The sequence below is a fragment of the Oncorhynchus nerka genome, linkage group LG5 (genome assembly GCF_034236695.1).
Source record: "Oncorhynchus nerka isolate Pitt River linkage group LG5, Oner_Uvic_2.0, whole genome shotgun sequence".
Taxonomy (NCBI): domain Eukaryota; kingdom Metazoa; phylum Chordata; class Actinopteri; order Salmoniformes; family Salmonidae; genus Oncorhynchus; species Oncorhynchus nerka.
In genome coordinates this window covers 44,757,873-44,902,051 of record NC_088400.1, presented here as the reverse complement: position 1 = coordinate 44,902,051, position 144,179 = coordinate 44,757,873, and the positions used below count along the sequence as shown (strand labels likewise).

General features: G+C 42.1%; 2 protein-coding genes, 1 non-coding gene and 1 pseudogene across 3 annotated transcripts; 1 reads left to right on the top strand and 3 right to left on the bottom strand.

The window, feature by feature from the left end:
- The first annotated feature begins 44,212 nt into the window (after positions 1–44,212).
- Positions 44,213–47,528, top strand: LOC135571699 (uncharacterized protein K02A2.6-like; annotated as a pseudogene).
- A 2,815-nt stretch (positions 47,529–50,343) lies between these two features.
- LOC115129550 (tryptophan 2,3-dioxygenase A-like) lies at positions 50,344–55,062 on the bottom strand. Its single transcript, XM_029660005.2, has 12 exons — positions 54,955–55,062; positions 54,668–54,773; positions 54,395–54,485; positions 54,040–54,110; positions 53,378–53,505; positions 53,088–53,274; positions 52,854–52,961; positions 52,625–52,736; positions 52,450–52,507; positions 52,284–52,363; positions 51,630–51,720; positions 50,344–51,510 (listed from the first exon to the last, which is right to left on the bottom strand). The coding sequence occupies exons 1-12, from the start codon at positions 54,990–54,992 to the stop codon at positions 51,357–51,359; spliced, it is 1,224 nt and encodes a 407-aa protein (XP_029515865.1). The 5' UTR covers positions 54,993–55,062; the 3' UTR covers positions 50,344–51,356.
- A 12,223-nt stretch (positions 55,063–67,285) lies between these two features.
- Positions 67,286–141,493, bottom strand: LOC115129549 (teneurin-3-like). Its single transcript, XM_029660004.2, has 24 exons — positions 141,255–141,493; positions 136,076–136,201; positions 131,249–131,463; positions 126,941–127,151; positions 121,698–121,799; positions 121,146–121,340; positions 119,339–119,539; positions 113,168–113,353; positions 109,688–109,834; positions 109,264–109,483; positions 107,168–107,287; positions 105,576–105,837; positions 104,953–105,220; positions 104,262–104,405; positions 99,692–99,941; positions 95,703–95,935; positions 94,128–94,282; positions 91,506–92,389; positions 90,954–91,129; positions 80,631–80,866; positions 79,078–79,374; positions 76,847–78,458; positions 76,466–76,596; positions 67,286–69,918 (listed from the first exon to the last, which is right to left on the bottom strand). Exons 1-24 carry the CDS (start codon positions 141,424–141,426, stop codon positions 69,166–69,168), a joined length of 7,296 nt encoding a protein of 2,431 aa, XP_029515864.2. The 5' UTR covers positions 141,427–141,493; the 3' UTR covers positions 67,286–69,165.
- Positions 141,494–141,661: 168 nt separating this feature from the next.
- trnav-uac (transfer RNA valine (anticodon UAC)) lies at positions 141,662–141,736 on the bottom strand. The gene has a single exon. It is a non-coding gene; the product is annotated as a tRNA-Val (tRNA).
- Positions 141,737–144,179: the final 2,443 nt, after the last annotated feature.

Below are 144,179 nucleotides of genomic sequence, written 5' to 3'. Positions count from 1 at the left end.
ATTCGTAATATCACTGAGTCTACCTTTAAAGAAAACAAACATGTGAGCAGTATCATGGATGTTATGACTATGGTCTCCTACTTTTGGATTCAGGGAGCCTGCAGCTCGCTGGTGTAGCACACACACCCCCGTCCGGGGGTCCCCCAAAGGTTGGGCCCCCCAGATAGCATATGAACGCGTCATAAGCCATGAATACAATTTTTTTTTTAACTACAGGAAATTAGCTTTAAAACTGCTGCATTTTCGCTCAGCCTCATTGTAATAATTATGATCATTTATTCAACTTCTATAGCACTTTTCATTACAGATAAAATCTTAAAACGCTTGAAAAGAAAAATAAACAAGCCCACCCCCCCAAAAAAAAATAGCTACAGTCTCGAAAGGTTTTACTTTATAACTATGTAAGCATTTCACGGTAAAGTCTACACCTGTTATATTTGGCGCATGTGACAAATAACATTTGATTTGATAACGAAGAGTAGGTCTGGACTATGAGAAATTGTCAGCTAGAAATTAATATTTTGGGTGTTTCAATCCCCTACAGATGGGACGACAGTCGAGAGGGATCCACATAGCTTAAGCAGAAGGAGGGGTTTGTCAACGGGGAGGAGATGAGCAGGTCCTCCAGTGGCAGGAGGGCAGATTTATGTGCATTTCAGGCAGAACAGTTCACTTTCCATTCAAGGTGTCTCACCGGCGCATCGCCGTCCCCGTTGTCTGACTGCCTTGTACGAGATGAAGTTAGTCGCTCAATAATGAGAGCCCGCACAAAGCTTTGGAGTAGTCCTCTGACAATGCATTCCTCACTGCCAACTCACCTTCCATTGCAGTCCTTGTCATAGGTCCGGAAGACTGTGGAAACAACCAAAAATAGGGTGGTGTATTCAAATCAAAACACACTAGCTAACTAGCCAGCTAGCTATGACTATAGACTTGAAAGCTCTGATTTGCCATCAAATTCACAGGCAGGAATTAATTAGATGTAACCCAGAGCTATTCAAAACCAAAAATAAAATACAAGACCTCACAGCACCATGACAAAATGGAGTAATGTGTAGAATAGCAGGAAATTTGCTCTAAAACAACATTTTCTCTGAGCTTCATGGCAAAATGTGTAAAATAGCATGAGATTAGTTATAAAACTGTGCTACGCAACTGCTTCAGTCAGTTGTTTGCCACACCACTCGTATGAAGTGGTGCATGTCATTTGCGTGGCGTTGCTCACATGTGACAGATGCCTGCTCCATATGGCCCTGGGCTCTGGAGGTCAGATGGGCCGCGAAGGGCCCCGGGGGCCCGACACTAATCATTCACTGGGATCTCCCTATGGAGGCCAGGGGACACCACTACCAAGAGTCTCAGACCCCCACTGACACTGATAGATGCATACCCAGACTCTCTCTGACACTTGAAGAATTAGCCCAACAGACACTACTGTCCGTGTGTTTCCTCACTCAAAAGGGAAATATATATATAGACTTCTGGCTCTGTTATTTTCAAGGGTATATGGGGAAGAATGTAATGTTTATTTGTTGATTTTGTGATTTAGCTCTAGGATGAGGAACGTCTCCTGTTTGTTGCGTAGTTCTATGAGTACAGTGAACACAGGGAAATAATGCTCATGAGATGAGACGTGGGTAGCGTGCTTGGAGTCATAATGATTTTATACAACAATCTTAAATCAAATCAGTCTTAAATCAAACAGATTAGGACACAAGGTCAAATTTAGGGAAGAGGGTGAACCATCTGCGTCACACATCCTGGAAGAGGTAAGTTACTGGTAAACCTTTTTGTACTTGGAGTTTATTGTTTTCTGTTTGTCTTCGTGGGAGTGATAAGGATTTTTTTTCTTAGTGGGTAGTTGAGTACGTTTCTCTACCTCTTTCTGACAAATTAGCCATGATCTGATAACTGTGAAAGTAGTCCATTCACTCCCAAACACGTCATGCTCCGCTGACCACAATAGATTTCTGACACAACATTCAAGAAAGTGTTGACCTACTGTGACCCACTGTACGTAGTTCAATAGATATAGAGAAGCAAGACTTCTCAAACTCTCATTTCACAAGAAAGTTGCATATTGCTGCCTTGCTAAGAATTCTGTAATGCATTAACCAACCAACGCATCGGTCCCGTACGGTATGAGTAGGCATCTCTTCTATAGATGTCATGCCATACAATACAGTCGTCTTGGCAATGAAAAGCCCAAATAGATTGGACCATCACGCTAGACATAAAGAGTCGATTCAAACACACCTGAATGGGGAATCATAGAATGTGTGTCTGCTAACTCTGATGGACAGTGTTTTACAATATCTCAGTGTAAAGTTACTGTACAGTTACATCTGCTGTTCCAAGCTTGGTCTTGACCCTCATGAGTGGGCACATTCCTTCCTGTCGCTTCAAAGCCCTCCAAAAATAGCAAGGATCATTTCCTTATTTTCATCACCCACTCGTGGCATGACTCAGAGGGGGTGTGACCTACCTTCGCTCTATGTTAGCATTGCACCCCAACATTAGCAAAACACTTGGCTTCTCTGTGATTCACCAGACAGAGATTAATGGGACTTAATGCCATTTGTTATTCCTTCCTAAAAGAAACCTACTGAACAGTTACTGTTTAAACTCAATCTGATTTTTTCTATACAGCATCATTAAGTAATGAGGAAAGGAACCCCCAGGATCCCGAGTAACATTACTCAACGTGAAGGCCAAAAGGCCTTATTGTGAGGTAGTGTGTGTGTGCGTGCGTACATGTGTTCAGGTGGAAAAATAACAGTCGAATCAGGACTGCCTTTTTGCAGCTTTTTCCACACAGTTTATTTATATGCATTTGTCTTGAAAACATTTGTCAATGATTATAATTGTCACGCCCTGATATGTTTCACCTGTCCCTGTGATTGTCTCCACCCCCTCCAGGTGTCTCTTGTTATCCCTGGTGTATATATCCCTGTGTTTCCTGTCTCTCTGTGCCAGTTCGTCTTGTATGTTTAGTCAATTCAACCAGTGTGTTTTTCCCCCCCGTACTCATTTTCTATTCTCTTTTTGACCCCTGCCTGACTCTGGACTACTTTCCCGCCTGCCTGATCATCCTGCCTGCCCTGACGTTGAATCTGCCAGCCCTTCAGGTACCTATTGGACTCTGAACTGGTTTTGACCTTTTGCCTGTCCACGACCATTCTCTTGCCTACCCCTTTTTGGCTTAATGAACATTGTAAGACTCCAACCATCTGCCTCCTGTGTCTGCATCTGGGTCTCACCTTGTGCCTTGATAATAATTTCTTCCTATACAAGGAGAACATCAGTAACAGAGCAAATCATATTAATTTAGTTAATTTTGGATTACAACATTCCAGGGTAGTGCAACGGAGATATGAGTATGCTAGAATCACTCAACATTCTCTGATCTCAATTCTTACTTTTTAAAGACTTTGCATTGTTGGTTACTGACTCGTAAATACGCTTTTCACGGTAAGGTCTACACCGGTTGTATTCGGCACATTTGACAAGTAAAAATGTATTTGATTCTGAGAGAACACCCTAAAAACAAGAACTTACACTCGGAATCAGGGAGTCATTTTTTAAATGTAACCTTTATTTTATGAACACTCTTATGCACGCTAAAACCTACTCAGAAAAGAGTTATAGCATTTTATCAATGGCCTCATCTTGAACAACACAAACCAACACTAACTCCCTTTCTTTCCATGTCTTCGTCTTGGCTTGCCTACTGTCGGAACATTACACAAATAGCCTCAGTAGTTAGTCACACGCATAAACTGCCCCCTGGTCAAATGTTTTACGAATACTGTTTTCTTTTAAACCTGTTTGAAAGGAGGGTCATAGACCACATGTAAGGCACTACACAGCACTAGTCAGCAGTCCCCTAAATGTGCCATTCATGTCGAAGCACTACTGGCCTGGTCCTTTAATCTACTTTAGTGATGTGGTCAGACAGAAAAAAAACAAAGGCCAGAGTCAGTTTACTCTAATAGTGAAGGTTTACAAACTTAGGAAACCACCCTTTCCTGACGACATGGGGCGGCCTCTTTACTAAGGGTAAGTTTCCAGACATTTCCAAATCGGCTCCTGGAAAATCTCAACAAAATGTCCCTCTTAATTATGTAAGGTTCTCGTGAACACGGCATATATTCACCGCCAATTCCATGGTCAGGGAGCTAATCTGAAGCAAATGTCTATTTACAGTATCTTGGCAGGAAATCGATCTAGCGCATTGCACAAACTAGGACTTAGAGGTCGCCCCTTAAATATCCTTTTAGGCTTAGCTGACGCACACATCAAAGGAGCGCTCTGTCTATACTGAATATTTCATCCACTTGTTTCCTTTCCCTGTTAACAACGCAGACAAGTATTTAATATCCAGCACTGAGCCTAAGTGAGCCTAAAATAAACTATTTTTCGTCCTAACCTGATAAAAACGGGTTTGTCATGGTCTTTTAAGGTGAGAAAGAACAATGTTTGAACATACCAGCGTTTATGAAACATGGTATGCAATAAAGAACTTTGAGGACAAGCGAAATTCAACAATGGCTGCCAAGCATTTGTCTTCCGGTACCAGTCTTTAAAAAAAACGGTTAGTCCTCTTCCCCACTGCAATAAAGCCAGTGGTAGCAGTGTTTGGTAAATAAAGAATGTAACCATGTCTTTCTGCATTCAGTTTATGTTACCTTACCCATGCAGCCGTGTGTTACACTAAGCCTTGTCTAGTCCATGGGGGGCTCTTACTTTGAAGTGTATAAATGGCCAGCTGTGATTCTCTCTGCAGTCGTCAGGGGAGGAAGGTCTTACCTGCTGATTCTGTCTTGTTTCTGCACCCACTGTTTAGCCATGGTGGGGAGAGAGTGTGTGTGTGTGCACGTATTCACGTGAGTGTGTGTGTGGTGGGGGCTTCCATTAGATGTACAATACTTTTCCATTAGATTATCTGTCCTATATATTACCACATCATTTTTATTTTGAAAGATGGACTGGGGTCAGCAGAGTTTTTCTAGGTGTGGTGAAATACACTTGAGAGGTTATCTGAGACTTTCCACAGGGGGAGCTTTGTCTGGGTGGAACCCATCTAACTTTGTTGGGATGGGCAGCATCCAAGACAAACAACTCACACTGAAGCCACTGGCCTAAGCATAGGCCTTCACAATGCATGAAATATGCAAGAGCAGATTTTGGTACATAGACATTGTGATGACTTGTTGAAATGGCATTTATCTTTCATGTTTAATTCAATCAAAGTGTCCGTCTCCAATTTAGGCCACCAGTGTTTTGGCGATTTTCAGAGATAGAAGCACTACCAATAGCTTAGATTTCCAACTTTGAAGTGGATGATCCTACCTTTTCTGATGTAAGACGTTGTCACGATCCGAAGACACAATGGCAATTCCAATCTCCTCTCTAATATTTGATGCCTTTGATGTAGAATTGCAGAAACGCACCTCGATGTTAAGCGTTTCTGAAACTTATCAGAAGTTCTACTCTACTTATTTTGGACTTGCAGACAATAGCCATGCACTTTTGTATTGTAAGGCTTTTACAGCAAATCAAACTCTTCAGTAGTATGTATAAAAACGTCTTTGAAGTCTGTCTCGGATCTACGAGATCAAACGCTCCAATATAAAACTGTTCTGGAATCACTAAACGTAAACCGTATCAAAAACGTTTACCCACCTGTGGTGGGGCCTATGAAGCATATGAATCCTCAAAGCTTCTGACCTCCCTGGGTATTGTCTTTTATGTTACCTACAGTATGTATGACATGATTTCTGGATAAGCAACATATTTTATTCATGTATCGAACTGTCCAGCTGTCTGCAGAAACATTCCACCACGAATGATGCTGTCAACAAGGTCTGGATCACAGCATGGTAAACTCAAATTGTCTCTTTGGACGGGTTTATTGAGGTCACTTTTCTGGCAAGGGCTCTCGATTCCTGAACTTTCTCCAGGCCCCCTGTTCATACTCTATTGTCTAACTATTTTCCTCCAAATGATCTCTAATGTTTATGTTGTATTTACTATGCTATATTGTCAGTGGGATAATTTGTGTTTATAACATGTGTTTTTTTTGGTATGGTTTTACATTACTGTGCTTGGCCTGGCTCTTTCATAAAAAAAGATGAAGTGTTTTGTTTCATAGAAAGAAATGGACTGTGTGTTATCTGAACACAACAAGCCCTGCTGTTCCAAATGGGGACTTCTGACTGGGGACTTTATAGTAGCTTGAGATAAACTGTTTCAGCAATAGTCCTCAAAAGCAGGTGGTTTCAGCTTTAACCTTGGCACCAAGGCAATTAGACACCAGTGCATTTTGGAAAGGAACACAATCCCACAGGGGCTGAAAATAGTAATACCTCGTGCCAGCTCTGCAGACACAATAGTACATTTAAATTTCACCCTGAAAAGTACACTGTGCACTGTCGCCATTTCACTTAAAATGATGGCCATTGCTTCAGACGACGAGAATAATTTTGCCAATCAGCAGAATACAACTATATCCATGTGAAATTCGGGTGAATATGCCCTGTAGCAACCAGAGGCTAAAATGCAGGTAATTATGGTTTGAATTAGAGTCAATCTTTTTATTGGCCTTAGTTCTTGGCTCAGGGTGAGGTTAAGATGAGTTGGAATTGCTCGTGGCATTTTAAATAGCTTATGGTCCCGGGCTCCTTTGAACTTTTAATTAGCGGGTTGGTTGGTAAACATTTTAACCATGCTACAGTAAATTACCTTTGACCAATTAATAATGCTCTTGTCCCCACATGTTTTAGATTTCCGTATGACGCAAGCAGCACTACGAACACAAACCCTAGAGCTTGGCGCAGGACCACTGAAATGACATTATAGCAGTCATTGTGGTCAGTTTCAATCAGCGAGCTACCAATTCTACTCATTTGTGTAAAAGCTTCCCTGTACTGTATTTTCATCATCTAGGTTTTGAAGCTATTAAAAGCTCGGCACAGACGTCAATTCAACATCTATTCCATGTTGGTTCCACGTCATTTCATTGAAATGATGGGGAAACAACATTGATTCAACCAGTGTGTGCCCAGTGAAGTGTGTTACAAATTCCCTTCCGGTGGGTGACTCATAACACCATTTCACAGCCATCTCTCAGAGACACAAACTTTGTGCGTTTTTAAGAAACACTACCTTTCCTATTACCATTTCTGATGTGTGTCAATAAAGCATCCCTGTGTGTAACTCTGTGAGGTTGCCTCATTCCCCTCTGTCAAGTGCAGGAGTTAGCTGGTCACAGATCAGCTCAAGCAGAGAGTTGCTTTCAAACTGAGAGAGAAAGCAAATTGTGACATGTTTGCTTGTTTTAAGCGTACAAGATCTGAATGCTGTGTTTAAAATCAAGAACTACGTTTTTTTTTTTCTTTTGACAACAACAACAAAAAGATCTAGATGTTTAGAAGATGAACTTGCCTGAGGTTCACAACATAAGATCCTTTTCAACCTGTCACTTTGATGTGTGTGTCAGCCAGGATGATGGCCGGTGGGGCCTTACTTCACACTCTCGGTTGTGCCACTCTCAGATGGAACCTGCGAGGGTATCTGCTTAGAATCACAACCCAGTGTTATTATGATGACAGGCAACAAAGGGATCACCTCTCAAAATGTCAGTCTCCATTTGCTACACTGTCGCCGGCTGTCATGAGCACTACACTCGACGGACACAGTGAGAGTCAGAAATGCAGAGGTTTGGAGGGTTTTGCATTAGGATATGTTTCTCCATAGCACATTATTTGAAAATGGGAGATGACGGACAATTGTATAGCATAATCGTAATTGGGTAAGCCTGTCATCTGTATTTCAGGGGGAATTTTCAACGCTGAAATGATTTTACCATGGTCAAATCAAATTGTATTGGTCACGTACACATGGTTAGCAGATGTTAATGCGAGTGTAGTGAAATGCTTGTGCTTCTAGTTCCGACAATGCAGTAATATCTAACAAGTAATCTAACAAATTCAAAACAACTACCTAATACACACAAATATGAAGGGATGAATAAGTAAATGATGAAGTAGGTTAGCAGACATACAGTAGAGAGAACATTAGTGACCTGATGTGTTCTGTTTCTCTACATACATTCCAAAATGGTGGGTATACACGACAATATAACACACCAAACAGGAAATGATTTTGAACAGAGGCAGACTAAGTGTGCACAGTGACCCTCAGAAAGACAGCTCTGACACCACAGTTCCTGTAAAAGGAGCAAGAGATGCATTTATATAGGGCCGTTGAGATGAGGGTGGTCACGGCAACAAGAAATTACTCATATCACTCTGTGAAGAGGAAATCCTTCTGTCTGACCAGACTGATGGAATGGAATAAATAAAGTTGTGACAGCTAGTGTATATCGCACATAAATAATTAAAGGCCCAGTTCAGTTAAAATTCCGTTTTGCTGTGTTTTGTATCATATTATACAACGGGTGGGTCTAATCCTGAATGCTGATTGGTTAAAAGTGCATTCCAGCCTGTGTCTATTCCATAAGTTACCACCAGCTAAATCTATGACGTTAATGTGCATATTTACTCTGTTCCAAAACTGGCCACTGTCTCATCAACCTAACCAGGCAATTTATAAACTTTATCTCTTTATTTTAGACTAAAATTTAGTTTTCAAAAGTGGAGATTTGTATAAATCTTGCTATCTGTCTCTCCAACATTTGTAACATTGTTTCAATATTCAAATTCGATGCCCATCTGTCCCATAGTAATAAACGTGTCGGGATGAGAAAGACAGGCAGGCAGCATTTCTCAGCCAGTAGAAATCATGAATCAGCATAATTTGTATGGATATATACAAAGAACCATCAATAGAAAACAGCTCAAACGAAATGAAGTGCAACTAGTTTGCAGTCTTTCCAGCTTCAGTTTGAAGTGATTGTGTTAGTTGCGTTTTTGGCTAGCCCCTCTGAACAACAGTGTCCTGACAAGTGAGCACATTAGCTCATTGTTATGGGTCTATCCAAATAAATGTCACTAGAAAACAGCTTAAACAAATGCTACTTTGCTGTTATTTTGTCTGCACTTTTTGACGTGACTAAGTTAGCCGTAGCTGGCTAGCTAGCAAGCAAGGGACAAGAACATTGCCAGCCAGTATGGCAAAGGAACATTTAGAACAAACGACTGGGTCATGTCCATAGATACAGAACAAAAAGACTGAACGTCTAGGTTGCGTCACTGGCAACCGAACCAATTGAACGAACGACCAGCCAGCTTGGGTAGCAACCCTAGATTTGTGTCGTGACTTATGGAAGGATGAAATAGTATGAATAAATTCATCAAAATAATGTTTTTAAAGATATAACATATTTCAATATGTTTATGTTGGTAAATTGACTTCTTCTCGGGCCTAACCACACCCGTGCCGATATCCTCCAAACACTGGCTTCTCGGGCATTATCATTTAATTGTACAACAGCTGATGAAACTAACACTGTACAAGTGTGCAGAAATTTGATCAGTGTTATTTCCTTATAGTTGCTAACATCTACAGAAGACCTTATAATCAGTAGATTTTGCATGGGTGGAGTTTTGGCTTGCCTGTTGACATTACCAGGAGGTATAAGTTAATATAGACTAATACCAAACATATACTGTACATATATCAGTGTTCTATATCTGTGGTTCCAAACTTTTTTGCCAAAAACAGCGAGCTTTCAGATTACATATCCCTCCCCCTCCCCACTCAGACCACTCCCAGACAGTCCTAGCAGAATTATTGCTAGAGAAATATTTTTTGCCAAAAAGCTATTTTTGTTTCTTTTTTAAACAATTTTCATGGTGTCAGAGTCGTGTGTATAGGTGGCAGGGAAGTCAGGCGCAGGAGAGTCAAACGGAGTGTAAAATGGAGTCTTTAATTGAACGTCCACGTAACATGCTCCATAACACTAATAAGAACAGATGTAAACAAACATGGGTACGAGGACCCGTCGCCCACCTATACAACAAACACAACACTGACAATAAACTATCTCTGACAAAGACATGAGGAGAAACAGAGGGTTAAATACACAACAGGCAATGAATGGGATTGAAAACAGGTGTGTGGGAAGATAAGACAAAACCAATGGAAAATGAAAAATGGATCAATGATGGCTAGAAGACCGGTGACGTCGACCGCCGAGCACCGCCCGAACATGGAGAGGCAACGACTTCGGGAGAAGTCGTGACACATGGAATACTATTACAGTAAGGTACTTAATTGTTACCCAGAAATGATTTGATATTGAAATAAAAAATGGCTGCATTGGGCCTTTAAAGAACTATAGTACCGGTATGTTATATAAGAGCATTTAAATACGCAAATAGACATGAAAGAAAGGAAACCTCTGGATCATATTTTAGTCTTACAAGAACTCTTGAGGGATTAGTTATAACAATTAGCAAGATAATATTTGATTTTAGTTTGCAGTCATATTTCCCTTAGATATCTTAGAGAGTATTAGAAATAGCCAATGAAGGACACACGATTTCCCAGGAGTATTATACTATATAGTGCTCCGAGGTCATACATCTTTGATAATCCTCTTAATTAAGTGCAATTAAACAAAGCTGCAATCAGTATTGATTTGAGTGTGTTTATGGGAGATGTGTGATGCTATGTAAGAGCAATACTTGGATGTTTTATCTTCTCATATCTTGCATTGTCTAGTGTTTGTTGCATATACACCACACCCTCCAGGGCCCCACAAGGCCACTGGGAGACACACCACGCACAGTTGCTTTGACAAGAATTAGGGAAGCTGTGGGAATGACAAACTGTTAGTCACCAGATGCTGGTAAGCTTCTCTAGTAGCAGTGTTTTGGTGTGACTTTTGTAGTGCTTTCATGGAACTTAATGAGCATAAGGACCAATTATTGTGAAACGAATAACATTTTGTGTGCACAAAGTGTGTGAGTGTTCTTTACCCAATAGCTGTTTCATTATACTGTATTGTATATGTCAATGCAGACTTTGGATTTGTGGGTGCTTTATAACCAATCTCTATGACATATAGTTTTTCAATATACAATTCAAAGTATTATTAATGCACAGGCAACCAAATTCTAATATTTTCTTCATTATTTGGTCTTTCTGATGTGATACCAATTATTGGAAAGAATATCAGAATTGGGCCTCCTGTCTAAATGCATCCAATGCATCCATAGATACACATGATGCAAATGTTTGTTGTCAAAATGCAGCTAATGTAAAATCTAACTCTGCAAGAGGAAGCGACCAGGTTGGTTAGACACCGTTGGCACAGGTCAGAGCATTTCCACGGGCGTTGCCAACTGGTCGCGGGCGCTGCCAAGACAAAGATGGATCAAGGTGACGGGCCGTGGCATTCCCGGAACACGGATCACAGAAGGTACGGTCCACGGGGAACTCTGAAAATCCATCTGTGGGAACCGCTCTCATTTCGGTCTCAAAACCGAGCTCCGGAGCTTGGACTGACTGACCCAGGGCTGCAATCTTTTAATTTCAGATCAAAGAGGCCCAACCCAACAACCCAATTCTAGTCCTGCAAAAAAAAATAAACGCTGAAAACATCTGCAACATGAATATTTCCTCAAGGAATATCCCATTGTGGAAGATATCCAAACAACCTCATTGAGGCTGGCTGCCGCACCCTTGACTTATGAGCCATGAGAGTTCGACATGTGCAACAGCAGCTGCACCCCCATTGTATTTTGAAAGAAAGATCACCGCAGTGGGCGTCCATATCGGGGGAGCAGGTTTGGTCATGATTTATACACTTACATATACTATAACCCCGCTGCGTAAAAACTGTACTTTACTTTTCTCTGCAGGGCCTAAAGCAACCATTTTAAGTACATTGAGACATTGCGTACAGCCCCCTTGTGCATGCTTTAACCACCCACCTCATCCAGTTTGCTAGACACAAGATCTTTTCAAGGCCGTAATAACGTCAGAGGGCTGTGCATTTATTGCATCGCCAGAAACTAAAAGACTTACCAGGGATTAGTTAAATCAATTGACGAGAACTACAGCGTTACAGCACACCAATGTAATAAAGCATTTCAGCATTACAGCAGATCACTAGTTTAACAGTCCTGAGAATGTTTTCAGAAATACAGCAGTTGTTGGCTATTTACTGAAGGCTATTTTGTAGAGGTAGTAACACAATGCTTTTATTCAAGTGGAATCAAAGAGAATGGTTTCTAAGATGATCAAACGGGCATACTTGACAGTCAGCTATGCATGGATGGCATGGCTACTCTGTTTCAAAGTGCTGCTCCTCAAGCTGCCTCTGAGATATGGTTGCTATGGTAATAAGCATCCTTGGTAAAACAGAGGGGATATGGTCTCTGTGAAGAGAGATATACAAGCAACTCCTTCAAGCAGTCCATGAATGACATTGACAGGCCGCTGGAGGGCATTTGAAAGAATCAGGGTCTGAAATTACCAGTCAAATGTTTGGACACAGCTACTCATTCAAGGGTTTTTCTTTACTGTTAATATTTTCTACTTTGTAGAATAATAATGAATAAATCAAAACTATTAATAACACACATGGAATCATGTAGTAACAAAAAAAGGTGTTAAACAAATAAAAATATATTTAAATGTTTGATTCTTCAAAGTAGCCACCCTTTGCCAGCTTTGCGCACGCTAGGCATTCTCTCAACCAGCTTGCTCAGGTAGTCACATGGAATGCATTTCAATTAACATGTGTGCTTTGTTAAAAGATAATTCGTGGAATTTCTTTCCTTCTTAATGCGTTTGAGACAGTTATGTTGTGACAAAGTAGGGGTGGTATACAGAAGATAGCCCTATTTAGTAAAATACCAAGTTCAACACACCTCCAGGCTGTGTAAGGGCTATTTGACCAAGAAGGAAATTGATGGAGTGCTGCATCAGATGAACTGGCCTCCACAATCACCTGAATTTAGATGGTTTGGGATGAGTTGGACCGCAGAGTGAAGGAAAAGCAGCCAACAAGTGCTCAGCATATGTGGGAACTCCTTCAAGACTGTTATAAAAGCATTCCAGGTGAGGCTGGTTGAGAGAATGCCAAGAGTTTGCAAAGCTGTCATCAAAGCAAAGGGTGGCTACTTTGAAGAATCTAAAATCTATTTTTATTTGTTAATTTATTTGCTATTCCATATGTGTTATTTCACAGCTTTGATGTCTTCACTATTATTCTACAATGTAGAAAATAGTACAAATCAAGAAAAACCCTTGAACGAGTAGGTGTGTCCAAACTATTGACTGGTACTGTACATTACCAAACCCTCACCCTTCTCACACTGAAACCTAAACACAGCTAAGAGAAGTGCTACCGCAACACTCTCTTGGAAAATTTCACCGCTGCTTTACAGAGTATCACTGAGCAGTGATTGTGAAATTGAAGTAAATTGTTTTTTTTAATGAGCAGTGAAATACATTTTTGAATGAGCTGTGATTTTTAATTGAAGTACACACATTTTTTTTGAATGAGCAGTGATTGAGCAGCGATTGTTAATTGAAGTAAATCCGTTTTTTGAACGAGCAGGGATTATCAATCAAAGTAAATCGTTTTTAGAATGAGCAGTGATTGTTATTGAATTCAATTGTATATAAAAGGAATCAGCAGTGAGTAATGTTTCTCGATTTTAAAGTCAATCAAATCAAATTTCTTATGTTTATAGTCTTGTGTTATTCATGAATGCAATATAATAAAACAATCACTATCTGTTTTCCCTGGTAGTTCTGTTTTTGTTCCTTCTGGAATTAAGACATTCTATTCTATTACATTCTATGTCATGCATCTCAACCATTGAAAGGGCTATTTATTTATTTTAAATGGACACCAGAAAAATTTTCTCCATTGTGCACGAACAATTATATATATTTTTAGAGCAGGTGCATTATGTTGTCCCTCTTCTGGACAGCCTGGTTCTGGAGGGCCACTCTGTTGTCTGGACTGGCTCGATGCTATGTGCCTGTGCCACAGCACGGTCCTCATCCAAGTCCTCGGTGATCCCTTCATGTATGACGATCAGGTTGTTGAGGACACAGGCACTGCCTATGCCGTCTGGGATTTTCTCGAGCAGAATCATGTCTAGGTGTAAATGAGGTACGGTATTGCATTTGTATAGCCTATCAGCTATCACACCCAGCAAATCTGGTTGGTCAACTAACTAACTGCTAGACTGCATTCATGCTTCCTTACAGATAACGTTTTTATGACACTGAACAACTTTACTAGTTTTGTGGTTAGGGTAAAGTTAGGCTCTCCGTTTTCCACTATTGTCACACCCTGACCATAGTTTGCTTTCTATGTTTCTATGTTTTGTTTGGTCAGGGTGTGATCTGAGTGGGCATTCTATGTTGGATGTCTAGTTTGTCTGTTTCTGTGTTTGGGCCTGATATGGTTCTTAATCAGAGGCAGGTGTTAGTCATTGTCTCTGATTGGGAACCATATTTAGGTAGTCTATTTTGTGTTGGGTTTTGAGGGTGGTTGTTTCCTGTCTTTTTGTTTGTTGCACCAGATAGGGCTGTTTCGGTTTTGCCACGTTTATTGATTTGTATTATGTTCATGTTGAGTTTTCCTATTATTAAAAAAACATGAACTATAACCACGCTGCATTTTGGTCCGCCTCTCCTTCCCAGGAGGAAAGCTGTTACAACTATACCTATCCCACCCCTAAGGAGCAGCATCCAGGGGCATGTGCTTTGAGCACCAGCAAGGTGAGTGATTGCTCACGTGTGAGTTATTGGCAGGTGATTACGGAGCAGAGACGGGTTGATAGGCCTCCTGACCATGCTGGGGTTTTGCCTTTGTTTGTTTGATATTTCTTCTTTTTTTTGCGCAAAAAGTATGAATGCCCTGACTTCTGCAGAGGCCGGAGACGGAGATGCTGTGCGGCCAATGGAGACGTCGGATTGACCACGCAGCGCCTTTAAAATGTGCAGCTTTGTCACACAACACAATCCCACAGATGTCTCAAGATTTGAAGCAGCGTGCAATTGTCATGCTGACTGCAGGAATGTCCTCCAGAGCTGTTGCCAGAGAATTTAATGTTAATTGCTCTACGATAAACCGCCTCCAACATAATTTTAAAGAATTTGGCAGTACTTCCAACCGGCCTCACAACCCCGCCAGCCCAGGGCCTCCATCCAGCTTCTTCACCTGCGGGATTGTCTGAGACCAGCCACCCAGACAGCTGATGAAATTGTGGGTTCGTACAACCGAAGAATTTCTGCACAAACTATCAGAAACCGTATCAGGGAAGCTCATCTGTGTGCTCGTCGTCCTCAGCAGGGTCTTGACCTGACTGAAGTTCTGCAAACTGACTTCAGTGGGCAAATGCTCACGTTCAAGGGTCCCTAGCAAGCACTTCATGGATGAATCCTGGTTTTAACTGTACCGTGCAGATGGCAGACAGCATGCATGGCCTTGTGTAGGCGAGAGGTTTGCTGACGTCAACATTGTGAACAGTGTCCCATGGTGGCAGTGGGTTTATGGCATGGGCAGGCATATGCTAAGAACAACGAACACAACTGCATTTTATCGATGGCAATTTGAATGCACAGAGATACCGTGGCAAGATCCTGAGGCCCATTATTGTTCTATTCATCCACCGCCATCACCTCATGTTTCAGCATATTGCATTTATATTTTTGTTCAGTGTATTATATATCATTATTTGCCACCATTTGAACGGCCTTAATCTTCTTGGGCTGGTTGACTGGACAGAGGTCACCCTTGACCATGCTGCCTTCTAGGTACATACAGACAACACTGGACTTTTTACTCTTATTTGCACTCTAAATGCACACATTTATATCAGGTTAGGGACTAGTTAGGCAGGCGATAACCTCTAATGACAGGTTAGAACCCCTATAATGAGATAACGAGGATCATTTTTATTTCTGTAGTCTGGCTAATTCATTTCGTAACACTGTATTGAAATGTCAAACAAAAAATGATCAACGCCATGCTCCAGCATTAGTATTGTGGGTGCTAGCTCATGAACTCTCTCCACCAAGGGATGTGAGTTGCAGTAAGGCAGGCTTTTCCACAGGACTTTAATTGGTTTTAAAGTTTGTTTCTGTGAAGAATGTTTCAAAGACTTCTTGTGACTGTATTTTTCAAATTGACAGTGCCAATGTTATACTGTAGGCATCACTGAAGTGTTATTTGATTAATTAAAACTTCTTCAGGCTAGGGTCTATTTTTCTCCATTTCCGCCTGACTGATGTGCCCAAAGTAAACTGCCTCTTGCTCAGGCCCTGAAGCCAGGATAAGCATATAATTGGCACCATTGGAAAGCGAACACTCTGAAGTTTGTAGAAATATATTTGTAAAAAATAATGTAGAGGACTATAACAGAATAGAATTGGTAGGAGAAAATCCAAAGAAAAACGAACCAGATTTTTTTTTTGAGCAGATGCTCTTCCAATGGCGAGTATAGGAAAAAAATGTAATCTAGCTCCCAGTATGCAATTTCTATGGCGTCCACTGGGTGTCAGTAGTCTTTGTTCAAGGATTGAGGCTTGTTTCTACCAAAATGAGGAAGAATAATGAGTTTTAGTTCAGGGACACAGACTTGGAAATCAGTTTATGCGAGCGACGAAGAGGACACGCACTTGCTAATATTGTTTTCCTATTGAACATACTTCTTTCCACATAACATATTATAGTTTAAATATTTTTTAGGCTATCTGAGGATTGAATAGAAACATATTTTGACTTGTTTTAACAAAGTTTAGTGGTAGCTTTTTGGATTCCTTTCTCTGCATGTTGAAAGAGTGGTTTACTCAAATCGATGGCGCCAACTAAACAGACTTTGGTATATAAAGAAGCATAATATCTAACAAAATTATACAAAATGTTGTAGCTGGGACCCTTTGGATGACAAATCAGAGGAAGAGTTTCAAAAAGTAATTGAGTATTTAATCGCTATTTGTGAATTTATGAAACCTGTGCCGGTGGAAAAATATTTTGCTGTGGGCCGCCATTCTCAAACAATAGCATGGCATGCTTCGCTGTAAAGCCTACTGTAAATCGGACATTGAAGTTAGATTAACAAGAATTTAAGCTTTTAACCGATATGACACTTTTATGTACATAAATGTTTAATATCCTTAATATTTATTATTATTTATTTGAATTCCGCGTCCTCCAGTTTCACCGGAAGTGGTCCCGCAAGCGGGACGGCTAGCCTTTAAAGACAATAAATGGCTATAATTTTCTAGCCATATCTCTCTTCACACTTGGTATAGCAAACTGTTGGTTGTTGTAGGTTTTATACAGTATAAACAAATTGGCTTTGTCTGTCCATATCTGTGCCTTTGTATGTTACCTGCTGGTGACAATAGCTGTTAGTCCTCATGCTTGTCTCGCATAAGTGTTTGTCCCCAGAGCTAGGGTCTAAACACTAATGGATTTTGCTTATGTTCCATCACATCCATTCCAGAATTGATAACACTTCTAATACACTGGCCCCCACGACAACAGAAAGATTGATCACACTGTTGGGATAATAGAGTTAAAAAAGAAACAACTTATTCTTATTTGCTTGCTAAAGGCATTACCAAGCCTGGCAGGACATCAGCTAGGGTTAGCAGCCAGTGACTATTTCAGGGGCAATAAAGTTACACAACCGCTTTTAAGATATGTGATTTCTGCTTTTTAATTTGAAGATTATAGAGCACAAGAAAAGCTTACGTAACAGCACTACCAATCATGTTCATTTAAAAAATAATCACTTTTTTTTATCTACCCCTTGAATACTAATTCTGAATTGCAGAATTTAAGTGTTATAGGTGATACAGTTGGGCAATAAAAGTATTTAGTCAGCCACCAATTGTGCAAGTTCTCCCACTTAAAAAGATGAGAGAGGCCTGTAATTTTCATCATAGGTACACTTCAACTATGACAGAAAAAATGAGAAAAAAAATCCAGAAAATCACATTGTAGGATTTTTAATGAATTTATTTGCAGGCCCCTCTGTCCTCCACTCGTTACCTGTATTAATGGCACCTGTTTGAACTTGTTATCAGTATAAAAGACACCTGTCCACAACCTCAAACAGTCACACTCCAAACTCCACTATGGCCAAGACCAAAGAACTGTCAAAGGACACCAGAAACAAAATTGTAGACCTGCACCAGGCTGGGAAGACTGGATCAACAATAGGTAAGCAGCTTGGTTTGAAGAAATCAACTGTGGGAGCAATTATTAGGAAATGGAAGACATACAAGACCACTGATAATCTCCCTCATTCTGGAGCTCCACGCAAGATCACACCCCGTGGGGTCAAAATCAAAAATATCTTTAATGAATCTCCAATCAAATTGTCTGGCCTTGGGGCCTCCCGGGTGGCGCAGTGGCCAAGGGCGCTGTACCGCAGCACCAGCTGTGCCAGCAGAGACCCTGGGTTCATGCCCAGGCTCTGTCGTAACCGGCCACAACAGGGAGGCCCCGCCTCATCCCCAGCCTCATCACACACCAACAACCCCCGTGGCGGGCCAGGTGCAGCGCACACCAACCAAGGTTGCCAGGTGCACACATGCATGGTGCAGCTGGCTTCCGGGTTGGATGCGGGCTGTGTTAAGAAGCAGTGCAGCTCAACCTTCATCTCTCCCAAGTCCATACAGGAGCTGTAGCAATGAGACAAGATAGTAGCTACGAAAACAATTGGGGAGAAAACAGGGTAGAATTTAAAAAAAATATTGCATTGCAAAACATTTTTGATCATCAGCTTCAAAACAAATACATCCGTGGAGCAGATATTACTGTTTTAAACATCGCTTTCTTTGTCAGTGGACAAGTTTTATTTTTTATTTTAGAGAACGGTGTACATTAAATCTGACATGAGTAATATCAGACTCTGAGTTCTCTAAGTCTACAGGCACCAGCGACATCAGACCCGCAGTGCTCTGTGAATCTATCAAATAACCTTTCTTTAATATGAGACCATAGCTCTGTGAAATAATGACATCATCGCCTCCAATACAGTATGTGATATGGAATCTATTTTGTGCTTGGCTCAGGTGTTTACACCATTCTACCTTCTGGCTTGCTCGGAGAACTGGAATATATGAGCATTTATGTCCCTCAACATATTTTCAGTCCTTGTTAACCTCTTACCTCTACCTGGGACGCTTGCGTCCCAACTAGAGCTCTGGAAATGCAAATGCGCTACGCTAAATGCTAATAGTATTAGTTAAAACTCAAAAGTTCATTAAAATACACATGCAGGGTATCAAATTAAAGCTACACTCGTTGTGAATCCAGGCAACGAGTCAGATTTTTAAAATGCTTTTCGGCGACAGCATGAGAAGCTATTATCTGATAGCATGCACCAATACACTACAACAGAAAAGCACAGCAGGGGACGTAAACAAAATAATTAGCATTTCGGCGTTACACAAACCGCACAATAAAATAGAAAACAGTCATTACCTTTCACCATCTTTGTTGGCACTCCTAGATGTCCCATAAACACTATTGGGTCTTTATTTCGATTAAATCGGGCCATATAAAGCCAAGATATCGTTATATGTAGACTGTGTGATAAACGAAAAAAACAGCGATTTCACAACGTAACGTCATTTTTTTAAAATTCAAAAAGTAGACGATAAACTTTCACAAAACACTTCGAAATACGTTTGTAATGCTACTTTAGGTATTAGTAAACGTTAATAAGCGATAAAAATCATCCGTAGGCGCTGTAGATATCATTAGCTGTCGTTTTGGAAAAAATTTCAGGAGAGAGCTCTTCCGGAATGATCTGGGCGGAGACCGGAGGTAAGCGGTGCCCCTCTTTCGGTTCAACCAAGAATCAAAGAGGATTAAATTCACAAGATACTCGACAACATGGGGATGCTGTGGGAGTTGAATGCTCGGTCTTATCTAATTCGGCTCACTGTTAACAATTGCGGTAGTGGCGCAAGGATATTTATTTCCATTTTCTGTGATCAGGTTTTCCTGCGCTTTCCGATGTAACGCACGTTATGTAATAGCCACAGTCGTGATTTAACCAGTTTTAAAAACGTCCGAGGGTTTCCTATACACACATTCTAACCATATGAACGTACTATATTCCTGGCATGAGTAGCAGGGCGCTGAAATGTTGCGCGATTTTTAACAAAATGTTCAAAAAAGTAGAGGGTCGACTGAAGAGGTTAAAATACCTGCTGTCTGTCCAGTCAGGGAGCAGAACATTCCATAGATCTCAGAGATCAATACAATGCAATTTAATTTATTTTTGCATAATCTGTGGGTCTGTTGGGGCGGTATGCAAATTGGAGTGGGTCTAGGGTTTCTGGGATAGTGGTGTTGATGTGAGCCATGACCAGCCTTTCAAAACACTTCATGGCTACAGACGTGAGTGCTATGGTTCGGTAGTCATTTAGGCAGGTTACCTTAGTGTTCTTGGGCACAGGGTGGTCTGCTTGAAACATATTGGTATTACAGACTCAGTCAGGGACTGGTTGAAAATGTCAGTGAAGACAGTTGGTCAGTGCATGCTCGGAGTACACATCCTGGTAATCTGTCTGGCCCTGCGGCCTTGTAAATGTTTACCTGTTTAATTAGAGCTACTAGTTCCCCTTTGGGAACTCACCCCACCCCCCCCTGAGCTGTAATGTGGCGCAGGGAACGCAAGAAATAATCCTAAAAATATTTAACCCCCACAGAATCGCTTGAAAAATGGCTCAAATGAAAGATAAAGAAGGTATTTATCTACCCAGCAAGTCAGATTTCTAAAATGTTTTACGGCGAAAACATAGCACATATTTATGTCCAACCACCACTGCATACATACCTCTTTAGCTTAGCCAAGTAGGAAAAAATATGCAATCAACAAACGCAGGATTAAAAGAAAAATCATTTCACTAACCTTTTGAAATCTTCATCAGATGACAGTAATATAACATGTTACACAGTACATTCATTTTTTTTCAATAATATGCAATATATATCCATAAATCTCTGTTTACAATTATGCATCGTTCAAAAAATGCTACTGCAATGTCAGGAGAAATAAATAGCTCCGGCAGATAACGTCAGCTAACAAGGAATACACATCATAAACTTTGACTAAATATGCATGTTTTACATATGTATGGCAAGATAAACTTCTTCTAAATGCAATTGCTATGTTACAATTATTTTTAACGTTACATTTGGCGTTCACTAGGCTATAATAGAGAGTCGGCGCTCTCATTTAGCATACTGACTCCTCTATCATGGAGTCGACAGAAACCCAAAATGAAGACGTAAATATTCCCTTACCATGGCTGTTCTTGCTTCAGAAGACGTGGAAGGGTTAATACTCACCAAGTTAGCGTTCAGTTTTCAAGTCTGTGTCTTTCCGTTCTCAAACTAGACAACGTCGAAAGTATACATTATATTTCGAGTAAACTTGTCAAACTATGTTTATAATTAAGCCTGAGCATGTTATAAAGGTCTACAGCAATCGTGAGGGCGAACAGATAAGCACACGTTGTTCAGTCCGTCCTGAGAGAAAGAGAGAAATTTCCCAGCTCCCATTGGTGAAACTTTTTTTTTTGCGTCACCGGGACGTTTGGTCACGCTGAACGTCTCGTGAGCGCGCGATTCTCACAGTTACACGCCTCATCGAAAGCAGGCTTCACGCTGAAGACGTAGAAACTGTTTCCATGGTTATAGCTGTTTGGGAAGTGTGTATACGATGACGTCAAAGTGATGGCAACTTTTCCCATTACAAGAGAGACTTTGGGAGAATGCATGCCCTGAGACTTCTACTTTAGCTAGAGACAAAATTTTAACGGTTTTATAAGCTTTAGTGTTTCCTATTCGATAATAATTTTTATATGCATATATTAGCAACTTTTGACAAAAATTTATCATGGTTTATATGGGTGCCGAATTCCTCCAGAAGGGGCAGTATTCAGGGCTAGCCCTAACAGGTCTTACTCACATGAGCTATGGGGAGGGCACATATATACAAATACAATCAGTGGGAATAGGGGCCAGGTGTGCACAATGAACGTTCCACGGGGATTCGTGACAAGGGGGGACATTGTTCTCGTTGGTTGGCCCTCGCTTCATACTCGTCGCCAAACCCACTGACTACAGGTTATCTATACAAGTCTTGGCTAGGTAAAGCCCCGCCTTATCTCAGCTCACTGGTCACCATAGCAGCACCCACCCGTAGCACGTGCTCCAGCAGGTATATCTCACTGGTCACCCCCAAAGCCAATTCCTCCTTTGGTCGTCTTTCCTTCCAGTTCTCTGCTGCCCATGACTGGAACGAATTGCAAAAATCTCTGAAGCCGGAGACTCACATCTCCCTCACTAGCTTTAAGCACCAGCTGTCAGAGCAGCTTACAGATCACTGCACCTGTACATAGCCCATCTGTAAACAGCCCATCTATCTACCTACCTCATCCCCATACTGGTATTTATTTACTTATTTATTTTGCTCCTTTGCACCCCAGTATCTCTACCTACACATTCATCTTCTGCCGATCTACCATTCCAGTGTTTAATTGCTATATTGTAATTACTTCGCCACCATGGCCTATTTATTTCCTTAACTTACCTCATTTGCACTCACTGTATATAGAGTTTTTGTTTTCTTTTGTTCTACTGTATTATTGACTGTATGTTTTGTTTATTCCATCTGTAACTCTGTATGTGTCGAATTGCTACGCTTTATCTTGGCCAGTTGCAAATGAGAACTTGTTCTCAACTAGCCTACCTGGTTAAATAAGGTGAACTAAATAACGGGCAAGCGGTACCGGAGAGCCAAGTCTAGGTCCAAGGGCTTCGTAACAGCTTCTACCCCCCAGCCATAAGACTCCTGAACAGCTATTCAAAGGGCTGCCCAGACCTCTCTTTTGCGCTGCTGCTACTCTGTTTATTATCTACTCATAGTCACTAACTTTACCTACATGTACATATTTCATCAATTACCTCGACTAACCGGTGCCCCCACACATTGACTCTGTACTGGTACCCCCAGTATATAACCTCCACATTGACTCTGTACTGGTACCCCCTGTATATAGCATCACTTGTTATTTTACTGCTGCTGATTAATTATTTACTTTTATTTTCAATTTTTTACTGATCTATTTTTTTACTTGACACTTCTTAAAGCATTGTTGGTTAAGGGCTTGTAAGTAAGGTCTACTACACCTGTTGTATTAGGGACATGTGACAAATCAGAATTGATTTGATGTGGAATTGTGGAGTGCACATTTGGACTAGCGGGTGTTTGGCTTGCTTGTATGACATCAAAGCGCTATTTATTATGATCCTCAACATCTCACCTTTCAAAATACATTGAGTCCTCTACATTTGCAACATTTCCCTCACTCAGACAACCAAAAAATTGCTAAAGTCGCCCAATTAGCAGGAGGCATGGGGGGAAATCTTGTTAGTGCATAGGTCAAATTAGATTTGAATTTCCTTCAGACAAAATCTAATATTTCACTTTAAAAATGTTTTTGTATTAATAGTCTTCAGGAATCAATGGGACAATCTCAGACCACCCCTTTAATTGTGGGACATCATTAGTGGCCATGAGGACTGCATAGCAGTCATAAGTAACCCTTACAGTTCTAGAGTTCCAGAGTTTTCCACCTTCTCTTAACCATTTAGCCTTTGAAAATGAACAGAAGAACAACAGCCAAACCATTCTCAACAGCACTCCCGATCTAGAATAGTGCTGACCAAAACTTAACATAAAACATTCTACTACTGTAAATGGGGAAACGCTGTTACATCTCAAAACGACATTTTACAGTAGGGATATTCTCCTCTCTGAGTGACTGAACACAGGGCCTTTCCTCTCTTGGCTGTGAAGGCGGATCAAAGTGGTTAGGAGGATGTTTTTCTCTCCTTCCCCTGCCTAGGCCTTGTGACAGTCAAGGATAAATAATAGAACTTATATGTAGCCTGGGGCAACTTGGAACACAGCATCTCCCCAGAAATCAAGGCTTTGCGATCAAAGCATTAACTGTGGAAATCTATGCATGGGAGACTAAAACAAGTCTAATGTGTGTCAGTGTGTGGATGTGTAGGGAGGAAGGGGTGCAGTGCGAGTGTTTGTGTGTGCCTACGTGTACAAACGCTCGTGTGCGTGTGTAAAATGTGTAAATGACTCAAGACTGTACTATCCGTGCAGGAGCAAGAGAATGCGAAAGCAAGTGTGAGAGGAGGGAGAGAGAAAGATGGTGAAAAGGAGAAATGAGAGCATCGACACAGTCCTCTCATTATTGATCAACACATGATTGTTCCCAGTGAACTGTTAATATCACCCACAATCATATTTCATCAAAATGAGATGTGGGATCGTAATATATAAGTGTTCAAGACGTGTTTTTTGCTGATGAAGGATGGCATGTTACTTCGTGATTACGTTTCCCCCTGCCAAATTGGGACTGTAGCATCTAGGGACACACTGTAACCCAGTTATTAATGATCATAGCTTTCATTACTGTCCAGGGGCAGTTGAAATTGACAATAAAGGTCATTTAAAAAACGCCATTATAGTGTGTGGAACTGATGTAAGCTCCTCTGTTGTGTCAGTTCCACTCTAATTAGCACTGAAATGGTTTCCTGTTTTATTCTGGGAGTAAACAAAGTAGAGGACACATCTTGGTGGCCCAGACACACATACACCTGAGGTAGTGGAACGAAAGATGCCTACATAAATTCTGTCTCCCGACAAAAACAAAAAGGTGTCATTTTTTATTTTTTTTTCAATGTTTTGACCATTGCGTCATTATAGTATATTAGTCCGGAGTAGTTGTTTCAGGGAGCAAGACATGCAGTTCTCAGGGTTTCCTTTTATATAGAGCACCAACCATGGTTTAGCAAAAGTTGTAGGACACCATGGATGTGCCTATGCGGATTATGTATATTGAAATGGTCCCGAGTTAGGACTATTGAACCACAGTAGCTATGGAGTAATATTGGCTGAAAGTGTGGCATTGGGGAGATGAAGAAAGAGGGTGTCCGGATGTGTGGACCTGCCTGAATTTTTCTGGAACGTTATGATTTCCCATGCAGTATTGCCTTCAAAGCAGCCTGGCACACATCAGTCAAACCTTTTAACAGATATATTTGAAATGTATGCAACGGTGGTTGATCAGTGTTGTATCATAAACTGAACAAAAATATAAACTCAACATGTAAAGTGCTGGTCCCATGTATATCATGACCTGAAATAAAAGATACCAGAAATGTTCCATTTGCACAAAAAGCTTATTTCTCTCAAATGTTGTGCACAAATTGGTTTACGTCCCTGTTGGTGAGAATTTCTCCTTTGCCAAGATAATTCATCCACCTGACCGGTGTGGTAAATAAAGAAGCTGATGAAATGGCATTACACAGGTGCACCTTGTGCCAGGGACAATGAAAGGCCACTCTAATATGTGCAGTTTTGTCACAGATGTGTCACAATGCCACAGATGTGTCAAGTTTGAGGGAGCTTGCAAATGGCATGCTGCCTGAAGGAATGTCCACCACAGCTTTTGCCAGATAGTTACATTTTAATTTCTCTACCACAAGCCACCTCCAATGTCATTTTAGAGAATTTGGCAGCACATCCAACCGGCCTAAACCGAAGACCACATGTAACCATGCCAGCCCAGGACCTCCATATCCGGCTTCTTCCCCTGCGGGATCTTCTGGGACAAGCCATCTGGACAGCTGATGAAACTTTGGGTTTGCACAACTGAAGAGTTCCTGCACAAACAGACAGAAAACGTCTCCGGAAAGCTAATCTTTACTGCAGTTTGGCGTCATAACCAACCTCAATGAAGTGTGCTCTTCACGGATGAATCCCAGTTTCAACTGTACTGGGCAGATGGCAGACAGTGTGTATTGCATCATGTGGGCGTGTGGTTTGCTGGTGTCAACGTTGTGAACAGAATGCCCCATGGTGACGGTGGAGTTATGGTATGGATAGGAATAAGCTACGGACAACGAACACAATTGCATTTTATCAATGGCAATTTGAATGCACAGAGGTACCGTGGTGAGATCATGAGGGCCATTGTCTTGCCATTCATCCGCCACCATCACCTCATATTTCAGCATGGTAATACACGACATGTCATAAGGACCTGTATACAAATCCTGAAAGCTGAAACTGTCCCAGTTCTTTCATGGCCTGCATACTCACCAGACATGCATACTTACACATTTAGGATGTTTGGAATACTCTGGATTGATGTGTACGACAGCGTGGTCCAGTTCACGCCAATATCCGGCAAATTCGCACAGCCATTGAATGGGGACAACTTTCCACAAGCCACAATCAACAGCCTAATCAACTCTATGAGAAGGAGAGGCAAATGGAGGTTTTCTGTTCCACATCCCTATTTTTTTTTTGTCACGTGTCTGTGACCAACAGATGTATATCTATATTTCCAGTCATGTGAAATCTATAGATTTATTTCAATTGACTGATTTCCTTATGAACTGTAACGCATGTTGCATTTATATTTTGCTCTGTGTAGATTATATATTATAAGCAACAGGGTCTTGGGGAAAAAAATATTACAAACCCACTAATCTTTCAGCACTGAGTCACACACAGAGGAACAGACAGTGAATACACACACAGGCTTCATCCTAAGCAAATTGCCTTGTCTAGACTAGACATGGAAGCTGTTCGTTGGCTACAGACTCTTACAGTGAAGTATTTGACAGCAACATAAAGGGGCTAAGAGAGCTCCTTTAGGAACAAGAGCTAAGACTTGTCTGACATGGTTATTGTCATAATTGACAATTAGAAGAGACATAATCAAATTAGTATGACAAGATGAACTGTGTGGCTATGGAAGATGTCCCAAAACTAATTTCTCTGACAGGAAATTTCATTTTGTCGATCCCAGATTTCTGATGTACAGTATGATGTTCTGTGAGCACTCCTCCCAGAATTATGCAAGTCAGGCTAGGAAGTATGTGGAATGGCAGACAGCGCTTTGTGGTAGTTATCGATAAAGCAGGAAATACTGCCATCCAGAGGACAGATTAAAAATAATCTATAATTCCAATGCAGCCATTTTGTTAACCAATACCATTTTTAACATCCTTCACCGTGAATATGAGTTACCTTCCCTGTCTGTCGAGTCACTCTAGTGGCTACCACAATGATATCCAAAATGAATTTAACTGTAGTAGTAGTGGCCTATGGGCTATCTTTCTTTTTGTTTTTTGTCAACACTGCACCTTTAAATGTCTCTGCAGGTTTAGGAAAGCCCATATTTCACCTGCTTCCCAGCTGCTCTGGGTGAAGTTTTCCCTTTTAATACAGATCTAGGATCAGCTTCTGCTCCCTAAATCCTAACTTTAACCATTAGTGGGTGAAATGCAAAACTGAGTCAAGAGTGCAACTTCAGCCTACTCCCACCTCAGCAAGCATGTGACAGACATTCACTAGACATTACATTGCTGCACGCCACACAACCTTATCTCTAGAGCCTCTGCCCTCACCCAATAAAAAGTGCAGTGTGTGTGTGTGTGGTGTGCGCGCGCACGTGTGTGTTTCATGTGGTCCTTGGGCTGGGATGTTAGGGGAAGTGGCAGTTACATGACCTCTGATGTTTACAAAGATGAAACGTAGTTTCCAGCCGAGAGGGCGAACAAGAGGCACATTCTTAAGGAAGTGTCGAGAGAGGAGTTTGGGAGGGAGGGTCGCTGGTGGAGGTGGTGCTGCTTCCTGTTTTCCTCCGTTAGCCGGCCATGTGTGCTGCCATTCATTCGCCGGACCCGTGGCCACCCAAATGAACTGGTGAACCGTAGTCAAATCTCTCCTGCTCCCTGTATAGCTGTGTTCCTTGGTGGTATAAAATAACATGCATATTATGTGAATGGACTATCTGCATGTGTGGGTGTATGTGACTGGATGGATGAATGATTGAATAAATAAAGGGGGCTTAGCACGGCATCTGCGGGGAATATCTGCTTCCGACATCACAGTACTGTTACACAGCATCCTTATGAAGGAACTTGAAAAGCTATATTCTAAAGTATTGGGACAGTGACTGATTTTATTTTATTTTTCGCCTCTGTACTCCAGCACTTTGGATTTGAAATGTTACAATGCAAAGTGCAGACTGTCAGCTTTTAATTTGAGGGTATTTCCGTCCATATTGGGTGAACCGTTTAGAAATCCACACACTTTTTCATTCACTTCTGTTTCTTAAAGTAGTCAAAAGTTTATTTGATTACATATTCCTAGCACACAATGATTACATCAAGCTTGTGACTCTACAAACTTGTTGGATGCATTTGCTATTTGTTTTGGTTGTTTCAGATGATTTTGTGCCCAATAAAAATGGCTGGTAAATAATATATTGTGTTTTGGAGTCACCTTATTGTAAATAAGAATAGAATGTGTTTCTAAACACCTACATTACTGTGGGTGCTACCATGATTACGGATAGTCTTGAATGAATCGTGAATAACGATGAGTGATGCACAAATATCATACCAAGACATGCAAACCTCTCACTATTACAATAACGGGAGGTTAACGTTTTTTTTGGGGGTATGATCACTCAATACTTTTGGAGCTCGCTGTATATCTCCTTAAGTCAATACAACCAAGACAGTACTTATAGTTTCATGGGTGGGAAATACCAGGTGGTTTCCTCAAACATAACATGTTTTCATATGTCAGTGTTTCCATCTTCCCTTTTTTATACATTCAATGTAACCATAGTCAATCATCTGTTTTGATGTAAACACACAGGGAACAACAACGAATAAGAACAGATTGTTCTTTGAGAAAAGCAGATATTTCAAGTGGAAGTCCAATCTTTAACTGTCCGTTACTTCGAGTCACACCAGCAGACGCAGTCTTTGAAACGTGATCCAGGTTGCAGCATGTGCTTCTTGAATCGCCGTTGCATAGCAACCCATCTCCAACTCCCACACAGTTCAACCCGCCAAACCTAGCTTCACCACCAATGGAGTAGCTGTCCCTTTTTTTTCTTCTCTCCACACAGCTTTCCACACTCACTTTAACATGACAAGCCATGTTATTCTGTTAAGCAATGGCTGATTTGACTCGGAATCCATGTCTGACGAGGTGTGATATTCCAGTTTAAGCAGTTTCTCACTTTGTCATAGCCTTTTACTTCAGCAATATCTGGTAGGGTACTGGTACAGGCACACTCCCTATGTCAGTGGTATTCCGATGTATCAGCGAACTTGTCATTTTCAGCAATGATCTTTTTGCTGGATTGATGTTTAACACTAATGACATCCTGAGACAACACCATAGCCTTTTGATTCACAAAAGAATTGATCATGCTGGTGTCTGGCGAGATAAAATTGGCCTTTTATTAAGTATCTGCGGATTAGTATGCTACACACAATGAATTCAGGGGTGCGGTGCTGCAGGCGACGAGGTCGGGGGTCTTTTTAAAGAAGGCATACCATCTGAGGTCACGCTTGACAGTAGGTCAGGTCTCTCAGATGGACACGATGGAAAAAAATGGTTTGGAATGCAACAGTCCCGTGCACTGTTCCGGGTGTTTGCATGGTTAAATACATGCCGGAAAAAGAGAACTGCCACGTTTGCATGGATGTCGCACCATTAGGAGTTTACAAAAAAAAAGTGTGCGTGTGTACACATACAGTACATACGAAAAGGTGTACACAGCCTGATGGCTCCCAACTCCACACTCCCTGTTGACCTTTCCACCTCTCGCACCCACTCTCCTCATCCCCCACTTTCTTCTTGTGTGTCACACTAAAATGCTTTCTCTCAGGTATGCAATGACATGCTAATGATTGGCCATGTGGGGAATTTGAGCAGGGGAGCCCCTGTGAACTGCCCCTGTCCCAAAACACTTGCACTCACACTTAAAGTTACATGTGCACATGCACACATGCAGCGCACGCACACAAACATGCACGTGCACAGATACGGTCTCAAAGTGCCCATTTGGTGGTGGTATAATTTCCCCCCAAAGATGTTTTGTTGTTCTGAACCCACTGTCCGTTGGCTGCGCCGCGTCCGGTATCCAAACATATGACTTGAGAGGCAATCACTGGTCGAGTGTGTAGCTAGTTTAAATAGCAACACCAATGCCACAGCAGCATAATGTGAGTGACCTGTAGTGACTATAGAATTATTACGAAATAACCTTTTTAAATGACTATCATAAAATTATACTATGAAGTTAGAAGACTGTGGATATTAAATTATGTTTTTTTCCTAACCTAACTAGCCATTTTGTTAACTGTAACATATGGATGCATATCATTGAAGTAAATAAGACAAAAGCCTTTGAGACTAAAGGTTATTTATGTGTTTAATTTAATATGTGGCCATCTATTGCTTTTTTTGTAACTAAATAATCAGTCATAATTGCTTTTTTGTTGTCTGTGCACCGCCCTGCCAGCGTGAGCACACACACTGAAGCGGAGGTTGTCCTTTTTTGTTTACCACAGGATGTTCTAATGTCTCCCTGAGCCCTGTTTTGATGACACACATCTCCAACAGACGCCTGGTTTGAGGACGCACCTGAGCTCATCCAGGCTCTTATCTTTGCACTTTTCTCAGCCGAATGGTCAAATGGTCTAAACAAGGCTGTGTTGAGTTGTTCGAGACACAACACATCTATAGCACCAGAGAGGAAGAAGATGAAAACAGGATTTCCCTGGCAGATATTTTCATAAGATTACGACAGGTATTTTATCATTTCCAAAAGTCTTGTAAAATGTGGCAGTGTAGGACTGTATCGAGTCTACTCTACAAAACAGAATCTAGTCTACTCTACAAAACAGAATCTAGTCTACTCTACAAAACAGAATCTAGTCTACTCTACAAAACAGAATCTAGTCTACTCTACACAACAATCTCATTAGAAGGATCCATATAATAAGACATGATAACAACATTTGTGACATCTGAATGTTCAAGACAGCAATTATTTTTTGCCCAGTCTACACAAATGAGGTACCTGTTGCCTCCTTCTCAATAAGATCAACTCGAGACAAAACCATTGTAATTTCTGAGCCAAAACAGTGTCATACACCCACAGTATATATCTACAACTATGGATGATGAAGGAGACTGGCTTGGTGGGGGCATACAGTCCGTTACTCTTTTACATCTAGGGATAAATTGCATTTTAATTGCCTAAGGGAGTCACAGTAGCAAGTGCTCTACTTTCCCACTAGCCTATCAGAGACGGTGAAGATTTTAATACACGTTATTGCTGAGTGGTGAATTTTGGAGGAAGACACAGTTGTTCATTTCCAGGCTAGAGAATATTTATCTATTTTTTGTCTGGGCCTACAGACTTCTTTGGATGGTAAAAGTGGCAAACAAATTGTGGCAATTATGAAGGCAAGCCATGCAGAAAATGTTTTGACATCAATGCAGTACTTTGAAATGTCCTTTTCCAGTTTTAAAATAGATGGGACAACCCTATATTAACAATAAGATGGCGAGGATGTAGGCTGGGCTACAGTGGGAGTTAAATATTTTATTCATGAAATGGTTTGGCATATCATGTAATTGAACTGCCGCAAAAGGTAGGGCTTCTGATCTTTTTTCCACTAATTGGTCTTTTGACAAATCACATCAGATATCTTTGGTAAAAAGACCAATTAGTAAAAAAAGATCAGAATTGGGCTGCTTGTGTAAACGGATCAAAAGATGCTTATGGGTATAGCCTACATAAGTATGAGTCAAAAACGGTCACATAGCCTACCCTTGGTTTGTGCCTAAAAATTCAATAACTTGATTACCAGCTGGGACAAATTCAAAAGGGAATCTATGAAAGTTTGCAAGATTTCAGTTTCACTTATCTACACTGACACAACCACCCTATTGGATACAAACTATGCATAGGCTTTACAGTAGAGTATAGACTTCTGCTGATAATGTTTGCATCAGTAGCTAGGTTTCTATCCAATTGGCAACAGATTTTCAATATTAAAATATGAATATAAAAAAAAATGTGCATAATAACAATATGCCCATTTTCCATCAAATTGACTTGATGTGGATAGAAAGCTGTGCGTGATGACGCAGTGTACATACAATTACTTTTGCGTTTAAATTCCCATGTAAGGAATAAAATAAATAAAGTTAAATGGGTTTCGATCACATGTTTAACTCTACTGATGGTTTTGTCACACAAACAATGTTATACAGCGGGTGTGCCCATTCTGATATTGGCACTTGATCTCTAGCCAAAAATTTGCAGCTAGAGTGCGGTATAGCCTACATGATGAGATGATTATTGACAAAAGAGTGAGATTATTTATTTTGTCAGACGGCAGCCAAGCATCGATGATCATGTCACCACAATAAGACTCGGTATTTACTGGAAAGGAGCATCAAGCTCATCACCTTGCATTTCACCACCCTGTGAAGTTCATCACAATTAATTTCATCTGTAACCTAATAAACTGCACTATTCCCGGGGAGGATCACACATGTCATCGCGTGATTCCAAGTTAACTTCGTCGTGATGGCTATCATTAACATGTGCGCATACTAGCGTTTCCACCAACGTTTCTCGGATAATTCATTTTTCCTGACACAAAAAGATTCCACCTTCTCAAGCGTATTTTGTGTTGCCAACATATGGCATGTTTACCAACAAATTGTCTGCTTCCATCTGGCCTGTCCTGAATTATTTTTTAAATCTGACATTTAGCCTACTTTACTTGTATAAAAATGTTGGATGGAAACCTGGTTCGTGGTACTAAAGCGTCCTTAAGTGGATACTACTCTTGCCAGAAAACCGCTACATGTCTTTTTTCGCCAAACTTTTTGTGGAGGGTACTAAGCAGCGCACAGACCTCCTCTCGTACTCAACGTCGTCGAGATTGGTAGAGTTTCCTTATAGGCCTATTTGGGGGTCTTTTATTCATAGCTGTTCTTTGTATGGCCTCAAATAAATGCGTTCATTTTGGAAGAATATAATCTATATAGGTTTATGAAAGTTATGAAAATTATGAAAATAAAACATTTAAAGTGGGCGAAAATGTATCTGGTAAAAGGCCGACATTTGGATGTTTCAATAAAAACGACTCTTTGTCACATGACTATCGAAATGGAAACCATGTGATTTTAGAGACACAAAGTAACTATAGCCTATGATTAAAGGGTTATGCTATATTGGGCTCTCACCGTCATTGATTGAATTGGAATGATGTGTATAATGCCGAATTTCATAATAATTTTGGTTTTCAGAAGTTTTCCATTGAAGGCTTACCAATGCCTCGGTCCTCACTCAGAAAGCCTGCTCACTGATGTTAATACCAAAGCTGACTTGATTGAATTGGAATGATGTGTATAATGCTATAAGAAATCCAATGTTTATATAAAATGGCTGCCTTTCCCCTAAGTCCCTTTGGCCCCCAAAAATATGCCTGAGAGATTCACAAGACTATAACATTAGAATGTTGTAAAATGCTGCCCTGCCCTGGCTGGCAGAGGGCACTCAGGTGAAGCCATTGAATAAAATGAATAACAAGAAAATAAAGCTATTTAGCTTTTGAACATGTTTTAAACATGTTATTGGCCTACATTTGACCCTGTATAGTTTGGAATATCATTTTTGTAATATATGAGACATCAAAACATTTTAGAAAAACCTGGCGTGCTGTCAAATCAAATCAAATTTTATTTGTCACATACACATGGTTAGCAGATGTTAATGCGAGTGTAGCGAAATGCTTGTGCTTCTAGTTCCGACAATGCAGTGATAACCAACAAGTAATCTAACTAACAATTCCAAAACTACTCTCTTATACACAGTGTAAGGGGATAAAGAATATGTACATAAGGATATATGAATGAGTGGTGGTACAGAGCAGCATACAGTAGATGGTATCGAGTACAGTATATACATATGAGATGAGTATGTAAACAAAGTGGCATAGTTAAAGTGGCTAGTGATACATGTATTACATAAGGATGCAGTCGATGATGTAGAGTACAGTATATACGTATGCATATGAGATGAATAATGTAGGGTAAGTAACATTATATAAGGTAGCATTGTTTAAAGTGGCTAGTGATATATTTACATCATTTGCCATCAATTCCCATTATTAAGTGGCTGGAGTTGGGTCAGTGTCAATGACAGTGTGTTGGCAACAGCCACTCAATGTTAGTGGTGGCTGTTTAACAGTCTGATAGCCTTGAGATAGAAGCTGTTTTTCAGTCTCTCGGTCCCAGCTTTGATGCACCTGTACTGACCTCGCCTTCTGGATGATAGCGGGGTGAACAGGCAGTGGTTCGGGTGGTTGATGTCCTTGATGATCTTTATGGCCTTCCTGTAACATCGGGTGGTGTAGGTGTCCTGGAGGGCAGGTAGTTTGCCCCCGGTGATGCGTTGTGCAGACCTCACTACCCTCTGGAGAGCCTTACGGTTGAGGGCGGAGCAGTTGCCGTACCAGGCGGTGATACAGCCCGCCAGGATGCTCTCGATTGTGCATCTGTAGAAGTTTGCGTGCTTTTGGTGGCAAGCCGAATTTCTTCAGCCTCCTGAGGTTGAAGAGGCGCTGCTGCGCCTTCTTCACGACGCTGTCAGTGTGAGTGGACCAATTCAGTTTGTCTGTGATGTGTATGCCGAGGAACTTAAAACTTACTACCCTCTCCACTACTGTTCCATCGATGTGGATAGGGGGGTGTTCCCTCTGCTGTTTCCTGAAGTCCACAATCATCTCCTTAGTTTTGTTGACGTTGAGTGTGAGGTTATTTTCCTGACACCACACTCCGAGGGCCCTCACCTCCTCCCTGTAGGCCGTCTCGTCGTTGTTGGTAATCAAGCCTACCACTGTTGTGTCGTCCGCAAACTTGATGATTGAGTTGGAGGCGTGCGTGGCCACACAGTCGTGGGTGAACAGGGAGTACAGGAGAGGGCTCAGAACGCACCCTTGTGGGTCCCCCGTGTTGAGGATCAGCGGGGAGGAGATGTTGTTGCCTACCCTCACCACCTGGGGGCGGCCCGTCAGGAAGTCCAGTACCCAGTTGCACAGGGCGGGGTCGAGACCCAGGGTCTCGAGCTTGATGACGAGCTTGGAGGGTACTATGGTGTTGAATGCCGAGCTGTAGTCGATGAACAGCATTCTCACATAGGTATTCCTCTTGTCCTCTTGTCCTCTTATCACAACAGCTGTTCACTTTCCTGTCCTTCTGGAGAGAAAAAATCAGAATCAGCTGATTGCTGAAACAGGGTTGAGGTTCAATGTCTAATTTCACAGATACATGGTTATTATGCAGACAACATTGCCATTAAAACACTGCCATTAAATAATACATAATCCACAAAAGTAAATGATTGTATCACGAGGGCCATAAACAATAACTAGTAATGCTGCATACTTTTTGCCTTTCTGGTTAAAAAAAAGTTGTATAAATTGCTGAGGTTTGAGCTCACGAGATTGAATTCACATTATTCAACAAAACTGTATGAGTAAGGCTTGACGTGACTTAGATGCTTTCTAAATATAATATAATCAAATTATTAAACGACTAACTAAAAGATTTTATCTTAACTGTAAAATACATATTTATATGTTTAGTGTTACATTTTCTAAAATGTTTATCTTGATCAAAATGTCTTCCACCCCATCTCTATGAAGTCTCACAGACCTCTAGCTTGGCTTCTTAAACTCATCAAGAACTCACCGTTCACCTCATATTTATCTTGTCCATCTATGACAAATAGAAAGTGTTTTTTTGTTTCAAATATATACATTATTTTAGATTACTGGATTTAATCGATCTCTGAAGAATCCACTAAACCCTAATGTGCTACGATAAGGATTGCAGGGATATGCTTTGTTGCTCAGCCAAGAGTTGATGGACAGTCTGTTGGCTGAATGAAATGGTAGGAGGGACATCCAGCATCTGGTATCAGATTTCACATCCTGCTTCACACAGACAAAATATACACATATAAAATACACAAAATATACATATACATACTACGGCTATGGCCGAGAAGTAGGGTTGATCCGAGCGTTTTGACCTAACAGCAACCAAGCTAACTGGCTAACGTTGGATAGCTTGCTAGTTACTTCCAGACACAAATGAGAGAATAGCTTACTCTGACCATTTTACTTGCCCTAGCATATTATGAACACATTTATTTTAGGCCATAACTCAATCAATTACTGTAGGCTATATGTACACAGTATTCTGCCCATATGAACAAATACAATATTTGTGGTCTCATGTGTTTTAAGGAAAATCATTAAACACACATTTAGAAAGACTCATAAACACAATCACGCAATAGGCTACAGCTGGCTTCACAGCTTGCTGAAAACTCAATCTATTGTAGCCTCATGCAGAAAAACGAGTAGTGGAGTCAAGAGTTCGCTAGGAGTTCGCCTCTGCTGCAGTGTTCCTAGTAAAACATTACGTAATCAACAAGACCTTAATGAACAAGATATTGAAATTATTTGTACATGTAAGCATACACACACATGGAATTTGCTTCTCCCTGTCCTTTTCTTTCAGACTAGGGTGAAGTTTGGGAGACAGTCAGAATACGCATTCATATAAGGCAGAACCTGGAAATGGCATTTCTTTTCTCAGTCACATGATGGCGTTGTCACTGTTGTTGGAGGAAGAGGACCAAGGTGCAGCGTTGTGAGCGTACATATTCTTTATTTAGAAAAGACTCATTTCCTTCACATGACCCAAGGCTGTCGGGTAAGCATCATCTAATAATAATATCTGGGCACTTTCTGTTTTTTATGACTGGCCCTCATCCCAGTCATTCACAGAAGAAAGAAACTGATTTTGCAGAAGGAGATCGGGGTGCCTTGTGAGGATCAGGCGATGAGTGGCTAATCTGCCTTTGCCATCTGTACTGTTAGCAAACGTTCAATCACTGGAAAATAAATGGGATGAACTAAGAACACGTACATCCTACCAACGGTACATTAAACTGTAATATCTAATGTTTCACCGAGTCGCGGCTGAAAGAACATACAGCTGGCGGGTTATACACTCATCGGCAGGATAGAACAGCAGCCTCTGGTAAGACACGGGGTGGCGAACCTATGTATATTTGTAAACAACAGCTGGTGCACGATATCTAAGGAAGTCTCGAGGTTTTGTTCGCCTGAGGTAGAGTATATCATGATAACATGTAGACCACACTATCTATCTAGAGAATTTTCATCTGTATTTTTTTTTGTAGCTGTTTACATATCACCACAGACTGAAGCTGGCACTAAGACCACACTCAATGAGCTGTGTACCACAATAAGCAAACAGGAAAATGCTCATCCAGAGGTTTACTCCTAGTGGTCGGGGACTGTAATGCAGGGAAACTTAAATCAGTTTTACCTAATTTCTATCAGCATGTTAAATGTGCAACAAGAGGGGAAAAAAACTCTAGACCACCTTTACTCCACACACAGAGACACGTACAAAGCTTTCCCTCGCCCTCCATTTGGCAAATCTGACCATAATTCTATCCTCCTGGTTCCTGCTTAGAAGCAAAAAAGAAAGCAGAAAGCACCAGTGTCTCGGTCTGTATAAATGTGGTCAGATGAGGCAGATTCTAAATTACAGGACTGTTTTGCTAGCACAGACTGAAATGTATTCTGATTCTTCCATGGCATTGAGGAGTACACCACATCAGTCACTGGCTTCATCAATAAGTGTATCGATGACGTCCTCCCAACAGTGACTGTACGCACATACCCCAACCAGAAGCCATGGATTACAAGCAACATTCACACTGAGCTAAAGTGTAAACCTACCGCTTTCAAGGAGCAGGACTCTAACGTGGAAGCTTTTAAGAAATCTCATTATGGGCCTCCCGGGTGGCGCAGTGGTTAAGGGCGCTGTACTGCAGCGCCAGCTGTGCCATCAGAGTCCCTGGGTTCGCGCCCAGGCTCTGTCGTAACCGGCCGCGACCGGGAGGTCCGTGGGGCGACGCACTATTGGCCTAGCGTCGTCCGGGTTATGGAGGGCTTGGCGGTAGGGATGTCCTTGTCTCGTTGCGCACCAGCGGCTCCTGTGGCGGGCCGGGCGCAGTCCTCTCCTGTACTCCCTGTTCACTCATGACTGCATTACCAGGCATGACTCTAACACCACCAGTAAGTTTCCTGATGACACAAAAGTGGTCGGCCTGATCACTTACAATGATGAGACAGTCTATAGCGAGGAGGTCAGAGACCTGACTGGGTGGTGCAAGGACAACAACCTCTCCTTAACGTGATCAAGACAAAGGAGATGATTGTGGACTACAGGAAAAGGAGGACCGAGCATGCCCCCATTCTCAACGACCGGACTGTAGTGGACCCGGTTGAGCGGTTCAAGTTCCTAGGTGTCCACATCACCAAAAGCTAACATGGCAAAGCACACCAAGACAGTCGTGAAGAGGGCATGACAAAGCCTATTCCCCTCAGGAGACTAAAAAGGGTAGTGAGGGTAGTGCGTACGGCCAGTACATCACCGGGGCCAAGCTTCCTGCCATCGAGAACCTCTATACCAGGTAATGGTCAAAGACTCCAGCCAACCTAGTCATATACTTTTTTCTCTGATACCGCATGGCAAGCGGTACCAGAGCGCCAAGTCTAGGTCCAAGAGTCTTCTAAACAGTTTCTACCCCCAAACCGTCCGGCTCCTGAACATCTAATCAAATGGCTACCCAGACTATTTGCATTGCCCACCCCTCTACTACTCTCTGTTATTATCTATGCATAGTCACTTTAATAACTCTACCTACATGTACCTATTACCTCGACACCAGTACCCCCTGTATATAGCCTCACTATTGTTATTTTACTGCTGCTCTTTAAGTATTTGTTACTTTTATCTCTTACTTTTTTAAAGTGTTTTCTTAAAACTGCATTGTTGGTTAAGCGCTTGTAAGTTGTAAGTAAGTATTTCACTGTAATGTCTACACCTGCGGTATTCGGCACATGTTACAAATACAATTTGATTTGATTTTGATTTGATTAAAGAGATGGGTGGGGCTAAGCTTTAAGAGGGTGTGAATGATGCTGATTGGGTGTAGACAAGAAGAGCTCTCCAGTAGAGCAGAATGACTTTCCCATTGTTCCTCAACTGCAGTGTAAGATATACCATTTTCTAGGTCCGAATCGAGGCGGTTGGTTACATATGACTATGTCTTGGCATATAGCACAGTCATATAGGAACATATAATTAATATTGTCTGCACACTTTAAGTACAAATATCCTTAGGTTCTTTTGCGATTTATGAAACGATGCAACAGAAACTTTTACAGTATATTCCTATGTTGAGTGAGTGCATTGGTACTTTTCTGTAGTAGTATTGTACTGAAACAGGCAGGGAGCAGGCCTCGAACCCTCAACCTTCTTGCCCGCTATTGACTGTACCCCAAAACCATGCTCAAGCAGCAGAGTCGATATCCACGCTTATAAACCCAGGGTCGTTACACTACTCCCTCCTTTCAAAGAGCACGTCCTCACGTTAGCTTGCGACTCTATGTCTTATAGGAACGCGCTCACTGGCCAAGCACACACACTGTCATGGATTCAAGGTTCGATCACTTCTGACACCAATGTAATGAAATGGGCAGGGAGCAGGCCTCGAACCACCCAAAACCATGCTCAAGCGGCAGAGTCGATATCCGCCCTTATAAACCCAGGGTCGTTACAGTATGTTTTTATGAAGTACTGTACCAAGGTTCAAAGAGGGCTGAGATTCAGATGCCATATCACTGTTTACCAAACCAACATAATGTAGACCCAGGCAGTTCATTAACACAGAGGTTCCCGCCACTGCCTGCCTGCCTCGTGTCTCCAAAGCTCATACCCATTTGTTAAGTGTACTAACTTATTCCTGTGATTAACGCTGCGAAACAACATGTGACGTTGATAGTCACTGAATAGGGACATTCTTATTTACACACGTACACTGCTGAAGGTCTTTCAAAATGTTCATCTGAGTGACTGTACTGTTAATGTTTCATGCTTCTTTAACCTTGGTGAACCTTCTTGTTAACCTCTTTAACCCAGGTTGGCACTAGATTTTTTTTGTTCATCTCCTGTTTAGCTTTTAAAGCTATGTTATCGTGTTAATGGTCTCCTAACTTAGTGTTGCCCCCTTATCGTTCTTACTTTCCTGACTAGAAATAACTGAGATCTGGTTAGGCTGAAGGTGTTTGTCTTGGTTTGGCCCTAAAAAGGTCAGGCCCTAAAGATCAGAGAGTGTTTTGATCCCTGACTAGATCCATTATTATTTAGTGTTTAATCACTGTTTGAACACAATACTGCTGCATCAAAGAGGCTAAGTGGCTTAATCTCAGTTACACAAGTTTTGTCTCATTTTGGCTGGGCTTCAATCCGATTATGATAAGACTGTCTCATTTGAATAATTTTAACCTAGATGTCAACCACAATTCAACAAAAGGTTAAGTTTAGGTTTATTTCAAGTTTGGACAATTTAATGAATTTTTATCAAACATCAATCAAAATTGGATGTTGATCTGAAGTCTTTTCTCGGTGGGGTGAATATGGTGTTTTCTCTTAGTGGTCCTGAGGCTGTGATGGGCAGGTTGATGAAGTGGGAACCCCTGCTGTGACTGTGGATGCCATCAGTTGGCAGGACTATCTGGGTGGCGTCATACAACATCACTGCTCCTGCCACCATGACAACCTCCCTGTGCTGGTCACTGGTTACAGCACAACAAAGATAATATGAGAGTATAGGCCACACCCATAGCCTGGCCCATGGCCTGGCCCCTCTGCGGCAAAATATATTTTATGCACTCTTGAAATGCAGGTGTAAGCACTGTTTTCATCTACTGACAAACAAGAAAATATGAGCCTAACTTTCTGTAATGCCAACCATCTAAATGAATAATTCCATGTCTCCTCATTTGGCTTGATAGCACACAGGTTGTCCCAATTGAGCACTGCAGCCAGCGCACTGGTCATGAAATTGAAAGCCTGTCTCTATTCAATGTTATGATCATGTAAAATCTATATAAATAGGCATACAAAATTAGAGGTAGACAAGGCTATTTTATGAATCATTTCATGATCATGGATCATTTGGAAGAGGGAAATTATTAAACCTGTACATATTTCCTTTCTTTTCATTAAAATCTTTCTCTTCAGCCGCCATTGCGACCATTGTAGAAAGATAGATAGCTAGACGATGAAGCCCGCAATGGGCTTTGCTTTCACAGAAACGATCAATGGCAAAGATCAGAGGTGCACCCTCTATACATTTTTATGGATAGCTGTCATGACATTTTCTCCCAACAGCCTTTCCCCGCTCGCTCAGGAACTAATGAGGAAGTCGAGATCTCGGACCATGGAAACACCACGCACGTTACTTGGAAAAGTAACAGACATTATTACTCACATTTGACTGTAACTCCTTATGTTACGCTATTACTTATAAAAGTAATACTATTACTGTTGTAACGCATTACCCCCAACACTTCTCACAGAGACAGTTTGTAGTGATGTGAAATTTTGTCATCTTTACATTTTATTACTTTAAGTTATGATATGAGGCCAATTTCATATGCGTGGATTACTCTGGCTACAGCCGTGTTCATAGTGTGTGACTGAGCATTCTAAACATTAACATTGTACCCTCAGTTTCAGGGAGTTGCCATACTGGATAGTACACAACTCTTGGGGAAGGCCATTGGGGTAACAAAGGTTATGTTTATATTAAAATGTGAGGCAATGTTTGTGGCGAGTTTGAACTTCAAAAACACATACAGTACACTGCCTGACGCAACGTTGTCCTTGAATATTTGTTCACCATGTAAATGAAATGTTTTATATTCAGGGAGCGCTTTTCCTTTAAGTCTAAAACAAGTGTTTCACATGTAAGAGTACCCAAAGCAGATTTCCTGGATGATAAAGGATGTATGGAGTACCACAATAGGACGAGATTCAGTTAAAGGTGCCTACACTGCCAAGTGCAGTTTCGTGTGATCAGTTCCTAACCACATTCTGATTGTGCAGACAGGTGTACAGTAGACGGTCTGATCTAATTGCGATCGGATCCAATGGCAAAGGCGCATAACGATGTCAGAATTGAGATATTACATTATTGTTTTAGCACTATCCACTGAGTTTTTAAACTATGGCACAGATGATCCATTATATCGACCATATAATCTAGTGGCTGCTCTAACAATGACAATAAATGTCTTAAATGGAAGGCAGTGTGGAGGAGGCAAGTCCAGGTGGGACAATTCTAGCCAATGAGACGTCAGATACTCGTTTGAACAACAGGCAAAACGATTTCCACTCGTGACCTTAGCAGCAAAGTCAAAACTGGCTATATTGTAAACGTTTCTAACCCTAATGTAACGGCGTTCGTCTGTTGAAAGAGGAGCGGACCAAAATGCAGCGTGGTGGTTACTCATGTTCTTTAATAAAAAATGAACGATACATGAAATAACTAAATAAATATACAAAACAACGGAACGTGAAAACCTATACAGCCTGTCTGGTGCAAACTAACACAAAAACCGGAACAATCACCCACAAACACACAGTGAAACCCAGGCTACCTAAATATGGTTCCCAATCAGAGACAACGAGAATCACCTGACTCTGATTGAGAACCGCCTCAGGCAGCCAAGCCTATGCTATACACCCCTACTCAGCCACAATCCCAATGCCTACTAAAAACCACAATATGACAACACAATAAACCCATGTCACACCCTGGCCTGACCAAATAACTAAAGAAAACACAAAATACTAAGACCAAGTCGTGACACCTAACCTATTTAAGGTTTGGGTTAGGCATAAGGTTAGCAGTTTGGTTAAGGTTAGGTTTAAAATCACATTTTAAGAAAGGAAATATCAAAATAGGCGAGCTTTATGACTTAATGGCTGTGGTAACTAGTGACGATTATAAAGTGTTTTTTCTGAAAGTGGCTGGGTAGTCATGTGTCTTTTACTTATCAGTACACTCGTAACAACCTGATCATTACGAAGATTCTATTCGATCAAATAAGCCACAAGTAGCAAATCAGCCATTAAATTTTTTTGTAAACCAAAATCAACACTCTCATTGACCTACATTTAAAAAAAGAAAACGAAGTGTTATGTTCTGTTAATTACTGATGTCCCCTTTAAGGATGGAGCACCCTTGGTCATGCGCAGTATTGTTCTATGTTATTCTGGTACTAACTAGTTTGAGTAAATGTGAAGCTCCAGTTCAATTGCTTGTATTCCGAGTCTTTCTTATTACATAAATAAGTACTAAGTGTTAAGACACTACAATGGCGACGAGGATGATTACCTGCAGTGTGCATCACGAATTCAGATGGAGTTCGTAGGAAGAGAGGAAGATTTTGACCCTGTAGCACAACAGCTAGCAAGCAGTGAAAACGAGGGGAGAGCTGACGAGAACGAGGCGGCAGATCAAAGACCTGTGGAGCCGGAGGTAAAGAGAATGGCTAGCATCGGGAAAATAGATGTGTTTGATGACACGCAAGAAAACTGGGCAACTTACATTGAACGACTGGAACAGTACTTCATTGCAAACGACATTGCTGATAACAAAAGAGTACCAGCGTTGTTGAGTTTAATTGGCCCAAAACCATACAGTTTGCTAAGAGATCTGACTGCCCCTCTGAAGCCCTCAAATAAAACATTCACAGAGATTGTGGAGATATTGCAAAATCACCTATCACCTAAACCACTCCTCATCGCGGAACGTTTTCGTTTCCACAAGAGAGATCAGAATGAGGGGGAGGGGTTAGTACATATGTAGCAGTGTTGAAGAAACTGTCGGAACATTGCCAGTTGGGAGAGAACCTAAATGACACATTAAGGGATAGATTTGTTTGTGGACTGAAACATGAACACATTCAAAAACGTTTGCTCACAGAATCAGAGCTCACGTTTGCAAAGGCTGTTGAAATTGCTGTGGCTATGGAAATCGCGACTAAAGATGCATTTGAGTTGCAAAGTAAAGAAGTACTGACCTGTCACAAATTTCCCTGCACAAGTTTTCACGCAGTCGACAGCGCCCCCGTGTGGCCGAAAAATGCAACAGGTGTGACAGAGATGGTCACAGAGCAGAGGATTGCCGTTTCAAAGACGAAATTTGTCACAAATGCAGTAGAAGGGGGCACATTCAAAGAGCATGCAAAGCAAAATTCAGTCACAACAGGAAAACTGAGAAAATTAAAGGGTCTGTGAATGCACTAGCAGAGAACAGTGGCAGTGATTCAGATGAACGATTAATTGGTACAATGGAGTTAAACACAGTGACTTCTCCCAGCAGTAGCATAATATGGGTGACACCAGATATCGAAGGCAAACCCCTCAAAATGGAGCTGGACACAGGATCTGCAGTGTCTATAATTTCCACTACTGTCTACAATGAGCATTTTAAGGCTATCAAGCTGAAGAACACAAATGTGTTGCTGAAGACATACTCAGGAGAGAGATTGAGTCCAATGGGGGCGTTGCAAGTCAGAGTGCATTATGGGGGCAAACACAGCAGTTACAGCTGTATGTTGTGCCTGGAACTGGCCCCCATTATTTGGCAGGGAATGGCTTTCAAAAATAAAGCTGAATTGGTGTGACTTGAAAATGCTCCACACGTTCCAGTCAAAGAGAAAGGCACAGACCAAACACTGGAACACTTGCGGAAGAAATACAACACAGTTTTCAGTGATCAGATGGGAACAGTAAAAGGCTTCACAGCAAAACTTGTACTAAGAGATGATGCAACCCCAAAATTCTGCAAAGCCAGATCTGTTCCATACTCCCTGAGACCAAAGGTGGAAGCGGAAATCGATCGCTTGCAGGATACAGGGATCCTGACGAAAGTGGACAGAAGCGAATGGGCCACACCCATAGTTCCTATTGTGAAGAAAGACGGGTCTGTTAGAATGTGTGGGGACTTCAAGGTAACTGTGAATCCAATGTTGCATGTGGACCAATACCCCCTACCACGTCTGGATGACATCTTTGCTGCACTAGCTGGTGGGAAACACTTCAGTAAAATCGATCTGAAACAGGCTTACCTGCAGCTACCGGTTGAAGAGAGTTCCAAACAGTACCTGACAATAAACACACACAAAGGTCTATACAGGTATAACCGCCTGGTTTTTGGCATTGCATCAGCCCCAGCCATTTGGCAACGAACTATTGACCAGATTTTGCAAGGAATCCCAGGAACCCAGTGTATCCTGGATGACATGATCATAACAGGACGCACCGACAAAGAGCACCTGGCTAACCTGGAAGAGGTCCTGAAAAGACTGAAAGAGTATGGTCTACAGGCAAACTTAAAGAAGTGTGAGGTCTTCGAAGACAAGATTGTCTTCTGTGGATATGAGATTGACTGCAATGGATTGCACAAAACACAGGACAAAATCGAGGCAGTGGTACAGGCACCACGACCACAAAATATCACAGAAGTGAGATCTTTCACGGGACTGATCAATTACTACAGAAGATTCCTCCCAAACCTTTCAGCAGTACTCCAGCCTCTAAATCAGCTCCTGGAAAAGAATAGGACATGGCGGTGGACAGAGCAGTGTGAAAATGCATTTCTGGAGGCAAAACGGCTCATAACATCTGAACAGGTCCTGATGCATTACGACCCTGAAATGCCAGTGAAGTTGGCTTGTGATGCGTCCCCTTATGGATTAGGGGCAGTCCTTTCACACACACTGAAAGATGGGTCAGAGAGGCCAGTTGCATTCGCGTCACGAACATTGAATGATGCAGAGAAAAACTACTCACAAATCGACAAAGAAGCACTGGCACTAGTGTGGGGCGTCAAGAAATTCCACGCATACCTATATGGCAAGCGTTTCACACTGGTTACAGATCACCAGCCGTTGCTTTCCATTTTCAGTCCAAAGAAATGCATTCCGGCAATGACAGCAGCCAGGTTACAGCGATATGCCCTGTTCCTTGCCAGTCATATGTATGACATTGAGTTTAAGCCGTCATCCCTCCACACAAATGCAGATGGATTATCCAGACTGCCGTGTACAAGAGAAAGACAAAGGAGGGTGGATGCAGTGGACATGTTCCATACCGCTCAGCTTGAGGCACTACCAGTCACAAGCACAGTTATCAAACAGGAGACAAGGAAAGATGTGACCTTGTCAAAGTGTACACCTACACCATGTCAGGATGGCCAGCTACTGGCAGAAAGGAGCTGACTCCGTATTTCCAGCGGAGAAACGAAATTACAACGTACCAAGGATGTTTGATGTGGGGAATGAGAGTCATGATACCCCAGAAATGCCAACATCTAGTCTTGCAGCAACTACATGAAGGTCATGTTGGAATTGTCAAAATGAAGCTGCTCGCGAGGAGCCACTTCTGGTGGCCAGGTCTGGACCAACAGATAGAAAATATGGCAAAGAACTGTAGTGGATGTTTGGAAACCCTTCACATGCCTGCTCCTGTCCCAGTCCACCCATGGGAATGGCCCGCAGAGCCATGGCAGAGAATTCATGTGGACTACGCTGGTCCCTTTGAAAAGCACATGTTTCTGGTTATAGTTGATGCCCATTCCAAATGGCCAGAGGTGTTTTGCACTGACTCCTCCACCTCAGCTCAGACGATAGAGTGTCTCAGAACAACGTTTGCACGCTTCGGTTTGCCACTGCAGCTGGTAAGTGACAACGCGCAAGCTTTTGTAAGTGACGAGTTTACAAGATTCATGTCAGTAAATGGAATCAAACACTCAACCTCAGCTCCGTACCACCCTGCCACCAATGGGCTGGCAGAACGCTTTGTGCAAACCCTAAAGCAAGGACTCCGTGCAGCAAAACGAGACGAGACAAATGAAAGCCCAGCCGCACTGATGTTCGGGAGGCCTCTCCGCACACAGCTGGACATCATGAAGCCAAACAGGCGTAATGAAGTGCTGAACAAACAAGCCAAGATGCTCTCCGGTGGCCGGGAGCGCCATCTCCAAACAGGACAGGAAGTGATGGTGCGAGACTACAGAAGAGGAGGGAAATGGACAAGAGGGACCGTACACACACAAACGGGACCCAGAACTTACCAGGTTCAAGTGAGCCCAGACATAATGTGGCGGCGTCACATTAACCAAATGCATTCCACGGAAAACAGCACAACAATCGAGAGAGAACAGGCACAGAGAGCTCCTGAGAGTGACACACAGGGAACTGTAGAGGACGGTGGGGCAGTAGAGAGACCCCAGGCTGAAAGAAGGGAACGTGTTGATGAAGGTGCTGCTATAGCAGACGCTATAATGGAACAAGCACACACTGAGGATGTTCAGGAGCCTCCAGACAATCCGAGGCGCTACCCAGAACGAAGGCACCGTCCACCAGACAGACTAGACTTATAAACAAACAAACAAAAACGAACTGTTCAAGTTCAAATTAAAAGATGCAAAATAACTACAAGAAGTTCTGGGAAATGTTTCAGTTGTGGTTTGGTAAAAGTAACTCTGATTGTATAAGAGAAGGAATGTTATGTTCTGTTAATTACTGATGTCCCCTTTAAGGATGGAGCACCCTTGGTCATGCGCAGTATTGTTCTATGTTATTCTGGTACTAACTAGTTTGAGTAAATGTGATGCTCCAGTTCAATTGCTTGTATTCCGAGTCTTTCTTATTACATAAATAAGTACTAAGTGTTAAGACACTACACGAAGCATGTTAATATATTGTAAACGCGCCTTGAAACCTGGGCTTGGATCCCTGGGCTTTACAAAGAGACCTGTCTGTAGTCTTAAGGAGTCGGTTGCTCAGGTGTTAGGAGCGAACAGTGTTAGTGGTTAGAATCCAGGCAGTGCTCTTGTGTGTGGTTGCATTGGCACAGATTGACAGTTGGCCCTGTGATATCTGATGGCCAGAGAGTATCTGGCCCATGCATAGCAGCGGTTATGAGGCAGTAAACTCATAAAAAGTGTGCTTTTATAAAGCTAAGTAGAGCTTTTCCTATATTTAAATTCTAATTGCTCAGCACTGTGTTACCACTGCTGTTCACTGTTGATAAAGTCATTTCTGGAGATGATTTATTTAATGTGTTTAGTGGTAAAGGTAAAAAACTAAAAAAACAACCTGCCCCTCACCTTACACTCTATTTTTACCCCCTTCTCTCCCCAATTTCGTGGTATCCAATTGTTAGTAATTAGTATCTTGTCTCATCGCTACAACTCCCGTACGGGCTCGGGAGAGACGAAGGTCGAAAGCCATGCGTCCTCCGAAACACATCCCAACCGAGCCGCACTGCTTCTTAACACAGTTTGCCTCCAACTCGGAAGCCAGCCGCACCAATGTGTCGGAGGAAACACTGTGCACCTGGCTACCTTGGTTAGCGCGCACTGTGGCCAGCCCGCCACAGGAGTCGCTGGTGCGTGATGAAACAATGATATCCCTACCGGCCAAACCCTCCCTGACCCGGATGACGCTAGGCCAATGAATCATAAAACAATTAATGAACATGCACCTGTGGAACGGTCGTTAAGACACTAACAGCTTTCAGACGATAGACAATTAAGGTCACAGTTATGAAAACTTAAGACACTAAAGAGGCCTTTCTACTGACTCTGAAAAACACCAAAGAAAGATGCCCAGGGTCCCTGCTCATCTGCGTGAACGTGCCTTAGGCATGCTGCAAGGAGGCATGAGGCCTGCAGATGTGGCCAGAGCAATAAATTACAATGTCCGTACTGTGAGAGGCCTAAGACAGAGCTACAGGGAGACAGGACGGACAGCTGATTGTCCTCGCAGTGGCAGACCATGTGTGACAACACAGGATCAGTACATCTGAACATCACACCTGCGGGACAGGTACAGGATGGCAACAACAACTGCCCGAGTTACACCAGGAATGTACAATCCCTCCATCAGTGCTGAGACTGTCCGCAATAGGCTGAGAGAGGCTGGACTGAGGGCTTGTAAGCCTGTTGTAAGGCAGGTCCTCACCAGACATCACCGGCAACAACGTCGCCTATGGGCACAAACCCACCGTCGCTGGACCAAACAGGACTGGCAAAAAGGGCTCTTCACTGACGAGTCACGGTTTTGTCTCACCAGGGGTGATGGTCGGATTCGCGTTTATTGTGAAGGAATGAGCGTTACACCAAGGCCTGTACTCTGGAGCGGGATCGATTTGGAGGTGGAGATTCCGTCATGGTCTGGGGCGGGGTGTGTCACAGCGTCATCGGACTGAGCTTGTTGTCATTGCAGGCAATCTCAACGCTGTGTGTTACAGGGAAGACATGGTGAATGGTGTTCTGCCATGGCCAGCGAAGAGCTCGGATCTCAAACTCATTGAGCACGTCTGGGACCTATTGGATCGGAGGGTGAGGGCTAGGTCCATTCCCCACAGAAATGTCCGGGAACTTGCAAGTGCCTTGGTGGAAGAGTGGGGTAACATCTCACAGTAAGAACTGGCAAATCTGGTGCAGTCCATGAGGAGGAGATGCACTGAAGTACTTAATGCAGCTGGTGGCCACACCAGATACTGACTGTTACTTTTGATTTTGACCCCCCCTTTGTTCAGGGACACATTATTCAATTTCTATTAGTCACATGTCTGTGGAACTTGTTCAGTTTATCTCTCAGTTGTTGAATTTTTTAATGTTCATACAAATATTTACACATGTTAAGTGTGCTGAAAATAAACGCAGTTGACAGTGAGAGGACGTTTCCTTTTTTTGCTGAGTTTACTTCCCGTCTTCTGCAGTTGGAAAAACGGGGGAAGTCTCGCTCTAATATGGTCACTACTTATTTACTCCCAACATCAAGTTGTATAAACTCTACAGCTTTACGACACAAGCTTTTTACTATTTACTGCCAGCATCATATAGTAAATATCTACCTGATTACTATTGAAAAGCCTGTGTAGTGAAGCTGTAGTGTTTGGACTACTCATTTACTACCAACATCAAGTAGTAAAAATTTCCACCAGATTACTACTGGAAACACTGCCGTTTTCCTACTAAACACTACAAAACTCTACTTGTGTATCTTAGGTAGTGCGTAAACTACACATTCACTATACAATCCCTACAATAGTCACTACTGCACAAATCTAGGTTTTGTGTAGCAATTCCGTATGACTTTTTCACAAGGGGCAGTTCCTTCTCCTACACCACCAAAATAACTGCTATGCGGTTGGCTAGTGCGGATCTGATATAATCTAGCCCTTAGGTGACCTATGTGATTGTTTATGTATACTCTCCATTATTTTCTTCATCCTCATTCCTCTCTTTAGGCATTGCAGAATGCGACTTCAATCTTCCTTTGAGCCATGGATGACATTTGTTATTTAAAGGGATCCATGTGTTCCGTATACTGCCAACTTCTCAATCAACCCTTCAAGGAACCCTTTAAGACAATTCCCATGGAGGTTAAAAAGAGAAATCCTCGCAAACTTTTCAATAACATATTTTTATTGAGACATACATTTTATATTCTTCTGTTACAAAAATATATGATTTTTTTTAGTCATGTGATAATTTCTATGCTGATATCACTCCATGTTGAATGAAGTCTACATATCATTACTCTTACATCACATAAACACCCAATGCACCAATATCGAAGTACTGTACAAAAACATAATACTACTCTAAAAAAAGATTAACAATATACTTCTTTAGGGTACACATTCAGAACTCAAGTACATGGAAGGGTTCATGATTATCATTCATTAGGCTATGTACAGGATTATATCACACCTTTTCATACTTTAAATACAGCACAATATAATATAAACAATATATACTATACCCTGAGTATACAGAACATTAAGAACACCTGCTTTTTCCATGATATAGACTGATCAGGTGAAAGCTATGATCCCTTATTGACGTCACCTGTTAAATCCACTTCAATCAGTGTAGATATAGGGGATGAGAAAATCATTTTTATGAGCTTTGAGATAATTGAGACATGTATTGTGTATGTGTGCAAGAAAAAATATTTAAGTGCCATCGGACTGGGTATGGTAGTAGGTACCAGGCACACCGGTTTGTGTCGAGAACTGCATCGCTGCTGTTTTTTTTAATGATCAACATTTTGCTGTGTGTTTCAAGAATGGCCCACCACCCAAAGGAGGTTCAGCCAACTCGACACAACTGTGGGAAGTATTGGAGTCAACATGGGCCAGCATCCCCCTGTAGAACACTTTCAACACCTTGTGGAGTCCATGCACCAACAAATTGAGGCTGTTCTGTTCTGAGGGGGAGGGATGCCTTTGTGGTTATGATGATATACTATGTTACTTGTCGCTTTATTGGGTGTAGGTGAGACTTTACCAAGTCGTAGCTAGCTTGTATGACACTCTAGATTATGTAGATGTTCCTTAGGTCTAAAGTGGCTTCCTCTCATTGGCACCTTTCCTCAGTCTTCACCGACCACTTTAGACAGTTGCGACAGTCTGCTAGTCTGAATCCTCACTACTGCAGTAGGAGCTGTCACAGTACTCTGCGGTGAACAGGAAGGTGTGCTCATTGGGGTCTAGTTTAGGCACCCAATGCCGAGGTATCAAAAACATGGCCAGGTTGAAGAGATCCACAAAGACTTTGTAGCGATCACTGTGTTAGAGAGAAGAGAAACACCTACTTAGCTCATTCTTGAAGGGGTATATAATGATATGCTTGACAGTAACTCTTGGATGCAAGTTTATTTCAATAGCCAATCATATATGACATACCTGACAGTAGAGCGCAGATAGTGGTAGCCAGATGAGCCTCCGGTGCCTGCTTTGCTGCCAATCATTCTGTGCACCATGCACACGTGGTTGTCTGAGATACATAAGATAAATATTGCACTTGTTAATATAACAGTTCCAGGTTAATTGACAGTGAAATTATAGTCTAGACCAGTGGTATTCAAACTTTTTCAGTGGGGACACCATTTTTTCCACCAGAATTTATTGGGACCCCATTTATTCCCGCCTAAGAATTTCTCACAACCCCACCCCAAATCTAATGACAACCCTAAAATGGTTTACATTAACAAATAACCTTAATTTATTGCATTCTCATATCTTATCAAAATGAAAAGAAACCAGTAAATGTATTTACTCAATCATTTTCAAATGATCTTTCTCAAAAACGTTTGTATAATGATCCCATACAATGATAATCTGTACTCTTAATTTTGTATTTTATTTTTCTCACCCCACTATTTCTCTTCCCCCCAACCCTGACTTTGAATACCACTGGTCTAAACAGTTCAAAGTATTTTTAGCATCTAGTAGAAAATACAGATGGTGTAAGGGAAGCCTGTACATGCAGACACTGTTTGAATGAAATGTGACAAAGTAAACTGTTCTTTACATAAAATGTGTTTTGGTGTTACTTACATCTCCATTTTGTCATGAGGGTATCAATGTCCATCAGGTTGGACAGGAGTTGGAAGGGAACCTGGAACCTGGGCTCCTCCCTAACAATCCACAATGTAGTAATTACATCTCAAATGGTGAACAGACACAAGCCTGTCTAAAATAACTGTAAGAAAACCCTTCTTACCTGTAGAAGTAGATCATCAGAGCTCCTTGGAGAGCTTTGTAGGAGATCCGTCTCTCACCTGATTAAACAACAGGAAGTGAGATGGTTTCTTAGACCTGGGTCCTGTAGTTTTTACTAATTATTGGGATTGAATTGTTGAGGCAGTTTGTGTTGGCGCTAGGTGCTAAACACTCACCTTTGCCCAAAAGATGCTCATGTCTTTTGACATCAAACAGAGAAGTAAATAGCTCTTTTTGTTTCGTCATCTCTTCCATCATCTCCTCCTTCTCCTCGGAGTCTTGCATTTTCTGCCAAAGGACAATAAATATTGTAGTTTTTGGTCAGCTTATTTTATCTGTAAAGTAACCTAATGAGAAGCGATGTTGTGAGTTTTTGGTGCTAGATTATTTTGAAACAGCCAATACCTCTATTTTATTTTTTTCAAGACTCAACCCTTCAAAGATGTTGGCTTCCAGTTTAACCCAAAAGTTAAACCCATCCTCTTCAAGACCTGGGGTCCTTTCCAGCCATTTCTGAATAGGACAACAAACAGTATTGCTCAATAGTGCTATAATATCAAGTGTGGGAAATAACATTACTAAGTATTTAAACGGGATCTATTTGAAAATGTTTCAGTATTTATTTTGCTTTTCACACACCTCCACCAATTTCAGCAGGCAAGGCTCCTTCTCAGATCTAAGCAGCATCTCACTCTCATGTCCTTTGAAGTTGTCCCTGTAGTGGCGCCTGTTGTAGGGGACTCTCAGGTTGTCAGGGACCCCAATCTTGTTCTCCAACAGACGGAACTGGAGACTTTGGAACCCGGAGGCAGGGGACAGGTACTCTCTACAACACACAAAAGTAATGTGTGTTAAATATGTAAAGAGGGTATAATTTTATAAGGTCAATAAAAGCTAAAAATTCTCCATGGGTTATCTATGGGGCTTACCTGAAGTCATAGAAGTCCAAGGCGGTCATTGTCTCGAGTACGGCGAACTGGTCGACCAGCAGCCTGAAGATCATAACAATCCTGTGTATGCGGGTGTTGACCTTCAGCATGTTGCGTTCATCGCGAACCTGGTGAAACATTACTATTAAAGATGAGCTCTAACTTTTTGGCCTCAAGGGGGTGCTCCTGTTGCAAAAAGGGTCCCCGCAATTGGACTGCATTGGACAGAAAAAAAAAAGCCCACCTTTTCACACCCACAAACAGACTTAGGTCATTGACATTGTTTACATTTTATGGCTTAATGAGGTAAAAAAAAAAAACGGATTCATATTGTATTTTAAGCGTTTATGAATTATATGTTGGGGCTGCAGGTAGCCTAGTGGTTAAATCATTGGGCCAGTCACTGCAAGGTTGCTTGATCAAATCCTGAGCTGACAAGGTAAAAGTCTGTCGTTCTGCCCCTGAAAAGGCAGTTAACCGACTGTTCCCCAGTAGGCCGTCATTGTAACTAAGATTTTGTTCTTAACTAACTTGCCTAGTTAAATAAAGGTTATATTTAGAAAAGAAAAAACAATTTGCTGAGATTGAAATCAACAATTGTATAACTTTTATTACACAAAGAAAATGTTTGCCAGTGTACTCTTGCTTTCTAAGGTGCTTACATGTCCACTGATGAAAATCTCTCGCACTGAATCCAGTTCCCATAGAATCTGCTTGAACCAGAGTTCATAAGCTGAAATAAAATGATAAAAATGCAATGAATCATAATGTCCCACCTTTGCAATGCAATGAAATTGATCATTTGTTGATGGAAAGTTGATAGTGAATTGCTCATTCCAAGTCTTCCACAAGTAGGTGCAACTACAATTAAAGGTTAAACTCATCTCTTGAATTGACTGGATTTCAAATGGAACAGACCCCAATCCCTGTGATAAGGGAATGCATGCATTCTATGATTACAATTTGATTATTGATTCTCAAATCTGGATTATATTTGACCACAAACATATACTGTGCCTTGATGTGTGACAATGAAAAGATGCTCATCGTGGATTTTGTTCCCCTTCAGTTCACTCTGGAGAACTTGGGCGGTCACAACCTTATCAAGCTATAACGGAACACATTTTTGTTCATTTAGTGCTACAGCTAATCCATAATTAAAATTGTACTTCATTTCCATCCCTTATGTTGGCCATGCAGCTTCTATCCGCAGAAAAAAAAGATACCATGTCGAAAACCTCGTAGAAGACTAAGTTCGATTAAACTAGATGATGATGGTGAATGCTTTACCTGAAGGTAGTCACCATAGATGATGCCACCTTTGCTGGCCTTGTTGATTCCTTCTTGAGAGTCGTCTTCCTCTTCCTCTTCTAGATGCAGCTTGCTCTTGAATAGCCTTGGGAATGAAAAATACAAAATGTAATGGTATTGATTAGCTAATGTCATACAATTTATTGTTAATAATAATAAATATAACTATAGCATTTATTGATTTATTTAGAATCATTATAGGATGCCTTTGTTACAATTTATTTTTGAATAAAAACAGAATTTGAAACGCAATAATGAATACGTACAAGTGCCTTTTCTCGAAGTATGGACATCCACCACTCATGGTTATCCAAATGATGCAAAATAAAAGCAAAAATGTTATCTTATTCCGTTGGTTTAACTCTAACTCTGTGAGAACTCAAGTATTTATAGGCTCTATCAACATCCGGCCCACCTCCATTTGCGTCATTTGAACCGTTCTTGTTTGCCTTCTCTTAGGTGAACTCACTGGATGACCCATTCCAAATTGGCCCATTCCAAATGAAACAGACATTTTTAGCAGCCTATGTTCGCAATCAACCACCACTTATCTTTGTCATTAATGCGACTCCGTGCAGCCAATGGCAATGCCCGCTTTAGGTATGACGCAGATGTTATTGAAGTAGATGTTATTGAATAGAGCCTTAACTATAATGAACTGCCACTTATTTGAGTATAACTGTGGCAATGGGCTACCAGGGAATCAGTGTTTCAATATTTGTATTTCGGTTAATGTGTAACCAAAGCCGTAGACATCCTTTGAATTGCTGAAATGTCATAGATTTTTTTTATGTATTTGGTTTTCTGAGAACCTCATTGACACAACCTTGACATAGCTGTACTTTTGATCTACTATTCTGGGCCGTACATATTGTCCGTTGAAGGTCCTATTGGTGGTCCCTAGACATCGACAGTTGTTGCAGACATTCAGCACTGCTGTCCCCTCCCCCCACATATTGTGGGTAAAGTGGAATTACAGTATAGGTAGGGTTAGGGTTAATATTAATTTAAGAGGTACTTTCATACATTTCAGTAATTGCATCATTTACCACGGATGCAGCAAACCTCACAAGTGAGAACTCGTATAATAACTATAATTCAGTAGTGAGCCACAATATATTTGAGTTTGTTTATATATATATATATATATATATATATATATATGATGTATAGAAATGTCAACATGTTACACAACTCACAAATCAAAATCGCTATAGGGCCTAATAGTGGTAATTACAGCAATGTGTACCTACACTTTAATTACTGTACACTCTACCTGCCTATGCAACTCTAAACAAATAAATAATGATAGGTATAACTAAATTGGGACCTGTATGTGCTGGACTTATCATTTGCTTGGCCAGACCATGTGGTATAAAAGGAGCTTTGTTCTCACCATGGTCTAGAGGGGCGTTTAAAAAAAAAATGAATCCCATGTTAAGAGGACATGATGCCCGACGACATCAAAGCCTCCTTGACAGACAGGAGGACTGACATCTGAAGAAGAAAAAAACATCACAGACCTGCTTTCTACTCGCTATAGCCTTTAGGGGTAGACAAAGTATGAAAGCACAAATCTGTCTAACAAAAAATAGATCATGGTAAAATACTAGGATCTCTTTTCAATCTGGATCTCTGAAGAGCTACAGATTGCACAATATTCGTTTAAAAGGCACTTTCCTACATTTCAGTGATTGCATCATTTACCGTGAATGCAGTCTTCAATACGGATTGAATAAAGCCCTACATAATCATACTACCTAATTAACATTTGTATAATATAAGGTCATTAATTTACCAATCCAGGCCATCATAGAACAATTAACCCAGTTTCAGATGTAAGCCACAAATCTTGCACTAAAGTCACTAAGTTACTGCGTAGTTGAAATGTAAAGGTAATGTTCCTGCGCTAGCAGATACTACAATCTAGGTAAACGCTGCATACTATATGTCCTCTCAATCAGAAATTACCTTCACATTTCTATCATGCAATCGGTCAAGCTTCAGCGATACAGATTGAATAGAGCCCTAAATCTCGCAGAGATCATTAGCTATCGCCCCAGTTGCTTTGTACAACCCCATTGAGCCAAGTCCTGGAGGTCCTCAGACGATTAGAGACATGACGACATGTCTGGGGGTTCTCCAACCAAAATGTTGGCCTCGCACACTATCAGTGAACATTTTGCAGAAACACAACGCTATTTTACATATCTTACTGCTTTCCTCCATGCGCTGTGCTCTCCTGATGCCAAATAATCAACCCTTTTTAATATTAATTCAATGGATTGTGGTCAGTAAATCCATGGAATATGGTGTTAATATTTATACACAAATCTATTAGCAAGTATAAATTACAAATGCATAACTATATCGTAATTTTCCATTAAGAAAAATTGTTGGAAAAAGTATTTGTATCATTATTTTGTTGCAATGTTTTCATAAAACATGTCCAATATTTGATGGGCAATAAAACAAAGCTTCATGTTGATGTTGGTCACATTACTACTAACTAACGTGAGCAAGTCATGCTGTGGGCACTGTGCAGTTCCAAAACAATCCAAAGGGTGGCAGCGTAGACCACAAATTAATGTTTTGCATGAAATAATGTTCTAGTCACGTGCAATTTAGCAGGATTGTGATTTTAGGCTGCTACCTTTGGATTATGTTGGAACTGCGTAAACTCACATTAGCAGTAAACTATTAGTGATGGGTCGTTCGCGAACGAGTCGGCTCTAAGAGCCAGCCCATGTAGGTGAATGTTGAGAGCATATCAGAAGAGCCTAATCTATTTATAAAAAAATCTAAAAATAAAGATATGAATAATCAAAAGATTTAAATGAATAGAATTACCTAATTCAAAGAATGAATGGATGCTGTTTGACGAGAGAGCAACTGGGGATGCAGCACGAAGGAATCACTCAGCAGATGCCATAAGGGAGGTCTGATCCTATTTGGAGGTGCCCCTCCAAACATCTGCAGATCCTCTGAGCTGGTGGAAGAACAAGGCCTCTGTCTACCCACGGCTGACTAAAGTCATGACAGGGAGACTCTGCATAGTGGCCACATCCGTTCCCTCTGAGAGGGTCTTCTCAAAAACGGGACAAATAATTACTGAGAGAAGAAACCCCATCAGCCCCTCGAAAGTGAGGCAGCTTGCATTTCTGAATGCAAAGCTCTCGTAAAAGCAAAATATGTTCAGCATTGCTGTGTGCTGCTGGTTATAACATGACAATAAAGAAGAAAGAGAAAAGAGGGACCAGTGTAATGTTTTAAGTGAGATGCTGCAGTTTTGCACATTGTTATTTATTTTTCTTTGATATGGTGGAATATTCTATTATGCTGTTCAGATTGTGTTCGTTTTGAATGGTCAGATTTCTATGCACTTTGTTTATATACATTAAAAAGTTATACTTTAAATGCAAATATTTAATAGCATTCTTTTTCATAACAAACTAATCCTTGTTTAAATTCATTATGGTTAAGGTAGTGTATGATTTCATTTAAAAAATTTAATTAGAATTGTTTTAACGACAATCATAGTCAAACCATTGGAAACTGTTTGACTTGAAACAATACAAAGCATATTTATTTTTTAAAGAGCCGTTTGGGAGCCAAAAGAGACGGCTCATTTTGGTGAGCTGAGCCGAATGAGCCAGTGAGCCAGAATGCTCATCACTAGTAGGCTTGTCCTATAACTGTCAAGTGGGGTGGGGCCAGATAACGTTTGCAGATATGGACACACGCAGGCACCAAATGCACTTGAAAATCATGCTTTTATAATATTTGTGGTAATAAATCACAGATTCCAAGGTCAATTAGCTACAGGACAATAATTCAACCTATTTAATTACACACCCCAAACAAATACTTACAGGGGAGTTGGAGGGGGTGTTAGTACATCCATAAAGATTAGAAATGAAACAAAATTAAACTGTAGGTGAAAACCTGTCTATGACTTCACTCTTTTCCAAGTGTGTATCTTAGTATGTATATCATGATGCATTCTATCTTCATTGGGCTCCTAGGCCAGGTATGTAGACGTGTTAAAAATATCGCTCACAGCTGCTAACTGAGATGGTCAGTGCGGCCTGTATGATTACCTTCAGTGATGGAAACATATCACAGTCTAAGATTATACACACAGGACATGTCAGAAGAGGGATCTTTCTTTGAGAGGTAATGTTTAGTAAGATCTACTTCCTCTGGCTTGAGAGGAATATCAAATCAAATTGTATTTGTCACATGCGCTGAATACAACAGGTGTAGTAGACCTTCCAGTGACATGTTTACTTACAAGCCCTTAACCAACAATGCAGTTTTATGAAAAATAAGTGTTAAGTAAAGAATAGATATGAAAAAAATGATATAATAATTAAAGAGCAGCAGTAAAATAACAGTAGTGAGGCTATATACAGGGGGTACCGGTGCAGAGTCAATGTATGGGGGCACAGCTTAGTTGAGGTAATTTAAGTAATATGTACATGTAGGTAGAGATAGAGTGACGATGCATAGACAATAACCAGAGAGCAGCAGCAGCGTAAAAGAGGCGTTTAGTCCCAGCAGGGTCCTTAGCTTAGTGATGAGCTTTGAGGGCACTATGTTGTTGAACGCTGAGCTGTAGTCAATGAATAGCATTCTCACCTAGGTGTTCCTTTTGTCCAGGTGGGAAGCGGCAGTGTGGAGTGCAACAGAGGTCGGTAGTCATGTAGGCAGGTTACCATAGTGTTCTTTGGCACAGGGACTATGGTCGTCTGCTTGAAACATTTTGGTATTACAAACTCAGTCAGGGACAGGTTGAAAATGTCAGTGAAGACACTTGCCAGTTGGTCAGCGCATGCTTGGAGTACACATCCTGGTAATCCGTCTGGCCCTGCGACCTTGTGAATGTTGACCTTCTTAAAGGTCTTACTCACTTCAGCAGGGGAGAGCATGATCACACAGTCGCCCGGAACAGCGGGTGTTCTCATGCTTGCTTCAGTGTTGCTTGCCTCAAAGCAAACATAGAAGTAATACAGCTAGTCTGGTAGGCTCATGTCACTGTGCTTCCCTTTGTAGTCTGTAATAGTTTGCAAGTCCTGCCACATCCGACGAGCGCCCGAGCCAGTGTAGTAGGATTCAATTCTAGTCCTGTATTGACGCTTTTACCTGTTTGATGGTTCATCTGAGGGCATAGCGGGATTTCCAATAAGCGTCCAGGTTAGAGTTCCGCTCCTTGAAAGCGCCAACTCTAGCCTTTATTTCAGTGCAGATGCTGCCTGTAATCCATGGCTTCTAGTTGGGGTATGTACAATTGAAGTCGGAAGTTTACATACACTTAGGTTGGAGTCATTAAAACTTGTTTTTCAACCACTCCACAAATTTCTTCTTAACAACTATAGTTTTGGCAAGTCGGTTCGGACATCTACTTTGTGCATGACACAAGCAATTGTTTACAGACAGATTATTTCACTTATAATTCACTGTATCACAATTCCAGTGGGTCAGAAGTTTACATACACTAAATTGACTGTGCCTTTGAACAGATTGGAAAATTCAAGAAAATTATTTCAAGACTTTAGAAGATTCTGGTAGGCTAATTGACATCATTTGAGTCAATTGGAGGTGTACCTGTGGATGGATTTCAAGGCCTACCTTCAAACTCAGTGCCTCTTTGCTTGACATCATGAGAAAAATCAAAAGAAATCTGCCAAGAGATCAGAAAAAACATTGTAGATCTCCACAATTCATCCTTGGGAGCAATTTTCAAACGACTGAAGGTACCACGTTCATCTGTACAAACAAATGTATGCAAGTATAAACACCATGGGACTATGTAGGCGTCATACCGCTCAGGAAGGAGACGCGTTCTGTCTCCTAGAGATGAACATACTTTGTTGCGAAAAGTGCAAATCAATCCCAGAACAACAGCAAAGGACCTTGTTAAGATGCTGGAGGAAACAGGTACAAAAGTATCTATACCCACAGTAAAATTATTCCTATATTGACATAACCTGAAAGGCCGCTCAGCAAAGAAGAAGCCACTGCTCCAAAATCACCATAAAAAATCCAGACTACGGTTTGCAACTGCACATGGGGACAAAGATCATACTTTTTGGAGAAATGTCCTCTGGTCTGATGAAACAAAAATAGAACTGTTTGGCCATAATGACCATCATTATGTTCAGAGGAAAAAGGGAATGCTCGCAAGCCGAAGAACACCATCCCAACCGTGAAGCATGGGGGTGGCAGCTTTCATGTTGTGGGGGTGCTTTGCTGCAGGAGGGACTGGTGCACTTCACAAAATAGATGGCATCATGAGGACGAAAAATGATATGGATATATTGAAGCTATATTGATATATCTCAAGACATCAGTCAGAAAGTTAAAACTTGGTCTCAAATGGGTCTTCCAAATGGACAATGACTCCAAGCATACTTCCAAAGTTGTGGCAAAATGGCTTAAGGTTAACAATGTCAAGATATTGTAGTGGCCATCACAAAGCCCTGACCTCAAGCCTATAGATCATTTGTGGGCAGACCTGAAAATGCGTGTGCGAGCAAGGAGGACTACAAACCTAACTCAGTTACACCAGCTCTGTCAGGAAGAATGGGCCAAAATCCACCCAACTTATTGTGGGAAGCTTGTGGAAGGCTACCCGAAATGTTTGACCCAAGTTAAACAATTTAATGGCAATGCTCCCAAATACTCATTGAGTGTATGTAAACTTCTGACCCACTGGGAATGTGAAGCTGAAATAAATCATTCTCTCTACATTTCACATTCTTAAAATAAAGTGGTGATCCTAACGGACCTAAAACAGGGAATTTGTATTAGGATAAAATGTCAGGAATTGTGAAAAACGGAGTTTAAATGTATTTCACTAAGGTGTATGAAAACTTTTGACTTCAACTGTACGTATGGTCACTGTGGGGACGACGTAATCCATGCAATTATTCATGAAGCCAGTGACTGATGTGGTGTACTCCTCAATGCCATCGGAAGAATCCCGGAACATATTCCAGTCTGTGCTAGCAAAACCTGTAGCTTAGCATCTGCTTCATCTGACCACTTCTTTATTGACCAAGTCACTGGTGCTTCCTGCTTTGGTTTTTGCTTGTTAGCACGAGTCAGGAAGATAAAATTATGGTCAGATTTGCCAAATGGAGGGAGAGAGAGCTTTTTACGCATCTCTGTGTGTGGAATAAAGTTGCCCCCCCCCCCCCCCCCCTCTGGTTGCACATTTAACATGCCGGTAGAAATGAGTTTCCCGGCATTAAAGTCCCCGGCCACTAGGACCGTCGCCTCTGGATGAGCGTTTTCCTTTTTGCTTATGGCCTTATACAACTCATTGAGTGCGGATTTAGTGTCAGCATCGGTTTGTGTTGGTAAATTGACAGCTGCGAAACATATAGATGAAAACTCTTGGTAAATTGTGGGGTCTACAGTTTATCATGAGATACTCTACCTCAGGCGACCAAAACCTTTAGACTTCCTTAATATTAGATTGTGTGCACCAGCTGTTGTTTACAAATATACATAGACCGCCACCCCTTGACTTGCCGGTGCAGCGTAAACCCCACCAGCGGTATTTTATCCATGTCGTTGTTCAGCCACGACTCTGTGAAACAGTTTTTAATGTCCCGTTGCCCGACCTAAGTCCCCGATATCTCAGTCTCTTTCTGATGCAAATGATGGAGATGTGGGCCTTGTCGGGTGTCTGAAGTAAATACTTTGTGTCCAACTCTTTAAAGAAAAATATTTGTCCAGTTCGAGGTGTCCCCGCGGCTGCCTAGAAGGCCAGCATCCTGGAGTCGCCTCTTTTTTGTTGACATTGAGACTGATGTTTTGTGGGTACTATTTAATGAAGCTGCCAGTTGAGGACTGGTGAGGTGTCTGTTTCTCAAACTAGACACTCTAATGTACTTGTCCTCCTGGTCAGTTGTGCACCGGGGCCTCCCACTCCTCTTTCTATTCTGGATAGAGCAAGATTGCGCTGTTCTGTGAAGGAAGTAGTACACAGCGTTGTACGAGATCTTCAGTTTCCGGTCAAGTTCTCGCGCGGAATAGCCTTCATTTCTCAGAACAAGAATAGACTGACGAGTTTCAGAAGATGTTCTTTGTTTCTGTTCATTTTGAGCCTGTAATCGAACAAAACAAATGCTGATGCTCCAGATACACAACTAGTCTAAAGGCCAGTTTTATTGCTTCTTTAATCAGAACCACAGTTTTCAGCTGTGCTAACATAATTGCAAAATGTTTTTCTAATGATCAATTAGCTTTTAAAATGATAAACTTGGATTAGTTAACACAACGTACCATTGGAACACAGGAGTGATGGTTGCTGATAATGGACCTCTGTACGCCTATGTAGATATTCCATTTAAAAAATCATCCGTTTCCTGCTACAATAGTCATTTCCAACATTAACAATGTCTACATTGTATTTCTGATAAATTTGATGTTATTTTAATGGACCAAAAAAAGTGATTTTCTTTCAAAAACAAGGACATTTCTAAGTGACTCTAAACTTTTGAATGGCAGTATAAGTAGACTTGCAATCATAATTGATTGTAGCGGATATTAATCAACCACAAGCTACCGGTGGCTGAAAACACAATCACCGCGGGACGAACTAGTGACGAATTTCCGGTTAAGGGCGGTCCATTTAAAATTAATTCCTTCCTCCCTCGCCCCTTGCCCTGCAAGTGTAAACTTGCCAGATGTCATCAGAAGTGTCCACTTAATTTGAGGGCTGAGGGGATAGGGTGTGTCTTTTAAGTGTTTGAAATGCAGCCTCGGGCTGAGACAAGATAATTTGGGGCTAAAGACCCCGAAAGCCTGGGTCTGATGACGTCAATGCTGGTTGGCGACACGGTACCAAGCCGCACTGGTGATGCAGAGAGAGCTAGAGCAGTCACTAAAGCAGCCACAGCCCTAATCCTTTGTTCTTGTCTTAGCTGGTATATACTGAGATGAGCAAAATGGAGGACATGCTTGATGCTTGAAGCAGTGATCCAGACAGTGTTGATTGATCGCCAAGCTTTTGCAAAGGCCAGACAGTCATAAAGGCCAGTTGTGTTGGCTTGTTTTCTCTCTGATACTTAATTGATTAGTTAATGGCAATGCTGGCCTTTAAATACATGTGGTCTCCATGTCCTGAATCAATACAGCCAGCAGAGCAGAGACAACAACTGGCAGCCTATTGGTTGTGCTCAGTCTAGACTAAATATGAAGGATAAAAGACAGTAACTGACCATTCTAGTGGTCAAACTTTAAAAGCTCCAATCACTGCCTTTTGTTGGAAGACTTTTCAAGGGAATATATGACTGTTTTGAGCCCTATAAGCCCAAAGTCTACAGGTTGGGGAGGCACTTAGTGACGAAAGACCAGTAAATGTTTGGCTGATCAAGCCATTCCGATGAATGTGTCAGGACAGGACAGCAAAAATGCCACAGGTCAGATTCTACGGTCATCAATCCACCCTGGTCTAAAACAGTCTCATGTTTGTGAGGGATTTGCCAACAGATTTCGCTCACTATATCTTTGAAAATGGCTCGAAGTGGCAGACAGGCCATCTTGTACCCGACAATGCCATCTTTATTACAGTACAGTAGGTTAGTGGCTACAGGCTAAAACATCTAAATTAGACATCTCTGTACGGGAACGCTCATGCATTGCCTATGGCAACACATACCAGTAAACCAATGTCCCTCATTTAAGTAAATAATGTGTGATGTGTGTGTGTATAAGACCCATGCCACGCGATGCGATTGCAGTAGTATTTCAGGCACTGGGATTTTGATTGCCAGTGTACCCACTACCCACCTTTGTGTCGCATAATATGAATAGGAGCCACATCATTTGAACCTCTTTCACATTCCTCTGAGCATGTGCTTATTGCATGATCCTGTTGGTCTTTGATGTACTTGCAAAGTCATACCATCGCTTCTATGCTGTTCTTTGAACTAGGCCACGTCGCAGTGTTGTGGTCTGCTCTGGTTTGCTTTGAAGGTGCCAGTTGTGGTCACAGTGCAGTGCTTATGGTGAGCTATATTTACTTGGTGAACATGCCCTTTGCTGTGGTGGTTTGACACCATCTCTGGACACTAATAGCCTATGCATTCATCTGATGCTGCAGTGATGCTTGAAGCTGCTCCTAAAATAGGAAGTAATGGAATTATGCATTCTTCTCTGGAGCTGCAAATGGTCTCCTTAAGATTCTGCAATATCAAAACAACAAAGCCAAGAAAGCAATACAAATTCAACACAATTACTGGCTGCATATTGTATAGGAGTAGGTACTGTGCTGACAAGCTGATGAAAATCATGAAATTTAGCCATTTATTTATTTATCATTTAATGCTCATCTATGGCACACACTATACCACTAGAGAGCGTCATAGAATTGTATGGACATTGATTAAGTGATGAGAGTTCATATGAAATGTGCTCCTTCATTTCCTTTCCTCCTTCACATAGCATGGATCAGAAATAGACTTAACGCCATATGTATTTGGACAGAAAAGCTACCATGCCGTTTCTGTTGGGCAAAACATAACGCAAAACACAACCAAAAACTGCAAATGCATCCAACGATTTTGTAGTGACACGCTTGAGTGCATGCTAGGAATATGGGACCAAATAGTAAACTTTTGACTACTTTAATACACTAAAAGTGAATTTGTCCAAACATGTATGATGTCTTCAAATGGGGGAATGGATATATCCAATTCTTTCATTTCCAAACGGTGATACATGTACTTATGAATATGCCCTCTAATAAAATAATAATTTCTGTACTGTCACCTTATATGAAACATTTGATCTCAAATCCAAAAGGAGTATTGAGCCATTTTAGCTTCACTGTCCAAATACATGGTCTTGAGTATACATATGCTTCCTTAAAATGAGGCTGGGTACTGCATATAACCTGTACATTTAGGAGAAATGGAGTATCACTGTAAGAATTATTCAAAGGGTTGTGCCTATGATTATGTGAGTAGGCCTTATACTTGAGCCTAAAATGTGTTTGAGTTTTTGCTGTGTCATCAAATACAACTCTTAAGGCTTTGATCAACACTCTAATAATTGGGCAGAGCAAGCAATTATAACAATACAAAATCTAATTAGAAGTTCCATTCAGAATTTTACACAGAGAAGTGAGAAGATTGCTTAACCCCCAAACCCGAGGATTATGAAGTTGATAAAGCCATCGGGGTTTGGGGTATCTGTCTAAAATCCTGGTGTGTTACACTTGGTTCAGTCACAATTCAAGTAAAACGTGTTACAAACAGCTGACTTCAATGAGGAGCAGTATGTGGCCTTCTTGGCTCCCCAGATGGAATGTCTTCATAATCATTTTAGGGCAATATACGGGAAATGAAGGTCTTGTTGAATGCTTTCTAAACACATTCAGTAAAGAACGTTTGATATTCTTTTGCTTTACCCAACAAACCTTCCAAGGATTTACCAGGTATTTTTAAGAAAAAGTCAAAAGATTTTAAAACCAAATGACAAATGAAAATGGCTGACTTGAAAAAATTTACAAAAATGTTTGAATTCATGATGTTATTTATACAAAACACGTTATGATAATAGCTGCTAAGAACACTATAATTGGACAAACTTGTTTAGGTGATATGCATTTATGATTTTTTTAAATGTTCATTAAATATTTATTGGACAGAGGCTAGGTCACGTGGCATTATGCGTGATCAACATTAGACTTAGAGGAGACAATATTTATATAGTGATACTCTAACCATCTTTATACGTATTCAGTTTTTACAACAACAAAAAATATACTGTTTCTGGACAGGATATTTTATACTTTTATTCTACAAAATCTTGCAGTTTTTATAATGCAATATCAACCTTTCCTTTGTAACATCAGTGATGAATATAATACATGCTTTACATTTGATTTGCAATGTACAAACAACATAAATTACTTGTTATGAGACTAACATTCAAATGGCCAGTTAATCCATTTCTAAGGATCGGACCCTTTTTTAAAATATTGGCTTAAAATCACATACCAAAATCTAACTACAGGTAGCTCAGGACCTGAAGCAAGTGTATGCATATTCTTGATACCATTTGAAAGAAAACACTTTGTAGTTTGTGGAAATGTGAAATTAATTTAGGAGAATATAACACAATAGATCCGGTAAAAGATAATACAAAGAAAAAAACATGCCTTTAAAAAAAGAAAAGTTGTCATCTTTGAAATGCAAGAGAAAACCCAATATATGACTTAGGAATCTAGGCACTATTTAGATTTTGGCCACTAGATGGAAGCATGTGCAAAGTTTTAGACAATCAATGAACCATTGCATTTCTGGTCAAAATGTTGTATCAAGACTGCCCAAATGTGCCTAATTCGTTTATTAATACATGTTCAATTTCATAACTGTGCACTTTCCTCAAACAATAGCATAGTATTTTCACTGTAATAGCTACTGTAAATTGGACAGTGCAGTTAGATTAACAAGTATTTAAGCTTTCTGCCCTAATCAGATATGTCTACGTCATTGGAAATGTTCTTGTTACTTACAACCTCATGCTAATCACATTAGCCTACGTTAGCTAATATGGGGGGGTGATCCTGTAATTATCCTGATAATTGTTGGTTCGACATTTGTCGTTAAAATTAATTATGTGAGAAGTGGCAGTGGAAATATGCACAAATATTGATATAATAACAGTCACAATGAAGTAAACTTGGAGTCAAACAATGCAATGGTGTGTGGTCCTTCCATTACGACTTGGGAAACCCTGCAGTTTATTAGGCTACATATGAAATAAATAACGATGAACTTCACATGGTCGTGAAAGTGCACGTTATGAGCTTGACACTCCTTTCCAATAGATGGAGTGATGATGATCGATGCTTGACTGCCATTTGACAAATAAAGATATTCTTGCTCTTACCCAAAATAATCTCATCATGTAGACTAAACTACCTACAGAGCCTACTACTTGCCAAGACCAGAGTGGGCTCATTTGCTATTTAACGCAACAGTTTGTGACAAAATGCGATGGAAACACATTGAACAACATATTTTTATTTGGTACATGAAAACTTAAGCGAAAAAGTACATTATGTGCACTACGTCATCGCGCACAGATTTTTTATCCTCAACAAGTCATCTTGGTGGAAAAACACCACTGGTGAGAAAATTTGCTTTATGCAGATTTTGGAATATTCGCATGAAAATCTGTTGCCAATTGGATGGAAACCTAACTACTGAATACAAAACAATACAATTATTGCAGAATTGACTAAACACGGTGTTACTGTGCTCAGACGAGACTCGTATCTGATCCAGTCTTGTACTTACTTCATACCTTTTGCCCTGATCCCAAAACCAAGACAAAGTCTGATTCGCAAAACAAATATTTTGTGTATTAAAACATGTAAGTGGTTACGATGTCTTTAAAAAAAAGTCAACCAAAGGGGAATAGGCATGAGTTTATCAAAAGCATTGCTTCTCAATTCCGGCATGTACTGTAGGTGTGATGGTCATGAGTGAGAGGAACCGCAAAATGAAAGGTCATTGATTTAAAGTAAATGTCCATTGTTTCCAGTAGGCTATCATTGTAAATAAGAATTTGTTATTAACTGACTTGCCTAGTTAAATAAAGCTTGAATAATATGTATTTATTTTTTATCCAGATTTTTATGAAATATGACCTATACGACTTACAATATGTTAAAAAGCAGTTTTTCTGTGTTGGAATGGTGTAGGCATACTGCAACAAAATGGTGTGGGCATATACAAGTCATTAAAAACATTCATGCGAGTAGCTCATTCTCCTCTAGACCGCTGACACCATACTCTATGAGGAAATAGTAAGTATTTTGTAAACGGTCTGTTTGAGATACAAGTTCGAGGTGGGGTTTTTAAGTGTTTTTTCTCTAATTTATGCTTTCGGCACAAATACTAATATAGGACGAGTCAAGAACATTATTTGGGTATGAGTTAACAGAATATGCATTTTAAAAGTGGGATTTGTACTGGACAGTTACTTTAAGACAAACATCTGGTAATGGACATTTCCAGATATGTGCACTGTATGTAAACATTTAATTTCACCTTTAAATACTTTCTTTTAATTTTAAGCAGACAACATTTTGTAAATACAAAAATTTAAATAATAGTATTTAACTTTTGCCCAAAACACCTCTATTTCTCCTGGCTCCTGGTTGAGAGCTCATAGTCCAATCAGAAATTGTGCTACAGAGGTACATTTTGTCACTGCCCATATAAGGCTTGGCGTAGTTGTACATTTACTCTGTAGTAGTCCCCTGTTAAACAGCATTGCACAGCATTGCTTTGGATCCCATATGATTTTTCAAAAACACACACTTACTCGGACATAGCCATAGTGCTCTTTGGCCATGCCACTATTGTTGCTTTCGTTCCTACCATCACCACTCCTCTATTGAAGCAGGACGTTCAACGTATTTTTGGCAGCGAGTGCACAGCAGTTTGTTACCTTTTCCCTATTTCACTTTGCCGTAGGAACTGAATGTTTTTCGCACTGTCCGCTAACTCCGGGTATAGCTCGATGGAAAGTACGTAATACCCGTCGTACCCCTGCACTTTCCCACTGCTCAGAAGCTGCCTCTTCTCTCCCTCCGTCCATGGGCGGACGCCCTCCTCGCCGTCGCCCACCCTCTGCTGTTCGTTGGCCCAGGCACTCACTAAGGCCCTCTGGCGGGTCAACTCAAGCACGCGGGCCTTTTCCTCATCCACCGTGGAGCCATAGCGCACGTGCAGCGCTAGTGGCCCACGACCCAACTCCACGTCTGCGAAGCGACGCGTCCGGCTGTCCATGACCGTGGTGGACTGGGACACGCTGACGTTGACGCCATTCTCCAGGGTCTTATGGCCGCTGGTGAGGCGCAGCGCAGCAAGATCACCGTCAGGCAGGCCCGGCTTGACGAAGTAGTGAGTGTCACGGCCTTCCACGGTGAAGTGCAGGTTTTCCAGGTAGAAGGCATTGTTGAGGACTGTGGCCACCTTGATGCAGTCCTCGTTGGCCACATTGAGCGTGTGAGTGTGGGCAGTGCCCTTGTAGATGGAGAACATGACAGCCCTCCCGATAGGGGACTGGGCGGCTGAAAACCAGAACCAGGGCTTCTCACCTCGACGGCCTCGGCCCGCATGGACCTCTGGCAGCCGCTCAAATGACAGGAGGGCATGCGCTTGTCTGGTAACTTCCTGCTGGACCCCAGAGATGGACTGTAAAGAGAGTGCAGTGTAACGTTAACATCAGGAGCAGAGCTTCACACTGTAGTCCATTCAGGAGCAGAAGCAGGCTTCAAAGACTTTACATGTGCCTGCAAGATAAGTGTTTTACCAGGCAGTGGGATAAAACTAAAACAAGATAAAATGCCAGTGGGGATTTTTTTGTATATCAAGATTACATTGAAATTCATGACAGTGTAGTAAGCATTGAATAGACATGAATCATTATTGTGTTAACAATGACAAGTGGAAATGTCACATATGTAATGCTTTTAAATGTCTGTGTGCATTGCTTTTAAATTTGTATCAAGAATGTGTAATGCAAGGACAACTATCACACTGTCTTGGATAGCAGAAAATGTATTAATGGGATACAACAAATACAAATTTACTACTACTTTTCCCCAATTGTTTACACACTGGCCCATGAGGCACAATGACCCCAAACCTGTAACTAATTTATAAGAACCATGCAACAAATCTGCAATACTACTGGCACATGCTTTGCGTTATACTCAGATTGCAATAATATAAGAAACATTTGTGACAACACACAATTCTCTCTCTTTGCACAACCTTCACAACTAAATCCTATTGTGTGCAAATTAAAAGCAACACTGTTCAACAAGCTAAGCTCAATTACCAATTGATCACTTTCACATGTGCAAACACTATTTGCGTAAATGTTTCCTTTGCAATCAGACCTTTGGTATGGATAAAAAGGCAACATGTGAGAACTCCTGTGTTTGGAGAACAATGGAAGCAAACTTGGCAGAGAGAGTTAGAGATGGAGTTGGAGGTGGTGGTAGACCAAGAACAAGGAGAGTTCATATCTGATTAAATTCGGGCGACTGTGGTGGACCATGTGGTCAACCATGGTTTGGCCTTGAAAGAGGCTGGGCAGAGAGTGCAGCCCAATCTGAGCCGCTTCACAGTAGCATCCATCATTCAGACGTTCCAAAATGAGAATACTGTAGGTACGTACTGCAGACACTGGAAATATCTACTACTTTTACTACTTGACTGTAATACCTCATAAAGCACAGTAAAGTCTGTAGATTCAAATACATACCGTAAGGGGAAACCAAGTAAACGTTTCAAGTATTACTGTACAGCGCATTCGGAAAGGATTCAGACCCTTTGACTTTTTCCAAATTTGAGTTACGTTACAGCCTTATTCTAAAATGTATTAAGTAATTTTTACCCCTCATATATCTACACACAATACCCCATAATGACAAAGCAAAAACTGTTTTTTTGTTTAGAAATTTATTAAAATAAAAAAACTGAAATGTCACATTTACATAAGTATTCAGACCCTTTACTCAGTACTCTGTTGATGCACCTTTCGCAGCCATTACAGCCTCGAGTAATCTTGGGTATGACGCTACAATCATGGCAGATCTGTATTTGGGAGGTTTCACCCATTCTTCTCTGCAGATCCTCCAAAGCTCTGTCAGGTTGGATGGGAAGCGTCGCTGCACAGCTAATTCTAGGCTCTCCAGAGATGTTTGATTGGGCTCAAGCCTGCACTCTGGCTGGGCCACTCAAGAACATCCAGAGACTTGTCCCGAAGCCACTCCTGTGTTGTCTTGGCTGTGTGCTTAGGGTCGTTGTCCTATTAGAAGGTGAACCTTCCTCCCAGTCTGTGGTCCTGAGACCTCTGAAGCAGGTTTTCATCAAGGTTCTCTCTGTACTTTGCTCCGTTCATCTTTCCCTCAATTGTGACTAGTCTCCCAGTCCCTGCCTCTGAAAAACATCCCTACAGCATGATGCTGCCTCCACCATGCTTCACCGTAGGGATGGTGCCAGGTTTCCTCCAGATGTGACGCTTGGCATTCAGGCCAAAGAGTTCAATATTGGTTTCATCAGACCAGAGAATCTTGATTCTCATGGCCAGAGTCCTTTAGGTCCCTTTTGGCAAACTCCAAGTGTCTTGTGCCTTTTACTGAGAAGTGGCTTTCGTCTGGCCACTCTACCGTAAAGGCCTGAATGGTGGAGTGCTGCAGAGACGGTTGTACTACTGGAAGGTTCTCCCTTGAGGTTCTCTGGAGCTCTGTCAAAGTGGCCATTGGGTTCTTGGTCACCTTCCTGACATAGGCCCTTCTCCCCCGATTGCTCAGTTTGGCCGTGCGGCCAGCTCTAGGAAGAGTCTTGGTGGTTCCAAAATTCTTCCATTTAAGAATGACAGAGTCCACTGTGTTCTTGTTGGACCTTCAATGCTGCAGAAATGTTTTGGTACCCTTCCTCAGATCACAATCCTGTCTCTGAGCTCTACGGACAATTCCTTCTACTGTGACTCGGTTTTTGCTCTGACATGCACTGTCAACTGTGGGACCGTATATTGTCAGGTGTGTGCCTTTCCAAATCATGACCAATCAATTGAATTTACCACGGGTGGACTCCAATCAAGTTGTAGAAACATCTCAAGGATGGAAACAGGATACCTGAGCTCAATTTTGAGTGTCAGAGCAAAGGGTCTGAATACATATGTAAACAAGGTATTTCTGTTTCTTTTATACATTTATACATACATACATACATTTGCGCTTTGTCCTTATGGGGTATTTTGTGTAGACGGATGAGATTTGTTTTTATGTAATCAATTTCAGCATAAGGCTGTAACATAACAAAATGTGGAAAAAGTGAAAAGGTCTGAATACTTTCCCAATGCACTGTATGCATTAAATTTGGAGTGATACTACTTTGTAACATGTTTATCTTGTATGCTGTTTTACTGTAGTGTTTACTGTACTATGTGCTATTTTGTTTTTGTAGGACTGAAAGACGACCACCACGTGGTGGTAGAACGCGTCTATTTACAGACCAACAGGAGCCTGCCATTGTGCAAATGGAAGTTGTAAATAATGCCATAAGAGTGTGGGAAATCCAACAGCAAATGATTGAAAACCAGAGTGAGCTCATCAACCATAGCCCCCATCTTGGGGCTCGCCTGTTCTGCATGTTATTCTGGCATTAATACGTATCACATATCAGTTTGCAAACAATGTAAAACATAACATATATCATTGAGTTAATAAGGCCTCATACAAACATGAGCTCTTTTTTTGTTTCTTGAGTAAGGCAGGTCCAAAATGCATGTGTTTCAGCCTAGCTCAGTGCTTTCTGTGGTGGTGGGGCAAGCCAGCAGAAAATACGGAGCGTTGGGCCGTGATTGGCTCTGTGTAATGTCACTCATGGGGACACTACGTCACTGCAAAGTCTAAGAGGAAACCTTGAAAATTTGAGCCCTTTGGGTGCTGCCATAGTGTTACATTAGATGTGCCCATCCAAGAATGCTCAAGGTCATTGGCCACAGATAAATTGACGTCAAATCACGTTATATGTACAGTAGCTTTGAATGGACTGATCATGTCAATATCATACTTTCAAAATCTTAGTTAGCAGTATTTTACCAGTTGGACCTAGTTTATTCCTGACATCCCAATTGTCTTGAACACACTGAAGTCAAATTCTTGCAGTTCCGAGTTAACAGTTGTTTTGAGTGCGGCACAAATAATGCTTCGTTGACAGCATGGCCAATGTTGAATGTTTATCATTTTAAACTTGGAAAAGGAGCCCCTTAATTCCACATTTATGACCACACGGCCACTGTCACTGATTCCTTCCAAACCACTCGTTGAATTTGAGATTTCTAACTTGTTGTGTAATATTTATGGCCGATGTACACACCGATATGTTTTATCTATAATTTATTTTCATATGACAAGGATTAAAAAGGATTTGCCAGTAGATTGTCGATTTGATTCATGATGATGGTCATCCAACTCGGAGTTGTAAATCCGGCCTCAAGTTGTTTTGAAAGCACCATAAATCCAGAGAATGCCAGACTTTGATGACAACATTTGCTCATGAAGGACCGTCGTGCCACCTTCCTGTTCAAGTGAGCACAGCACAAGGTGAGTCCATATGCCAGGGAGTTATGTATACTGTCGCTATGTATACTGTAGCTTTATTGGTCACATACACATATTTAGCAGAGGTTATTTGACTGGTAGTGTATATTTAATGTACATTTGCATTTGTACTGTATGTGTGCTTACAGTATGCTGTTTAAAATGTATTGAGTCATGTTGAAGTCTAAAACAAAAATATTTGCATTTGTGTGACTTTCTTGTTTGAGTATACACAAACAATATACAGTATTGAATATGACAAATTAGTGTGATCTGGGTTGTCACTAAGTTAGATTCCTTTTATTTGTTTGTACCGTAAATTCTGAACTATTAAGCGCACCTGAATATAAGCCGCACCCACTGAATTAAAAAAATAAATGTATTTTGTACATAAATAAGCCGCACATGTCTATAAGCCGCAGGTGCCTACTGGTACATTGAAACAAATGAACTTTACACAGCCTTTAAACGAAACACGGCTTGTAACAAAAATAAATAGGCTTTTAAACCAAACACGGCTTGTTACAAAAATTAATAGGCCTTTAAACGAAACACGGCTTGTAACAAAAATAAATAGGCTTTTAAACGAAACACGGCTTGTAACAAAAATAAATATTTTTAAACGAAACACGGCTTGTAACAAAAATAAATAGGCTTTTAAACGAAACACGGCTTATAACAAAAAAAAAAATTGCAGTAAACAGTAGCCTACCAAGAAAGTCATTGGTCACTATCTTCCTCCTCCTGTGCACTGAAACCACTGAAGTCATGTCCTTCTGTGTCGGAGTTGAATAGCCTCAGAATTGCTTCATTCGATGTTGGATCGTTTTCATTGTCGCTCTCGTCACTTTCATCCGGAGGCAAATTCCCCGCTGAGCACATGCTGCCCTCTTCAACACGCAGCAGTCCAGCCTTTCGAAACCCGTTGATGATAGTGGATTTTTTGAGAATGCTCCACGCTGTCAGGTCCCACGGGCAGACTTTACCATAAGTTGCTCTTCGCATGCGGCCCGTTTTAGTGAAGGATTTCTCCCCACTTGTCATCCAAGCCTCCCACTGAACACGGAGGGTCACCTTAAATGCACGATTTACACTGATGTCGAGTGGCTGCAAATACTTTGTTGTGCCCCCAGGAATCACAGCTGGAATTGAGTTTGTCCTCTTGATGTTTTCTTTCACAGAATCTGTTATGTGGGCCCTCATGCTGTCCAACACGAGCAATGCCTTGTTCTTGTGAAAGAATCCTCCCGGTCGCTTGCTGTAACACTGCGTATGCCATTCATGCATTAGGCCTTCCGTCATCCATCCTTTCTGGTTGACTTTCACAACAATTCCTCTCTGGAATTTTCCTTTTGGCATCGTCATGTGTTTAAAAATCAACATCGGTGGAAGCTTTTCTCCCGATGCCGTGCAGCTCAGAACACAGGTGAAGTGCGTTTTTTCATGCCCAGTTGTTTTCAGCGTGACGGATGATTCGCCTCTCCTGTTGACAGTCCGAGTGAGAGGCAGGTCTAACGTCAGATGGAATGCTCCGCTATATTTGCATCAGTGAATTTGCGGAAGTTTGACACTTTTTCCTCGTAGTCGGGAGGGAGCTGCTGACACAGACTCGTCCGTACCCTGATGGACAGGCCTTTACGTATCATAAATCTTAGACACCATGATGGTCCACCTCTAAAATCCTCAAACTTCATTGCGGTGGCGATTGTTTTGGCTATCAGTCGGATCTGCACAGTTGAAACACATCGGCCGTCTGCTCTCTGTGTGTTGACCCAGTCTTCAAGCTCATTTTCTAGTTTGGGCCATCTGCTTTTCTTCCCTCTGAAAGCTTTTGCTTTTTGTCAGTTCCTCAAGCTGCTGTTTCCAATGTCTTATCATGGACTCATTAAGGCCAAGCTCCCGTGCAGCAGCTCTATTTCCTTTTCCAACAGCCAGATCGATCGCCTTCAACTTGAAAGCTGCATCATATGCATTTCTCCGTGTCTTTGCCATGATGAGGGTGACAAAATGGGAAGTTTGAGCACGCTCGATTTACGTCACATTATGTGACGGTGCTCAGTTTTTTGGCGGCATGAATCTTGTGAAAGCGGGAAAAATCCATAAATTAGCCGCGTCATTGTATAAGCCGCGAGGTTCAAAGCGTTATAGTCCGGAAATTACGGTATGTCTCATTTGTATGCAGAGTTTCATTATGAGAAGGGAGTACATGATTTTGATTGCGGCGTTTCGTTTTGCAAGATGTCCGTGGGGTTTAGGGAAATTGGCTAACTGTTTAGTGTACCTGAGATGTAGTTTCAGCAAACGTGTGTTAACAATTGGGAAAAACTATAATCAAAGAATAAATGTAATTTGTACTTGTTCCTATGCAAAAGCTGTCCAATTAAATAGGATGCTATGGGCTAAATAGCATTCCAATTAAAAAGATGGCGCTACTGAACAAAATATACATTTAATAGAAAACTGTAGAGCATGCTTCTTTTCACCCCAAGAGTGCTTGATATTCAGCCAGCAAACAACTATGGTCTACTAGATCACCCTGTTTACTATACATTTACCTAATATATGGACCGCAAATAGCATGACAATAACTGAGATTTTGAAATCATGTCAGATATGAAACCAACCGGTAGATCGTCCCAAAGCTGGCTCTTCTTCAGTTCATAGGAGGGGTGGGTCAGGTCAAACTTTGGGACTGGGAAGCCAGGAATGGTGTTGTGTAGATGGAACCCAAAGGTCACTAGCCAGCTATTCACATCTACATCGGACAAATAAGGGCAGAGTCATAATAAATATTTAATGGCATGGTTATGTCATAAAAAAAAATATGGAATTTTTTTATAATATAAGTATTTTGTGTCTTAGTTAACATTATTAAGCTGGTTATACATGCATGAACAAAGCACGTATAAACATTTCATCTTTTGAATAGCACATTTGAATAACATGTATACACTACGTGCACATTAAATATGACGAAGTAAAATAAAAGTGAATAAATATCCTACCTGCCACATATTCTCTCACTTCATGTACTTTGCTGATGGGGTTGTTGTTTCTGAACATATAGAGATTAAAAGGACCTGGCTCTTTCCCCACTCGTTTCCACGTGCTGATGTCAGGCACAGTCCACCTGCCGGGCATAATGTCATAGTCCCTCTCACCAAAATGCAACAATTTGGTCAGCGGATCATAGAGTCCCCCGTGGAACCCCAGCAACAGTTGAAAGTCCGGGTTGGAGTCAAAGTAGATCTCCCCGTACGCCGTGTACTGGACCTGCTTGATCAGGAGGCCGTTGCTGGTGAATACGGCAAGAGGGGTTCCGGTGTTGTCACAGGCGATGTAGTACTCCTCTCCGCTGCTGATCTCCTGGGCAAACAGGTGGCCCTGCAGGTCATAGTACATTGAGGTGATCTCAGAGCTGGAGTGATTGTAGACGTGGGTGATTCTGCTGGGGTAGCTCAGGTCTGCGTAGAAGTATTGCAGGTGCTGCCCTAGGCTGGCCTTGGTGGACACCCTTCGGCCCAGGCCGTCGTAGCGGTACTGGATGATCCAGCTGTTGCTCTTGCTATAGACGCGCGCCAGGAGTCCTTTGGAGTTGTACTCAAAGATCTCAGAGCCTCGCTGGCGGAGGAAGCCATCCTCGTCCATGCGGTACTGTACGTCTCCCAGGCGGGTGATGCGGTCGCGGAGATCGTAGCGCAGGGGGAGCAGGCGGGCACCGTTACCTGGGTTCAGTAGGTGGAGGTTGCCATTCAGGTCATAGGTGTAGCGCCACATGACCTTGTCATTGAGGTAGACTGTCTGGAGCTGGCCATCCACATCATACTCGTAGCCGTACTTGGTGGTGTTGGCAAACGGTCCAATCTTGATCTCCCTCTTGGTACATCGCCCCACGTCGTCGTACTGGAAAGTGATCCAGTACATGAGGGATCGGAAGATCTCGTACTGAATCTCCTTGATCCGTCCGTGGGCGTCAAAGTGCTTTGTGTAGGTCATAACAGCCGTGGAAATGATCTGGTTGATGTCATAGTAGATGACGCCGAACTTGCCGAACTGCTCGACTTTGCCGGATATGTCGTCGAACTGGTAGAGGTCGATGGGCAGTGGGGTCTCATTGATGACACCCTGCACGCTAGTAATGCGCAGGCTGCTGTCATAGGTGTAGTCGAAGCGGGCGTTGACCATGCCGTCCTCGCTGAAGCGGAAGATCTGCCGGTCCACCAAGGGGCCCACTTGACGATAGCGGATCGAACATATAAAACCCTCGTTCTGCAGGTTGACCGTCTTTAGCACGCCCGCCATCTCGTCATAGGTGAAGCTGACCCGTGTGATGTCATACAGGACTTCAGCTAGCTTGTTCTGTCGCCGATACTTGTAGAGGACCTGGCGTCCCGTGCCCAAGTGCGCCACTCGCTGGAGGAGGCCGTCCTCGCTGTAGTCCACAGCAACAGAGGCATTGCTGTCGGGTGGGTGAAAGAGGTTGCGGTAGTAGCCCACCGAGCGGACCGTCTGCATGGTGTAGCGTGCCACACTGGGCATGGTGACTGCAGATAGCCGATCCTGAGAGTCAAAGTCAAAGATGTACTGACGCTGGCTGTGGAGCAGGAGCACCATCGACTAGAGGAAAGATGAGGGAAGGGAGAACAAAATGATTTACAGTTCTTTAAATATTCATTTTTATACAGTCCACAAAAGCTATGTTTTATGAATACAAATAATTATATATACACCACCAGCTCACTAAATAGCCTAAACAATTGCATCAGACATTCTCACATTTATTTCTGTCTCATAAAATTTTTGCAGACTTAACAGTTAATTAATATGCACTTTGGATGCTAGAATTGCTTTCAGTGGGCTGCCACCCTTTCAGTGTGCCCCATGTTTCTCTGTTGACACGGCCTATCCCAGTCACGCGATGAGGTCAAGGAGGGCGAGGAAATCTCTGCATGGTTTTGCATAAGGAAAAGACCTTGGAACTGAGTCCGGCAGTAAGTTATCTCACTTATTTTAAGTTCTGCGAGAAGTTAACATAGAGCAGCTCTAATGTGGGAAAGTACATTATGTGTGACTGTGTGTGTGTGAGATTTAAAAGTTCTGCTTCAGCAAGGTGTGTGTGTGGCCTCGATTTCAATATACAATTACTTTTACCATCAAAAGGTACTCCATTTTTGTTCGTGCATTGATCGACCAGTGGAGAAACCAAAGCATTCTATAGAGTCGCTTCAACCCTCACCTTGTCCAGATATGTGTAACTCCACCTCTTCCCGTCAGCAAACACTCTGGACACGAGGCGTCCCTGACTGTCGTACTCCAACCGCTCCGTGGTCGGCCCCCTCTGGAGGGCATTGATCTGTCCATTGCTGCTCAGGCTGACGTTCACGGGCAGCATCTTACTGCTGGGCACCCACAGCACAGGGTGGCCAGTGGCATCATAGATAATCTTCAGCAGGAACTTCCTGTGGTCGTCATATATCTTCTCCGTCCTCAGCGTACGGTCGTAATCAACCGACAGAATGTTCCGGCCGTTCACCTGTTAGTTGGTAATATGTGTATTGGATCAAAGCCCAGACAAAAACAAAACAAAACAGACAATGAAGCTTTTCAGTCAGTCACAGAGGGCACTTATAGTTCTGTTTGGACGCTTGTTAAAGTGGCATTTAGTGTGATTGCCGCTCTTTGGCATTCAGTGTGAGGAGATTAACAGCTCCTTCAAAGGCGTCATTAAACTCTGGCATTTGCTCAGCAAGTCTTAAATCCCACCCTCCTCCCTCCTTAAATTTAATGGGGACAAAATGGCTGTTAACCCTTTAGGATTGGCTTATATGGATAGGTGACAATTAACATTTTTTCTGAAGAAGAAGAAATGCATAACCTTAGTAACAATGGAAAGGGAACAGTTTGGCGATTATCTGAAAATTATTCGACCAAAGCTGACACAAGACTGAATCCAAACATTACACTGTTGATCTTATTGTGCAAAAGAAGTATTCAACTATAAGGTGCTCTTTGAGCACTCCTAGCTGTGCCGTTAAGGAACTAGAGCAAGTACACTTGTAGTTTTGTTTGGAACAAAACCCTGCATCCCCGCCATCACACAATTACTGTTGCTGTTTTCGCAATCCAAAAAGGGTCCATTATACGTCGCAATCTAGGTCAGTTGGGCATCATTTGAGTTATAAAATACGATATTGAAGTGCAATTCAGGGAAACGCATCATAATTTTGGTGAGCATAGAAAGGAGTGCCTTCAGGCACGTGTGTCGCTGGAAATTTACTTAACAATAGATAAGCAGCCTCATCCTGTTGACATGTCATCCAGTGATCATGAACGTCAACACTGTTTATGACATGAGCTTTATGATATGGAAATGTTGAGTGCACATTTGGCCAGGTGTTTAGCTCGACTGTATGACGTCAAAGCGGTACTTCTTATAATCCTGAAAGCCTCATCTTTCAAAATGTGTAGAGTCCTCTTAATTTACAGCATTTCCCTCACTCAGACAACAAAACGTTAGCAAAAGTTGCCCAGATTAGCGGGAGGGATGGGGGCAACGTCTTGTCGCGCGTGCTGCTCAGGTTCAGAAGGGCTGTCAGTCAAAACCCATACAGCGCTGTGAAGCAACAGAGTCAGAGCTCCGATTTCATGTATAGCATGTTACTGTACAGCCACTGCGGTTCAAATTTAGGAATTTAGCAGTGACCAAATCTGAATGCAGCCAGGGAGTCAAGTGTCACAGTTGGTCTTGCTAGCAAGTGAAACTTTCATGAATAAAACAGTGAAACACACCCTTAGCTTGCGCCCAAAAACGATGACTTTGCCCCTGGCCTGCTCCTTGCGGAAGCGCCACTCAACCAGGTTCTGCCCACTCTCCCCTGGCAAACTCATGTTGCGCCGTGCCACTGTGGGGTTGGCAGTGCCCGCCAGGATGTGGGGCTCAGTCTGGTAGTGGGTGTCCATTCCGTTGGCATAGGTGATCCTCAGAGAGTTATCATAGCCCACCTGATAACTGCTTCTACATTGATCTGAAAATGTAATAATTGATCATTATTGATAACATGATTGATAACATTGTACTAAGTGTTGTGATTATACATCATTGTTGTGGATACTAAGGGAAATCTTGCCTATGTCGTGGTAGATAACAATAACACTACCTTCCAATAGAAAAACAGACAGACAAACATTAGAAAAGGACTATAGAACTACAATAAATGGAACAATTCACTAAATAGCTTTGAAACACAATACAAAAAGTTACGATACAAGGTTTCGGCTCACCCCACACACTGAAGGAGTAAATCCGCTCACCCATAATGATACATGACTTAAGCTTACTCAACTTTGCTCTGAGACCCCAGCAACAATGACAAAAGAAAACACATTCAAAAAGGCAGCCTGAACTGTTTGTGTATCAGCAAGACTGTCAGCATGCTTCAGTTCGGCTGGCAGCTAGCCGAAGTCGGCTAGGCGAACCAAACGAGTGTGCTTGCATACTCCCTTCAAAGACCTTTGCTTGAAAAATGAGCAAAAAGCGGCAAGAGTACCGTTTGTCCACTTTGAGACGACGTAGCCAGTATACACTTCCTCAAAATAGACAGAATTAATCAAACCAAATCAAATTTTAGTGGTCACATACACATATTTAGCAGATGTTATTGCGGGTCTAGTGAAATGCTTATGTTCCTAGCTCCAACAGTGCAGTAGTAGCTAACAATTCACAACAAATACACAAATCTAAAAGTAAAATAATGTAATTAAGAAATATATACATATTAGGACAGGCAACGTTGGAGTGGCATTGACTAAATACAGTAGAATAGAATACTGTATATTAACTCAGAAAAAAAAGCCCTCTCACTTTCAACTGCGTTTATTTTCAACAAACTTAACATGTGCACATATTTGTATGAACATAAGATTCAACAACTAAGACATAAACTGAACAAGTTCCACAGACATGTGACTAACAGAAATTGAATAATGTGTCCCTGAACAAAGGGGCGGGGTCAAAATCAAAAGTAACAGTCAGTATCTGGTGTGAACACCAGCTGCATTAAGTACTACAGTGCATCTCCTCCTCATGGACTACACCAGATTTGCCAGGTCTTGCTGTGAGATGTTACCCCACTCTTCCACCAAGGCACCTGCAAGTTCCCGGACTTTTCTGGGGGGAATGGCCTAAGCCCTCACCCTCCGATCCAATAGGTCCCAGACGTGCTCTACGGGATTGAGATCCGGGCTCATTGCGGTCCGGGAGCTTTGCTCTTCACCGACATTCCTGTCTTGAAGGAAATCACGCACAGAACGAGCAGTATGGCTGGTGGCATTGTCATGCTGGAGGGTCATGTTAGGATGAGCCTGCAGGAAGGGTACCACATGAGGGAGGAGGATGTCTTCCCTGTAATGCAAAGCGTTGAGATTGCCTGCAATGACAACAAGCTCAGTCCGATGATGTTGTGACACACCGCCCCAGACCATGACAGACCCTCCATCTCCAAATCGATCCCGCTCCAGAGTACAGGCCTCCGTGTAATGCTCATTCCTTCGATGAAAAATTTGAATCCCACCATCACCCCTGGTGAGTCATAACCATGACTCGTCAGTCAAGAGCACTTTTGCCAGTCCTGTCTGGTCCAGCGATGGTGGGTTTGTGCCCATAGGCGACGTTGTTGCCGGTGATGTCTGGTGAGGACCTGCCTTACAACAGGCCTACAAGCCCTCAGTCCAGCCTCTCTTAGCCTATTGCGGACAGTATGAGCACTGATGGAGGGATTGTGCGTTCCTGGTGTAACTCGGGCAGTTGTTGTTGCCATCCTGTACCTGTCCCGCAGGTGTGAAGTTCGGATGTACTGATCCTGTGTAGGTGTTGTTACATGTGGTCTGCCACTGCGAGGACGATCAGCTGTCCGTCCTGTTTCCCTGTAGCGCTGTCTTAGGCGTCTCACAGTACGGACATTGCTATTTATTGCCCTGGCCATATCTGCAGTCCTCATGCCTCCTTGCAGCATGCCTAAGGCACATTCACACAGATGAGCAGGGACCCTGGGCATCTTTCTTTTGGTGTTTTTCACACTGTCTGTGTGGGTGGACCATTTCAGATGGTCAGTGATGTGTACTCCGAGGAACTTGAAGCTTTCCACTTTCTCCAATGCAGTCCCGTCAAACTCCTTCATTTTGTTGACGTTGAGGGAGAGGTTATGTTCCTGGTACCACTCCGCCAGTGCCCTCACCTCCTCCCTGTACGCTGTCTCGTCATTGCTGGTAATCAGACCTACTACTGTTGAGTAGTCTGCAAACTTGATGATTGAGTTGGAGGTGTCCGTGGCCATGCAGTCATGGGTGAACAGGGAGTACAGGAGGGGGCTGAGCACACACCCTTGTGGGGCCCCTGTGTTGAGGATCAGCAAAGTGGAGGTGATGTTTCCTACGTCAGGAAATCCAGGAACCAGTTGCACAGGGCGGGATTCAGAAGCAGGGCCCCGATCTTAACTTCTTTCGTCGAGCCAACCCGGATCCGGGATCATGACTACAGCCTCAAGACCATTACCATAACGCAACGTTAACTATTCATGAAAATCGCAAATGAAATGAAATCAATATGCTAGCTCTCATGCTTAGCCTTTTGTTAACAACACTGTCATCTCAGATTTTCCAAAATATGCTTCTCTACCATAGCAAAACTAGCATTTAGCATTTAGCATTACCATTTAGCGTTAGCATCACCAGGCAACATTTTCACAAAAACCAGCAAAAACATTCAATAAATCATTTACCTTTGAAGAACTTCGGATGTTTTCAATGAGGAGACTCTCAGTTAGATAGCAAATGTTCAGTTTTCCTGAAAGATTATTTGTGCAGGAGAAATCGGTCCGTTTTCTGCGTCATGTTTGGCTACCAAAACAACCCGAAAATTCAGTTATAAAAACGCCAAACTTTTTCCAACATAACTCCATAATATCGACTGAAACATGGCAAACGTTGTTTAGAATCAATCCTCAATGTGTTTTTCTACATATCTCTTCAATGATGTATCGTTCCTGGAAGTGTGCTTCTCCGTCTGTATCGCATGGTAAAATGATTGCCACTGAGAATTACGCACCAACTTAGACAAAGGACACCGGACGGGCCCCTGGCAAATGTAGTCTCTTATGGCCAATTTTCCAATGATATGCCTACAAATACGTCACAATGCTGCAGACATCTTGGACGAACGGCAGAGAGCATAAGCTTGTTCACAGCCCATTCACAGCCATATAAGGAGACGATAGTAAAACAGAGCTTCAAAAATTCAGCTCATTTCCTGTTTGAGGTTACATCTTGGTTTCGCCTGTAGCATCATTTCTGGGGCACTCACAGATAATATCTTTGCAGTTTTGAAAACGTCAGAGTGTTTTCTTTCCAAAGCTGCCAATTATATGCATAGTCGAGCATCTTTTCGTGACAAAATATTGCGCTTAAAACGGGCACGTTTTTTTATCCAATAATGACATAGCGCCCCCATAGGTTGAAGAGGTTAATGATAAGCTTGGAGGATACTATGGAGTTGAAGGCTGAGCTATAGTCAATGAAAAGCATTTTCATGTACATTTGAAGTCAGAAGTTTACATACACCTCAGCCAAATACATTAAAACTCTTTTTTTTTTTTTACAATTCTGGCATTTAATCCTAGTAAAAATTCCCTGTCTTAGGTCAGTTAGATTCACCACTTTATTATAAGAATATGAAATGTCAGAATAATACTTTTCTATAGGATTGAGGTCAGGGCTTTGTGATGGCCACTCCAATACCCTGCCTTTGTTGTCCTTAAGCCATTTTGCAACAACTCTGGAAGTCTGCTTGGAAGACCCATTTGCGACCAAGCTTTAACTTCCTGACTGATGTATTGAGATGTTGCTTCAATACATCCACATGATCTTCCTCCCTCATGATGCCATCTATTTTGTGAAGTGCACCAGCCCTTCCTGCAGCAATGCACCCCCACAACATGATGCTGCCACCCCTGTTCTTCACGGTTGGGATGGTGTTCTTCGGCTTGCAAGCCCCCCACCCCTTTTTTCTCCAAACATAACGATGTTCATTATGGCCAAACAGTTCTACTTTTGTTTCATCAGACTAGACTAATTTTCTCCAAAAAGTACGATCTTTGTTCCCATGTGCAGTTGCAAACCATAGTCTGGCTTTTTTTATGGCAGTTTTGGAGCAGTGTCTTCTTCCTTGCTGAGAGGCCTTTCAGGTTATGTCGATATAGGCCTCGTTTTACTGTGGATATATGTACTTTTGTACCCGTTTCCTCCAGCATCTTCACAAGGTCCTTTGCTGTTGTTCTGGGAATGATTTGCACTTTTCTAGGAGACAGAACGCGTCTCCTTCCTGAGCTGTATGACGGCTGCATGGTCCCATGGTGTTATACTTGCGTACCATTGTTTGTATAGATGAACGTGGTACCTTCAGGCGTTTGGAAATTGCTCTCAATGATGAACCAGACTTGTGGAGGTCTACAATTTGTTTTGGCTGATATTTTTTTCTTCTTTCCCATGATGTCAAGCCCAGAGGCACTGAGTTTGAAGGTAGGCCTTGAAATACATCCACAGGCACACCTTCAATTGACTCAAATTATGTAAATTAGCCTATCAGAAGCTTCTAAAGCCATGACATCATTTTCTGGAATTTTCCAAGCTGTTTAAAGGCACAGTCAACTTAGTGTATGTAAACTTCTGACCCACTGGAATTGTGATACAGTGAATTATAAGTGAAATCATCTGTCTGTAAACAATTTTTGGAAAAATGACTTGTGTCATGCAGAATGTAGATATCCTAACCAACTTGCCAAAACTATAGTTTGTTAACAAGAAATTTGTGGAGTTGTTGAAAAACTATTTTTAATGACTCCAATCTAAGTGTATGTAAACTTCCGACTTCAACTGTAGGTATTGCTGTTCTCCAGATGGAATCTAATCGAACTCAAGAAATCTAGCATTACTTTTGACATTTTTTTTTGTAGAAGAAATATTAGTCGAGCAATTTTACATCTAACTAATGCTCGGTGCAGTATTTCTCAATGAAAAAAATTGCAAAACAATGAGTCGTCTCTTGTTGAACGACAACAAAGACTTTATTGAAGAATCCTTACTGTTGAGCAATCACCGACAATGGGGCCTAGACTTCGGTTTGCCTCCAGAAAAAGGTTGTGTGCCTGAACAGCTGAAAAACCCTCACTCCAAAATGAAAAGAAAAAAACTTCACAAAAGATAATAAGATATCATAAGATATATTATGCACCAGTGGAGGCTCCTCAGAGGAGAAATGGGAAGACCATCCTGTCCTCCTCTGGGTACATTGACTTCAATACAAAACCTAGGAGGCTCATGGTTCTCACCCCCTTCTATAGACTAACACAGTATTTATGACAACTTCCAGAGGACGTCCTCCAATCTATCAGAGCTCTTGCAGCATGAACTGACATGTTGTCCACCCAATCAAAGATTCAGAGAATGAATCTAGTAATGTAAACTAACTCACTTTTGTACATTACGCTGGTCCGTACAATTGACCTTATTTTAGCGCCCCAAAAAACTTAATACTTCCAGATCAACTGTAATATCAATACCATTGTAAAGCACAATTTCTCCCCTTTCCAACAAAATCAATGAAAACCTTCATGATGCCCATCTCCGTATGATTCAAGAAGGCAATGAGCTCCGTCGGATCTTTTTAAAAACGGCGGGAGGAAAGCGAAACCTATTGCGTGATGGTGAGAAGGAGAGATGTCGTGTGGGGAAACGGCTTGTTTTCACTCGATCTGTCCAACTTATCGCCTCTAAAATGTAAATAAAACACTATAAAGGGTTTATATAATGTGTCATTACATACCTATTTGAAGGTTTGTGTCGAATTTGAATAGTTTTTTTAGGGCGGTGCTAAAGTGATCTTCAGAAGTAAACAGTGGCTTTTGAGTCATGATAGCTTGCAGTGACTAGGTATCCCCCCTTACCTTGTCCCTTTCTTGTTTTTAAAAGGTGAGAGAAGTGCTACACCTGGTGGAGAGAGGCTGTAAGACAGAATTAGTTGCTTTATGCGTGCTGTACGTTTACGCCATGACACGTCACAATGTAACAAACAGCGTCGGAGGGGTCCGTTTTTTTTCAACTTTTCTCCAATACTATAGAGCCATTACCATGTCAATCAACGCTTGAATAGAAACATAGTTCACACCCCAGATTTTGATGTCAACACAGTCACTACAGTCCCATTAGATTTCTTTGCAGCCTCGTTTGAATGTCGCGGTGCGCACATTTGTACGGAATGGGTTTAGCGTACGTTACTGAAAGCATAAGCTACAGCTAGGTAGCACTGCAGTGCATAAAATGTGGTGAGTAGCTGACTAAAAGAGAGAGAGAAAGACAATAGTTGAACAGTTTTTAACAAATTATTTTCTTAAAAATTAAGGAGCAACAAGTGAGAGAGAGCTAGCTATAATGCATTGTATTTTTCCCCCACTTACTTAGTGGTGTGAGAGGAGGAGAGCGCGTAGATGCAAGAAGGAGTTGTACAACGAGCAAAGTGATCATGTTGTTTTTATGTGGCTGCTATGAAAGTGAACTGTGTTTGCGGATGATCAGGGTGTCACGCCCTGGTCTAAGTATTTTGTGTTTTTCTTCATGTATTGGGTCAGGCCAGGGTGTAGCATGGAGTTTTTGTATTGTGGTGTGTTTTGTCTTGGGGTTTTGGTGTGTATGTTAGTGGGATTGTAGCTTAGTAGGGTGTTCTAGGAAAGTCTATGGCTGTCTGAAGTGGTTCTCAATCAGAGGCAGGTGTTTATCGTTGTCTCTGATTGGGAACCATATTTAGGCAGCCATATTCTTTGGTTGTATTGTGGGTGATTGTCCTGAGTGTCTTGATGTCCTTGTTAGAGGTTAGTAGACACATGTATAGGCTGTTTTCGGTTTTCGTTTCGTTTATTGTTTTTGTAGTGTTAGTGTTTTGTCGTGTGTTACGTTTGTTTAATAAAGATGAATCGCAATCGACACGCTGCAGTTTGGTCCCACTCTCCTTCACCTTATGAAAACCGTGACAGAATCACCCACCACCAACGGACCAAGCAGCGTGTCAACAGGCAGGAGCAGCTGCAGTGGGAGAGGCTGCACCACCTGGAGAAATGGACATGGGAGGAAGAACTGGACGGTAAAGGACCCTGGGCTCAGCCTGGGGAATATCGCCGCCCCAAGGAGGAACTAGAAGCGGCAAAAGCGGAGAGGCGCTGGTATGAGGAGGCAGCACGGCGACGTGGATGGAAGCCCGGGAATCAGCCCCAAAAAATTATTAGGGGGGGGCTTACAGGGAGTATGGCTATGCCAGGTAGGAGACCTGCGTAAACTTTCTGTGCTTACCGGGGGGCTAGAGAGACCGGGCAGGCACCGTGTTATGCAGTGGTGCGCACGGTGTCCCCAGTGCAGGTGCATAGCCCGGTGCGGTATATTCCAGCTCCACGTATCGGCCGGGCTAGATTGAGCGTCGAGCCAAATGCCATGAAGCCGGCTCTACGCATCTGGTCCCCAGTGCGTCTCCTTGGGCCGGTGTACATGGCACCAGCCTTGCGCTCAGTGTCTCCGGTTCGCCTACATAGTCCACCTCGCCGCACTGGCAGGGCAACCGAGAGTTTTCAACCAGGTAAGGTTGGGCAGGCTCGGTGCTCAAGAGCTCCAGTGCGCCTGCACGGTCCGGTCTATCCAGTACCACCTCCACACCCCAGTCCTCCGGTAGCAGCTCCCCGCACCATGCTTCCTGTGCGTGTCCTCGGCCCAGTACCACCAGTGCCAGCACCACGCATCAAGCCTACAGTGAGCCTCGCCTCTCCTGCGCTGTCGGAGTCTCCCGCCTCTCCTGCGCCGTCGGAGTCTCCCACCTCTCCTGCGCTGTCGGAGTCTCCCGCCTCTCCTGCGCTGTCGGAGTCTCCCGCCTCTCCAGCGCTGTCGGAGCCTTTCTCCTCTCCTGCGCTGCCGGAGTCTCCAGTCTGCCCAGCGCCGCCAGTGCTCCCAGTCTGCCCAGCGCCGCCAGTCTGCCCAGCGCCGCCAGTCTGCCCAGCGCCGCCAGTCTGCCCAGCGTCGCCAGTCAGCCAGGATCCGCCAGAAGTGCCAGTCAGCCAGGATCCGCCAGTCAGCCAGGATCCGCCAGAGGTGCTGTCAGTCTGTATGAAGCAGCCTGAGCTGTCAGTCTGCAAGGAGCTGACAGTCTGCAGGGTGCTGTCAGCCTGCATGGAGCAGTCAGAGCTGTCAGCCTGCATGGAGCAGTCAGAGCTGTCAGTCTGCATTAAGCAGCCAGAGCTGTCAGTCTGTAAGGAGCTGTCAGTCTGTAAGGAGCTGCCAGTCTGCAAGGAGCTGCCAGTCTGCAAGGAGCTGCCAGTCTGCACGGAGCCGCCAGAGCTGCAAGTCTATAAGAAGCCGCCAGAGCTGTCAGCCTACATGGAGCAGCCAGAGCCGCCAGTCAGCGTGGAGCAGTCAGAGCCGCCAGTCAGCATGGGTCAGTCAGATTCGTCCAGATCTGCCAGTCAGCCAGATTCTTCCAGATCTGCCAGTCAACCAGGCTCTTCCAGATCTGCCAGTCAGCCGGGATCTGCCAGTCAGCCAGGCTCTTCCAGATCTGCCAGTCAGCCGGGATCTGCCAGAACTGCCAGTCAGCCAGGATCTGTCAGTCGGCCCGGATCCACCAGTCAGCCAGGATCTGCCAGTCAGCCAGGATCTGGTAGATCCATCAACCTGCCTGAGCTTCTTTTCACTCCTGAGCTTCCTTTCACTCCTGAGCTTCCTTTCACTCCTGAGCTTCCTTCCCCTCAGTCCCGAGCTTCCCCTCAGTCCCGAGCTTCCCCTCTGTCCCGAGCTTCCCCTCTGTCCCGAGCTTCACCTCAGTCCCGAGCTTCACCTCAGTCCCGATCTGCTCTTCAGTCTGGTGGGGTTCTGGGTGAGGACTACTAGGCCATGGTTGGCGGCGAGGTTGGACTATCCAGGGACGCAAGGAGAGGGGACTAAGACATTAACTGAGTGATGGTCCACGTCCCGCGCCGGAGCCGCCACCATGGACAGACGCCCACCCGGACCCTCCCTATTGATTTGAGGTGCGTTCGGGAGTCCGCACCTTAGGGGGGTGGTTCTGTCACGCCCTGGTCTAAGTATTTTGTGTTTTTCTTCATGTATTGGGTCAGGCCAGGGTGTGGCATGGAGTTTTTGTATTGTGGTGTGTTTTGTCTTGGGGTTTTGGTGTGTATGTTAGTGGGATTGTAGCTTAGTAGGGTGTTCTAGGAAAGTCTATGGCTGTCTGAAGTGGTTCTCAATCAGAGGCAGGTGTTTATCGTTGTCTCTGATTGGGAACCATATTTAGGCAGCCATATTCTTTGGTTGTATTGTGGGTGATTGTCCTGAGTGTCTTGATGTCCTTGTTAGAGGTTAGTAGACACATGTATAGGCTGTTTTCGGTTTTCGTTTCGTTTATTGTTTTTGTAGTGTTAGTGTTTTGTCGTGTGTTACGTTTGTTTAATAAAGATGAATCGCAATCGACACGCTGCAGTTTGGTCCCACTCTCCTTCACCTTATGAAAACTGTGACACAGGGGTGTATTCATTCCGCCAATTCTACTGATAAACATTTCTTAACTGGTAGCAAACGGAATGAAAAGGTGATAAACATACCTGAATTTGTCCAATAGAAACTCTGGTCTGCAACTGTCTGTACTAATGATTACACCCCAGATAAGCTAGATGCAGGCAACAGTGTGCAAGGCAGAATTGAATATGTCACTGTTTGTCTACTTGGTTACTTAAATTTATCTCTCGACCTGTGCACCTACGTTGTAAACTTTTAATCGTAGGCTAGGTTGTTGCAATCTCATGGTGGGCATAGGGACAATTAGAGTATCATGTATTAGCCTAAACCTATCGATGTTACATTGAGCTGGGTGAATGGAATATGAATGACAGTCGTCCAATATGCTGTAATACAAATAAGGCCATGCTCATAAAAACAACATTGTCCTCCCTAATCTTAAACGGCATTGGCGACCACTGATATGCACAAACTCTACCAAACTGTTTCGGCTGAGAATAATGGGGACGCCATTACCCTGAGCCAGTGTATAGAAGGCACGGATGGTGGAGGTATTGGTGGTAATACTAATTTCCTCTTCAGTCAAGGAGCTCTCAATGTCCACAGTCAAGGCCTTGTAGATTTCGGTGTACAGGGTTTTCACTGTTCCCGTGGGGAATGTCACGTTCATTATCCTGCCTTCGCTGTCATACCTGAAAGATAGAGGGAGAAGTTCATGTAAAGGGGATCATTGTGTCATTTTGTCAATGTGTCATTTTGTCGAGAGTATCTAGGCAACAACATCACACACAGTCCCCACACGGTCTCTTTTCACGTAATTTGGTAGAATAACCTTTAAAAGGATCACATTTGACACTGTAGGCAAACTTCAGAGTGTGTCAATGTGAAGGAAGACACTGACTGCCACCAAATTAAAACATGAATATACATTCATTGTAAGTGCAAAGCAGCAACGGATTAGCTTATTTTATGATCAAGTATTTATCTAGTCAGGCTCTCACCACCCTAAAAAGTGAAGGTCTACTCTGCCATTGGAGAAATCAGTCCCTCCTACTTCTGTATACTCACTCGTAGAATGTGGTCCAGCCAATTTCAGAGGTCTTGGTAGCCAGTAGGCCAGTGTTACCATGGTAGGTGAGTAGCACCAGTTCCTGGCCCTGAGCAGTCAAGGTCTTTAGCCCACCGTTGGTTCCCATGATCAGCCAGATGACCTGGTTGTCCGGGGCGACTATGCGCACGGGCATGCGGTTGGGGTCTCGGCGGATCCTCAGGGTGTTCCCGTTGCTATCGGTCACAGCTGTAACGTCGTTCTCGATGCTGTAGCTGAAGGTGTACTTAAAGTCACCCGTCAGGAGGCTGGAGGTGTGTTGGTGGGTACCATTAGCGTCAAAGACATACACTTCCTGGGCATCAGGCGACGCCACCTCAAAGGTGTTGGTGTTAGAGGTCAACACGGGTCCATTCCTACCGACAGCCCGGATGCGGATGTTGCCCAGGTCTGCCACGTACAGGGTGCCATCAGGCGCCACAACCAGAGAGGATGGGACGTTGAGACGAGCGTCTTTAGCGTAGCCCTCGCCGGTCTGGTAGCAGTCGCAGTTGACGTCGTTCTTACAATCACAGTCAGAGGGCGACCCTGCCAGATGGGTTATTTCACCGTCGATGGATATCGTTCGGATTCGACTAAGCTTCCGTTCGTCGGTTTCGGCGACGAAAATGACACCGTAGTAGGACACGGCGATGGCAACGGCGGACTCCAGGGGCGTCAGCGCTGCCCTTTGACCTCCGGCTGCCCCGCGGTCCATCCCAGCCAACGGGCAGTGGGTGGGCCGGCCCGCTGCAATGCTGACCTGGCCGTTCTCAGTGATTCGTAGGACCACATTGTTGTCCAGGATGTACAAGGAGTTATCCATTGGGCTGACCGCTAGGTCGGTGGGCCACTCCAGGAGCACCTGTAGATTGAGACATTGTTATAGGCACCACAGAGATGTGGCATTAAGACATTACTTTCTCTCAGATATGTGGTATTGAGATATCCCTGTCTAAAGAAATTACATTGTATGATCATGTCAGTCTACACATCATCAATGTGACATTGTCCCACTCCTAAATATTTCAGGGTGACATCAGTATTGTCAAAAACTGTGAAAAAACACATACTTAATCATCCGTTCCAGACAGTGATTAATAACAAGGCATTTTGCCCTCAAGTCTGCACACAACTCATTACTGTCTGTGTCAGTGCCATTCATTAAGCCTGCCAGTCTGCCTTCTTATGTGACAATATGCCTCAGGTTACGATAGTCTATCCAAAAAGAGATTTTTGCAACATCAAACTATCTTAATAAACTTAAGACATGTTTCATTCTTGTCTGCCTGATGGTTTCAAGCCTCCCTTAGTGTACTGATAGCAGACATGGAACTATTATCTGGTATGTCCCCTTGGAGTAAAGGGCAGAGGTAAGGGACCCCAATCCAAGTTGAGTATGACTCTCCACACCAATCCACTCCTGAAACGTCCCCTCCGGAGACCCTAAATGTGTAATGGAGGCCCGCCATTCCATTTGAATATGATACAAGCTTTTCTTCCTTTTGCTTTTCTTCATTATTCATTTGCATCACATCGGAGACGGTATGTAATGGAAGAGGATAGCGTGGACATGGATATAAATGTTTAAGAGGAGAAGTTATATTATATTGTTATATTGAGTAAGTGTTTTGCCCTCATATGGCAGTAACTTTGTGTCTTTTGACAAGACACTATGTTCATGCTATTAAGGGCAGATTTTTAGAGACGTGGAAAGTTGTTAGATAGAAAAGTGTTGACATGTCATGCTGTTTGGTAGGAATGACCCCCCCCCAAAATAAATAAATAAATAATAATAATAATAATTCAGCTGCTGACTACACAAACTTCCATCACAACTGATTCAACTAATCAAGAGCTTGGTGATTATTTGACTGTATGGATCAGATGTGCTAGTGTGCTGAAACAAAAATATGCAATCCAGTGGGTCCCTGAGGAACAGATTGGTACACACTGCTCTAGAACAATAAGCCTCAGCAACTTGAAAGTGCATAGGGGCTTTTAAACAAAAATATAATGCCACCTAATGACTTTCTTCCACTGGAAAATAACATATCCAAAAGTATATTATTTAACTATGTAAGTACTTTCATTATCAGTTTTTGTGAATGTTGCAGGGCTAAATGCTTGATTTTGCTGCGACAATTCTAACATATGTATGGCAATATGCAATCATTTTGTCCAAATTGCCATGAAGATGCGCTGATGGGGGAAAAGGTTTGTCGACATGTGGCTTGATTGAACCATTTTAGGCGGTAAAAGTGCAGTGATTGGTTAAAATTGCGAGCTCTCTTTTTGTAGTGCAGTTATCAGACACTTTTATACACTAATACTGCAGAGATAACTGTTGTATGCAGTAGTAGTGCAATGATTGGTCAAATTTGCGAGCCCTCAAATAATGTGCAGGGAATTGTTGATTTTGCTAGACAAATTGCGATCGCAGAATACTGGAGGGACTGCATTATGTAACACTCCAAAGACTGAGCAACTCATAGATTGGCAAGAAGAGTACCACAGGGTGGCGCTGTGAGGTTAGCCCTATGGGACCTGACTTGAGGACAGAACAGGCTTGAGGGAGGCATGACTGGTACTCGGACAGCCACCTGATTGATTTCCATGCTGATGTCACAGGTAAGGGGGCGTGCCGACGTGAGGTCGTTGGAGCCCAGGAGGGTGGATATGATGCCGTGTTGGTCAACTCTCCGGATTGTGGTGCCGTCCACAAAGTATATCAGTCCATTCTTGTCCACAGCGATACCTGTCGAGGCAAAAGGGGGAAGGGGGGAATAAAATAAATGCATAAGTGATAACAGATAGATAGATGTGTCAGACATGGGTGATGTTCGGTTTTCTCTGCTTGCATGACTCCGTGGAACGAAAAACACAACAGATACAAGTGTCGAGTTTGGCTTCCCATTATTCAGGTCACTGCAAAAAGCACATCCTTCAATAATTAAACCGCCTGCTTTCCTGCTATTGAATAATTTCTCAGGGTAAAGTAGGAAAGGCTGTGTCCCTACTGTATGCGCGCCGGGCGCACTTGTCTCGCCACATCCCACCTTCAATAACAGAACTCAGAGGTGAAGTGTCAATGAGTGTTGCTCCTTCACCTCAAATTGCAGCTCGGACACCCAGCAATCATCAACCATCTTCACTCTAACTGTGAAATGGGTAGGCGGGGGGGGGGAATGACGAATTTGGTCAATTTTAGACGAAAGGGATGAGCGACAGGCAGTTGCCATGGTTACGACAGCAGGCAAAATTGCACGACTGATTGATTGTCGGCTAAGGGTTTTAGCGCAAGGAGAGAGTACTTGCCATAGACATTTGTCCCACATAGGGAAAATACATTAGCAACCGTGGCACGCTCCACATCTCTTCATGTCACCGTGCGCTCCTAATAGAGACCAGAGCCTAGGATTTCAATTAAACCTCACATACACATCCATTTCTTTTTTCGATCAGTGCTATAAATGCTGGTGTAAACACACGCGGTTTTTAAACTCAAAATAGTGATACAAGTTCATCACAAGAGGTGAGAAATTGGTATATATTCTGCATTTGACACATTTAATAGCTTCTAAATAAATCTGCAAAAAAAAAATGGAATCCAGTGGTTAGAGGGGAGTGATTTGGTTTGACCTTTGGCTAGATCTGCCCAAAACTTGCCCGGGTCCTAAAACATTAAAGAGCTGAGGGAGCATTCTGGGAGAGCCGGCTATTTGACACTCTGGGGAAAATTCAGACAGACGAAGAGTGCCACATTTGAGCATATTTCAGCAAACGTCTGGAAAACGTCTGGGGGATTTCAAGGCTAGCACACACCAGACAAACTAAGAATCCATGACTTAACTTCTTAACTTGAGAATATTCAGACAGTGGTGAGTTTTTAGACACATGTATGGTGAATGATGCTAGTTGCCCTTATATAAGCATTTTCTGACCTGGTGAAAAGTGCTACCTAAATAGAATATATTAACACATTACTTCTAAAACATTTGTGCTGTGAACCACCAAACTTTACCAGAACCACCAGGATTTAATTTCAGCCCTTCAGTAACACATCCAAGTCAGCTAATTACTGTATGTTCGAATCAAATGTGTTACTGAAGGGCTGGACCAAAAGCCTGCAGGCCTGCACACCCAATAGCTCTCCAGTATGTTGGCTTGGCACCTACCTTTTGGCCCAGTGAGCAGGGCCTCCGTGGCCTTGGCCCCATCCCCACAGTGGGTCTCGTCAAATGGCAGACAGTGCTCCCCGGTCCCTGCCACCACCTCCGCGTTACTCTGAAGTTCCTTGATCCCCGTCAGGACCTTGGGCCGGTAGATCCTCCGTGAGTAGGTGTCTGACACATACAGCTGCCCAGTCACCGGGTCAGTGGCCAGGTAATAGCGGTGAGCAGGGTTGTTACTATGATCGAGAGAAAATGTGGTTACTGCGACTGCCGCAATGAACAATCAGAAAATAATCTAGTTTTACAGTTTTTTTAACGAATTTGAACAATCCCAAGAGAACCTAGTTTGAAGGTATTTTTCCAAAATAACATAGTAAGACAATGTGACATTCAGAATGATAATGACCACAGAAAAGACTGTATGTGTATGTAGTTCTGGTTATTGTGAATGCCCGATGAGGCTTGTGTTGTGTGAGGCTTTTTTCATAACAGACGGGTGGGGAAAAGCCAGAGACCAGGAGTCAGAGTGAATATAACAGAATTGAACAGGAAACGACTGGAGCAGATTTGTGTGTGACAACTTGAAGGGTGCCAGACCATTTCAATCGTTATCACTAGCCTGTGAGGGGAAGCCAATGGAAATAATGGAATGTTGTGCTTATGTAAATGACAGTCATCAACTGATGGCATTTCGTTGGGTTGTGCTTATTGGCATTCATTTTAAAATGCCTCAAAATGTGGCGGGCTCCTTCAGAAGGAGTTAGCAGAGACATCGTCAAGGCTGGCTTCCATTATGAAAAAAATAATCTGATGCAAAGACAGAATTAATCATCTTCTATGTAGGGTGCGGGATATCACAGCAAGTATAGTAGTATTGACTTTGAATTATATTTTTTTTTTTTCAAAGGCAATTACATTCACATTTTTCTACGCTAGTTAACATTAATCCTCTTACATGACTAAACGACACAGACATATCACTGAATTTAAATGGCCAACTCTTTTCAAAAAAGAGATAACATCTGTGCTTGGAGGCCAATAATACACCGATATAGGGGGCGCTCTTTTAATTTTTGGATAAAAAACGTTCCCGTTTTAAACAAGATATTTTGTCACGAAAAGATGCTCGACTATGCATATAATTGACAACTTTGGAAAGAAAACACTCTGATGTTTCCAAATCTGCAAATATATTATCTGTGAGTGCCACAGAACTGATTCTACAGGCGAAACCAAGATGAAATTTCAAACAGGAAATTCCCCAGATTTTGAATGCGCTTTGTTCCAATGTCTCCTTATATGGCTGTGAATGCGCAAGGAATGAGCCTACACTTTCTGTCGTTTCCCCAAGGTGTCTACAGCATTGTGACGTATTTGTAGGCATATCATTGGAAGATTGACCATAAGAGACTACATTTACCAGGTGCTCCGGTTGGTGTCCTCTGTTGCAATTATTGCGCAATCTCCAGCTGCGTGCATTTTTCCATTTGGAACAGAGGAGAAACCAAACTGCCACGAATGACTTATGATCGAATAGATATGTGAAAAACACCTTGAGGATTGATTCTAAACAACGTTTGCCATGTTTCTGGCGATATTATGGAGTTAATTTGGAAAAAAGTTTGGCGTTGTGATGACTGAATTTTCGGGGTTTTTTCTTAGCCAAATGTGATGAACAAAACGGAGCGATTTCTCCTACACAAATAATATTTTTGGAAAAACTGAACATTTGCTATCTAACTGAGAGTCTCCTCATTGAAAACATCCAAAGTTCTTCACGCTCCCGGATATGGGATTGCTCGACGCAACAGGTTAAAGGTGAATAACACTTTTTTACTGTCTGGAAATAAAGATAGCCCAGTGAATCTTCTCGTGTTTAATGGTACATTAGCCCATACTGTAAGCCTTTGACACTTATGAATGTGAATAATGTGTGTTTCAAGTAAATGTGAGAATGCAATAAACAGTGAAAAAAAAAGGATTATGAAAACGGACACCTTTATGAGCCAAAAAACCACACAATCAAATAACGCCTTAGAGGCTTATCAATTTGCCATAGAAAGAGGTTCATAAAAAATATACAATATACATCAAGACAGTGAGAGAAACCGCAAACAAAACACACCTACCTGTGTCTAAAATCTTTATTTCTTAGGGTGGGATTAAAGGAAGGAAGCAGAAAGGAGAAAGATGCAGAGAGACTGTACAAGTGTGTGACTTTAAAACTCTAAGACAAACACCATAACAAAAAAAAAAGAAGCAGACAATGGAGATTTGTTGAGCAGAAGGGAGGCAAAAAAGGAAAAGAGAGACTATGGCTTGGTTAAACCCTGCACCCATAACTAACAGAGGGGAGAATATAAAAACTCCCCCACCAGGCAATCCATTGGGCCATTTGTTCTCCATTTAACCACTGAGTATCGGAAATATTGATCCCACCACTCATTATACAGCCCCATATCAAAACAAGGACTTTATATCCAAACCCCAAGCCATTGCATGCCAGGTTGACAAGCCAGGTTGGGACTTGTTTGTACTCTCACGGATGTACATACACTTCATGTCCACACAAAAGGATGTGGACACCCTTTGAAATGAGTGGATGTGGCTACTTCACTGACCTCACTAATGCTCTTGTGGCTGAATGGAAGCAAGTCCCTTCAGCAATGTTCCAACATCTAGTGGGAAAGACTTCCCAGAAGAGTGGAGGCTGTTATAGCAGCAAAGGGGGGGGACCAACTCCATAATAATGCCCATGATGTTGGAATCAGATGTAGTGTATGTGCATTTGACATGTTTTATAACGAGCAATCCAACCACGTGGGCTTAACTTTCCCCATGCAACCTATAAGAGAATGTATCAAAACATAACAGGTGGTTGTGGGTGTTGTATGTGATTTGAGAGGATGTCTTCTGAACTGGAGACTTCACTGGTTTTTGCAATGGGAGGGCCAGGGGCCTGCAATTGATTTGAAAGATTTAATATGCTTTGTATTGAGTAGCCCTGGCTGTAAAATGGTGGTTTCTGAGTCTACCAATTGGCGGAATTAAGCTTATTGAGTGAAACCAAATTGACAAGACGGCCTAAATCGTCTCGATTACATGGTGTTTTTCTCTAATTGTGATGAAGGATATAGAAAATATTCCACATTAAATAGTGAATCATATTGGATACTGTGCAAGTAGGCCAACAGTTGTATGACCACCCTGTGCATTGTTAAGACCGTCTCGGAAAAACCACTGGTTCACAGTTCAAAGAAGACCACGACACGTCAGACGTCCCCCTCTTTCACGTTTATGTAACAGAATGCATTTTGTTCTGCTACCAGAGGGGAGTGAACTCACAACAACACATACCACTCAAAGCCAACCGTCTTAGCCAACCGAGCAAGAGACTAGTCAGTCACTCTTGAATAAAAGTTTAAGGTTTTAAATATACTTAAGCATCATGGGTATAAATAATTTCAAATTCCTTACGTTAAGCAAACAAGATGGCAAAAAAAAAAATTGGGGGGATAGCCAGGGGCACACTTCAACATTCAGACATCAATAACAAACAAAGCATTTGTCTTTAGTGAGTCTGCCAGATCAGAGGTAGTAAATATGACCAGGGATATTCTCTTGATAAGTGTGGGAATTGGACCATTTTCCTGTCCTGCTGAGCATTCAAAATGTAGCAAGTGTCAGTGAAAAAGTATGGACTAAAAAGTACATTATATTATTTAGGAATGTCGTGAAGTAAAAGTTGTCAAAAATATATTCTTAAAGTGCAGTACAGATACCCACAAAAACTACTTAAGTAGTACTTTAAAGTCATTTTACTTAAGTACTTTACAACTCTTAAGTACTTGGCTAGGGGCGGATTTTACATCCATGCAACCCACTTTGTCCTAAACACCCACCAAAGGCCCAGACTTTAATTTGAGGGTCAAAAGGTCAGAACCAAACGACCATGCACCGCCATTACGGTTCCATGTCGAACCTGAACTAACCTGAGCTCCATGACGCTGGTGACGTTGCCCGACGGGTAGACGCGTCGGATGTAGTTGAAATCGCCCACGTAAAGGCTGCCGTCGATGCCCCACGCCAGGGCCAGGGGCGCCAATAGCTTGTTGCCCAAGGCCTGGCCGTTGCAGCTGGGGCACGAGATGCTACGGCGCCGACCGTTCCCCATCACTGTATAGATGACGGGCGGCTGCAGCGAGATGAACTGGTTCTCACCGCTGCCTTTGTAGAGGATACCTGAGAAAACAGAAGATCTTGAGAGGAGCTTCTATGTAATCGATGATTGATGAGAATGAGGACTTTGAACTGTGCTAAAATCAATAATTTTCTCTAAGATTTGTTAAATGCTGTTCAAAACAACCATTTCCCTAGGAAACACGTCTAAATCGAGATTTGATTAGCTGGGTAAGTAATAAATAGTGGTAACCAAATGGCTGAATAATCCTGAGGAATTGTGAACAAACCCGTTGAATTGCCTTGGTACATAATACCTCATTCCTTAGTCATTGCAGAGTGCCTACCTATGTTCATACTGTATTTCAATGTCTCGTGAATATTGACATTTTTGTGAGGAACCTGTTTCGTGGGATTCTGAAACGCATCAATTAATTGTAACCTCTTTACAGAACATGTTCTTTCGGCCATCATGATCCAGAACCACATCAATGCATCTTGGAATAGATTCTACAAGTGTCTGGAACTCCGATGTTGCATCCCTCTCATATTCTTCCATGAGAAATTCCATCATTTACTGTTTGTGGTGGAAAACCCTCTTAGGTGTCTCTCCAGAATCTCCCATAAGTGTTCAATTGGGTTGAGATCTGGGGACTGACACAGCCATGGCATATGGTTTACATCATTTTCACGCTCATCAAACAATTCAGTAACCACTCGTGCCATGTGGATGGGGGCATTGTCATCCAATGGGGGTAGTGCATTGGTAACCAAAATGATTGGCAAAAATAATAGTGTGCTCAGCTTTTTAATACATGACCCTAGGCATGATGGGATGTTAATAGCTCAATTAACTCAGGAACCACACCTGTGTGGAAGGACCTGCTTTCAATATACGGTGTATCCCTCATTTACTCAAGTGTTTCCATTATTTTGGCAGTTACCTGTGCCTTTCAAAAGTATCGAAACATCAATTGAACTGAGGAGTGACCAAATTCCGTGATTCATTACATTACAACATTTGAGCAAGGGGCAAATATTATTCCCAAATATTTTTTGGGGGGGAAGGGATATGGTAGAGTAGACTTTAAAATGATGAAACATTTTTAAACATCAAAGAGGTGAATTGCATGCTGGGAGCACTTCATTATTCACACCCCGGCAACACGTTTAAATTGCGACACTCCCTCTGTCCTCATTACCGGATTGATGGTGGCGCTGAACGCCTGGTGTAGCACCCACTGTTTCCTCGACATTACCCCCGCATGTGTCACTGCACATCTCAATGTATGTGAAATCGAGTGTCGCCTCGCCGCCATTTGTCCCTCTCTGATTAGTTCCTTTCATTGATTAATTGATTTAAGGGGGAACTCGAATGAAGACAATCTGGGGGACCGCTGGCAGGACAATCCCACCGATCCATCTCATTCTAACGGAGAGCATTACAAATGCACGGCTAACAAAGATGAATGGGTCCAGGGGACGGCTTGTGCATGACGCCATCAAACGCACAACCTTGGAGCTTTAATTGCACTTCAATCCATCTGTCTGGTCGCTACGGAGACATGCTATGTGAGTGATCGGAGGCTGAACAAGGGCTGACTCGACAGCAAGCATCCCTGATGGCCTTATTATAAAGCAATAACCAAGTAATTCGGTAATAACAAGCACAAGATGTCAAACATTATCTTCACTCTATCACAATGTTGAATTTAACCTAATTAACAATAGAATTACAGTTTTTACATACCCAACATACAGTTGAGTATAAGGAGCTCAAGGGATTACACCTTATTAGAAAGTTAGGTCAGGTCTTTAAAAAAAATCCCATTATCGAAGAGGTCATTTTGGCAATCTTCCCCCAGTCCCCTACATTTACATTTCAATCACAGTTTATTGTGTAACGAAACGTCTTTCCATACGCCATTTGAAAGTCTAATGTCATGCATTCAATACACACATCAATTTCCAGCACACATTAACGCTCAAACCAACTCGACAGTCTCTCTCTGACAGAGTCTGTCTGACAAAACTACAATATGTTGCTGTACCAGGGCTAAGGCCACTGCACATCTGAACATGTTTATAAGGTTAGACAGCGTTGTTTTAACAGAAGGCATATAGCCACTTTGCAGCAGGCAGGGAGGGAGGGAGAGTGGGGGTCAGGGGGAGCATAGCTACAGTACAGACAGAACAGCTTTTGGCCTTATCTAGTCAGACAGGCCCCAGAGAAGAGAGAAGGAGAGAGCGAAAGAGAGAAGGAGAGAGAGAGAGAGAGAGAGAGAGAGAGAGAGACTGTTAGATTCCTCACCGGAGGATGAGAGGAAAACTCAAATACATCACAGTAGACTCCTCAGGCAAGGGAACATGGAGACAAAGTCACTGAGAAGAGAAGTGTGACTGTAGTGGACCACAACTTGCATGTTTTATCAAAGAAGGTGACATGTACAGCATTAGGGAATCAATACAGAGCTAGTTGTGAAGATAAAGTGCTATTTATGTATCGGGACTGAATTTCTTAAGGGCTTCATCCTGCAGACTATAAAACTAACACGTGGCCCACGACTCTCCGAAATATGTCATGCCAACAACCAAGGCCAACAAGCACTTCAAATATTAACATGTGGTAAAGGGCATACATAATAGGTATAAGCTTTCCCCTGTAAGGCCATCTGCCATGGCATGTGTTTGGGGAACGAATGAGGGGGGAAAGATAAAGTTTGAAGACAGGGTTGTGCCACTGCCATCTGAGTGTCTGTTGACTGAGGAACCATTAATCATTTCACACACTTCACATTCTATCTGTGGGTGAAACTAATGGGATTGTGAAATGGAGGATAGATACCCTGCTGTCGGCAAATTGATTAACCTGCTGACAGGCAGGGAGAAGTTAAAGAGGAAATTGTCATTCTCCATTTTTAATTTTTTTTTTTACCTTTTCTGATTTAGGCACATTTCAGAATCTATTTGAAGAGCTTAGAAATAAATAAAAAATTATGAAAATGGTGAAAACTCTTTAGAGTCCTGGTAGTTACGACGCCATCTGTGTAGGAATGTGTCTTTCATTTCAGTCATTCGTGTATCAATATCAAACTACACAAATCTTACGAAACAATTCTACTGAAACCTCATACCTAATAAACATAATTCACCACATTTTATATGAAGACAAACGCACATTGATGCCCAATCTAATGCAAGAAAGTATTAGCATATCATATGTCGAAGATGCAAAGCAAGCATCTACACATCTGTTGATCACGAAGCTTCACATCTAGAGACAGCGATCCCCCCCCTACTGTGCGCTGGCGCTGCTGTGTGAAGACTTTGAGATGAGCTAGCTTTACCTTGAGACAGGTGGGATAAAACACAATGCTCCGGCAGCAGTCAGGCTGGAACAGATCTCAATGGGTTTTTTTCAAAGCTCTTTGCAAAACTTTGTGTGCTAGGTGCTTTTGACAGATTTGGTTCAGCTAAACGCCAGCTATTTCCCATGTTTAATGAACAGCCATAGAAGAAATAGCATCGTGTGGTAAACACAAAAGATGCAGATTGACTTCTGTACACTAGTTCAATTAACATTGTCCTGAAGCATATTGTAACAAATAATCTGCTAAGAAAACCCAGTTTTGTATATGGAGGAGATGGTTAGCATACATGGTTAGCATACATGGTTAGCATACATGGTTAGCATGGGTCCATGGCATAACTGGGTATGACAACCGACAATCAAACAGACTTTTTACTAACATGAGTAAACATTGGTTATAGCCATAGCAACAATTTCAATAGAACCTGAAAGTGATATACAAACTATGGGCTCGATCGAGTGTCAAAAGGCAATGAGCAAATATTGCTGTAACCTCCTCAATGAAAGGGACAGTCAGTAGTGAAAAACTGTGCTCAGAAGGACACAAATAGATGAAAGGGTGACACAAATTCCCTGAGACAACTGTGACAAAGATCGAAAGCTTGGATGAGAGCTTACTGTCACACAAACCAGGGCTGAAAGAGAGAGGCCTAGTGCATTCTCATTCAAAAGAGAAGTTTGGCTAATAAAAGTAAAGAATTGTATGAGAAACGTATCCCATCTTGGCCAGCAAAGGCCATCTTGTTGCATAAATAGCTGAGTAGGATGGAATCTCTGAGTAGGATGGGAGCTCTGCATTGTGTCTGATTTATTCTATCATTAATATGAATGATCGACCCGTCAAAACACTGCTCTGTTCTCTGTAAATGAGATGATGAACCATATTTCATCTTGATCTGAGCAAGTAATGCTGCATTTCAGGGTAGAGATCACCTGTCCATAACACGTCTATCCTACAACCGCACACACACAGGCATAACAGATCCATGTAACAAAAAAAAATGAAGTCTTACCATTTTGAATGTCCAATACATGGTGCTTGTCCAACATCCATCCCCCCATGTTAGAGGCATCCAGTTCATAACCTTGTAAAATGGCTGTCCTCTTCTCCCAGAGGATCACATCCAGGCAAGATTCATACTCATATCCCACAGACACTAGAAACAACAACAGTGTCTAATAAATTACGTCTGTAAATCTACCAGGAGCCTTTAAAAGTAATGAAGCTTGTGGCGTATAAGCATGAAAACTTGTAAAATCTCTTCATGATTGTAGAATTTTCTCAGTAGGTAGGAGGTATAATCTCAGATGAGTGTTCACTAGTATCCCAATAGGCACTGCTGCATTGCAAGCATATAAAGTATGAGATACTGCTAGCTCACTGAACAGAGTGCATCTGGATATCAAATTACCATATAACCTGGAATAACTCAGGATTGTGTAAGGAAAAATTTATCAAAATGAGCATGACCTTAAAAACATATATTTTCCTGTGGTTCAACTGGTGAGTAATTACACACGAAAGTCAGCTAACCATACGAAACATGCTGACTGCCAAAACAATCAGGAAGTACAAAGGAAAGCAATACCATGAGTTCATCCAAAATGTAACCTTCTAGACTACACCTGGACCTGACAACACTGTCAGATGATGTTTACATAACATCTTCAGACAACAGTGTTTCAGTGTCGGCGGAAACTCACCTATAGCCTCTGACAAGCCATAGACCTTCTGGTTGTAGGCGTCTGTCTTGTCCCAGACGAATGTGTACGAAAGGTCTGGAAAGGCAGGTAACGATTTCTGGAACAATCTGCCCATGACAGCAACCTTCAGATGGACCTTCATTAGTCCGAACGGGAGTCGTTCTTGGGTCATGAGGACTTTGAGGATGGGCTTGTAGCCGGATGTGCGGGAGCTCAAGTAAACCAGATTGAGGTCACTTCCGGGTATGGCCACCTCCTCATGGAGGACCTATGATTTGAAGCAGAAAAGATACTGAACATACTGTTTGTTGAGTGTGTTAAAAAAGTGACTTTAAAAATGTCTGTGGTGCAGCAATTGTACACCGTTAATGTGATAAACTCTTTCTCAGGGTGATGGAAACGTTACCTTTGCTTGCAATCATCGAACAATTACCTATGTAATTAAATACATTTGCGGAGACTGACAGTGCAGTTAAATTGACTTTGCATAGTTTTTTTGTTTTTTTAAACTTGGCTGCAGCGCAGGGAAACTTTTAATGCACCCAAATGCACACTGCAGCGACAGTCATATGCTTTGGGAAATAGACACCTGGCAGTAGGTTTTAGACCAGAGCTAATCTCACCTGGGTCTCAGGGATGATGGGGCTGTCCTTGGGAGAACTCCTGTAGAAGGTGGACAGGGGGGAGGCCAGGATGAGGGGGCTGGGCCTGAGCAGTCCAATGAGGTGACAGCTGGGGATGTTGTTGTTCTCCCTCTTCATCATCACCGTGTCCATCACATGGAACACCTTCCAGGGCAACCAAACAGTGCGGTGCAGTGTGGGAAAAGGATCACGCTTCAAACTCAGGGTCAGCGAGGCACCACCATTGGCCAACAAGTCAAACCTGGAGACGTCGCCATAAACGTGGAGAAGTGATTAAAAAAAATAAGGTTTATATATTTACCCAGTGTGACTTACTTGAAGGCCAAATAACATTTGCTGCTCTCCGGAAGACAATGCATTCAGTGGAAACTCAAATATATATTCACAAACTTTGGCGGGCTACAAAACAGATTATATATTTTTTCAAAGAAACAAAGAACTTGTTCTTATCAGTTGCCTTATTCCTTTGCAGCTCACATATTATTATCATTCACTGAATCTATTTTACTACTTTGGTTTATTCAGCCATGATGCACTGAGACACTTAAAAAGTGAGAATTTGGTTGAGAAGTCTTGGCTTAGCTTCTCTGGTGGGCCAGTTTTAATTAGTACCGCAGAGCGCTGAGAAGAGTTACTGGTTTGGAAATGAAGGGGGAGTCTTTGAAGTGGTGCTCTATATATTCAGCGAGGTTCACCACCCAGGGGTAAAGCATCGGCATGGTGACACTACACACAGTACCCCCCTACCCCCACACCATCTTCTCTCCCTCTCTCCATCCACTTTGGGCAGTGGGGAGCTCACAGCCAAGCTTTGATGCTGTTTCTGCTCTCTTAAAACCCTGAGCGGATATGCTGGCTAACCAAGTGTGATTACCCCCTGTCATTTATCATGCTCTGTGTCAGAGGGGTTACAGGGAGGTATATCTGGAGACATCAGCTTATCCTTGGCGGCTATCGCCAATCCCCTACTTCTGCGGTTCCTGCTCCATAAGAGTCACGACACCAGTCCCAGATATTACTAAACATTCTAAGCCTTCTATTCCAGACAAACATAATGCACATATTTTGTTGCCAATTTCAAAAAGACAACAGATTGTATGACGATAAACTTGAGTTGAATGTTTTCCCTGAAATGTATGTATGACGTTGTTTTCTTTAAGAGTGAGAAAGTGAACCACAACTCCATGGTAATAGCCCAAGAAGAACAGATACTAATCCTGTGTTAGTCTACAATGCTGGCAGATTGATTCTGCCCTGGCTGATTCAATGCATTTTAAGCAGTCTTGTTCTAAATGGCCTCAACCACGGTGATATTTGCATGAGGTATTGTTGAGGGACACAATGCTTCGCTGTTTTGACTGAATAGCTCTTTTTCAATTGCTTTGGACACCGTGGATCTGGGATACACTTTAAGCATGCCCGACCTTGCTGAAGCATGCTGAACCTTGTTCTGAGGACAGAGATTGTGTGCGGTCTTCTAATCCGTGTTAATTACGTGTGCTATGTATGTGTGTGCATGTGCGTGCATGTTTATGTGTGTGTGTGTGTGTTCGTGTGGGTGGCACTCTTACATCCCGTCCTGGCGTGTCACGGTGTAGCCATAATCAGGGTAGTCCCGGAAGGACACGTTGACGCCGATGAGGGGCGTCCCGTCTCCCGTCAGTACTTGACCCCGGATAATTGACGCCAGGCTGTGCCGGTGAACAAACACAAAGAGGATTAAGTAAACAAACAAACAAGCTGCATCTGTTAACATCTGTCCTCCCTCGGCAAGTGTACCGGCAGTCTGATTTACTGACCGTTAAAAATACACACGTCAGCGATTGTTATTCATGAAATGGCTTGCCCTGGCAACAGCCTTCTCTTTTTACCCCTTTTAACAGCCCATAACTCATTCCAAATAGGCTTTGCAGCCATTGAAGGCCTCTTACTTTTAGGAGTTTACCTGTGCAAGTTTTTAAGAATTGAGGGGGAACCATTTGCATATCAATTTTTCCACTTAGCTCTTTCTTGGACACGCGGTGCATTCGTACATTCCTAAATGTGAGGTAATTTGTTTAAATTGGGCAACAGTGTGAAAGTGGATTTATCTTCAGGTCATTAAGGATATGAGGTAGGGATCATCAACAGCTTTCTCCTATCTGTTTCCTCACTCCGACATGCCTCATTTAAAAAAAACTTTGCAGTCTAGAGGAAGAAGGAACCTCTGTAGGTCCACTATTCTCTCCTCGTCATTAATCTTCTACAGGCTGGCTGACCCTACAAGAGCTAACCCCTAAATAAACATGAAGTCAAATCACCTAAGCAATGTTTAGTAATGTATTTCACACAGTCCCTCTCTGTCAATGTCTAACAGTGGTTTTCTCCAGGACATCATATAAAGCCCAGCGGAGGAATTCTAAGGGGACATCGAATATGGCTGTGGGACTCAACACAACAAATGTGAGGTATTAGTCTTTATGTCACGTGAGAGAGGATAGTTTTTAGAGCAATGGCATGGAATCCAATCAATTTTATTCTATTTTCCTTGGCTAGCCCTCTTGTTTTCCATGGGTTTAGGTGAGAATGGAAAGACCTCATAAAGCATTTCCCCCCTTGCCCTGCTAGACATTGGATACAGCACACCGAGACAAAACAAACAATGCTACGGGTAGTATCCATCATGCTCTGGCACATTCAATGGACTTTTTCAGTTGCATTTTATGTTTCATATTTAGTTGGGATAGAGCAGAAATCTTCACTTTGAAACAAGACATTGTAAATTTAAAAAATCCACGATAATCCAACAAAATATTTGCCACAGTCAAATGAAGTTCAGATATTGCTAATGTGCTTTTACCATGAATCCCATTCACCTCATTTTGACCCCCGCGAAAAATCGAATCAAGTTCTATTTATTTTTAGTTGTTTCAGAAATGTAATTAATTTTGACAAACTTTGCGGAATGTCTGTGCTTAAAGACAAGTGCCATAATGTCTGCGACTATGAAACCAACTTCAAAGAGCATTAAATGTTACATTTTCAGTGAGTGAACTAATATGCATCGGCCAAAAATTGGAATCAACAGTAAGCTGAACACAATGACGAGGCGGATTATCAGGGACCCGGCTCGGGGATTGCCTCTATATTCTATATTTGCGGTAAAGCATGCTATTTACATAAGGATTACTCTCAAACTATTCTGCGAGTTACAGGGAATATTATTGCCAAAGCAACATGCAGTTGCCAATAATGTCCCACTCCATCAGACTCAAAACATATTCTACTTATGATTCAGAACAGACAGGCAAAGTGCATTGAGGTTCCCGGTGCAAACATATTTTTGTCTGCTGAGAAACTCGCTCACAAATTGATATCAGAGCCCCGGTGCTTAATTCATTGGTGATAGTCTTAAGCTTTTATGTTGACAAATTATGACATTTTCCATTACAAGGTTTCACATAAGGTTTGATACATCAAATCAGGTTGCTAAATCTGCAACTCAATAACCCCCCTTACTCATCAAGTCAAGGTCCCTAAGAGAGCTAAACCACAGTTATTCCCACAGGGGCAACGCCAGGACAAAACGATTCAATCGACTCAGTGTATTTCAACGATACAGTACTGACAACTCACGTTGGCTATCATTTCGATGCCCCACAGGACAGTTGGATTTGATGAAGCTCACCTGCTGTTGAAAGGGTTGTCCCCAGGTATCACGTGACTACCGCCATGCCCAACCAGGAAGCTGATGCGCTCGTAGAAGCCTCTGAGGGCCGACTGAGTGGAGGAGGAGCCTTGACCTTGGCTCACGATGCTTGTGGGATCTGGGGATCCGCGGCAGTAGGGCTGGCCCTGGCAGGAGCTCTGCGAACAGCAGTCTGGGTCCATGCAGTCCACTAGTCCATCTGTCAAACAAAGATGCAACAGTGTTGACATGGGACAATACCCTAACTCGGTGCTCCTTCAGAATATCAATCCTGTGAATTAGACTGATCAAATAAAACACTTTGTAAACAGAATGGTGCCTCTATTTGGTTCAAACAGTCCACTATATGGACACAAAGTCATATCATTGGAAAAGAGTGAAGAATTATGGATGGCGTTCTTACCCCTCTCGTTGTCCTTTCCATCTGAGCAGAAGGTCTCCGTGGCAACATCACATCCTAGCCCTCTCCATCCTGATTGGCAGATGCAGCGCCACCCGGCTTGGTCCAGAATGCACCTCCCGTTGCTGTTGCACAGCCCAGGGCACCCATCTGCCAAAACAACCATGTAAATCACACAAGGTAGCCAATCAGAGAGAGGGAGACAGGTTGAAAGGAGAAGACAACACCTGTTCATTCAGGGACAGGAAAACAGGGACAAAATGAAAACGACAATACAAAGTGGACAGACGGTACATAGATTTCTGACAGCAATTAGTGGTGGGGTATAAAGAGACTGTAATTTCACATGGGTTTTTACTCTGAGTTGCATACCATTTCAGGGCCCTTTGAAATGGAAATTGTCTTGGCAAATTTTGGATATTAAGAATGCATGGAGGCCAACACACAGTAGGATAATAGTGGTTACCACTGCAAATAAACTTGCTCGTCTTTTTTATTATACGCTGATTAGTCAATGTTATTCTAATCCTATCTGAAGTATCAGCACCAAAAAAACAACAACACATGTATCTTGGCCTAAAACCAGCGCAACACCCATGTGAAGGTACTATCAAGGTAAAGACACGGGATAGATAGAGGTAGAGACAAAAGGCAGAGGGTCGATGTTGACGTAGTCTCAACATCTCCACTTGATACCAGGATATTGCTTTCCTTTTTTTCCCCCACAGGGTGGAAGATAGAAAAGAGCTAAGTGTAAGTGACTGGCTACATCCACTTAGTGCTGCTTCTGACAGACACATACAAGGATTCAGACAGGAAAAGGGGGACCGAGAGTGTTTGACTAGTTAGGACAGACATGTATGAAGGTACCCGGGACCACAATACAAACAGTGATAGACTGGGACATAAGACATTGGTACGTCGTGCTAGGGGAAGAAAACAGAGAGCAGGCGAGTGATTGTTGGTGACAACTCTCTGGGGTAGTCATTCCGTTACCTTTATATCCTATCTTGACCGCTCCTATTACCATTGAAGAGAGGGGAAACATTTGCAAAAAAATTTTTTTTTTTTTTTACTTCTGTCTTGCAGGAAAATCTAGACTGACAAACATTATCTGAGTGTAGCACACAAGGAGAAATAAAGAGCTGAACCGGTGGCAGAAAAATAGATGCACTTGACAAACATGGTATGCAATACTTTGTGACGCTTCAAAACCACATGGTTGACACATTGCGATTCTGAAACTGTTGAGGGAAGGAAAGTTACCTGCTCACGCCATTTACAGGGGTTGGTTTACATTTTCAGTCTGACGTTTTTTGTTGTTGTTGTTGTTGTGTATTGAGGCGAAACAGAAAGGAGCGAGAAAGACTGGAAAGTACATTACCTGATACTCTTGAATCCAGAGCTTGTCGGATAAGAGGAAAGGAGAGGCAGACCCGAAAGACAGAGAAAAGTAAAAAGAGGTGTAGAGAAGTGTTATTACAGAGGTAACATGCACAGATAGCATGACAAGGAAACTACTAATTAGTTTGCACTATGAATGTTTCACAGTTATGTGTGTTAAGGTGCCGTCGAGCAAACTTTCAGGCTTGCCTGATAAGCTACATTGCCATCCCAGGAGTGGCATACTTTCATTCATAACAACATACATCCATGTATTAAACCTTCCACATGAAGTAAATAACAATGTACAGTACATTCACATAGAGCATTAAAAAAAAAACTACTTTACAACTGTATAGCTACCGCTGTTTACTGACAAACACATGAATAGCAGTATAGTGTGAACTTGTGCACTCGGTTACACCATCTATCCAGCTTACAACTAACCACACCTTTACCATTCAAGAGACGTGTAGCTTATTGTCCTTCAAGTACACATCCAGAAGTACTTCAGCTTATAGTCATCCCAGTACACATACATATGCACTGGTACATCAGCTATATATTACAACTATCAGTGTGTTGGCCTATTCAATTGTCATGTGCCTTATTGTCCTGCCAGTTGTCCTGCCACTGTATATCAGCAATTCAACCACTTCATCATTGGATCAAACAAAGCATGTCAGTGAATTCCCAGGAACACTTGAATGAAAAGAAAGACGTTGGTAGTAAACATCAAAAGAAGAAGAAAAAAAACGAATGGAAAGTAAAAGCAAGAGCGGCGCCTAAGCCTCCCAGATTAAAAACAGGATCGCAATGTGTCTGACAATAGCTCGTCCGGGGAAGCGGTCTATTCCAGCCCCTTCGTCAGAGTCTCGCCATGTAATGTGATTAAAGGTGCTTTGTGCGAATAGAAGTTATTCAGAAAGCCTTGGGGGGTAAAAAAGGAATAAGCTACTAGTTCCCGGCAAGAATGCCTGCCTATTCATCCCAGGCGCATCTACGGCTAGGAATTGGTTTCCTGATGGGGGTCTTAAACAGGAAGATGTTGAAAGGGATGGGATCTTAGTTCTCATTGAGGAGGCAGAGATTAATAACGTCAGGAATGCGACCCCTCCAATCACCCCGGCCCAATCTCATCTCTCTCTCTCCTCGTTTCTAAGCACCAGTCAGCTTCATTCTCTGGATGGGATAACTGCTGACGAAAGTCTTGTTCATATGTAATTAGGGTTGAAGAGTTTGAAGAGTCGCGGGCGGGGTCTTTGTTTCAACGAGAGGATGATGTTACCGAGTGGGTTTGGGTGACACAGGGTGGAACGGTACATGATGCGCCACGTCAACAGTTTAACTGTCACCTTTTTGACAGGAGCAGCGTGTCCAGGAAGTTGAGGTCACAGGTCAAGGGGAAGCAACCTCACAGTGCTCATTATCTCGATTAATGCACAGCGAAGCTGTCATCTCGAAGACGGGCTATTCCAGTGAGACAAAGCTGAATAAGACCATAGTCCTGGCTGGCCCTCATTTCCCTTAATACCTGCCCTTACTGTATAAGAGGTAGGATTCGATATGTAGATCGAAGAGCATGCCAAATCCATTGCCATTGGGAAAGAGAAAAATGGGGATGTCAGGTGTCAAGGATAGTGAGAGTGAAATGGAATGGGAAAGAGGGTTAGCGGTACCAGGGACAGGATCAGTTCCATGGCAATTCATGAATCGAATTGAAGTTCAATAGGGAAATTCCATACTCAATTCAGCCAGCAGAGGAATTGACCCCATCTCTGTACAATACTGGTAAATATATTTTGAGGACATAGTCAAACCAGTATGTTATGCAATAAATATAGCTTTAGAAAATGCTTACTTTATACTTCTTTATTACATAATGCAAAATTCCCACCAAGCTCATCAACTTTGATGACTGCATTCAAGATACTATTGGAATAAACTCTTGGGCATATTCAGGAGCATCGGTGGATATTTAATCGTTACATTACTGCCTCTTTATAGTGGTTCTCTACTGAGTGTGGGTGGAGGATAACTGCTAATCTGCATTGGGTAATTTACCAGTTATGAATGGCTTTACATGTCAGTACGACTTACCAATAGTGCAGTGCTCTCCTGTCCAGCCCTGGTGACAGTCACATTTGCCCTCTCGGCAGACGCCATGATCTGTACAGCGTTGGTGACAGTCTCTCTGGTTGCACTCTGAGCCTGCCGATCCTTCCTCACAGTGACACGTCCCACTGACACATGCTCCGTGGGGGCTGCAGTCCACCGTGCACATCTCTGACACACACGCAACCAAAAATAGAGTCGTCCATCATACACTGGACAGACTGGTTCTGTAGTTATGTACAGTAATTTATAGTTCTTTCGACCGGAGTTCGGCACGCGTAAATTGAACGCAATTCCTTTTTTTATGCTCTTTTCTCTCTACGCGTATTCTGACTTTAAACTTAAGTATGAGAATAGCATGCTATTCCCCTTCCTATTCTTTTGGGAGTGGAGATCAAATCAATTCTACAGATAGAATTAAGTAAATGTCAGAATATGGTCTTTCTTTAAGCGCGATGAATAAGGCCGAGGAGCCTGTCGGTTCCAAATGGCACAACATCTACTTTCCTTTTTTATTTTTTTACAAACTGATAAGACAGTAAGCTGTTTGAATAAGGGGATTTTAAATAGACCAGTCATATGGCAGCAAACTGAAGCATATCAACATATCACCTTTTCCACAGTTAAGTTCATCAAACGCCGGCCTTATAAGTTGCAGGGATGGAATTTGGAGAACCAAGCTATAGGCTTCTGTAGCAATGTGCAACAGTATAGCACTAAACTTACCGAGTTGATTTATGATTTCTATAATGTTTTAATTATATCCCCAGACTTTTCACTGTACTTTTTTCAATTTGTATTGTGTTAAACATTTGCCACTATCGGTAGCCACTGTCAGTTATACCCACACACATGTATAACGTCACTTTAGTGTTAGTTTCCTAACATTTTGCATCATTCCATTATATTGTTAGTTTATCTTTCTTTCCTCTGTCATGTGGTTGTTCTGAAGATCACTAGCAATAGTGGATCATATTAGGCTACGGTATTACAAGTTGTGCAATAATTTGGGATCATTATGGAACTGACCATACGTAGCAGTTTAAACCTGGAGTCTGGAGCACAGTTCACGACAACTAGACCATTGTCATCACACTTCCATGATTAGTGAGGAATATTAGTGTAGATTTATAGATTTATAGAGATAATATTCAAGCCCAATTATACACTTCCAATATTTAATGGATTGAATGATTGAATATGGCAACTTGCAGGATGAATCAAACTACTGTATTTTTTATTTACCAATTTATTTCCTGCATAAAGGCTTCCCAAACATTTTTATTTATTATTCATAAATACTTTCCTAACCCTAAATAATATACTATACCAGAGTATTTTTTAAATCTACCAGTTTGAGCTGAAAAGGAAATGAATGTGTGCATTTATATCGTTTTATTTTTATTTTTTAAAATTAATTTGACCCCTTTTTTCTCCCCAATTCATGGTATCCAATTGTTAGTAGCTACTATCTTGTCTCATCGCTGCAACTCCCATACGAGCTCGGGAGAAGGTTGAAAGTCATGCGTCCTCTGATACACAACCCAACCAAGCCGCACTGCTTCTTAACACAGCACGCATCCAACCCAGGAGCCAGTCACACCAATGTGTCGGAGGAAACACCGTGCAACCTTGGTTAGCATGCACTGCGCCTGGAGTCGCTGGTGCGCGATGAGACAAGGATATCCCTACCGGTCAAACCCTCCCTAACCCGGAAGACGCTAGGCCAATTGTGCGTCGCCCCACAGACCTCCTGGTCGCAGCCGGCTGCTATAGAGCCTGGGTGCGAACCCAGAGTCTCTGGTGGCACAGCTGGCACTGCAGTACAGCACCCTGCAGTACAGCACCCTGCTTTATTTAAATACGTACAGTCTGAATCGGGCCCATTGTGAATAATCCCTTCTTTGTGGTTCCATTTCTGCAGTCAGTGTCAGTTATGATTCAGCTGTGGCTGTGTAACTAATCTTTACATATTGATTGAATAAAGAAGTGCAAAGCCTGCGCTTTGCTGTTCAGATGTGAACAACACATTTTCCTGAGCCCCCTACCCCCAAAAATATCAAATGCGTTTTGTCTGTCGTTGCTTCATTTTCATTTATTTAACTGGCAGAGCAGACTAAACAAGGCTTAACAAGGCAGAGCAGACTAAACAAGGTTACCATAATTTTTGAATGACTACCCCATCTCTGTTCCCTACACATACAATTGCTTTTAAGGTTCCTCAATCGCATAGTGAATTTCAAGCACAGATTCAACCAAAAAGATCAGGGAGTTATTTAAATGCCTTGCAAAGAAGGGCACCTATTGGTAGATGTGTAAAAATAAACAAAAGCAGAGGCTGAATATGCCTTTGAGCATGGTGAAGTTATTAATTAAGCTTTGGATGGGGTATCAATACACCCAGTCACTACAAAGATACAGGCGCCCTTCCTAATTCAGTTGTCGGAAAGGAAGGAAACTGTTCAGTGATTTGACCATGAGGCCAATTGTGATTTTAAAACAGTTACAGAGTTTAATGGTTGTGATATACATTTTTTGGGCGATGGGATCAACAACATTGTAGTTACTCCACAATCTCTACAGAATAAAAAAATTAAAAAACATGCATTGTGTTTGCAGCAAGGCATTAACGTAATACTGCAAAAAATGTGGCAAATAAATTAGGCGTTATGTTTGGGAAAAATCCAACACAACACATCATTGAGTACCACTCTTCATATTTTCAAGCATGGTGGTGGCTGCATTATGTTATGGGATTGCTTGTCATCGGCAAGGACTAGGGAGATTTTTTTTAGGATAAAAAGAAACGGAGTACACCCAAGGACTGGCAAAATCCTATAGGAAAACCTGGTTCAGTTTTCTTTCCAACAGACACTGGGAGACAAATTCACCTTTCAGCAGGACAATAGCCTAAAAGACACGGCCAAATATACAGTGGGGCAAAAAAGTATTTAGTCAGCCACCAATTGTGCAAGTTCTCCCACTTAAAAAGATGAGAGAGGCCTGTAATTTTCATCATAGGTACACTTCAACTATGACAGACAAAATGAGGAAATAAAATCCAGAAAATCACATTGTAGGATTTTTAATGAATTTATTTGCAAATTATGGTGGAAAATAAGTATTTGGTCAATAACAAAAGTTAATCTCAATACTTTGTTATAAACCCTTTGTTGGCAATGACAGAGGTCAAACGTTTTCTGTAAGTCTTCACAAGGTTCTCACACACTGTTGCTGGTATTTTGGCCCATTCCTCAATGCAGATCTCGGTAACTGACAGTTAGACTTACAGGTTATGTCGTTGTCTTTTGTTTGAATTGTTTACGTGTCCGCTGTGCGGGGGAAATGATAATACAAGCGGAACTACGTAGCTAATACTGTTGTAACGGGGATCCTTATTGTAGCAACACACTTTTGGAGGGAAGGCAATCCTGCGCTGCGTTAGCTAAGTTTTCATGTCATCAGGTGTAGTTCATAAAGGTTGAAGAGTGTATGTTAGGATGAAGTGTGAATTCATGCCAGGAATAATAAGTGTGAAGTTTGATTTCCTCCCTTCTGTAATAAGCAGCCAATGAGGTATTTTTTCCTTTATTCGTGTGTTTAATCTGAACCCGTTATAACGCCGGTTAAACTGTTATGTATGTAAGCACTTCAGAGTTATACCAAGCTAATAAGTCACTCGTAAGATAAGGTCGTAAGAGTGTGCTTAACTGTATTTTTCATTTACTTTATAGTTCTCACGGAAGGTGATAATTCTGACTAAAACTACAGAATAAAGCCGCCAGTTAAAATCAAGGAACGGTTGTGCTCGTGGTTACTGAAGGGAGCTACAATCTCCTCTAGAGCAGTGATGTTTTGGGGCTGTTGCTGGGCAACACGGACTTTCAACTCCCTCCAGATTTTCTATGGGGTTGAGATCTGGAGACTGGCTAGGCCACTCCAGGACCTTGAAATACTTCTTACGAAGCCACTCCTTCATTGCCCGGGCGGTGTGTTTGGGATCATTGTCATGCTGAAAGACCCAGCCACGTTTCATCTTCAATGCCTTTGCTGATGGTAGGCTTTGTTACTTTGGTCCCAGCTCTCTGCAGGTCATTCACTAGGTCCCCCCGTGTGGTTCTGGGATTTTTGTTCACCGTTCTTGTGATTATTTTGACCCCACGGGGTGAGATCTTGGGTGGAGCCCCAGATCGAGGGAGATTATCAGTGGTCTTGTATGTCTTCAATTTCCTAATAATTGCTCCCACAGTTGATTTCTTCAAACCAAGCTGCTTACCTATTGCAGATTCAGTCTTCCCAGCCTGGTGCAGGTCTACAATTTTGTTTCTGGTGTCCTTTGACAGCTCTTTGGTCTTGGCCATAGTGGAGTTTGGAGTGTGACTGTTTGAGGTTGTGGACAGGTGTCTTTTATACTGATAACAAGTTCAAACAGGTGCCATTAAATCAGGTAATGAGTAGAGGACAGAGGAGCCTCTTAAAGAAGAAGTTACAGTTCTGTGAGAGCCAGAAATCTTGCTAGGTTGTAGGTGACCAAATACTTATTTTCCACCATTATTTGCAAATAAATTCATAAAAAATCCTACAGTGATTTTCTGGATTTTTTTCTCCATTTTGTCTGTCATAGTTGAAGTGTACCTATGATGAAAATTACAGGCCTCTCTCATCTTTTTAAGTGGGAGAACTGCACAATTGGTGGCTGACTAAATACTTTTTTGCCCCACTGTACACTGCAGTTGCTTACCAAGATGACATTGAACGTTCCTGTGTGGTCTAGTTAAAGTTTTTACTTAAATCAACTTGAAACTATGGCAAGACTTGAAAATGGCTTTCTAGCAATGATCAGCAACTTGACAGAGCTTGAAGAATTTAAAAAAGAATAATGGGCAAATATTGCACAATCCAGGTGTGCAAAGTTCTTAGAGACTTACCCAAAGAGACTCACCGCTATTCATTTTTTGAATGTTACAGAAATGTTTTATAAACTGACATTAAAATAAAGTGTGTCGGAAGGCACTGTACAACATTTAAATGTTTTACTGTTGTTCGCTTACAAGCAAAACCATCTCTCCCACTCTCATTTGCACTTTTTTAAAGATATTAGTTTAATCTCCCTCTGATTGGAGTTTTCTTCGATTGAGAGACCTTGGTGGGTCTCTAATTAATGCTTAGACGACACTTCAGAATATTAACCATGCCTCTGGAGGGGGAGCATTCGATTACAAAGCCCCCCCCCCAAAAAAAAAGAATCCATATAATCTATTTTTCATTAGCACAAATGTGTTTATCTGCTTTTAGCACGCCCCTGTCTCTGGCGTGACGTCGGAGTCGGTGGTCGATCTATGCCACACCGCTTGTTAATTAAAGTTCATTTAATTGGAGTCGAACTGCTGAGATAATTAAGAGAGAAACATCGATTACTACCCAAGTGGGCAAATAAGAGTTTGGACTTCTGCTTAAGCTAAAATGGCTCCTTTCAAATGTATATATATATTTTTTGACATTGACCAGCAATGGATGTTTCACATTGTGAAAGAGGGACTCTGTGTCCTGATATATTCTATAGCTTTTTTTTACAGTATAACAAATGGCTTTACTTTGAATGTTGTCTGAAAGTGAATAAATTGAGACAAAACATCCAGTTTCTCTAAACACCCTTTCCTATTTCCTACCAGCAGTCCAGGTTCTCGACTCATCCATCAATTCAGACTTACAGTAAACCCCCTTATGCAAAAACCCATTTGGATTTCAATCGCACAATCAAGTTAATGTGTTGCTTAATTAATCTTACCTCTTACCTGGATTGTTAAAAACCCAATAGGTTCGAATTTGATGGTACTCAATTAGGGTCGCCAACAGTGGACTGCAGATGCAGGGACTAATTCTGCACTGTGAATTAAACTGAACTAAATGACCCCATTCTAGAGAAAGACATTGAACATGAATCACCTGGTCCTTTAAGCAAAGGAACCGATTAATAAAACCAAAGCACAGCCCTCAAACTGGAAAAGTACCTACAAATAAATGGTTTGTAAAATGTTCCTCATATCAATGAGGACCATCATCCTTTTCCTCAATGGAGGAGCCTCCTCTACATCACACATACAAAACACAAAGCCAGACAGCTAAACCTAATGAAGAGTAAGAGAGTTGTCTGACCTACAGAGCAGTCGGAGCCTGTCCAGTTAGCCTCACAGATGCAGGTTCCCGTCTCGGTGTGGAAAGTTCCGTGGCTGGAGCACTGTTCAGGACACGTGCTTCTCAGGATTGCACAGTCCATTCCGCCCCAGCCCGGGTTACAGTGGCATTCACCGTGGTGGCAGGCTCCGTGGCCCGAGCAGGTCGGGTCCAGACAGTCCACTAGGGAAACACGGGGAAAACAGGGGAAAGGAAAGGAGATGGATCCAGTACTGTGTATGGGATGATTTTTGTATATATATTTTTTAACTAGACAAGTCAGTTAAGAACAAATTCTTATTTAAAATGACAGCCTACTGGGGAACAGTGGGTTAAATGCCTTGTTCATGGGAAGAACAAAGTTTTCTACCTTGTTAGTTCTGGGATTCGATCCAGCAACCTTTCAGTTACTGGCCCAACGGTCTAACCACTAGTCCTTGGTTGCAACACTCACTACAGAGATCCAAACTGCCTCTGGAAGCAACATCAGCACAATAACTATTAGTCGGGAGCTTCATGAAATGGGTTTCCATGGCTTAGCAGTCACACACAAGCATAAGATCACCATACGCAATGCCAAGCGTCGGCTGGAGTGGTTAAAGCTCACTGCCATTGCACTCTGGAGCAGTGGAAACGCGTTGTCTGGAGTGATGAATCCCTCTTCACCATCTGGCATTCCGACGGACTAATCTGGGTTTGGTGGATGCCAGGAGAACGCTTCCTCACCCAATGCATAGTGCCAACAGTTTGGTGGTGGAGCAATAATGGTCTGGAGCTGTCATGGTTCAGGCTAGGACCCTGAGTTCCAGTGAAGGGAAATCTTAATGCCACAGCATACAATGACATTCTAGACGATTATGTGCTTCCAACTTTGTAGCAACAGTTTGGGGAAGTTCCTGTTTCAGCATGACAATGCCCCCATGCACAAAGCAAGGTTCATACAGAAATGTTTGTCGAGATCGGTTTGGAAGAACTTTACTGGCCTGCACCTCAACCTCATCGGACACCTTTGAATTGGAACGCCGACTGCGAGCAAGGCCTAATCGGCCAACATCAGTGCCCGTCCTCACTAATGCTCGTGGCTGAATGGAATCAAGTCCTCGCAGCAATGTTCCAACATCTAGTGGAAAACCTTCGCAGAAGAATGGAGGCTGTTATAGCAGCAAAGGGGGGACCAACTCCATATTAATGCCCATGATTTTGGAATTACATTTTAGAGCAGCATACTTTTGGTCATGTAGTCTATATTGATCTCAGCGACTCATTGAGGATAATTTGGTGCTTATCAAATAAGGCAAGATATAGTTAGTTCCACAATAGCACTTGTGTCCTTTCTCTCGAAATTCACTTCACAATGAGCGAAAAAAGATATTTAATTACTCCCGCTACTAAATAACATCTTACACGTCGGGTCACTGAGCTGCAGATGTAAATCTGACAAGTTAATTGCCTCTATGTCTGATTATGGATCAATTAAGTTAAAACTAATTGTACAGGCGGAGAAAAGATGGAGGAAAAAGCAAGAGGTACTTGCGACAAAAACGAGAAATGGACTCTCACAGGTTTTGTGTACTGGAGTGCACTGAACCAATCACATTGGATGGTCAATTCAGAATCAATTCCAATCCATAGCTGTTGTACCTAAATGGTTAGAGGGAGCTAATGCATGCAAAGTATCAATGGGGAACACAATGAATTATCTGCTTGGTGAAGTTGAAAAGAGCAATTGTTTCAGCTGTCAATGTCGCTGGGAAATCAAACGGCGACACTACATATCCTTGTGGTGTACCTTGGTGACAGTTGCTTCCCTTGTGGCCGGCATTGCACACACAGTTACCCGTCATGCAGATCCCATGACCGCCACATTGGGGGTCCACACACTGAGTAGCAGGCACATCACACTCTGTGCCCTTCCATCCACTGTAGCATTGACAGCGCCCCCTTGTGTACTGGCCGTTGCCACTGCATAGGATGGGACAGGCAGCTGTGGTGGAAAGTAACAAGGTTATTAAAAAGTATATATGACAATTTCATGTAAAGTATATTAGTCCATTTTGTAGCTATAGTTTTGATACAACCATCAAATCAACACATCTATCATTATCTGGCCACGCTACAATGGCCATGAGTACAACACTTTCTCTCCAAAGATTTTATCTGAAACATTAGCCCTAACCCTGACCTTTAGCCTAAACCTAACCCTACATTAAGAACAAATATCACATGCACATGGTAATCAATTCTGAACATTTATAGCCCATATGTGTCCTTTGAATCATGGCCATTTATTGATTGTGATATCATAACATGGATTAGGAATGTGACAAGAGAACATATATACCTCTTGAGCAGTATGGTCCACTGAACCTTGGGAAACAGTGACATGAGCCCGACACACATTCACCGTTTCCATAACAGTTGTGTGAGCACTCCATAACTGACTCTGTTGGGACAGACATTTTTTTTTCTAGAATTACACCAGCCATTACTGAGAAATCATACCTCTAAAATGTATCCGCCACATTTTTATTACATCATCCAATATCAACACAATGGATTCTTGGATTGGATTTCCTATCACTACTATGTTGTCACATACTACGCCATCTTATACAGCTACTGTATACCACAATTCCACTCAGTCAATGTTATACATGTACGGCAGTGGAGGTTCCTGAGGAGAGGACGGCTCATAATAATGGCCAGGATGGAGTGAATGAAATGGTATCAAACACGGTTTTCACATGTTTGATTCACTCCATTCCAGTCATTCTGGGGCGGCAGCGTAGCCTAGTGGTTAGAGCGTTGGACTAGTAACCGGAAGGTTGCAAGTTCAAACCCCTGAGCTGGCAAGGTACAAATCTGTCGTTCTGCCCCTGAACAGGCGGTTAACCCACTGTTCCTAGGCCATCATTTAAAATAAGAATTTGTTCTTAACTGACTTGCCTGGTTAAATAAAGGTAAAATAAACATTCTACTCTGTTTAAGCCATTATCAGCAGCCTCTGTTGATGTACAGTATATGTAGCTAGATACAGTTGACATATACTTAGGTTGGAGTCATTAAAACTCATTCCTCAACCACTCCACACATTTCTTGTTAACAACTATAGTTTTGGCAAGTCGGTTAGGACATCAACTTTGTGCATGACACAAGTCATTTTTCCCAAAATTGTTTACAGACAGATTATTTCACTTATAATTCACTGTAGCAGTTCCAGTGGGTCAGAAATTTATATACACTAAGTTGACTGTGCCTTTAAAAAGCTGGGAAAATTCCAGAAAATTATGTCATGGCTTTAGAAGCTTCTGATAGGCTAATTGACTTAATTTGAGTCAATTGGTATTTCAAGGCCTACCTTCAAACTCAGTGTCTCTTGCTTGACATCATGGGAAAATCCAAAGAAATCAGCCAACACTTCAGAAAAAAATGTGTAGACCTCCACAAGTCTGGTTCATTCTTGGGAGCAATTTCCAAATGCCTGAAGGTACCACGTTCATCTGTACAAACAATAGTACGCAAGTATAAACACCATGGGACCACGCTCAAGTCGTACCGCTCAGGAAGGAGACGCGTTCTGTCTCCCAGAGGTGAACATACACTTTGGTGCGAAAAGTGCACATCAATCCCAGAACAACAGCAAAGGAACTTGTGAAGATCCTGGAGGAAACAGGCACAAAAGTATGTATATCCACAGTAAAACGAGTCCTATATCGACATAACCCGAAATGCCGCTCAGCAAGGAAGAAGCCAATGCTTCAAAACCGCCATATAAAAGTCAGACTACGGTTTGCAACTGCACATGGGGACAAAGATCATACTTTTTGGAGAAATGTCCTCTGGTCTGATGAAACAAACATAGGACTGTTTGGCCATAATGACCCTCGTTATGTTTGGAGAAAAAAGGGGGAGGCTTGTAAGCCGAAGAACACCATCCCAACAGTGAAGCACGGGGGTGGCAGCATCATGTTGTGGGGGTGCTTTGCTGCAGGAAGGGCTGGTGCACTTCACAAAATAGATGGCATCATGAGTAGAGAAAATTATGTGGATATATTGAAGCAACATCTCAAGACATCAGTCAGGAAGTTAAAGTTTGGTCCCAAATGGGTCTTCCAAATGGACAATGACCCAAGTATACTTCCAAATTTGTGACAAAATGGCTTAAGGACAACAAAGTCAAGGTATTGGAGTGGCCATCACAAAGCCCTGACCTCAATCCTATTGAAAATGTGTGGGCAGAATTGAAAAAGCATGTGCGAACAAGGAGTCCTACATACCTGACTCAGTTACACCAGCTCTGTCAGGAGGAATGGGCCAAAATTCACCCAACTTATTGTGGGAAGCTTGTGGAAGGCTACCTGAAACGTTTGACCCAAGTTAAACAATTTAAAGGCAATACTACCAAATACTAATTGAGTGTATGTAAACTTCTGGCCCTCAGTGAATGTGACGAAAGATATAAAATCTGAAATAAATCATTATCTCTACTATTATTCTGACATTTCACATTCTTAAAAATAAAGTGGGGATCCTAACTGACCTAAGACAGGGAATTTTCACGAGGATTAAATGTCAGGAATTGTGAAAAACTGATTTTAAATGAATTTGGCTAAGGTGTATTGTTGGGGAATAATCAGAAATAGTTCGGTAACATAGATAAGATGTTTTATTTTCATTAGTTGCAATGTGTAAGGACTCTCAGAGAATTAATTTATAGACACTGAATTGATCTGAGAGTCACAGGGTTGTGATGGAGCTCATATAATTAAATATGGACTTTATGATAACTCTGACTTGTGTGTGGTTTGCTCTCATGATTTGGTAAATACAGGACATTTCCACGACAGTATGTAAACTTCCGACTTCAACTGTATAAGTGAAATAACCTGTCTGTAAACAATTGTTGGAAAAATCTCAAACATTTTAAATCGCACAGTGGATTTCTTTATTCCTTGACACATGTTCTTTCTCCTTTGGTAAAATCTTACTTGAATGACTGATCATGCCCAGAACAGCAGCGGAATCTCTGAACTGTTTACAAGTAAATCCTCTGAGTTAATTGGACATATCCACTGGCACATCTTGTATTCGTTCAAAAGACCAGCACTCGTAAAGGGATCTCCCTCTAGGCTGGGGGATCGTTTAGATTGCCATCGTAACACAAACGTTTCGTTTTTATTGCTTTTGAAGACTTGTATTGGATGTTCACTACCAGGATGTCAGTTTCAACCAGGGGTTGGAACTGGTTTCAGGGAACAGAACCGAAAAACGGAAAAGAATGACATTTAAAAAACTATTTCAGAACAGGAATCAGAACCAGGAACGAACATGATCTATACAGTTCCGGAACATAACCGCTATTTTAAAAGCATGGGAACCGGTTAATAACGTATTTTACTTTCCAGATATTTTTTTACAGTCCCACAAAAAATGTAACAAAGAGCCTATGCAAAGCACTCTGTCATTTAGAAACATATTCCAGTTTCTGCATGCCAGCTGAACATATTTTCCAGTGTGTGTGTGTGTGTAGGCTACCTGCCCCACCGAAATTAGGGAGAGATTTTTTAATTAGAGAATAGATTCATCTCAGGAAACAAGTCTCCCCTTCTCCAAACATTATGTATTAATCAGAATCCGTAGCCAGTCATTGTTGTTCAATCTAATTATTTTCTGTAGACAAAGGCGATGTGGTTGTTTTTGTCTCTCGACTTGGTGTTGTTTAGTAGACCTACTTTGTCTGTCCGTATAATGATTTAATTGTTGACGACGTCTTGTGATCTAAGCTCATGCTTCTTGCCATTATTTCTTCTCGCCCAGGCTGTTTACCGAGCGACAGATCATTTGAAAATAAAATTACAAATGTAGATAGCTTATTTGGATTGCACAAATGTTGCAGGATAAGTGTCGGGAGAGAAAAGTTGCGCTTCTCTCGAAAGTGAAACAATATTTGGGGCAAGCGAACTGGCCTAACATGGCGGCAGTAGTAACCAGCCATGCATTAGGGTTTTTATTAGCCTATTTCATTGATAAGTAAATAGCCCTCATGTGCATTTTCATCTGTCGGGGTCGTTTACCTTTGAACAATGTGTGTGAATGAGTGAAGGAATATAACGATGCGCTCTGAGATGCGATCTGAGTAATAGCGCAGTGATGCGCACTCCAGTTGTAGGCTTTAAGGGCACTTAAGGCGCACTTCCGTGTTTCCAATCACAAGTAAATCCAATTAGAAGTATCAAGTGTGATAAAATGGATATAATTACCAGTGGTGTATAGAACTTAAGTCAAAATACTTTAAAAGTACTACTTGAGTTTTTTTTTTTGTAGGTATCTGTACTTTACTATTTATATTTTGGACTACTTTTACTTCACTACATTCCTAAAGAAAATGATGTACTTTTTACGCCATACATTTTCCCTGACACCCAAAAGTACAATGTTTAAGAGGACGGGAAAATGGTTAAATTCCCTCACTTGTCAAGAGAACATCCCTGGTCAAATAATGCTTGTCATAACAAGATGCCCAGCGTTTCAAGTCAAGCCTCCTCCACCACCTTCTCTTCCTCTCTCCCCACCTGCAAAATGTGTCACATCTCGCACCCTACACTTGTCAGTCCAATGCATGTAGTTAAAGAATTATAGCTTGCCCGCTCCATAGCAAGCAGCTCTATCTGCACTCATTGGTGAATTCATTTAATGTCGAGCTAAATAAAATAAAACATCTATTTTAGATTCTTAAAAAGGAACAGAAGGACTGTTTTTGGGGGTTTGATCCAGTCCAGAACTTTATTTTGCAGATCGGAACAGTGGAACGGAACAAGAAAAATAATGGTTCTATTCAGTATGAAATGATTGGAAAATAATTTTGGTTCCAAACCCTTGTTTCAACAGATCCAGGCAATTTTGACATTGGTAATCGATAACTCCATTTAACGGATTGACGGAATTCCCCAACGCAAAACTCAGCCCATGTAGATGTAGTTTAAATTCTTGATTAGTGTATGTATGTGGTAATCTGGCCTACCAGTGGCAACCTACGGAGCTGTGAGGGGAACGGCACCTCAGTACCTCCAGGCTCTGATCAGGCCCTACACCCAAACAAGGGCACTGCGTTCATCCACCTCTGGCCTGCTCGCCTCCCTACCACTGAGGAAGTACAGTTCCCGCGCAGCCCAGTCAAAACTGTTCGCTGCTCTGGCCCCCCAATGGTGGAACAAACTCCCTCACGACGCCAGGACAGCGGAGTCAATCACCACCTTCCGGAGACACCTGAAACCCCACCTCTTTCAGGAATACCTAGGATAGGATAAAGTAATCCTTCTCATCCCCCCCCCCCCCTTAAAAGATTTAGATGCACTATTGTAAAGTGGCTGTTCCACTGGATGTCTTAAGGTGAACGCACCAATTTGTAAGTCGCTCTGGATAAGAGCGTCTGCTAAATGACTTAAATGTAAATGTAAATGTATTCAGTCATTCTCTAAGAAGGAATGTTCACTCAGTAACTTGGGGAAAAATAACCTCCAATAAGTACATTAACACAAATCTATAGTGCCCTCCTCACCCATTTCTACAGAGGTGGTCCCTTACCTAGGATGATGGTGTTGTATGATACTGTCTCCGGGCTCTTCCCATCATTGTAGAAGGCCAGATGCCACACCCCAGAGTCCAGGTACTGGATGAAGCCAGCTTGGTGAAGGCTGACCTGGTGCTCCATCTGCCCCCTGGCTTCCGGCTCCGTGGAAGCCCGCCTCTCTTTGGCGATGAGTCTGCTGCCATCCAGCAGCTCCACAAAGTCATACTGAAGAAAGGTGAACCAGAGAAGTCAGTTGGGACTTATTCATTGGTCACTCGACATAAGATTATGAAAACAATCTGCCTTGACATTCTTTGTACTTCCAGGTGCATATAGGGAAAATATCTGTTAAAAGAAATATATCATTTTACATTAAAGGAGATATCCATGATTGAATTGAGTCAAAGTAAAGATTTTCCAGAAGAATGATCCTTTTCAATCTGTATGTTAACAGTGTTTCAGTCACACAAACACAGGGTGTTGAATGAAGTAAAAAAATGATTTAGTATGAGAAATGGGACATGCAGCGGACACAAAACAAAGCAACTCTCCAACTGACTCAGTACGGACAGGAAATAAAGCATTAAAGCAAGGGTGAGCCAAGTCAACACTCAGTGGTTTAAACCCTTTTGAGAGGAGCTGAGGGGTGGATAAGAGTTATTACCCTGCTGATATAGGCCATTTTGTGTTGGTGGCCAGGGGGCCAAGTAAGAAAAGTCCAAAACCCAAATATTCATTTACTCCCAGATCAGTGTGTACATATTGATTCCTTGGCAAAGGCTCATCTCAATCTAACAATAGGAGCAAATAATTATGGACAAGAAGCCAAGCCTAGCTTGGCTACCAAATTAACCACAAAATAATTATTAGCTAATACTTGGGAATTCAAACTATTGTTGATAATTTCTTCACAAACCTAGTTTTAGACAATTGATGAATCATGCAGAGTAAAACAATAACACATTTAGTTATTTTTATTTTTTTTAAGGGGTAGGTGACTTTAAAGTTGTTCCTCTCCTCAGGCTGTGAATGCAACCAACGGTCAATATCTCTCATTGTGGTCTTTCACGCTCAGTTAAGTAAACACATCGATTTTTCTCCCTGGCAATTTAACAGACCGTTTCTAAGGCAGTGGTGGTTGACTTTGTGTCTATTAAATATTAAAGCATTAGACTTCTCACTAAAGGCTTCGGTCATACTTAAATCAAAACTGGTTCTCCAGCAGACTGGTAAAAATGTCTCACCCTTGTTCAAGAATGTCCCTTTTCCTTTTATTCAGATCACTTTTGGTTATTTGAAAAGGAAATAATCTCCAAAATATCACTATTTTTAAAACAAGATACAGAAACTTGGTTGCAATATCAGTTTAATCCACCAGAAAAGACAGAACATATAATACAACCAACTTCTATAACCGCAAAAATGGAAGAGGCAAGTAGAAGGGGGGAAAAAGTAAGAAACTTGTCTGTCGGCCCTGCATTTAAGACCAAAATTGGTTAAAGAAAATTGTGATGAATAAAAAAAGTGTACCAGCTTCATTTAAGGACAACAAATATTGACAGCTGTGCCATATACCATCCATCATTCCTTCAATTCTGACCAGTTTCCCAGTCCCTGCCGATGAAAAACATCCCCACAGCATGATATTGCCACCACCATGGGGACGGTTTTCTCGGGGTAATGGGAGGTGTTGAGTTTGCGCCAGACATAGCGTTTTCTTGATGGCCAAAAAGCAACATTTTAGTTTCATCTGACCAGAGTACCTTCTTCCATATGTTTGGGGAGTCTCCCACATGCCTTTTGGCGAACACCAAACACGCTTGTTAATTTTTTTTCTTTAAGCAATGGCTTTTTTCTGGCCACTCTTCTGGCTAGCCCAGCTCTGTGGAGTGTACGGCTTAAAGTGTTCCTATGGACAGATACTCCAATCTCCACTGTGGAGCTTTGCAGCTCCTTCAAGGTTATCTTAGGTCTCTTTGTTGCCTCTCTGATGAATGCCCTCCTTGCCTGGTCCGTGAGTTTTGGTGGGCGGCCCTCTCTTGGCAGGTTTGTTGTGGTGCCATATTCTTTCCATTTTTTTTAAATAATGGATTTAATTGTGCTCCGTGGGATGTCCCAAGTTCCAGATATTTTTTTATAACCCAACCCTGATCTGTACTTCTCCACAACTTTGTCCCTGACCTGTTTGGAGAGCTCCTTGGTCTTCATGGTTCCGCTTGCTTGGTGGTGTTGCAGACACTGGGGCCTTTCAGAACAGGTGTATATTTACTGAGATCATGTGACAGATCATGTCTCACTTAGATTGCACACAGGTGGACTTTATTTAACTAATTATGTGACTTCTGAAGGTAATTAGTTGCACCAGATCTTATTTAGGGGCTTCATAGCAAAGGGGGTAAATAAATATGCACGCACCACTTTCCCGTTTTTTAAAATATATTTTTACATTTTATGAAAAGTTATTTTTTAAATTTCACTTCACCAATTTGAACTATTTTGTGTATGTCCATTAAATGAAATACAGATTCAAATCCATTTAAATTACAGGTTGTAATGCAACAAAATAGTAAAAACACCAAGGGGGATAAATACTTTTGTAAGGCACTGTATATATACAAAAAATAAATCATAATAATTATATGTATATATATAGTACCAGTTGAAGGTTTGGACACATCTACTCATTCAAAGATTTCTCTTTATTTTTTACTATTTTTTACATTGTTAATAAGGAAGACATCAAAACTATGAAATAACACATATGGAAATATGTAGTAACCAAAAAAGTCTTAAACCAAATCAAAATATATTTTATATTTGAGATTCTTCAAAGTAGCCACCCTTTGCCTTAATGACAGCTTTGCACACTCTTGGCATTCTCTCAACCAGCTTCACCTGGAATGCTTTTCCAACAGTCTTGAAGAAGTTCCCATATATGCTGAGCACTTGTTGGCTGCTTTCCTTCACTCTACGGTCCATCTCATCTACACTTTTTTGGTTACTACATGATTCCATATGTGTTATTTCATAGTTTTGATGTCTTTATTATTCTACAATGTAGAAAATAGTAAAAATAAAGAAAAACTTTGAATGAGTAGCTGTGTCCAAACTTTTGACTGGTACTGTATATATTTACAAAGAATATATGGGGGATTGGAAATGATGCAGACAATTACATTGATGGAAGCTACAATCTATCTGCAATTTTAAAGCTGATGTACCCCTAACAAATATTGTTAAAAATGATTAGCTAGTACTTGGGAATTCAAACTAGTGTTGATAATTTCTTCAAAAAAACGACTTTTAAACAATTGATAATTCATGCAGAGTAAGACGCTCAATAACAAATTGAGTTTTTTCTTTTCTTTTGAGGGGTAGGTGATGCACTTTAAAATTGTTCCTCTCCTCAGGCTGTAAATGTAACCAACGGTCAATATCTCTCATTGGGGTCTTTCATGCTCAGTTAAGTAAACACATCGATTTATCTCCCTGGCAATTTAACAGACAGTTTTCTAAGGCAGTGGTGGTGGACTCTGTGTCTAGGCATTGACAGTTTCCTGCACAGCAATCGCTTTGGACATAAAAGGAGGCTTCTTTCTTTAGGACTCTGTTTGTTGTCTTTGATTTTGTTGGGTTCCTTCCTTCTTTCATCTTGTAATCCCTTCTTTCCTGTTGTAATTTGTATTGAACTTTTTTTTCTTCTTTTGATAGTGGCCCAACTGAAAGAGGCTCCTCTTCAATAAGTCAAGTCAGAGAATGTCAAAAAGGTGAAGTTGAAAGCTTTTACTCGAGAGTGAAGTGGAAAATAGCAACGGCCTGGTCACAACCCTTTAAGTCAGGCTTCCCCAACTGGCAGCCAGCGAGCCATTTGGGGAACTCTGACAAAAAAATATATATATATATAATTTTAATTGTTGGACATAAAATACCAGGAAATGAGCTCCCATTTATTTTAATTTTGTAAATCTGTTCCCAAGTATTTACATACATAATACGATGTGATTGTATTCAAACGTAAGAAAGGTTTGAAATGATTATGCTTTAGTCAAATATTATATCTGTTTGGGCTTCTCGCGGTAAATTTGCATTCTACAAATGATTTGAAATGATGGTCCTGCCCCCCCCCCCCGACCATCCGCTCAAGGATTAGAATCTGGTCGTTCAGTTGATGAACAGTTTTAGAAATAAAACTTTGTCTTGGGACACTTCGAAGATAAAAGAGAAAAGAGGAATATTCTAAGCATGGCAGTGGATTTGTTTGTCATTTTGCAAAATTCATACAGTCAGATTTCTACACCCGACTCAACAGATGTACCATTTACCTGTGTGTGAGATGGTGGGATACCCTTCCTCCCGTAGACCCCAACCAGTGCGTTCTTCTGAACAGAGATGTTGAACTTGAGGAAGCGCGGCTGTTCCATAGCTAGCCGAGAGCGCCAGAACACCCCTGGCGGTATTCCCTGACCGACCCTCCTGCCCACCTCCACTTGCCCGGTGTCAATGGAGCTGTTTTCCTGATGGGCCGCACCATTCCTGCCTGGAAGGGAGAAAGAGAGAGCACTTACCGGTTCATCACCATATTCGAAAACTATACCTATAATGTGCAAGCTCTCTGAAACCACAGTTACAGTTTTACAAACATCTGTTCTTGTGTTCTGTGAACCCATTTTCGGCAAAATGATAACATTTTCAATATCACCTTGATTGAAATAAAATGATGGAGAAGCAGCCTTTAGTCATTGGGGCGGCAGGGTAGCCTAGTGGTTAGAGCGTAGGACTAGTAACCGAAAGGTTGCAAGTTCATATCCCCGAGCTGACAAGGTACAAATCTGTCGTTCTGCCCCTGAACAGGCAGTTAACCCACTGTTCCTAGGCTGTCATTGAAAATAAGAATTTGTTCTTAACTGACTTGCCTAGTAAAATAAATAAATAATAATTATGCCCCAGCCTCTGGAATAGCCTACCAGTGAACCTGGGAGGGGGAAACTGTGGACATATTTAAAAGACAACATAGAAATACAAGTCAGCTTCAGTAGTTACAGATATTTCTACTTCCTGGTACAATTCAAACTTCTTTATTCCCACTCAAATAAAACCTTGCTGGTTATGAGAATGGAACAGATCGTTCCATTGATGATTCACTAATGTTAAGGATCTAAATGTAATAGCTGATACACTACCTGATACAGTACTGTAACAATACATCAAAAGGACGGGGAAATGAAGCTTTTAAAGGTTTATGTAGCTGCAAAGACACCCACTTAAACATGACTCCACCTGAGTTACGATCAAACATGAATTTGCCTACGACAAACGACAACGAGACAGGCTATAACAGGGTTCGGTATTTTGTTAGACATAAAACACTGTAAAAACACCAGGAAATCAGCTCCAAGTGACCTTAATTTTGGAAATCTGTTCCCAAGTAATCCCATGCATAATATGATGTGGTCATATTGCAAATGTAAGCAAGGATTGAAATGATTATGCGGTAAATTTTTAGTCTACAAATGATTTCTAATTATGTTCACGGCCCCCTAACCAGCAGCTCAATATTTTTTTTTATCTAATTGATGATCCCTGGCCTACGGTAGGAGGACATAGACCTGGCAGTGTGGTGCCAGGACAAGAGCCTCTCCCTCAACGTCAGCAAGCCAAAGGAGGTGATCGTGGACTACAGGAAACGGAGGGCCGAGCACAACCCCATTCACATTGACAGGGCTGAAATGGAGCTGGTCGAGAGCTTCACGTTCATCGGTGTCCACGTCACTAAGGATCTATCATGGTCCAAACACATCAACACAGTCGTGAAAAGGGCACGACAAGGCCTCTTCCCCCCCCAGGAGGCTGAAAAGATTTGTCATGGGCCCTCAGATCTTCAAAAAGTTCTACAGCTTCACCTTTAAGAGCATATTGGGTGCCTGCATCACCGCTTGGTATGTCAATCGCTTGGCATCCCACAGGAAGGCGCTACAGAGGGTAGTGCATACGGCCCAGTACATCACTGGGGCGGAGCTTCCTGCCATCCAGGACCTCTATTTCAGGCGGTGCCAGAGGAAGGGCCCAAAAATGGTCAAAGACTCCAGCCACCCTAGTCATAGACTGTTCTCTCTGCTACCGCATGACAAGCGGTACTGATGCACCAAGTCTGGAACCAACAGGACCACGAACAGCTTCTCAAACCAAGCCATTAGACGGCTAAATAGTTAACTTGTACCCTCCACATCAACTCGGTACTGGTACCCCTTGTATATATAGACAAGTTATCATGACTCATTGTGTATTTATTATTACTGGCGGTTTTACATTTATATTATTTCTCTATTGTCTTTCTCGCTGCATTGTTTGGAAGTAAGCATTTCACTGTTAGTCCACACCTATGAAGCATGTGATCATTTTTGGGGGAATTTGACTTATTCTCAAATGAAAAGTTAAATACCCTACTTCCGTGTCCAGTGATGTCATGATCAAAACATTAATTTTCAAATCTGTTTGTCTGATAATTATTTCAAAAACCACTTAGAATAAACATATGAGTGGAACTAAAGCAGGACTATTGAAATTAAACGAAAATAAAAAATGATTGACATTTTTCTCACAATGGCCCTACGGAGTTTAGATTATAACAGACAATATGAATCCAAAATTCTTGGTACGAATCCATCTATGTAGTTATTTCAGCTTCCCATTTCACAGTTTAAAAACAAAGACTATAAAAACCAAGAGTGGTCCATTTGTGATTTCGGTGCTCCATTAATACTTGTGAAGGTCGTTAACGTCTTTGTTGACGCTTTCCATCTTTGTTTGTGTGGGTGTTTTTTGCATGAGGACCTTTCCTGTCACTTTACCTTGGCACCAAAATGAAGACATACAGAGACACGTTTGCCTCCAGAGAGAAAATGGCCTGCTACCGATTGCCTTTAAACAGTCCCAAAACGAGCCTCCTGCTATCTTCATTAGCACTTCTAACGAGGTTTTAAATCTAGACCAGTTTAAATCACACCGAGTGTTGCAACGATTAAGTCACTGGCCTTTTGCTTTAAAGGGGAAGGGAGGTGGCACACGTGGTAGACATCGCATACAAAATTACCTCTACGGGTAAAGGCTGAATGGGGTACGGTATAATGATTTTTTTTAATTTTTATTTTTTATTTCACCTTTATTTAACCAGGTAGGCAAGTTGAGAACAAGTTCTCATTTACAATTGCGACCTGGCCAAGATAAAGCAAAGCAGTTCGACACATACAACGACACAGAGTTACACATGGAGTAAAACAAACATACAGTCAATAATACAGTAAAAAAAAACAAGTCTATATACAATGTGAGCAAATTAGGTGAGAAGGGAGGTAAAGGCAAAAAAGGCCATGGTGGCAAAGTAAATACAATATAGCAAGTAAAACACTGGAATGGTAGTTTTGCAATGGAAGAATGTGCAAAGTAGAAATAAAAATAATGGGGTGCAAAGGAGCAAAATAAATAAATTAATTAAATACAGTTGGGAAAGAGGTAGTTGTTTGGGCTAAATTATAGGTGGGCTATGTACAGGTGCAGTAATCTGCAAGATGCTCTGACAGTTGGTGCTTAAAGCTAGTGAGGGAGATAAGTGTTTCCAATTTAAGAGATTTTTGTAGTTCGTTCCAGTCATTGGCAGCAGAGAACTGGAAGGAGAGGCGGCCAAAGAAAGAATTGGTTTTGGGGGTGACTAGAGAGATATACCTGCTGGAGCGTGTGCTACAGGTGGGAGATGCTATGGTGACCAGCGAGCTGAGATAAGGGGGACTTTACCTAGCAGGGTCTTGTAGATGACATGGAGCCAGTGGGTTTGGCGACGAGTATGAAGCGAGGGCCAGCCAACGAGAGCGTACAGGTCGCAATGGTGGGTAGTATATGGGGCTTTGGTGACAAAACGGATTGCACTGTGATAGACTGCATCCAATTTGTTGAGTAGGGTATTGGAGGCTATTTTGTAAATGACATCGCCAAAGTCGAGGATTGGTAGGATGGTCAATTTTACAAGGGTATGTTTGGCAGCATGAGTGAAGGATGCTTTGTTGCGAAATAGGAAGCCAATTCTAGATTTAACTTTGGATTGGAGATGTTTGATATGGGTCTGGAAGGAGAGTTTACAGTCTAACCAGACACCTAAGTATTTGTAGTTGTCCACGTATTCTAAGTCAGAGCCGTCCAGAGTAGTGATGTTGGACAGGCGGGTAGGTGCAGGTAGCGATCGGTTGAAGAGCATGCATTTAGTTTTACTTGTATTTAAGAGCAATTGGAGGCCACGGAAGGAGAGTTGTATGGCATTGAAGCTTGCCTGGAGGGTTGTTAACACAGTGTCCAAAGAAGGGCCGGAAGTATACAGAATGGTGTCGTCTGCGTAGAGGTGGATCAGAGACTCACCAGCAGCAAGAGCGACCTCATTGATGTATACAGAGAAGAGAGTCTAGTCCAAGAATTGAACCCTGTGGCACCCCCATAGAGACTGCCAGAGGTCCGGACAGCAGACCCTCCGATTTGACACACTGAACTCTATCAGAGAAGTAGTTGGTGAACCAGGCGAGGCAATCATTTGAGAAACCAAGGCTGTCGAGTCTGCCGATGAGGATGTGGTGGTTGACAGAGTCGAAAGCCTTGGCCAGATCAATGAATACGGCTGCGCAGTAATGTTTCTTATCGATGGCGGTTAAGATATCGTTTAGGACCTTGAGCGTGGCTGAGATGCACCCATGACCAGCTCTGAAACCAGATTGCATAGCAGAGAAGGTATGGTGAGATTCGAAATGGTCGGTAATCTGTTTGTTGACTTGGCTTTCGAAGACCTTAGAAAGGCATGGTAGGATATATATAGGTCTGTAGCAGTTTGGGTCAAGAGTGTCCCCCCCTTTGAAGAGATTAGGTAGTGCAAAGCTGTCTGGGCAATTCAGAAGGTATCTACAGTATAGGCAAGGCTACTTTTAGGACCATTTTTGTGCTGAGTCAAATGCATCACATTAGCAAGCTGGATGAACAAACAAACAAGCATCCAGTGCAATTTAGGGCTGCAAACATACTCAGAAACGTAGAAATGTGTTGTGCTCCTTCCCCAAATGTATGCTAAATATTTCGGTTAAAAGGGCTATCTGAATAGATTTAGCTAAGGTCCTTACCATAGTCAGCTGAGAGTACTGTCAGTATGCTCGGTTGAGTGGGCAAAGCCTTCACCTCTCCGTTCTCAAACGCGGGTTGGTTTTCTGTTTCTTGAAGTTGCCAGTTGAGGCCGAAAAAGTGCATTGCTGTAATGTGAACAAAACAGTGGAATATACTACGGTTAGGGCAAACGGTCAAACCGTTAAGACACAACACTTGCTGGACAGCAGGAAAAAGAGATCCAACAATACATCATTTTGTGGCCTGGGGTGACCTTGTCCCCTCTGCATTAAATCATTCTACATGTGGCCCTACATCTTCAATGTCTAAGAAATACTAAAGAGTGGGAATTATTTTGTACTAGGTTAGCTTACTATGGGTGTTCCCCACGTAGGCTAAGTGCTAGACTGTAAAACTCTACAGGGCCCAGACACAGCAAGCACAATCAATACTGAGGAGAGGAGGAACACTGCTGTGCCTCTTTAGGCACACTAGAGTGTCGGGACACAAACAGCACTGCATCAAAGAGCACAGTGGGACGTTGTACCCAAACATTTGTCACCAAACTGACAGGAGGAGGCAGATGAGGGTCTACTCCTCAACTCCTCTAATACAAAGCAAGCAATTCAAAAACAAGCAACACAAGGACACCCCTGAATCAACAACGACAAAAATCTGGAAACCGAATTGTTTCTATGTGTATTTGTGTGTCTTCGAGCCTCAAACTATCTAGTTTTGCTAGTCCTGTATTGCGTAACCAACCAAAAATGCTATTTTATTCCTCCAACCCCTGTCTCTGAATAAGACGCTATCAAGCTGTGTCTTGTTGTTGGGGGAGACTTGGTCTTCTATGAACACAGTGAGAGGGGGAGACTCCTTCAAAAGATTGGCAGCTGTGGAGCCGTGCCGAGGAAGCCAAACTCCGCCATTTCGGATTTCTGAGTGGTTTGATCTGAATCAAACCTTTTTTCAAAACAGACTCCTTGCAGGGCAGCAGGGTATGGGGTCTCAACTGCAGAAAATACATAGCTAACCCCGCGAGGAGAAACAATGCAGCGGAATCAGAGAGAATGCCGAATGGGATCATATTTTTGAGAAGTTGGATGGATGCAGCCTGGTGTCAGTTATACTGAACAGAAATATAAATGTAACGTGCAACAATTTCAAAGTTTCTGTGTTACAGTTCATATAAGGAAATAAGTCAATTGAGATACATTCATTAGGCCCTAATCTATGGATTTCAAATGACTGGGAAGCCAGCCCACTCAATGGGGAGCCAAGCCCTGCCAATCAGAATGAGTTTTTCCCCACAAAAGGGCTTTATTACTGACAGAAATACTCCTCAGAAGCCAGATGTGGAGGTCCTGGGCTGGCGTGGGCACATGTGGTCTGCGGTTGTGAGGCCAGTTGGAGCCACTGCCAAATTCTTTAAAACAATGTTGGAGTTAGCTTATGGTAGGGAAATTAACATTGAATTCCCTGGCAACAGCTCTGGTGGACATTACTGCAGTAATCATGACACTTGCACACTGCCTCAAAGCTTGAGACATCTGTGGCACTGTGTTGTGTGACAAATCTGCACATTTTAGAGTGGCCTTTTATTGTCCCCCGCACAAGGCGCATCTGCGTAATGATCATGCCGTTTAATCACCTTCTTGATATGCCACCCCTGTTAGGTGGATTGATTATCTTGACCAACACTTTACATTTTGCGTTTATATTTTTATTCAGTATAGTTGTTTTTTGTTTACTGACTTGACTTGCTAATGTACAATATGGGTGTGTGTGTGTGCGTGCGTGCGTGTTGGAGAAAGAGAGAGCGAGAGATAGAGAGTGCGAGAGAGACCATGTGAGAGTGCATGTGAGAGTGCATGCGAGTTTCCTTGTATGTTCTGCATGTGTGGGACTGTGTTTCTTATCTGGGGGCTGGCAGAGGCAAAGTATATGAATGTATATTGAAGACATTTAAGACAGTGCACCTGGCAGATGTTTTGGCTGCAGATGAAAGAGAGGAAGGCGGAAAAAAAACTCAACCTGAGGCAACTGGCAAAGAACGCCTACATCTGTTGAACTCACACACTCACACCAATAGAAACTCCCACGTGGCAAACACACTCATGCACGCACAGGCCCACATGAGCACTCATAAGCCGTAGAAGCGGAATCCAGACAAAATAACCCACAAAACACACACATTAAAAACACATTATGCTCTTTATGATAGAGCAAGATAAAAACATGAATCACGAAAAAACAGGGTCCAGATCATAAAGGGACAATGTACATGGATATCGATATGGCACTTTTATGGACTTCTTCTATGGAGAGCACTCTCCCCGGTCCTCTCCATTGCATCATTTCTACACAGACCTATTTCTCTCTATACGAGCATGTCATCCTGTCCTCCCTTCAGCACCATATGAATCCTATGGCAGTTCAGGAGAAAGTCACACAGACAAGATGAAGAGTGTGCATCACTCAGGAAGACAGTTAGGACAGATACAATCTCCACCTGTTTTATCGCTATGGTCAAGCCGCTAAAGGTTAGTGAGAAGTCCTCTTTGATGCATGCTGTAAAAAACTGGCAAAGCCCATTCTGTGGGGGAATTATGTCCTATAGGGGAGAATGGTTCCGTAATGAAAGAGATGAAAGCACTTCCTGGAAGACATTTTGTTGCAAAGTCTTACAGCTCTTGACTCCTCGCATCCCCTCCCTCGCATCTCCTCAAAATACTTTGGATAGGAATGCTTTCAAGTTCTTAGGATATTTCCCTTTTTTTTCGGGGTTATTCCCCATCAACACATGATGCTGTCACAATGTTGCGAGAAGGTCAGTCAGTGACAACCTTGTGATAAACTAATATTGTCAGTAGGGTGCTGGGCGTGTTGTTCTCTAGACAGTGTCATTGTAGGGTGTCGAGGTGAATTTAAACTGTCTGTCTTTCAGGGCTCCTATGGATAGGACTAGGTCATGTCAGTGAGCAAGTTGATGTTTATTGTCATGATTCTTGTCATGGAGGCAGAACTGAGCAATTTCCCCTTAGATACCTTTATTTAACTAGGCAAGTCAGTTAAGAACAAATTCTTATTTTCAATGACGGCATTGGAACAGTGGGTTAACTGCCTGTTCAGGGGCAGAACGACAGATTTGTACCTTGTCAGCTCGGGGATTTGAGCTTGCAACCTTCCGGTTACTAGTCCAACGCTCTAACCACTAGGCTACCCTGCCGCCACAGCTAGCTATAAAGTAAAAATTGGCTATATTATAAAAATGCATGAAAAAAATTAAGCTTTTTGTTCTTAATTTATGTTAAGGGTTAGGCATTAAGGTTAGCAGTCTGGTTAAGGTTACATTTAAAATGAGTTTTAATGACTTTGTGGCTATGCTAGCTAGTGACCACTCTGCAGAGCTGCCTCCAGAACAAGATTCATGACAAAAAAACACTAACCTGCTGTCAGTGATGCCACTCTGTGGGTGTTTTATCAGAATAGCAGGATGATGCAGAGCCCTTGTCAGTGGAACTGCCATGATCTGACAGATTCATACACAACAGTGTCATCGGGACATGTCTCTGTATCCGACTGACATACGACGACTGGTGGAACAATATCCTAGAGTCTGCTATATCTGCTCAGCGAGATAATGCAAGATAATGCTGAAAAGAACATTATCTTACCAATGAGAAGATCCACTTTTAGCACAGCTTATAAAGTCGCCAGTCAACGCTGATCGAAGCCATTCAGTCAAGTCGACTTGTCTATCAGAAAGTCTATAGTTGAACCTATTGGAAAGGGTATAGTGTGTGTTATAGTGTTGGGTGCTGTCTGGAAGTCTCTCCTGAGGACTGAAGGCTATTTCACCACCGAAGTTGAATGGCAAGCCATTTATATTTGCAATGATAATATCTTTGAAAGACCTTTGAAAGTAGTTGTAGTACCTGTAGTTGTCCATGTATGTGGGGATGATTGCTCTTATGCTCTTTTCTATACTTAGCTTAGCTTTGGAGAGTGGGTATTGTCTTTTTTGGGGGGGAGGGGGGGGGTAGGCCTATAGCTACCTATACTACCGTAATTTCCGGACTATAAGCTGCTACTTTATTCCCACACTTTGAACCTTGCGGTTTATACAATGACGCGGCTAATTTATGGATTTTTCCCGCTTTCGCAAGATTCATGCCGCCGCCAAAAACTGACCCCCGTCACATAATGTGATGTAAATCGAGCGCGCTCAAACTTCCCATCATTCTGATTACGGTAGTAATTGTGTCACCCTCATCATGGCAAAGACACGGTGAAATGCATATGATGCAGCTTTCAAGTTGAAGGCGATCGATCTGGTTGTTGGAAAAAGAAATAGAGCTGCTGCATGGGAGCTTGGCCTTAATGAGTCGATTATAAGACTTTGTAAACAGCAGCGTGAGGAACTGACTCAGTGCAAAAAGACAACAAACCTTTCAGAGGGAAGAAAAGCAGATGGCCCAAAGTATTTGCAGCCACTCAACATCAGTGTAAATCGTGCATTTAAGGTGGCGCTCCGTGTTCAGTGGGAGGCTTGGATGACAAGTGGGGAGAAATCCTTCACTAAAACGGGCCGCATGCGAAGAGTAACTTATGGTAAAGTCTGCCAGTGGGTCCTGACAGCGTGGAGCATTGTCAAAAAATCCACTATCATCAACGGGTTACGAAAGGCTGGACTGCTGCGTGTTGAAGGGGCAGCATGAGCTCAGCGGGGTATTTGCCTCCGGATGAAAGTGACGAGAGCGACAATGAAAACGATCCAACATCGGATGAAGCAATTCTGAGGCTATTCAACTCCGACACTGAAGGAGATGACTTCAGTGGTTTCAGTGCATAGGAGGAGGCTTGGTAGGCTACTGTTTTAATTTTTGTTACAAGCCGTGTTTCGTTAAAGCCTATTTATTTTAGTTACAAGCCGTGTTTCGTTTAAAGGCTGTGTAAAGTTAATTTGTTTCAATGTACCGGTAGGCACCTGCGGCTTATAGACATGTGCGGCTTATTTATGTACAAAATACATATTTTTTAATAATTCAGTGGGTGCGGTTTATATTCAGGTGCGCTTAATAGTCCAGCAATTACGGTACATAATACACAGTATGAACACAGTACAGTTCAAGCAGGAAGGGTCATGGTTAACTACGGACTAATACAACAATGTCAATAAGGAGGGGCTATAGTTACCTATACAATAGCAGAGGATGATTGACAGCAGGACAGCCACGCCCACTGCACTCAGGGCGGTGCACCTCCAGGAACAGTGCTTGGGGGATTTTTTAAACTTGAAAGCTCCTCCAGAGAGGGTGTTTCTGGGTAGGGGACGTGCCGGTGTGGAGTACGCTGCCCCTGTTGCCATGGTGTAACCTGGGGTTGCTGTGCTAAAGAAAGGGGTTGTTTCTGTGCCCGTTTTAAAGAGGAAGTGTCTGGGGAAACAAAACAGAAAATGTATACACAAATATTAGATAATGATGAAGACAGAAAAAATATATATATTTGGTTATGTATTCCTATTTAACCTGTATTTAATATAAAACACATGCCATTTTTATACAATGGGTTTTAGTCATCAGTGCAAGCACTTTTCATATATGTGGCCCCAGCGGGAATTGAACCCACAACCCTAGCATTGTAAGTACAACGCTCTACCAACTGAGCCACAGAATACCAAAGTATTTATTCAGGCTAATCTCATTAAAAGGACATCTCTTTTGTAAGCGAAAACATGGACATGTCAATATTCCAGTACGAACGGCCATTATGGGTAATTAAGGAGTTTTAATCACAAGCACTACCCTGGCTTTGTCTATTAACTTTTTAAACCCACGTGAACATCTCTGAAATTGACAAATGATGCCTTGATGCCTCTCTTGCTATCACATCGTCCGGCCCTCCACTAACTGTTGGTAAGAATCTTCCTGTTGTGCCACTAATCTTTCAGTGTGATTTTAGGTTTGATAAACAGAGCCATGAGTTTATGATGCCATCCTTACCGCCACTCCACAATATGTGTCACTATATTCACAACATTGACAGTTCGGTAAGTCACTTTTGCTAAAAGCATCCGCTAAATGATTTAAAAAGCTACAGTATGTCACTCAGAATGATGTGTGGTATTCAAACAGGGTTATTCACAGATCTGGCACATTCAGCAGCTTGTTTGAAAAGTTGGAAGTAAAGCATATTCATGTGTATTATGAGTTCAGGGATCTGGAATTTGTCCGTTTTTTAGTTTCTCCCAGGTTAATGGATTCATGGCACTGATTGGTCAGAAAAAGGGGTGGGCGGCATACTTATTTCTGATTTGTGCCGTGATATTGATTTGAGCATACCGTGAATACTGGGGCCTATTTACCTGCTGCTTGGCTACGAGAATGAAACAAATGGTGCCATTTCACAACATAGTTGATAATGAATAAAATAGCCAATACAAAAGGTTTGTTCACACTAAATGGATTATTGCATATCAGGTCCCATTATTCATCTGCAGAATATAAAGCACTGTTGTGTTCTGAATACCAGTCTGGTGGACAGACATAAAGTTGGATAGCAGACTGTGTGCAAACAGTGGTGGCTCAGAGGAAATGTTTTTGGAAATGATCACCAAACAGGGTGGCGGTATAAATGTCTGCGGCGATACACACTGGATGACCATACACAATCGATTAGAAGGAGCGTGAGCAATGAAGCACATTACTATAGAAATTCGGGAAGCTCTATTGATGTGTGTGTGCGTTCGTGTCTCTGTGTGTGTGTGTGAGTGTGCGTGCGTGCGTGCGCACGCATGAGTGTGTAAGTCTCATTGAAATGGCCTTCACACAAAAGCGATAGCCAAGGCAGGTTCCCTTTGCTCAACTCACTTCCTTGTAATCAGTTTGACATTTGAAACAGTCATGTGGAGGACAAAAGACAAAACATACAGTGGGCGGATTTGGACCTCAGCTAAACCGCTGCTGTAGGTGAGGGAGTACATTAGAAACAATGAGCACTAACGCCCTTTGACTATGTAATCTACCTATTAGCCACTGCATTGTGTTAGCATCAGCATTGGTGGAATAATCCGACTCTTTAAACCGTGACCCAGGCACTCTACCGATGTAGTGGGCACCTAAGTCCATCTCTCTCTCTTACCCTTTCACTGTCCCTCTCAGTCTTTACCTCTCTTCCTATCAGTAGTTCTCCCTTCATCGCTCGCTTTCTCTCTCACCCCTTTAATCTTTCACCCTCTCTCTCTTTTTCCTCTCTCCCTATCGCTCTTTCACACTACCCCCCCCACCCCCAACCCATGGAACCACCAGCCCTCTCAGCAGGGGACCTGGTAGCAGGTGCTAGCCTAGTGCCCCAGAGCTCATCTGTGTGATGATATTTTCAGGGGGCAGTCCCTTGGTGTTTCTGGGCCATTGTGCATGCAAAGATCAGAGTGGCGCCATTTTGAGATGCTTCCCCGGTGCGCTCAGGCTGCTGCACATAACTAAGTCAATTTGTTTAATTAGCATTAAGACATGAAACATTGACCTGAGAGATATGTTCATTGCGGACACAAATTACGATTATTTGTTGTTGTGATAAAAATAAAAAAGATAATATAAGAAACCACAATCTTATTAAGTATTTATTAATGCAGTTCATCTACGCAAATTATATTTTAAAAAACGTATCTACAAGAATAATGATCTTAATTTCCCATGGAAGACAGAGATATACTCTACACTCTATTCTTTCAGGAGTGTGGCACTGATCGTGAAACTATCATTGTATGATTTTCTGACTCGAGACATCATTTCATTTTATGAGCCGACTCCCGACAAGCGAATCTGATGAGGACCGACAGACCATTTATAAAAGTAGAGTGTGGAACCGCAAACGTTGAATTTGTGTCATAATAGCTGTTTCAACTGCTCTTTATTAAATGTGTGTGACAGAGTTTAACTGGATTCCACAGGACGTATGAGGCAGTCAATGTATAGCCTAACTGCACCTTATTGAGAACCGTATTTATGGTATAAAAAATAAACGTGTTATTGTCACATACACTGGATAGCTGCAGTGAAATGTGTTGTTTTATAGGGGCAGCCAGAGTAGTACGGCGCCACTGGAGCAAATTAGGATTAA

Excerpts from the sequence above, each read along its gene's own strand:
- LOC115129550 (XM_029660005.2), bottom strand. The coding sequence starts at position 54,992 with ATGAGTGGTGGATGTCCATACTTCGAGAAAAGGCACTT. Across the intron at positions 51,721-52,283 it reads CCTCATGACAAAATGGAGAT|ACAACCACGTGTGCATGGTG; the intron begins GTAAGTAACACC and ends TATGTATCTCAG. Across the intron at positions 51,511-51,629 it reads TATCTGCGCTCTACTGTCAG|TGATCGCTACAAAGTCTTTG; the intron begins GTATGTCATATA and ends TCTCTAACACAG.
- LOC115129549 (XM_029660004.2), bottom strand. The coding sequence starts at position 141,426 with ATGGCAACAGGGGCAGCGTACTCCACACCGGCACGTCCCCTACCCAGA. Across the intron at positions 136,202-141,254 it reads CATCCTCTGCTATTGTATAG|CAATGCACTTTTTCGGCCTC; the intron begins GTAACTATAGCC and ends TTCACATTACAG. Across the intron at positions 80,867-90,953 it reads CTTCTATACACTGGCTCAGG|ATCAATGTAGAAGCAGTTAT; the intron begins GTAATGGCGTCC and ends TTACATTTTCAG.